A 108,873-nucleotide genomic window follows, 5' to 3' on the forward strand; every position below is an offset into this window, starting at 1 on the left:
CTGCTGGCTTCTACCAAGCATCTGGAGATGCTAGCAACCTGGGATCATCTTACTCCAGGTTTGAGGCGTGAGAATTTCCAGACCACCCAGAATGGTGGCTGCACTGCAGAATATGTGAGTGGTTTGTTCCCAATTCAACCTTTGGGGCCCTGGTCCACTTGGCTGGTGGAACACCACCTCCCTGCATTTGGAGGAGATAACTCCCACCTAGAATACAGTCCCAGTGAAAACAGCTTTCCAAAATGAAGGTCAAATAAAGATATTTTTAGACAAATCAAACCTGAGGCCACCACCACCAGCCAAGTGGACCAGGGCCCCAAGTGCTGGATCTTTACCAGCGTCCCCAGACCCCATCTCCTGTTCCCTTATGGCTCCTTCCCTCAATGCTCTCAAAGCACAGCTCAGGCCCTTACCACGTCTTCTCAACAGGCAGAAGTCCCCAGGTCCGAGACGTCCCCGGATCTGAGGCAGAGATTAGGGCCTTTCCTCCTCCCTGCCTGCCCCACCCATCTTGTTGGCCTTTTGATGCTTTTTCGGTATTCTTTGGTTTTCAACCAGCTTTTTTTTTTTTTTTTAATTTTTTTTTTTTTTTTTTTTAATGATAGTCACAGAGAGAGACAGAGAGGCAGAGACATAGGCAGAGGAAGAAGCAGGCTCCATGCACCGGGAGACTGATGTAGGATTCGATCCCGGGTCTCTAGGATCGCGCCCTGGGCCAAAGGCAGGCGCCAAACTGCTGCGCCACCCAGGGATCCTTCACCCAGCTTTTAAAACTTCAAACGATGCGACACCTGGGTGGCTCAGTCATTGAGCATCTGCCTTTGGCTTGAATCGTGATCCTGGGGTCCTAGGATCGAGTCCTGCATCAGGCTTCCCACGGGAAGCCTGTTTCTCCCTCCGCTTATGTCTCTGCGTCTCACTCTTTCATGAAAAAATAAAATTTTAAAAAACAAAAAATTTTCAGTGAAAGTGTTGGTGTGGAAGATCCAATCCACATTATCCGAAGCCAGGGCCTCCCACTCATGGTTCCCTTGTGTTGCACAGAGGCCTAGTCTATACCCTCATGCATAGGACAACCTCATCAGCAGGCGATCTTCAGTTCACATGAGCAGTGGGATGAGCCGGCCCGGCTTGGCCTTAGAGCTCAAGACCAAGAGCTCCTCCACTTCACTTGTAGAAGGTCTGGATGCAAGGGTTTCCTCTGTTTTGATCTTTCTAGCTGAGGTGAAGGGAAAATAGTCTTGCCGTAGTGTCAGAGGACAACCTTTCTGCACTTCCTGGCTCAGTCCTGAGTGGGGGACAGGGAAGGTGGAAAGCAGCCCTGCCTGGTCGTGAGCCCCGACGAAGGCTGGGCCGGCTCTCCCTTCATCATCAATGCCCCCTGAGCTGAACAGATCCTGCTGTATAAAAACCCCCTAAAACCAGGCTGTCTTCAGCCAGCCTCCTTTCCCTCGGAAAACAAACCCCAAGACATCCTGACAACAAAGACCACGTCATTTATTTACAAAGGCCAGTGTGGAAGGTGGGGGAGGGGGGGAAGGAAAGCCACACGGACATCCTCTCTGGATTGCTTGGGACCCTTTCCCATCTGGAGAAGACTCTGCTTCTCTTTCTTCCAGACTCTCAGCTGTGGGTCCTCCAAGCAGCTGGGCTAAACAGCAGAGAGAAGAGACGGTAGGAGCCTTCCTAGCACTCCAATAGAGCAACATCCAATTCCAGAGCAAAGGCATGATTGCGGCCCTCCCCTTCTCTTCCTCAAATAGAACTTTCTGGCCTGGAAGCAAACAGTGAAGACTCCAGAGGCCAGGGCTGCAGAGGGCAGGACTCTTCTACTGTTCCCCAACAGCGAGGAGGAGAGGGGTGGTAGGGGTGCTGCCACAGCCCCGACAGCTTTGGAAGGGGTAGCTACACTGCCCTTGGGGTACCCAGTACCCAGGGGCCCAAGGGACCTAGCTCGCTGGACCCTAGACTGGCCCTTCTGCCTACTTCTCTGTGGTGGGAGAGAGCTCGGGATCAGTCATCAACAAAGAATCTACCCTCTTGTGCAGCTGAGGTGCATGTGTGTGCCCACTGGCACACCCCCCTGCTGCTGACACAGACCTCAACTCCTTCTATGTCTTCTGAGGGGCGCTCAAAGCCCTGGTACCTGGGGACATAGGCAGGTCCTGGAATGGGGCTGGCAGGAGCCCCGGGGGGCCCTTTCTTCCAGCTCAGATTCTGTTAGCATCTGTAGGCCTTCTCTACCAGGCTGGAGCCTTGGCCCCCTGCTTACAACAGCTACTAGGGCCTCCATTCCCTAAGTGTCAATTCTAACTTCAGAGCCATTCCCTTCCTCTAGCAAATCCCAGTTCCCCTCCTTTGCACAGATCTCCATGGGGCTGGTCCAGGGTTTGCTAGCTCCTTGCACGGAGGGCTGTCTCCCCCTCTAGACAGGCAGAACAGGCATCATCCTCTCCTGGGACATCCTGACAAAGCCTAGATGAAGGGATCAGGGCGGGGCGGGGGGTGAGTGGTGAGGAGGAAAAGATAGCCTGTTCACCTGCCCCTCCTTCCGCATGTGTGACCCTGGCACGGGTTGGGCTGCAGGTGGGAGGAGGAGCAGAGAGAAGGAAGAATCACCACAAGTAACCATACAACAAGCAAATCCCTAGTGGGACACGGGAAAGACCCCGTCCCAGCAGAGTGGACAGCAGTCCCTCCAAAGCCTGCACTGCCGCTGGGACATCGGCGGGCTGTGCAAGGTGGTGGTGGGGTCAGGAGCTGGAGCCGACCAGCGAACTGTGAAGACGGCTTACACAGCCCCACTAGAGCAGGGCCGGAGAGCACTCCATACAGATGTGCAGGTTAACACCAAAATTCTCATAGCTCCGGGGCCAGGCCTGCGCCCCTAAAGCCACCCTGCTGTCTGGAGAGGACAGGAGAGAAGATGGGGACGGCAGGCACAGAGGGCAGGGGCCGACAGAGGAGCCACGAACTGGTGCCCAGGGGAGGGAGAGGCGGGAGGCGTGGCCAAGGGGTTAGGAGAGCTGCGAGCCCAGGAGTCTCTCGATGGCGGCATTGACGTCCCCTCCCGTGGCAATCAGGGCCTGCAGGTTGGCCTCACGGTTCATGAAGCCCATGGAGTTGAGCTGTTCCAGCTGCTGCTGGAACCTCACTTCTGGCATCTGCACCTGCAGGGACAGGCCTTGTGAAGTGCGCGTGCGAGGGACTGGCCCTGGGCCCCCAAATTTCGGGTTTACATAGGAGGAAAATGAGCAGTAGGTCTTCTGGAACATCCACAGGGTCAACCAGTGGGCAGGGAGGGGTGAGCTACAAACGGTGCTGAGGAGCCTGCACCCTGGTCTCTACATGGCTGTGGGGAAGACAGAGGGGGTGTATCTCCGAACATCTCAAAGGAACAGACAGGCCCAGATCAGCTCTCTGTCCATCCTCTGGGCTGTTAAGGGCACTCTGGAAGCCAAATGCTCAGGGTTGGGACGATGCAAGCACTGCATAGTCTCCACCCCACCCACCCTCCACCCTTCCGTGCTCACACACAGAGCGCAGGAGGGGCGCAGGAAGGGCTGGAGAAAGAAAGAACTTGTTAGGTTTGGTTAGCCAATCAAAAGATAGGGTCATTCACAGAAGAGAAAGCTTTTCATTTCTGACGCTCCCGTACACATCTCCTGGAAGTGCTTCCCTGAGGGATGTTGGGCAGCACTGGCCGCAATCACAACTGGTCGACTGGAGCTGGGAGGGGCCTGGCAATCCCAAACCACCAGGCCTCGGACACAATGAACATGCCATCCCGAGAAGGAAAGGACGTGCCCCTGACATTCTCCAGGGTTCTGTGCTGCCTCCTGTCACAGGCCACAGAACCTATGCTGGCCTGACCCTGGCGACTCTTGGGCCAGCCCTCTGTGGGGTCCTGCAAACGGAGCCCTCTACAGGGCTGTGCACACTTACACTTCCCAAATGATTTACAGAGGTCAGAGAAAGGTTAAGGGTCTCAGCTGAGGTCAACCCTCCCCCTCATCCAACCCCCTGGCTTTGAATTTGTGACTCAGGGCTCTAGTGACCTCATCCTCTAGAGCCCTCCTCTCCAGCCTCAGAGGTGGAGGCTGCTTCAGTTATCAAGAAAACCTCCGATAGAAGTACCAGTGGTTGGAGCAGACACTCAGGAGCCAGCATGCCTTGGTTTGCATCTTGGCTCCAGTACTGACTTATTGGTTATGTGACTCTGAGCAAGCCACTTCACCTCTCTGGGCCTCGGTTTCCCCTTTTTATAACAGAGAGAGCAGCTTCCTTACAAGACTGTTGTGATGAACAGAGCAGCCATGCTCATCCATAGAAGGCACTTAGAACAGTACCCAGCATGCAGGAAGGACTGTCACTATTCTCACTTCTATTTCACGGCTGTGGAAACAGATCTGGGAAAGGTGGCAACCTGCACAAGGCCAGCGAGGGGCCGATGGGGACCTAAAGGTGGGGCTGGCTGACCCCGGGCCTGTTCAACTGTCTTCATTCTGCTGCTCTGCCCCCAGTGCCAACCCCTCTGCCCCACATACCTGTGAGCTCCCACTCCCGGCCAACAGCTGGACCATCTGCTGCATGAGGTGCTGCTGAGCACTGGAAGCTCCCGCTGGAGAAGACGTGGCGGGGGGTACTGGTGAGGAGGTGGGGGCCTCAGGTATGGAGCCGGTGTTGCTGCCTCCCAGGGGTGCTGGGGTCCGGGACATCCCAAAGGAGCCAAGGCTGTGGGGAAGAGAGACCAAGAGGTGGGAGGCAGCCTCTGAGAGAAGGATGGGCATGCGAGATCTAGAAGGAAGAGTGGAGGGAACTGGAGAGCACAGCCTGGGAGACGCACCCTGGGAGACACATGGTGGCTGCAGGGAGCAGGGGGATGGGTAGGAGGGGGAAGGAGCCCGGACCTTGCTGCCCACCCACCCCCACCCTCACCTGGGTACCAGCCCAGGGGCCTCGGTCTGTAGGGTCTGCAGGCCCTGCTGGATCTGGAGCAGTGCCTGCATGGCACGGGGGTTGGTGAGGACGGAGAGGGACTCTGGGTTCTGCATCTGGTGGGAAACAGGCACAGGAAGATGATGGGAGGCGGCAGGAGGCCAACCAAACCTGAGGCCAGAGCTCTGTCCCCACTGCCCGCTTCAGGTGCCTCACTCACCTGCTGCAGGAAGACAGGGAGCTGAAGGCGGAGCTGCTCCTGCAGCTGGGGGTTCCCCGCAAAGAGCGGCACATTCACCATCATCTGCAGCGGGGGAAGGCAGCAGGGGAGGCCTGGGCCTGCCCACCCCCGCGGTACCCCCACCACAGTTGGATCTCAGAGCACCCCGAAGGCCTACGTGGGGCAGTGAGAGGACACGGAGCCACACCCTCGGCTGCGAGTGGAGGTATGCAGCCCCATGTCTGGCATTGACAACAGCATCCATAAGGACAGCTCTCACTATGTGCCGCACCAGGATCTGAGCTGCCCCATGATCCGGGCACCTTATTCCTATTAAGTCCCTGACCCTGCATAACTCTCTAAAGGAGGACCCACTGCCACAACACTCACAGGCGGACAAATGGGCTGAGCCTATGCAGCCAGGGGGCAGCGGGCCTGAGACACACACCCAGCAGTCTGGCTGGGGCCCAATCTGACCCGCTGAGTCACTGCCCCCCACAAGCTCCCCTTGTGGCAGCTCCATACCTGAGCAGCAAAGTCGGGGTTCTGAGCAAGCGTCTGCATCATGCTGCGCATGTAGGGAGCTGAGATCACGTTCTGCATCAGTTGGGGGTTTTCAGAGATCTGCTGGAGGAGGGCCTGCATCTCTGGGCTGTTGAACACCCCTGGAACGAGGAGGAAGTCAACGGAACGGAGAAAAGGGGTCCAGATGGAAACCAGATGCCTCCCTCCGCTCTCCCTCCTTGCAATGCTGGGTGCTTCCAAAACTCAGAAGGGCAACAGGAGCACGGGCTCCCAAGTACAGGGGCAAGGGTCCCTGTGGCTTTGGGCTAGCCCCTTCCCAGCTGCTCTGCTAAGGACAAGCTAGTGGGAAAGTGGGTCTCATCCAAGCCCCCCGGGCTATTCCTGCTGAAGGTCAGGGTTGGAAAGGGTCTGACAGAGGTCACCTAGACTCATGGGTTGCAGACTCGTCTTAGTGGCAGAAGCCCCTTCCTCCAACCAGATCCCACTCAAACATCAAATATGCCAACAGTTTGGTTAAAGCCTGGCAGGATGCCTGGAGCCCCCCCACTCGGTCCTTCCTCCTCCTGAGGATGGTCCAGACACCCCAGGACTCAGGAGTATAATTTTAAAGCCACGGATCAGGTTCAAATCCCTTATTTTACAAATAAGGGAATTGAAGCACACAGAGAGGAAGGGACTTTCTGATCACAGTGTCCCCGCGGGGGTACACACAAATCAAAGACATCCCCAGGGTCACATGTACGATCGCAATCCAGATAAATGGGGCTTCCCCAAGGGTTATGCAGTGCGTAACCTCCACTTCTATCCAGAAAAGCTCTGCACATCCCTCTCCCCTGGGCCTCCTACCTGCCTGCCCCAGGCGTGCCCCAATTCCTCTCCCACATGCTCCTCCCCAGGCCAATCCGTTTACACTGGACAGTTCCAGCAGGGCTGTGAGAGCTCTGGAAGCAGGGCCTGCTTTATTGGTGAGCCATCACTCAGGCTGCTTCCAGGACAGGAGGACACAGCCCAATAGAACCCTTTCATCCTCGGAGCTACTCCCCCAGGTGGCTTCAATCCGGTCTCACCTGTCTTCAGTATTCTGGAGCAGCATGAGCCCCAATCAGTCCTGGGGCAGAGGGACTCCCCTGGTGACCCCACTAAGCTCCTTCCACCCTAGGACATACCTGACCCCAGGCTAGCCGCATTGATCCCAAAGGGGTTCGAGACTGTCGGGTGCACCTGGCTGGTCCCCGATCCTCCGGTGCCCTCCCCCCCGGACCCGGGGGCCTGGGAGGTGGGGGGCGAGGGGCTCCAGGGGTTAGGGAGGGGCTCTCGGTTTTCAGTCCGCAGAGGCTGGGAGGACGAGCTGTCGGAGTTCCCGGCCAGGGAAGAGAAGGGATTGTTGCCAAACTGGGAGGAGGGAAAGGTTCTGGGTTAAGGGCTGAAACACACCAGGGGCAAGGGCTAGGCCCTCCGTGTCCTCTCACCTAACGGCTTCCCCTCCCCGGGCAAGGGAGAGGGCTCTGAGACCCCGGAGGCCCTGTGCTCCAGTCCCAGCTGCACAATGGGCAGCTACCCCCTCGTCCTGCAGGGTGGGACCTGGCCAGTGCTGGTCACTGGGTCACCATCTCCCTGGTGGCTCTAAATACTGGTCTCTAGTGTCCTCTGTGCCTGATGGTACTCTACACACACCCTCCCCGCCATGTAACGACACAGCTATCTTCCTTAGCTCCTCAGGGACAGAGACAATGTCATCTATGCTCCCCGCCTGACCCCTCTCCTGACGCGAGTAGGTGCTCAATAAATAACTGTCAGCTTGATGGGAGCTGTGACCTGCCCTGACGCTTCCCCTTTTTGAGCCCTCTTGGTCCCACGGACTCTCCAGACCATCCCCTCCAGGTCCCCTAAGTGGTATTCTGTGTACCCAGGCACACACAGAGGAGCCCATCTCTGGCTGAGCATGCCTCACACGTCTCCTCCTCCCCAGCTTCCTTCCTTCCCCTCAACAGGCCCCCCGCTTGTCACCCAGAATCACTTCCGGGTCTGCACCCCGTTGTGTGGTGTGCTGCCCAAGGCAACCCTGAAACATCCTCTCTCCGGATTTGAGCACCCAGGAAAGAGCTCTGTCCAGGGGTGTGTCTGCTGAGAGAGTCTACACCCTATTTCCCTGCTCAGGCTCCCTTTCCTGAGGTCCCGGATGGTCCTCACTTGAGCAGCTTCACCCCCTCCTCACCAGGGGGTTTCCTGCTCATCAAAGTGGGTCATGGGGCTCAGAGCTCACCCAGGGCCCTCCAGCTCTGAGGTGCACTTCCTCCACCTGACCAGATGCCTGCTGAGAACAGGCCAGCAGGCCAGGGTTCCTGTACGACAGCCCCAGGCTGTCCCGGTTTCAGATATCCTGTCCTGATGACTCACCCTGCTCCTACCACCACTGGGTTCTGCGTCCTGCTGTGTTTCTCAGGACTTTCTATGGACCGAACCTCTTTCTGACCTCCCTCGAGCAATAACAGCTGCCACTTATTGAGCACCTACTATGCACCTGGCACATATATACTAATGTTTACAATAGCCCTCCAATATACCAGTTCTCAAAGTGTGGTCCTGGGACCCCTGCGAAGCTTAATGCTGTTTTTATAGTTCTGAGGTGCTATTTCCTTTTTTCACTTTTGTTGTCTCCGTGAGTGGTCAGTGGCCTCTTCTAGAGGCTATATGACACATGACATTGCAATGGACCAAATGTAAAAGTCAAGCTGGGAGTCCAGCTGTCCTGAAGTAAGCCAGACATTAAAGAAGTCTGCAAAAAAAATTTTTTTTGAAGTCTGCAAAAATTTAAAACAATGCCACTCTCCGCTAAAGTTTTGTTTAGGAAATTAAAGTTATTTTTGAAAAGAATATGCTGTTTACATTAACATATAGTGGATTTGCACTTATTTTTAAACAAATAAACACTCCTTAGGTTTCTCAGTTTTAACTTCTGATGCAGTGAATATTGATAGCTCTAACCCAGAAAAACAAAAGCTTTTTGGGGCCCTCAATAATTCCTAAGTGTATAAGGCAGTCCAGAGGCCAAAACAATTGAGAACCACTGCTTTAATACATTGCCTCCAGTTTGGAAATGTGAACACTAAGACTCAGAAAGGTGAAGTACCCCACTTTCACCTGCACACTAAACGTGGTGGAGAAAGTATTTGAACCTCGGTTTGCTGATGCCAAACCTCTGTTCTTCCAGCTATTATAGTGGGTCTTGCAACTGAGCCTGCATCAAATTAGCCAGAGTGCTTGTTATATAATCCATCCTCAGCTCAATTTCTTTTTAACCAGATGCATGCATTACTTTGATATACATTTTATTTTTTTTTAAGATTTTATTTATTTATTCATGAGAGAGAGAGGCAGAGACACAGGCAGAGGGAGAAGCAGGCTCCACGCAGGGAAGCCTGATGTGGGACTCAATCCTGGGTCTCCAGGATCACGCCCTAGGCTGTAGGCAGCGCTAAACTGCTGAGCCACTGGGGCTGCCCTCATACACATTTTAAACTAAACATTTAAACATAATTTAAAATAAAATATTTTTTCTTTATATACCTTATTAAAGTAAGTCCTTTAAAAACTCATAGCTGTGATGCCTGGGTGGCTCAGCGGTTGGGTGCCTGCCTTCAGCTCAGGTCATGATCCCGGGATCCAGGATCGAGTCCCGCTTCTCCCTCTGCCTGTGTCTCTGCCTCTCTCTCTCAGTCTGTGTCTCTCATGAATAAATAAATATTAAAAAAAAAAAAACCTCATAGTTGATCCCTACAAACACTTTCTAAAATTTGAAAGAGCAATGCCAAGAACCACCAAAAAGACGGTGGAGAATAAGGTGGGGGGTTTACTCTGCCAGATGCCCAGACTGAATTAAGACAACATGACACCACTATAGGGACGGACAGACCAGTGGAACTGCATAAAGTCAGCAAGACACACACTTCTTTGTGGAGATCTGGTGTAGGCCAGAGGCAGCATGAGCAACAAAATCTGTTAGGATAGCATGGGCCACTCAGGATATGGGGCTTTTTCTCTTCAACAAGGAAAAAGTAATGTGAAATCCCATCTTCCCACCTGGGCACTGGTTTGGGGGAGGTGTTCAGTTTGTGAAAATCCATCAAGCTATACACTTACGATGTGTGCACCTTTCTGAAGCTGTATTATTCTCTGATAAAAGATTTAAAAAAAAAATTTTTTTTTAATATTTAAAATGTTTTTAAAAAGCAAGTTAAAAATTATACGAACAGCAGGATACCACTTCTGAGGCTTAAAGTATGCAAATCAATGCTGTGGATTATTTATGGATACAAACACAGGCCATAAAAGAATCAAAATGGTAAACACCAATGTCATGGTAGTGGTTCACACTGGAGAGGGAAAGAGTAGAATGGGGCAGGGATACCTGATGGCTGCAATTCTATCTGTAAGGTCATATTTGCATATATTAAAATACTAACATTAGCTACCTCTGGGGTGGAAAAGTGGTGGCCGGGAGTTGGAAATAGAAGGAGTCCTTTTGTTTACTTTGTGTAACTCTGGAACTGTGAAATGTGTAAATGTATAATGTATTTACTGTAAATTAAACTTAAAAAAAGAGCCAAAAAGGCACTGAAACTATATCGGGCTACATGGATACAAAAGAATGCTATATTTTTGTCTATACTTTTTATATACTCGAAAGAATTCATAAGGCACTTTCAAAAGTGCATATTACCAAGCCTGATTCCAGAGACTGAGTCAATCAGTAGCTCAAAGGTGGGGACCAGGAATCTCATTATCAGTAAGTTCCCTGGGTGATGCTGATGCAGGTGATCCATGGACCACACTTGAGACATGCTGTGCTGAGGTTGGCTGTCACACCCCAGGTCTGCCCCACAACCTCTGAGCCCCTGGTGCAAGAAGCTGTCAGATCTGTGGACGCTACGCCTCCCCCACTTCCCTTGGGAATTCTGCTCTACTTTCTGCCCTACCGCCTCGGCCCCGTGCCAAGCTGGACCATCCCTGCCCATGCCATGAGAGCTGTTCTCCAGCCCAGGCCTGCTCTCGGAGGGCTGGATATAGGAGGAGGAACAGGCAGCACCCCAGGCTTGCCTGGGTCTGGGGCAGGAAATCCTGAGCCCAAACAGCCCTCCCACAGCCTAGCCCCTGGCCCCACCTGTTCCCGGGCAGCACTGAACATCGGCTCTTGGATGTCTGTATACATGCGACGGAGGGCATTATACCCTCCAGGGATGCTCTCCAGATTGCTCAGGGCCCGGTCCTGGTTCCGCATCATTTCTTGCATCATGGCTGGATTTCGAGCAAGCTCCATTGTCTGGTGGAGAAGGGCGAGAAAGGAAGAACCAGAGGAGTACCAAGCTTGGGCGAGGGTGGGCCCAGCGGAGGGGGGTCTGCATCAGGACCAGGGTCCAGCGCCCAGGAACTGCCCCACAGTGGGGAGTCAACTAAGGTGGACTTCCTCCCTCTGCTGTCACCTTGGCTCCAGCCCTGCCTCCCTGTGGGGGTTCTATGCAGCTTTCTGCACCATGGTACAATGAATGCAGATAGGCAGAGGGCAGCAGCTCCGCTTCCTTGGGGGTCAGGAGGCCACACAAGTGTCAGGGAGCAAAAGGAAGCTGAGTAAGAAAGGACGTGAGAAAAAGAAGGAGGCAGCAGATGCTCAATCAGCATCTATTAAGCACCAACTACATATACATACTGGGCAAAACAATTTACACGACTGAAATCATAGGATCCCCACAATACTTGTCCCAAGGAGGCATTTCTTTCCCTATTCTGCAGATAAGAAAATAGGCTGAGACTCACTGAGGACACATAGCTGGTTAGTGGTGGAGCTGGGTTTCCAGGCCAGGTTGGTCTGCCTGCCCCAGACTGTACTGTGGCTCCCGGCAAGTGACCACAAGTCAGGGAGGGAAAGCATTCACGCCAGGACAACGCTACTGACACCCTCTAATCCTGGCCCTAGGCCTCTGGCCCGGCCAGACCTTGAGAAACCAGAGGATGGGGGCTTTCTCTTTGGAACCAACAGCTTGCTGTCAGTGAGGGCTGGCCTATGCAAGCTCCAGGAGACAAGTGGAGATAGGAGGTAAAGCTCCTTGTCCGCACCCAACTTGGGATGCCTTCCGTGTCCTCATTCCCAAGTCTGCTCCACACTTGCTCCTCTGAAACGCCCTTACGACTCAGACAGTACACTGATTCCTTGCCCCATAATTCCTTCCTTCACTAAGTGTCTGCTGAGTGACTTCTACACTCCAGGCAGTGCAGAAAACACTCGCAAACCCTCGCTCTAAAGGAGCTTATTTTCTGGCAGACCCAGCACTGATGCCCACAGCAATGCTGACATCATCTATCCTTGTCCCGTGCCGGCCTGGCCATAAGATGCAGCTCCCAAAGACCAACACAAACTTGTATCTGCGGGATCTCCCTCGGCCACCGGCCCTGCCTGGGCCCCCGCTCCCTGAACACCGTAATGCCTTTGCACCTGCGGTCCCACAGCCCTAAACACTCTCCTCTTTTTCCTCATCTGGGTCTCAGCTTGGGTGACACTTCCTCCAGAGGCTGCTCCGGGTCCCGGGGTAGGGCTGGGAGGCCTTTCCTGTGCTCCCGGGGTGGTCCCACGACCATCTCTATAATAGCACCAGCTGCACTGCATAATAATTGTGCACTTACTTGTCTCGCTTCCTTTTGAGACCAGAAGTTCCTGAAAAGCTAGGCTACTACCCCTTCAGTGTTCAAAATGTAGCTGCTGATGAGTAAGTAAACCAACAAGCCAAGGCAGGACGAGGCGAGAGAAGTCAGCATGGCTGGTATGCTCCCCATCTTGTGTGTCCTGTCCACCTGCACCCCACCTTCTCTCATACCTACCTGCCTCATGAGCTCTGGGTTGTTGAGCATGTGGCTGATCTCAGGATTCCGGTCCATCAACTGCTGCATCTGGGGGTTGGCCATGATCATATGGCGCATCAGGTCAGGGTTGGACATCATGTCCTGGACCAGGGGGTTCTCCATGATCTGCGACAGCATCTCAGGATTGGACATCAGCTGTCTCTGCATCTGCTGCTGTAGCTCCATGAAGTTGGCAGAGCCTAGGCCCAGGCTGCCCAGGCCCAAGATGCCCCCAAAGCCAGCTGCAGGGAGGGGCTAGGGTCACAGTGTGCCGCAAGACCCTGCCCCCGCCAGGCCACAGCCACTGGTCAGGTCTCCGGATGGGCCTTGTCTGCTTCTCACATCTCCCTTTCCAATCCTTTCCCTGGCCCCAGCCCTGCCCCACTGCTGGCAGAGATGGGAGCCTCAGCAACCAAGACCTCTCTGGCAGCAGACGCTGAGAGCCAAGCCCAGCACTGTGCACAGAGAGGGCGACCGACCGTGGTGGCCTGCTGAATGAGCAATAAATATTCCCCAACTGGTCACTGCTGGATCCCCCTGGTCCCTGCACGCCCATATCCTCACCCCAAGTTCCCCACATCCGCAATCCCATTTCCTCCCTCCCCCTTTACACTCATCCATGCTCTTTTCCTCTGGGAGGGCCTCGTAGACCAGTTTTTCCCTCCTCTGCTTTGCTCAAGTACCAGTGTCTGGAACTCCATGTACAGGGGTCCCCTATCCCCGTCAGACTAGGAGCAGGGACCGTGTTTCTGTCTCCTCTTGGCTCTCCCCTAAGCCCAAGCCCCACACAGGACTGTGATCTCCTCCCTAAGGGCTTACAGAGTATGGATGCAGTAGCACTGGGGGGTCCCTCCCCAGCCCCAGGGGAGGGACCCCCCCCACTGCTCCTCCGGCTTCCACTGCCAGCATCTGAAGTGGCGCTGCCAGAGGTGGAGGGCTGTGCAGGGGTAGCAGGTGAAGCAGGAGTGGTGGAGGGTGCTGAGGCAGGGTCTGGAGTGGAGGGGGAAGAAGCAGTAGCAGCAGCTGGATCTTGAGCCCTGAGAGACAGAGAAAGTCCAAGCTGAAGTGAACAGGAAGGAGAGAACAAGGATCTCCTTTTGGTGCAGCTACTGCCCTAACGCCACCACCTTCTCAGCAACCCTGGGCCAGGTGGTGGGGGGGTGGGGGGGCTCCCCCAGCCACAGGGGTGCTGCTGGGGGCAGTATCATCTGCCGGTCAGGGCATTCTGGGAGAGCTACATCAGGTTCCTTTCCCCTGTAGGGGAGCCGTCCAAGGGCCACCTTCCTGGGCACTGGCATGGCCCTCCAGGTAGGTGAGCGACAGGTAAGAATGTGAGTACCACAGTAGGAAAACAGGCCCAGTGAGAAGTTTGATCTACTCCTCTCCTGGACTTACTTCTGAGGGGTCTTGATGACCAGATGGACAGTGAGCCCATCCTTGATCCCATGCTGGTTCAGTGTGTCCCCGTCCTTGAGGATCTTGCCTGCGAAGATCAGGACCAGCTGATCCTGCTGAGCCTTAAACCTCCTGGAGATTTCCTCTTTGAACTGTGGTCAAGAGGCAGAGGTCACTGCAGAGGTTCCCTGGGCCCCACCCACCAGGGACCCTGCCTCTAGTTTGGGAAGTCCCTTCTGCAGTATAGACTCCATCCATCCAGCTGCAGTGAGCTGTGCCTTCATTAACCAGAGACGGACTAGTGACAGGCTCCCCTGGGCTCAACCCCAGGGTCTCCCACCCTAGAAGGCCCAGCCTTCCCTGTGACTCTCCCCTCAGTCCCTCCCTGCTGCTCCCTGTGGTGACAGCACTGCCCTGGTGGCTCTCTTGGTCCCAACTCCTTCAGCAACCTTGGACTCAAGCCCCTGCAGCCTTCCATTCTATCCATCAGGTCTCTCTGCCCAGGCCCAGCCTTCTCGTAACAAGGACAACACACGGACCCCACAATCATTGCTAAGAGCAGCGACCATTCAGAAGTGAAGGGTCGCAGACTGATAAGATACACATGGGTCGTTATCTCCACTTTCAGGCGAAGAAAACTGAGGCTCAGAGAAGTTATGTAACTCACTCTGGGCAGACTGGAATTCGGGTCCTGACACCAAAGCCCTGGCTCCTGACCCAACACTCGGCCTCTCCACTCGGTTAAAGCTGATTTCAAATTGAGCTCTGCAGGGCAGAGGATGCACACTCTGGAATGTGATCATTTCACATTCCAGGGGGGCAGTGATGGCACTAAAGTTTGGCTTAAGGAGAGGCAGGCCCCCAAATCTACTAGCTCTCCCTCAAACCAAGCCCAAACACGTCAAACAGGATACTCTCTCTCAAGAGAGTGCACTTGCTAAGCCAAGGCAGCGTCCAGATCCCTGCCTTCCAACCAGATGGCCTCTCTAAAGCCCCGCCTATGTGAAATTCTGGAGCAGCCACAGGGGGTGGCGAACACAGGAGGTGTTCCCTCATTCACTCGGTCAACACACTTTTATTGAGCACCTACTGCACACAGCAAGTTCCGGAGGGGCGAGGGCCAACTGTAAGGGCCTTGATTTGAAAAGGTAGGACGGATCAGGGCGGAGGGAAACGCTCCCCCAGCACCCCGCGCCCCAGTCCCGGGCGCCCCCGGGCGCCCCCGCCTCCCGCGGCCCCTGGAACCCCGGCCAGCCCCCGGACGCACGCGGCCCGCATCCCCAGTGTTTCTCCCCTCCCCGCTGCAAGGGGCCCCCTCCCCGCTCTCCGCCACGCCCCCAGCCCAGGCCACAAGGCCAGCCCCAGCCTGGCATCCGCCGCACGCGCCGCGTTGGCCAGCGCCCCCCCGCAGGGGGCCCCCCAGCCCCGCTCCTGCACTCCCGCCCCTCCGAGAGCCTGCGGGGCCCCCGCCCCCTCCGCCGCCGGCCGCCCCCCCCCCCGCCTCGGGGCCAACCCCTCTCCGCAGATCCCTCCTCCGCCACCCTCGCGGCTCGTACTACCTCCTTGACGGAGGCCCGATCGCAGATCACTATTTCCTCCTTGTCCTTGGGGGTCTTGACGGTGACCCGAATGGGGGGCCTGGCCTCGTCCCCGCTCGGCTCCGCCATGCCGCCGCCGCCACCCGGCCGCCCGCCAGCCCGCCCCGGCCCCTCCTCCCCTCCCGGCCGCCCGCCCGGCCGGCTCCGCTCCGGCCTCCGCCCCTCCGCCCTCCCCTGCCCTGCCCTCCCCTCCCCTCCTCTCCTTTCCCCTCCCCTCCCCTCCCCTTCCCGCGGCCGCGCCGCCCTCCGGACCAGTTGCGCTCACAGCGCCCCGGGCGGCCTGGTGGGGGCACTGCAGCCGGGACCTCTCGGGGGCGGAGCCTCTCTGGGCGGGGCGGGCCTCTGGCCTCCAGCGAGGGCGCTCCACCGTCCCGGCCCGCCACTTAGGCGGGGACTCAGGCTCCGGGACCTGACGCAGTCCCCGTGGCCGCCCCGTTCTCGGGGCTCCCGGGCCGGAGTCCTCCATGCCTGGACGTCCCCCCAGAGTCTCACCTCTGGGACTGACCTTGCCCCCAGGGGTCGTGGCCTGCACAGGGTTGGCTAAGGACGGCTCCCAAGGGAGCCGGCGTGGGCTGGGTTCGGCCGGCGTGGACTTTCTGAGCCCCGATCCCGACCCCCAGGGTTGTGCACGGCGTAGGAAACTGCCCTGAAGAGTAATCGAACGTGTGCCTGACCAATACTGGGATTTCTTTTTCAGTTAGTGGTCAGGGATTGTAAAGCGGGCATGCTGACTCTTCTTTCCCCAGGATGGGGGTAGGGGGTGTTAAACGTCCTTCCAGTCCTGCCAGGTCCTTTCGCTCCCGCTCTTCCCGCCCCCCACCACCACCGCGTGGTTCCCCCGGAAAGGCGAACTGCACTTCCCAGGGTGCGCCGCGAGGCCGCATGAAACTACAAGTCCCGGCGCCCCCCGCGGCGGAATGGCGTGGCGGCGTTGCGTCGCCGCCCCCGAGCCCGGCCGGGACCTCCGGAGTTTGGGGAGGCTCCCGCGGAGGCCCGCGGGAGGCAGCTCAGGGGCTGGCGTGGAAGCCCAGACCTGGGAGCCGCAGGCATGCTGCGTCCCAAGGCTCTGACCCAGGTGCTGAGCCAGGCCAACACCGGCGGTGTCCAGAGCACGCTGTGAGTGTGGCCGGGAAGGGCCCCGGGGAGGGAGGGTCTGGGGGGCGCGCTCTGCCCTGACCCCCGCTTTCTCGAGGCGCCCGGAGGGAGGCGGGCTGAGAGCGCAGCCGCCTTTGTCGCCGCCCCCAGCCCATCTGTATCCCTTGCCGCCGCTCGCCAGGCTGCTGAATAATGAGGGGTCCCTGCTGGCCTACTCCGGCTACGGGGACACGGACGCCCGGGTCACCGCGGCCATCGCCAGCAACATCTGGGCCGCCTACGACCGCAACGGGAACCAGGCGTTTAACGAAGACAATCTCAAGTTCATCCTCATGGACTGCATGGTACGGAGAAGGGCCCACCCCCTGTCCTGAGGGGTGCCATGGGGCCACCTGGACCGCATCCTGGGGTTGGAGGGGCAGGGACGGGATCTCCGAGGGTGGCTGAGGGCTGGTCTGCTGCAGCAAGCAGTGGTGAGGAGGGAGCCGACCACCTAGTACTGACCGGGCTTCTGGTCCGCCGGCCATGGTCGTCGGTGGAAGCCTGGGCAGGCAGGCCACTGCAGCTCTCTGAGTTTCCTTACCGCATCTCACCCCCACACGCGTGTGCGCTCACAGGGTGGGTCTCAACATCAGACGAAAGGGTGTGAACTGAACGGCATTGTCACCCCAGAGTCTCCAAACTGTAGGCCGGACCCTAGTTTACAGAAGAAGGCACCAAAGTCCAGAAAGGGGAAGTGGCCATTAGACTGAATTTGCAGAAACAGAAACTTGTTTCATTCACCTTTGTATTTGTTCGGCCAACAAATGTTTAGGTCCCTGGGGTGTTCTGGGGACTAGGGACAAAGTAGCAAACAGGACAAACAAAAACCGCAGCCCTAGTTTCTTACAGAAGCTTACAGTTTTACATATGCTGTAAAATATGTATGAAGTCAAAGCAGTAGGGTGTTAGATACTGAACATGCTATGGGAAACATAAGTTAGGTGGGGTGTGTATCAGGGACAGTGTCTCTGAAAAGGCAACACTTCATTAAAGGTCTGAAGGAAGTTGGCAAGCCATGTGGCTGTCGAGGCCTAATGAAAGTTTGCTGAAACAAACTGAAAAGGTCCAAAAGCGAACTCTTCCCCCAAGGATTTCTACTGTAACTGGGCTGCCAACCTCATCCTCCCCCCACACCTGACCAGAGACGCCATTTCATTTCAGTTGATGACTTGTATTTGGTGCCTAACCTAGAGTTGGTGCTATAGGGCAATAGCTTTCCAAGGCCTTGTCCACATCACAGCCATAAGAAACACCTTTTCAGTCAGAGCCCATGCCCCCCAGCTAAGACAAAAGTTTCACGAAATAGTACTTCCCTTATAACATGTGATACACTCTGTTTCCGGTCTTTTCAATACTGATCCGTCTCCTTAATTGATTGAACCCAAGAGTCAGATCTACAATTTGAGAAACTTTACCATGGGAAAGAGAACTATCCATTAGACTATTTGTTCCTACACCCCTTACAGTGTCTTTGGGTTTAACCCATAATAATAACATCACCCATTTGGACAGCCCTTTGCAGCTGTGAAACTCTCCTGTGTACTAGCACCCTCATCAACTAGGAAGAGGTAGGGATCACAGAAAGAGAAACCAAGTGTCCGGGGGATTGAGTGTTCCAGGGGAAAGCTGGTTAGTTAGACGCTGTGCTGATGCTGGAGTCTGAGCTCAGGACCCCACGTCCAGGGCTGTGGCCAGAGCCCCTCCTCTGAAGTTCCTGCCATGCCCAGGGCATGGAAGGAAGAAGGTAGTCTCTCTGAAGAGGACCTCTTGGGGAAAGAGGGCTAAGGGTGCCAAGCAGGACATCATATCCCACAATGTCACCCCCACCAGGAGGGCCGCGTTGCCATTACCCGGGTGGCCAACCTTCTGCTGTGCATGTACGCCAAGGAGACGGTGGGCTTCGGAATGCTCAAGGCCAAGGTGTGTAGACAACCGTGGGCCTAGCCTTTGTGCTGTTGGCTGCCCGCTCCCACCTCACGACAGTCCTGGAGTCCTCTCATGACCGTCACTGGCTGTGGACTGACCCTAGGAGTGGGTGGGAGCGGGGTGCTCAGCCAGGAGTGGGCCTGCATTGGGGGTCCCTCTAGTGGCAGGCCGTGTACGGTCCTGATTTCTCCTCCCCTCTTGCAGGCCCAGGCCCTGGTGCAATACCTGGAGGAGCCCCTTACCCAAGTAGCAGCATCGTAATGATCCTTGTTTGAAGCTGGGGTCAAAAAGATAAATGAACATTTACAGGGGCAGGGCCCCCTTGGGAACCTTTCTGGATTGGGGGGGACTTTGCTTTTTCCAAGAATAAACTTTAACTCCTATCTTATGTGGTGACTGCTCTTTTTTAAAAATAGATTTATTTTACTTACTTTTTTTTTTTAAGATTTTATTCATGAGAGACACAGGTTGAAGGAGAAGCAGGCTCCTTGTGGGGAGCCCAACGCAAGACTCGATCTCAGGACCCTGGATTCACAACCTGAGCCAAAGGCGGACGCTCAAACACTGAGCTGCCCAGGCGTCCCTATTTTACTTACTTCTTTTTTTTTTTAAGATTTTATTTATTTATTTATGAAAGACACAGATAGAGAGGCAGAGACACAGACAGAGGAGAAGCAGGCCCCACTCAGGAAGCCCCATGTGGCACTCGATCCCGGGTCCCCAGGATCATGCCCTGGGCCGAAGGCAGGCGCCTAACCGCTGAGCCACCCAGGGATCCCCTATTTTACTTACTTCTTAAAAAGAGTTTATATATTGGAGGGAGGGAGAGAAAGAGAGAGAGCGCGCACGAGCAGAGGAAAGGGCAGAGGGAAGAGGGAGAATCAGACTCCCCCACTGAGCAGGGAACCTGATGCAGCGCACTATCCTAGGACCCAAGTCGTGACCTGAGCTGAAGACAGACTGAGCCACCCAGGAGCCCCTGATGACTATCTTCTTGAACAGGAGGAGCCCAGGGAGGTGGCAGGGAGCAAGAGTTGCTCAGGAGAGTCCTGAAGGCCCACCTCTTCCCTTGCCCTCTGATGGCCATGTCATTTCAGCGGTAGTGCCTCAGCGCCCTCGGCCTCTCAGCTATAGGAGTATCTGGGCCCTGCCACTGTGAGCAAGTGTTCACCCACCTGAATGGCACACCTTTGGGAGTGATTGCAGAGGAGCTGTGACCGGTGGGGGACTGGTTGGGGGTTGTATTGGGCAGAGAAAAAGGGCCCTGCAAATCCAGTGACCTTCAGCCCCAACCTGGGGAGATGCCTTTTCTGCTCTTGTGGGTGAGAGTGTGCACAGCTGTCTAGAGGGGCCACCCCCACTCACATAGAACCTCCAATCTTGAAGCCCTTTGCAGTCAATATGGCTCTATTTGGAGACCTGGATGTTGGGGAGAGTATTAGGAGGCGTCCATCTCCAGATCCTGGCCTACACTCAGACTCCTCACCCCAACTGTCCATTTTTGCTCCAGGTTCCCCCTCCCTGGCATCCTTAGAGCAGATCTGGACAGGGAGCTAGCAGCTCCTAGCCCAGTGCCATAGGAAGGGACCCATCCCAGGGGAGAGGTGGGTTTCGAGTTTCTGCTCCACCCAGGGTGAGGAACACTGCCCATCCCAGGCCCTGGGCTGTAGGGAGGGGCAGAACCATGACGTGGTTCCCAGAATTCTGCACTGTAGCAAGGGGATTGGCACCTGTCAGCCTCAGCCCCTCGCCCCAGCAGCCCTTCCCCTGGTGGCCCCAGTCACCCCCCACCAGAGGCTCTGAAGGAAAAACAGGAGGCCAAGCAGGTTTCTGCTTCCTGACAGGCTGTTTCTCACTGGTGGCTGCTCAGGTAGGTCCCTGGTCCCAGGAGCCCTAGCACCATGCAGTTAGTCCAGAGCTGGCTCTCTGAAGGTCCTCCTGGGCCTGTCCCAGCTCCCCCCACCCTCGCTGTCATCCTTTCTGCCCCCCCTCCCTGTCCCAGCCCGCCAGGCCACCGTGGGAGCACCGGCTGAGAGCAGACACCCAACCTGCCTAACCTGTCTGACGTCATCCTCTCTCCACCCACCTGGGCCCCAGGTCTCTGCTGCCTGCTCTTCCTGTTCTCAGCTTCCGTCCTCTTGGCTTCCTTGCAGCACCCCCACCTGCCAGAGCTGAGCCTCCCAGGCCCTGCCTAGCCTCTAGTCGGCCCTCAAGCCCACAGCCTGCGGAGGTTTCTTTACCCCCAATGAGTGGAGCAGCAGATCCGGGTCTCTGGAGAGCTGAGGGTTGAGGGCATTGAGACGTGTCTCCCCTGCCTCCGAAGCTACTTATACCCTCCATGCAGAACCAGGATGGGGAACAGAACCGAGGAAGATTATAACTTTGTCTTCAAGGGTGAGTTGGGGTCTGTACAGAGAGAGACTGACTGAGTCAGAATGCCCCTCCTCTTTTTACCTGGTACCAGGACCGTCCCAGGGCTCCTCATTCCAGGGGTCCTCATTCCTTTGGAGTAGAAAGGAAGCTGCAGGGAGTGGGGGAGGGTCTGGTTACTGGGGCAAAAGTCCTGGAGCTGCTGCTTCGAATGCTTTGCTTCTGCAGATAATGCTGTTGATCCGTCCCGTCCCGGGTGGGGCCAAGTTAGGCTCCTCTGCTCCATTCGCAAAGGAAGCCATGTCCCTAGGAACTGTTAACCACTGCAGCACAAGAGATTGAGGTCAGACTTCAGAGAGGACTTCCCTCCTGAGAAGAGGGGGCATAGCCTTGAAAGGAAGAAAGTCCTGTTTCTGGGTGGACATGCAGGAACAAAGAGAAAGGAGAGCTCTGTCCCTTTTGCAGTGAGGACAGGGAAGATACCTTAGATGGAGCACAGGATCTAATAGAACATGGAGGACTCCGAAGATTAGGGCCTTGTCTGCTGTCCCTTGGCAGCCTCTTTGGGCCCAGATACCGGACGCAGGGTCAACTTGACTGACACTGGAAGTATGCATGCATCTCTCCTGCTCCTTTCCCTCGGCCCTGCATTGGACCCCAGTAGACCCCAGCCCCCAAGCACCCACACCTCCACAGCTCCTTCAGGGTGGGGTGGACTGGCAGAGCTGTGAGTCCCTGTCCAGCCACCCCACCCCGCTGCCTCTCCTGGCCTAAGCCCCACCCTCACTGGGGCTAGAACTCCGGTTGGGGGACCTGTGCTCAGCCCTCCCTCCCAGGAAGGGGAAACTGGGGCTGTGCTGCTACTCGTGACTGCCCTTTCCTGAGTCGTTAGTCACCAGAACAACCCCAAAGTGTATCTCGCTTTACAAGCATTGTGGTCAGGAGCCAGACTCACCTCTCCCATCTCAGCTCTGTCCACTATTAGTCGTGCAGGTTGGGGTCTCTAGAAGCAGACACTAAGTTTGGAACATAAGGAGTCTCATCTGGCTCAGCACCAGTGAAAGGAAGGGAGAGGAAATGGGGAGAAACCAAATTGCTGCACAGGGTCACAGAGCCTCAGCCAAGGGCAGTGCTGGAAGCAGGCCACCCTGAGAGGGACGGTCTCTGCCGAGGCAGCTCTGTGCACCAGGGCAGGGGCGGAGGGAGCGGCGGCTAGAGTCTGGCTGCTGGTGGTGCTCCCGTGGCCACAGGCTCCACCTTCCTCAGCACAGATAGGGGCAGCACACTCTGTCTGAGGCCGGCTGCTACTCCCCCAAGTGCCTGCTTTTCCTCGGCTGTAAAAATGGGATGACCGTGACCGCAGTACATGCCTCGTGGTGCTGTGCTGGGGGGTTAAATGAGTCAGTCGTGTAAGGCTTTCAGGATGGTGCCTGCACATAGTAGGTGCTCAATCAACACCTACTGTCTCCCTTTTACAGACAGCAAGTGGCTGACAAATGGTCACTAAAAGTCAGTACTCAAACCCAAGTCTTAGCACCTTTTGGGCCTGAGGGCAGGGCTAGGAGCCCACCCACTGGCAGAGGTGAGGTGGGATGAAGTTCCCAGCGGGGGAGGCAGGATGCACACCCACACCCACCTGCTCTCCATTCATTCCCGCCCTGCACAAGTTCCAGGGGGCTTTATAGATTTTACAAACAAGGAAACTGGAACCTTGAAAAGCTGAGCCACATGTTCAAGGTCACCAGCTAGTGAGAGACTGAGTGGGGACCAGAGCCCAGAACATGTGGCTCCCAGGGCACCAACCTACTTTTCCAGAACCACCCTGGGAGTTGTCCTGTCATCCTGGACGTTCACTCAGGCTCATTGGTTGTACTTGCATCAGCCCCCATTGCCCTGCTGCAGCCCCCAGCTCACCTGTGGTGAGGACAGCTGGGCCCTGGACGTTGCCCACCAGCCCAGAAGCTCTTTGTGGGCCCCTCTGGTGGATCCGGGTCCCTGGAAACCTGACAATGAAAGCACCAGCCTGCCCAGAGCAATCTTGATGGTGGCAGTCTTCTACACTCACTACAGCCGGGGCAGTATCTCATTTACTTCTCAACAATCCATGAAATAGTATTGTTACTGCCATTTTTCATATGAAAAAGAATGTCAGGATAGGCCTGTCTGACACCCATCCCGTGTTCTTAACTGTGTGCCTCCTTGGGGACAACTGTATCCTAACTTCTTGCACACTCCCCAGTGCTTCCCTTCCTCCCACGATGTGTCACCTGCCAAACGTGCTTCCCCCCACGTTTGTGTTGGCACAGTGGCTTCCAGCACACGTGCCGAACCTTGAGGTCCTCCCAGCTCCCACACAGGCAGGCACAACACTGTCACACTGCCTAGTTGGGAAATGTGTGCCCTCCCCAGACCTCCTACATCCCTGTCCACTTCCATGCGCCCTGCCAACTTCATAGCCCCCTGAATACTGGCACCCCACCACCGGAAATGCAGACTGACTGTAGCCACATCCCCACAGACCAGACCAAGAACCCTTCTAGGCCTGCAGCCTAAACTCTTGGCCCTTCACCTGGGAAGTCTGGAAATTTCTGGCTGGCTCCCCCCTCAGTTTCCTGGGCTCAGCTCCCTTTCCTGATGGGCAGACCCTGAGCTCAGCCCTGTGTCTCCACTCTTGCAGTGGTGCTGATCGGCGAGTCAGGCGTGGGGAAGACCAACCTGCTGTCCCGGTTCACACGCAACGAGTTCAGCCACGACAGCCGTACCACCATCGGGGTCGAGTTCTCTACCCGCACGGTCATGCTGGGCACGGCCGCCATTAAGGCTCAGATCTGGGACACAGCTGGCCTGGAGCGGTACCGAGCCATCACCTCCGCGTGAGCCTGGAGCCAGGGGGCGCTGGGGGGGATTAGGGGGTGTCCCTGGAGGAGAGGCCATGGGGCCATGGTCTCCCTGAGGGGATCCCAGGGCTCCATGGCCCCTGTGAGCCCCAGGTGCTGTAAGCCACACAGGCTGAGGCAAGACCCAGTGATACCAACTGCTAGGGTGGAAAGCAGCAGCTGCTGGACCACTTCTTGAGCCTCTGCTACATGTCCAAGGGGGCACGAGGCACCTTCTAAGTGCCACGGGACCAAGATGCTGTAATTAATCCCTGCTTAATACAAAAACCTGGGGCTCAAGCAGTTGAAGTCAGGGAGGATTGTGGATAGGGTAGGTTGTGGGACCGAGAGGGCCCTCACTTCTGCTTTGTGCTCAGCATCCTTTGCCATTTCCCCATGAACCTGGGGGGGGCTGTACCCCTCAGCAGCATCTTACAAACACTCAGAGGGGACAGAGGACTTTCTGCCTCCTGATGGCCATGCAGAACAATTCCCAGGGAGCGTCAGGCCATGTGTGAGGATGGTGGTCTCTGTGTGTGATTGGGGACAGCATCTGCTGAGGAACAGCAAGCAGGAGACCAAGGCTTCGGTCAAACACACACTCATGGCTCCCAGACTGGTCACCAAGCACTTCTGAGCCTCAGCTGACATGTTGCTAAAATGGGAAGAATGAGTTATCACAGGACGTCTCAGATGGTCAGCTCAGGGACTGCCACATGGGGTGGACATTCAGCTAGTTCTAGGGAGATGGCCACAGGACAGAAGAGGGTACCATGGCACAGGAGCCATGTGAGGATGAGCCCACCGAAGGTGCGCCCCTAGGGGGCTGTGTTAATCAGAGCTCAGGTGCGCATGGGTGGACAGGGAGGGCTAACTTCAGAGCAAAACACCTAAGGGAGCCATGGCTAGAAAGGCAGGAGGGAGCCAGAGAAGGAGGGGGATGCTCTGAGTCTCCAGTACCAGTAACCCTGGAGGGCTCAGCATCGGGCTCAGAGCCCTGAGTTGCCCTGACCCGATCTGGGTCCCTGGACCCCAGCGTTCATATCTCTCCATCCCTGGTGCTCATCTGTGATGATTTGGCTCAAGGGCTCTTCTCTCACCTTGCCTCAGTCGCCCGCTCCACCCCAACCCCAGGTACTACCGTGGTGCGGTGGGTGCCCTGCTGGTTTTTGACCTAACGAAGCACCAGACCTACGCCGTGGTGGAGCGCTGGCTGAAGGAGCTATATGACCATGCTGAGGCCACTATCGTTGTCATGCTCGTGGGCAACAAGAGTGACCTCCACCAGGCCCGGGAGGTGCCCACTGAAGAGGCCCGGATGTTTGCAGGTGAGAGCCCCCCTCCCCAGTCCTCCCCAACCTCCCCCCCCTGTCTGGACCGTGTAACTTCCCCCACCCCAACCCCTGCTCCCACCCTAGGACCCCAGCCTGGACATCCTCCATGGGACCCCCTACCGCCTTCACCTTCTCCTTAGAGCTCCCGGCCTTTCCTTTCGGTCACCCTGTGTCTCTCGTTACGTCCTGCCACTTGCCCCAAGATTGTCTCTATGGGCAATTATTTGTGGTTGACTAAGAGATCCACAGTGTGGCAGGTGCACTCCCCACAACCGTCTCCAGTCATGCTTTCCCTAGGAGGCCTCTGGGGTCAGAGCAGCAAGATGCAGTGGCTAAGCATGCAGGCCCTGGTGTCCAGTGGTGCAGCCCCACATCTCCTGGCCAGCCCCAAGTCCTTTGTTCAATCTCTGTGCTTCAGCTTCCTCTCGTGTAGAAAAGCCTTCATGGTCAAAGCTGCCTCACAGGTGGTTTCATTTTTTTTTTTTTAATTTTTATTTCTTATTTATTTACTTATGATAGTCACAGAGAGAGATAGAGAGGCAGAGACATAGGCAGAGGGAGAAGCAGGCTCCATGCACCGGGAGCCCGACGTGGGATTCGATCCTGGGTCTCCAGGATCGTGCCCTGGGCCAAAGGCAGGCGCTAAACCACTGTGCCACCCAGGGATCCCTCACAGGTGGTTTCAAACATGAAGTGAGCCACACACACCAAGGCGTGAACACATAGTAAACATTAGGTAAATGTTATTATTATTGTGTTTCCTTTCCTGCCAGAAAACAATGGGCTGCTATTCCTGGAGACCTCGGCCCTGGATTCCACCAATGTAGAGCTGGCCTTCGAGACAGTCCTCAAAGGTTAGAACCCCTGCCTCCCATTTGGCACCTCCATTCCATACCCGAGGCCTCTGTGGGCAGTGGTAGGAATGCAGACACCCAGCCCTTGTGCACCCTAGATGATTCTTCAGCCCATCCATGGCCCCCCAGTCCCCCATCAAAGCCTCTGTAGGGCACCCCCTCCCCAAGTGTGAAGCCTGAGGAAGGAACAAGAAGGCCATCCCTCCCAGGGAGCTGAGTATTAACCCATCTCCACCCAGGTAAGTAGAAGGGATGCAGGTGCCCAAACTCCACTTTCTTCCAGCAAAATCTCCTTCAAGTGTGGTCACACCCTGTGCTTAGCGAGGCAGTGTCCTGTGTGTATGGGGAGCGTGGGCTCTCAGGCTTCTGACCCTGCCACTGCCCTCCACCCCCTCAGAGATCTTCACCAAAGTGTCGAAGCAGAGGCAGAACAGCACCCGGACCAATGCCATCACTCTGGGCAGTGCCCAGGCTGGGCAGGAGCCAGGCGCTGGTCAGAAGAGGGCCTGTTGCATCAGCCTCTGACCCCGGCAAGCACCAACCCTGCCCCCACTGGCTTCCCGTGCCCCATCACCACCCCAGCCCCAGGACCCTTTCCTGCTCTGTGGTTCCAGATGTCAGAGACACTGGCTCCCTGCTCACTGCCCCACAAAGCTCTATCTTCATGTTCCCTGCAAACCCCCTCATTTCTATTACCTGATCCCCCCCCCCCCCCAGATTTGGCCTTCAAATAAAGCCATGTTTTGTACCAACGTCTGGCCATCCTCCTGGTTCTCCTACATGCCTCCCTTCACCTCTGGCCCCTATTCTCCACCACCTCCATCCTCCCCCCAACACCCACCACCTCCCAGGGTCAGCTGCCTCTGGAGCCCTGTGGTCTGGGGACAGTGCCAAGGTGGGGGAACGTGCCCACCCTTCCCTCTGCCAGCCCCCAGGGCAGGTGGGGGAGGGAGAACATGGGAGGGGGGATCTGCAAGGAGAGACAAAGGAAATCACCGGGCAGGCACCATCTGGTGCCCAGGGCCCCGGTGCCAAGAACTGAGGTCACTCCAATGCCAGTGGTGAGGGGAGGAGGCTGGGGAAGGTTTGGAGATGGGGGGGTCAGGGCCAGCCCTGTGCGCATGTACCCAGGAGGTAGAACGTCCAAGCCTCCTAGCCAGGGTGCTGCCTGAGCCCTGAGGAAGGGGGCATGGAATGTAGGGAGGGACTGTCCAGTGGGACGAATGGGGGGGAGCAGCACTCTGCTTTGGAGCCCGCTGTCCAGGCAGGGTCCCCCTTGGCCCGCCTGGCCTTCCCCACTGCTGCAGGACATCCTGCAACCTCCTGCCCCCAACAAGAGAAGGTGGTACCTGGGGAGAAAAGGGAGGGAATTGGACAGCTGGAGACTCAGGAAGGGAGCTGTGGAGAAAAGGTGTGAGCGCCGGGTCCTGCCTGGGGTGGGGGGCCCATGTCACCCTGGAGAAGCCCCCCCCAGCTGCAATTCCCCAGGGGCTCTGCCCCACCCACCAGGGCTCAGACCAGCGTGTGCAAAGAGAGGCTAGAGCCTTAATTAATAATACTTTTAATAAAATTAAGTTCTTAATAGCACATTTAATACATTAACCCTCCCCCTTCTTGGTTTCTTTGCATTTTGTGCAACATCACTTTGACTCGATTATTCATGGGTCCGTTTTGTTTCCCGCCTTTATTTTGCTTTTGAAAACTTTTTCCTTGATGGATTTGTGTGTATCTTCACTAGATGCCTCAAATTAAGTCTGACCACAATCCTACTCTACTTTCTACAGTGGAGAGACCATCCCCCTGCCCCAGGGCCGTCTCCCTCCCACCCTACCCCACCCGCACCCTCCAGCAGGAAGGGGAAGTCCCCCCCCCCCAGACTCTACCTTCCCAAACTAGCGGGGTTTCTAGGACAAAAAGAGCAGGGGGGGGGGAATCTCCCTAGGTGGGGTGAGAAGAGTAAATCAGGAAGAGGGAGATGTGTTTGGGGCCTAGGGCCATGGAGGGGCACGGGAGGGAGTCTCAGGTGTGGTGGAACAGGCCTGCTCCACATCCCATCCCGCATCCCGCATCCCGCATCCCGCATCCCCACCAGGGAGCATCCACCCTGAGCCAGGGCCAGTTGAAGGCAAGTGCTAAAAAACATTAGTTGATTCCTCACATGCAAAAGCCAAGCTCCCCAGTTTTCTGAGGGAAGGGTGACAAGTGCCCTCAGGCCAGGGCACATGGGTGGCCCCGACCCAGACAGTTACAGGCTGAAGTGGACTGAAACACAGGGTTAGGGGCAGGGTCCCCCAAAGTCCCTGCTGCCCTGCCCCTGCCTTCATATCGCTGGGGGCCCTGTTCTCCCAGGCCTCCAAGGATAGCATCTCCGAGGTACCTGGTGGGTGGGAAGTCTTTCTTGGAGTCTAACTTCTATGAAACAATAAAGCAACCCGGAGAGCACAGTCATGCTGTAAAGAGCCATTATCTTTGTTACCTCACCGCTGCTACAGAGGCCAAAAGGCCCAAATGGGTGGGAACAAGGACAGGGGACTGATCCCCTCGGTCCTCTTGAAGCTCTGAGGAAGTGGGAAGTATATGCCTGTCTGTTTCTACAATGACCCACCAGGCTCTTGAATCAATCCGTGCTGGGGTGGATTAAGGTCACACTTCAAGGAGAACTTCCCTGGGGCCTGGGAGAAGTAGGCCCAGGAGGGTCTTAACTGAGCAGCCTCCACCATCCCAGAGAGCCCCAAGAGGACACAGCATTTTGGAGTAAGGACTGCTCTGCAGAAACCAGGGCTGGACAGGGTGGTGGCCCCCAGGCACAGGGGTGCAAGCAACCACACTCACTCTCTCTGCTGGCCCCATCCAGCTCCTGTGTGGCTAAAATGATCAGTGTCCATCTTTCAAAGACCCTGGGGGCCCAGCCCCTCCTCATCTATTTGTCCTGCAATTTAAAAATCCAAGGATTCTCAGAATCGACCCCAGCAGACTGGAAGGTCCGACCCGAATTAGCAACTTGCTCCCACCCTGGTACCTGGAGACGTGGGGGGGGGGGGGGGGGGGATTCCTCACATGCAGGGTGGACTTGACCGCTTCCCTCATCTACTTTCCTTTTCGTTACAACTTTTATACATTCTACTGGACCCAGGGGCCCTCGATGCTACTAAACTTTAAGCTATCTGAATATCGTCTACTAAGTAACTAGTAATTCTTTCTTTTTCTCTAGGATTATATGAAATAAATTTGAATTATTATTATTAATAATTATTATTTTGTAGTATTTTTTTCTTTTAAACCCCTCGGTCTTTCTTTTTCTTCTCTTTCTCTCTCTCATTTTTGGTTAAACAAAACAAAACAAAACAATTTCTCGCACCTCTCTGAGGGTTCCCACAGGCCTCTAGGCCTCAGTTCTGGACTTCCCCCTCCTCACTTGCCCCTGGGACAGGGCAGGGGAAGGGGGGGCAGCCCAGGATCCTCAGTCCAAGCGTCTTCCTTTCTCCTTAATCCCTTTCTTTGTTTGGCTCTGCCGGCTCCCCCGAGGGGGAGGGGAGCGGGGAGGGGGCCCATGGAGTGAAATCCAATCTACTAGCGGGGCCCCAGAGGGACCAGGTTCCCCCAGCCCCCCAGTCTCCACCACACATCCCAGGATGCTCCCCACGAAAAGCAAATGACATTCCTCCCCAAAAAAAAGTGGGGGAAAAAAGGAACGTAAACCCGAACATATATTAAAAACACTTTTTTTTTTAAGATTTAACTCTGAATACAAATGTATTTTTTTCTTCTTCTCTCCCTACATATATTCTAAACCTTCTAAAGTTTTTTTATTTTTTTTAAGGATCACTTTATCATAAAATAAAATATCCTTTTCATATAATAAATTACCTAATAAAAAGTCTTTTTTTTTTCATATTAGCCCAGGTTCTTTGCTACATTTATACGGTAATAAACGCCTTTATTAAAATAGAATATTAAATTATAAAGAACTGCTTTTTTTTTTTTTTTTGCTATTTTTGTTTTGTCTCCTCTGTGTTGGTCGCCTATCTCGCTCCCTCTCACGCTCTTTCTCTCCTCTGTTTTGTCTTTCACTATGTGTGTTTTGCGTTGGTTTCTAGGTTTGGCTCGATTCGATTTGTAAGGGTGGGACTGAATTTTCTGAGCCCCCTAGCGTAACAGTCTTCTGCCTTTGTGGGTAAGAAGTGGAGAGGGGGAGGGGGATCGACAGACAGACATCCCTTCTTCCCACCCCCCTCCCCACCCCCCTCAGCGACCGAGGGCGCCCATTTGGTTTGGTTTCTATTGTACAGACATCTCAGGATGGCTCACATTGGCGGGAAGGAGGGAAGTTGTCACAGGCCACTTTCCTGACTGTGACCTCCTTCCTCTCCCCCCCCTGGCTGGTGGTGTGGAGGGGTCGGCCGAGGAGAGGTGGGTGAATTCACAACAGGAGGAAGGAGAGGAGGAAATCCCCCTCCGAACCTCCATCCCTGCACCCCCTCTCCATCAGATAGAATGGGACTTCCAAGCAAGAGTGCTCACAGATCAGCTAGAAAAGTCCACTCCACTATATACAAGAATCTCCTGGGACCCCCAGGGACTCCCATCCCCCACCTGCTCCCGGCCCGCCCGCGGAACCAGAAGGGTGGGAGGCTGGTGGCAGCCCCAGTGAGCCTTAGGGAAGCAGTGGAGGGGGGGTGCTAGGCCTGTTAGCAATACAGGACCATACTGCACCCCAATCCCGCCTGGTCTGCGGCCCAGCGCCCTCTGAAGACCCAGCCTCTCTCCTCAGCCACAATGGGGGTGGGGGGACAGAGACTTCATGATTTGCTCGCTAATAGGGGTTCGGGTCAGGTCCAGAGAGGGGGGGCGGCTGGGTGTGGGAGCTGCATGGGAGGGGCAGACCCTAGGTCCACCAGCCTCTCTACCTGCCTCAGGCTCCTCCCTGCCCCCTGCACAGCAGACACTAGCCTGACTCTCCGATTCCACCGCCAGAAGTTCCAGCCCAAGAACTGTTCCCTAAATACAGTGCCCAAGGATGGGAGAGGCAGATGTTTGACCCTTAATGTACCCCCAGCATTTGTCCCCTCCTCAAGCTTTACTGAGATTGGGGATACATTCCATCAAGAATTCAGGGTGTTTCTTTGGAGGAGTGGGGAGGGCCTCCAGATGCCAGAAGAGGAATTAAAAGGAGGGGTCCATCCAAATGCTCTTCTCCCCTAGGTCTTCCCAGGTGGGTGGTGAACCCAAAGCTGCACTAGAAGGGGCAGGGGGAGGGGGAGAGGGAGGAAAGAGACTGAGAAGGGCAGGGCTGGGAGCCACAGCCATCAGGGGGAAGCAAAGAGGACAGCTGGTGGAAAGAGAAGAAGGAAGAGGAGAGCCCAACAGGAGGAAAGATGGTGAGGAGCCGGGCAGGGGTGGGCGGGGCAGAGAGGGGCTCACTCTCCGGATCCCTGCACCCAACTCTGTGGGGAGATGAACACTGAGTCCCTTGTGGATTGACATGCCCTCCCACCCCAGAGAATCTGTGCAGACTTCTGGATGGGCCCCAACACCCTTATGCCACTGGAAATCCAGGAGCAGATTCCCAAACTGGATTTCTCAGTGGAGGGTCTAAAGGGTCATGTGAAGAGGTCAAAGGCCAGGGCCAGCAAGGGCTGGAGGGTTGGACAGAGCACCTCTAGATATGGATGGTGATTCCCCCTCTGCAGAGGAAGGGGTAGTGTGACAGAGATGGGGTTAGACAGAGGGGGTCAGGACGCCTTAACGGCCACCTCTGGCAAAACAAAAGTTTCTCGTAGCTGCTTCCAGATTGAAGGGTGTGTTGAGGTATCAGAGTTGTAACTCTAGTAAAACTTCCTGCCTGGCTCCCTTCCCTCCTTTTCAGGATGGGGCAACTAGAGGCTCTCCAGGCGGCCCACCCACCCCCCAGCCACCGTCGCCTCCCCTCCCCCTCCCCATGGAGCGAGTATCTCTAAGCACCTTGCCCCTTAGATCACTGATTTCCAAACCCCACCCCCACCCCGTGGAAAACAGATCCAGGGCAGGCCCCTGGGGAGGGACCCCGAGGCCAGGGGCAGAGGACTTAGGAGAATATTCTGATGGCTTGCGTGGCTGTGATGTGGCAGACGGGACACTCCGGGTCCGTCCTCTCGCAGATGCGTACTGCACACTCCATGCAGAACAGGTTGTGTCCGCAGGGCACCAGCGCCGCAGTCACCTCGCTCTCGAAGCACACCATGCAGTCCCGCCCGCCGCCAGGGCTCCGCAGGCCGCCCCCCAGTTTGGAGAAGCCCTGTAGCGGCTCTCCGGGCGGGCGTCTGGGCAGGGCGGCCAGTTCCGGCCCTGCAGAGGCGGCTGGAGAGCGGTGCGCCCCCGGCGGCGCGGCGCGGGCCTTGGCGGAGGACGACGAAGACGAGGAGGCCGAGGAGAAGAGCACCGAGGTGGGCGTGGCGTTCTCCTGGCCCGCCCAGAGCGGGGGGCTGGTCTCCGCCACGCTGTAGTACACGTCTTGCTTGCCCACTCCGTAGCCCGGGAACAGGTAGCCGCTGTAGCCGAAGTCGCTGCCCTGCTCTCCCAGACGCGGGGCCTCGAAGCCCGAGTCCACGGCGCACTCGCCGATGCATCCCAGACTGTTCTGGCGGAAGGTGGATAGCGGCTTGCAGCCTGGCGGGTGCACGCGCCAGGCCTCGGAGTAGCGGCTGTCCAGGCCAGCTTCGGGGCTCCCCGCCAGGAAGTCGTTCTCGTTGTTGTACTCGAGGATCTTGCCCGTGCGCACTGCAATGTGCGTCTCGATCTCCTCGCGCGCGCGCTCCACGTTCCCCGGGGCCCCAGTGATCTCAAACACCGGGTCGCGGTCGCGGCTTGGCGTGATGATGTACGTGTTGGTCTGCTGCTGGATGCGCTTGATGGTCGCGCCCTTGGGGCCCACCACCAGCCCCACCACGCGGTAGGGCACCCGCACGCGAATGGTCACCTGGCCAGGCAGGGCAGGCGCCACGCCGAAGGCAGCGCCTGACTTGTTGCGGGAGGCGCGGATCATGGAGAAGTGCTCTGCTGCCGATATGATTTCCCGTCGGGCTGTGGCCACGTCCTCCCTCCTCCCAGTCACCATGAACACGGGCTCCTCGCCTCGCACCGGGGTCTTGATGTACGTGTTGGTCTTGGCCCGCAGAGCCTTAATCTTGCAGCCTGGGATGGGGGAGGGAGAGAGAAGGGAGCTCACAGGCCAGAAAGGTCTGCGCTGGGGCTATTCCACCCCTGCTCCCCACTCAAGGAGCAGCGGCTCCTGGATGGTGGCTCCACGATAGTCACTTGCATATCTCAGATCTCCCCAACGTCAGCCACAGATTTCCACAGATTTCAGCTTTTCCCCAGTTCCATTCAGGGCCCTCCTAAACCAATCATTCCTTGAAGCCAGAAAATTATCACTGACCCTCCCAGACAAGCCGCTTACCTCAAACCTATGACCTTCTCCCAGCCTTGTGCTGTTACCTCAATTTCTGTACTGGGTCCTGGCGGTTCGCAAACTTCCAGATCACTTCATCATACACCCCTCCTTCCACCAACGTCTGTCACTGACCTTGATCTTAACATAGAACCCCAAAGTACTGGACCCCACAACCTAACCCTGACTTGACCTGCATTCATGCAGAGTGTCCTCCAGTCTACTCAGAGACCCCTGACACCCATTTGCTGTATGATCTATGACCCACCCCCCATGACTTCCACCCATTAGTGTCTCTCAGAAGGCCCCAAATTCATAGCAAGTTTGCAGAAACTGGCAGAATGTGGGAGACCCGGAAAGGTCTGAGAATTAGAGTCTCGAGAGGGAAGAAGTATGAAGATGCACATACTGATGTGTGAGGTATAGCACCTGACCCCCATGGACACTCCCACCACCCTGGCTCCGGAGGGGGATTCAGCTGAGCTGGGATGGGGGCTGACGAGGGGAGGGACCCACGCTGGTGCTCTGAAGCAGGAGTGGGTTAGAGCTGGGACACTGCAGGGAGAGGCAGGAAGGGAAAGAGGAAAGCCGAGACAAAGAGAGACAAAGACAGAGAAGGGAGGAGAGGAGTCAGGGAGGCTGGCACTGCCACAGCATCTCTCAAGGCTGCAGACCTCCGACGGCTGGGCCTCCCTCCGTTCCCTCTCCCTGCTACCAGCTTCCCACACAGCCGGGCTCAGGAGCTTTCTCGAAGCACACATGCCACACGTGTGTGAGTTTGCACATACATGGACCTAAGAGCCATGATGTACTGGGTGCCATTATCTCAACAATATTTGTGGTGCAAACCCAGGGTGCACGCGCACGCACACACACACATGGATAGCCCATGTTCTAACCCATCATACACTCTACTCTCCCACCTCCATCATCCATGGCCCTCAGCAGGCACATTCCTCTGCACGCCCACAACTTTTGCCCCCCTGCACATGTAGACACATTCACACCCTTCTCCAGGTACGTACTCACTGTACCCTTTCTCATTCCACCACCCCAGGCCCTCTCCCGCCCCCAAACCAAGGCCAGCAGTCAGAGCTTTCTGACTCTGCCCCAGCCCTCCAGCCACAGGCCTGAGGGAAGTTCTCACTGGCTTCCTCTCCTTGCTTCACTCCAGATGGCTTCTTCTCCAATCCCACCAGATTGGCAGGTGAGAGGATGGAGTGGGTTGGAAGCAGTGCTCCTCACCTTCAAGAGACCTCAGGAAGGAGAATTTGCTCCTCCCTTTTTGTCTTCAGACCTCTTGGCAGTTGAGAAGTCCTACCTGTTGTCAAGCCCACATCCTTACTGCTTTAATGTCAGTCCATGTTTGTCCTATGTGTGAGGCACAGAGGAATGAGCAGCAGTGATTCCCTCTCCTACAACTTCTGCTCATATAGCCTGGTCAGCACCTGGGGACTGGCTCTAAGTTCTGGATCCCATAAACTTAAGAGAGAGTTGGGCATCTGTGGGGGTGGGGGTTGGGGTGAGGCAGACAGGCCAGGCAGGAGAAGAAGAAGAAAAGCTAGGGTCCCAGAGGTACGGAACGGGTGGGCCTCATCCTGGGGTTTGGAACTCTGGAGAAGCATTTCTGGGAGGGAGGACCACAGGGCTTCACCTTTGTAGAGGTCAGAAAGAGGCATGTTGGCACTGCAGCGGGGGAGGGAGGTTAGACGAGAGGGTGGACTTCCCTGTACTTAAGGACCTCGGGGAGGCTTCTCTTCTCCAAATAGGAGAAATGCCCCACTTGTATGAGAGACAGGCCCACCTGCTGAGAGGCAGAAGAATGACTCTATGAAATCCTGGGGCCTCCCAAGTCCCACCCCCACACCCCTGAAAAGATATCGGTGTCCCCACCCAATTCCAGGGCTCTGGGTCCCTAGTTTCTGGCAACAAGAGGAAATCCAACTTTTTGAACCAGAAATCTCAAGAGATGGAGCGCCCCAGGGGGATGAGGGCTGTGCAGGGGAGTGGCATCTTCCCCTCCTCCATTCTGGATCTCCCCGCAAAATGCCCCCAACCCCCAAGCACTTCGGGTAGATGAGGTGGGGTGTGCTGTAGGGGCCCCCCCTGGCTTGCCTCCCCTCTTCCCCCCTGCCAGCAGCAGGCCTCCTCCCTCACTCCCAGCCGGAATGCAGCTTCTCTATTGTTCCCCACTGTGGGACAGCTCCTCCCCTGCTCCTCCCCCACCCCATACCTCCCAGCCCAGCCCCCTTGCAATTTCCAAATCCCTCCCCCCCCACTCCCCTTTGGGAAGCTGGGAGAGGGAAGGGTCCCCAAGATCCCGTCTGCTCAATCTGGACCCTCACCAACATACCCACCCCCATCCGCCCAGGGATGCTGGAGCAGAGGAGGGTGTGGTATCAGACACACTACATTGGATTAATTCTACACCCCCCACCCCAACAACACACCCAAACACACGCCCTCTAAGCAAACCTCCACGTGAAGGCTCCTCACCCCCCCAACATGGCCCCTCCTGCCCTGTCCTACTCTCACACTACCAGAGACCCCTCTCCAGGCCTCTGGCCCCTGGCTGTGGCCAGCCCAGAACAAAAGCCTGAGAGGGAGGAGAACAGGTCCATGCCAGGACGTGGCACTTCGTTGGAGGCACCCCTTCCAAAACCCCACCACCGTTCAACTTTGGTGTGTGGGTGACCACAGGACTCCCTCCTCCCAGCAGCCCCCCTCCCCACCTCTCCCCTGGGCTGGGACCCTCCCATGAGCCACACCCCCTTCCATTCCTGCACTCAGCCCAACAAAGAGACAGATACTCAGTCTAGCTTCCGGAGCCAGGTCTCCCCCAAAGTCTGTAACTCCAGCTGTAGGGGGTCCCAGGGGTGCCCCCTCCCCAACCCACTAACAGATCCCGGAGCAGGGGCTTCTGAGTAACTCTGCACATTCTACCAGCTTTTCTGGCTAGGAGTGGACATCCCCTCCGGACAGCCTCCCAGGATTGGGAGAAGGATCCCCTCCCTTTCCCTCTCTCTAGGAGGGGATATTTCTTTGTCTAAAAGCAGAGCCCTAGGGAAGGAAGGATCTGAAGAACAGTCCCGGCTGGGGGTAGCAGGGAACTTTGTGGCACTTGGAAATCGGGGTAGGGGGCGGGTCCCCCTTTGTAGGGAAGGGACAGAGCCAGAGGCGGGCAAGGAGAGAGGAAATGAACTTTCCGTGCTGGGATGGGGTGCCCCCCACTCCAGTCCCTCTCCGCGGTCCCGGCGCCCGCTTACCTTGCCTGCCCACGATCTCGGCCACGTGCTCGGAGGTGGGCACGGGGACACACTCGGTGGTGTTGCTGCTGCCCTTCAGGCGCAGCTCGGCCTCTTTGTAGAGAGCGCAGAGCTTGGCGTCGCTGGCCCCTTTGGGGGCGGTGGGGGGCTGGGGCGTCTGCGCCGCGGGGGCCGCCGGCGGGGCGGCCGGGGGCGCCGCGGGCGGCGGCGGCGGGGCCGGTTGCGGGGGGGCGGCTGGCTGCGCGGGGGCGCCGCCCCCCCCACCTCCCCCGTCCTCGCCCGCCGTGGGGGCGGGGGGCTCCCCCAAACCCAGGAGGCAGAGTTGATCGAGAGCCAGCTGAAGGGCGCGCTCGTCTTCCAGCAGCCCTCGGTCCTTAGCGCTTCCCCCGAAACATCCTAGTTCTCCAAAGCCCCCATTTCTTTCCATTATTCCAGATACCACTAGACTAGGCATGGCGAAACAAAAGCTGGGGGAGAGAGGGAGAGAGGTGGTGGAAGGGAAAAGAGGAGAGGAGGGGAGGGGAGAGGAGGGGGGCGTGTGGGGAGGGGGGAACAAAGAACTGGGGAGGGGGGAAGAAAGCGAGATAGAAAGATAGACCCTCCCCCTAAGCCCCCCTCCCCAAACACCCTGTAACCCGACTCCCCTCGCCCCAGCCCCCGGGGTGGGGGTGGGGGGAAAGAGAAGCAAAACCGAGGAAGCAGCTCTCCTCTCCGCTCCGGGGGTGACGGGGGGCGGGGGGCTGCGGGATCTCTGCCCCCACCCCTCCCGCCTAGGACCCGGGCGGTCCTAGACCCCGCCGTCCAGACGCCCCCCTCAGGCTCCCGCACCGAGCCCCGGTCCGGGAGCGGCGCCCAGTGGCCCCCAGTCGAGCCCAGCCCCTTCCAGCGCTCAAACTCTTTTGTTTTAAATGAACTGGATGGAGCAGCATGGAACTGCGGGCGGGGGGGGGGGGGGGGCGCGGGGGCGCCTAGGGCATGCCGGGAGTTGTAGTTTCCCGCCCTCGGGGGTGCGGGCTCGGGCTCCGCGCCCGGCGGAGGATGGGGACGTGCCTTGGGTCTCTAGCCCTGCTCCGAGGCCGAGCGGGGGGCGGGGTGGAAGGCGAGGTCCCTAATTTCTCCGAGGGGCGGGCGCGGGGGACGGAAGCGGAGCGGGTTGGAAAAGGCTAACCGAGCGCCCCCTCCCCAGACGGGCTCCCCCCATCACCGCGCCCGCTTTCACCCCCACCCCCCTCCCTGTCCAGGCCTGCCCGGGGTCCCCCCTTTCTTATGGTAATGAGGGGGCGAGGGGGCGGGAGCCGCCCGGCTGGGTGGCCGCGGCCCCCTCCCCGCCTCGCCCCCTCCCAGCGCGCTGCCTCCCCGCCCCTCCCTCCCCGGAGTCGTCCCGGCTGCGGGCCGCGGGGACGCCCTCTCCGCAGAGCAGACAAAGCCCGCAGCGCGATGCGGGCGCCGCCGGGCCGTGCGCGCGGTGGAGGCCAGGATGGGCTGCGGGGCTGGAGGGCGGGACCCCCCGGCCAAAGACGGGGTCCGCTCCCTCCCCCGAGCGGCCAGCCGCCCCCATACCCTCCCGCCCCCCAGTCTCGGAGATCTGAGCTGCACCGACTGGGAGGTGAGTTAGTTCTCGTCCTTCCGAGCGGCCAGGGGAGCCGGCGGGCCGCGAAGGATGGGCGGGTGGAGGGCCGGGCGGGGAGGCAGTGGGAGTCTTAAAGCAAGATGTGACTTCACAGTTTCGGGGGAGAGCCCAGATCTCGGGGCACGACCGGAGGAGGGAGGAGAGCCCGGGTCGACTGGGGACCAAACTTCCTTCAGGCCCCGGCCGTCCACACACGCCTTGGGGGTAATTTGTTCTCTGGCCTTCACCATCATTGCACTTGGCTTCACCCGCCTCTCCCCGCAAAGCCCGTTAATTCAGCTCCTTGGACTCTGGACATTTGGTGAAAGTAAAAATAAGTTTTTAAGGCATGAATTGGACAGTTGGGTACTTCTAGAGGGACTTCAGGGAAGTCGAAGCATCTTGCAATCTTTTCTCCTCCCCTTACCCCGTATCTCCAGCATTTCTTTTGTCACCCTTTTTATCTCTGGGCCTTTCCCAAGAGGAGAGAGGGTGGCACTGCAGCTTGAGGCCTTGAGGGTGGGCTTTAAGAACTTCCCAAAATAATTTTATAAGAATGGGTGGGTGAGCCACAGTAGTAAGGTGTCCTTTTCTGGAGTGCCTTGGAAACCAAAAATCTGAACTGGTTTGTGAGGTAAAGTGCCTGGAGGCAGGAAACATGAGATGACCTCACAGAGCTGGCACTGTGAGGCTGTGGGGGCTGAGCTTTGAAGCCCAGTTCCCTAAGTTGCTTCTTGGAAAGAGTGGATGTGGACACCCATGGGAGAGTGTGGGCCAGAGTGGAGGATCTCACAAGGGCTTGGCACACTGCAGGACTTTTGCTCCCACTCAGCAGGACATCTAGAGGGAAGGGAGCCATGGCAAGGAACCCCCGGAGGACCCCAGAGTGGGGCAGGGGTGCCTCCCCCATTGGAGATTTAACACAACATTGACAACAAGCTTTATGGTTTGAGTGGGAGAGGAAGCAGAGAGATGGGCTCTTGTGCCCTCTCCTGCTGCCCCAGAGACATGGATTGGCGGACCTGTGCGCCTGGGAATTACGGAGCCTTCCCCAGCTGGGCGCGGGCTCCTGCTCAGTGGACCAGATGACTGTTTTTCACCTTGATAGAAATAGCAAACAGTTGCATAGGACTTATTGTGTGCCAGGCATTTTTGTCACCAGCTGGTCTGAGCCTTCCCGTCCCCATTGAAATGAGATTCCCCCTTGATACCCACCCCTGAATTTGTCCTGTTTCCCACTTTCCTCTCCAGTAAGCTAATTAAAGCAGGAGGTTAATGACCGAAGAAGCCTTGGGGATTTGGCCAGTGTGGAAAACAAAGGACCCAAACAAGTGTGTGTGTGTTGGGGGGAGGACAGCTGCTGAATGGGAAGGGGTAGACTACGGAGTGGGCTAGGGAAGGCGGAGGTCCTGCTGGACCCACCTCACGGAACCAACAAAGACATCAGCCCCTGGGGTGTGTTTCTGCACCATGTGTCCATCCTTAGGGTCCTGCTGAGGCTCCAGACAAATATCCAAGGTGGGAGAGGCAAATGTGAAGGTGTGCCCCTGGAGGGCATGGTGTGTGTGTGTGTGTGTGTGTGTGTGTGTGTGTGTGAGTGGACTTGGGTCCATGGCGTGGGTGAACACGCACACTGTATGGGGTATGTCCATCAACAGTGGGGACTCCCTGGCTGCCCAGCTGGCTGAGGAGCCCAAGGGTGGGCACCCAGAGGAGCCCGGTTCAATGGGGCTGGCTTTTGATGAGTCCTTGCTGGGCTCCCCCCAGAGGCCAATGGCCTCCTTTGTTCAAGGGACTCCCCTCCGCTGACACTTGTGTTGGCCAAGCTAGGTTTCGGCTCAAGGGCCCTCCTCTTCCTCCTTCCATCTGCCTGCCCAATCCAGAATTAAGGCTGAGGGCCTTAGCTAAACACTTTTGCTTGGAAGCAGACAGCTGTGCCCACCCCCCACCCCCCCACTGTCTGCCTTATGACCAGAATTACGTAGGTGGCATATTCCTCCACTCAGGGACAGGACTGTCTCTCCTCTTTGTCATCGCCCACCACCTGGCCCCCCACTGCCCGGCACACTGTCCTGCCCAGAGCAGAAGCTCAGTAAGGGTGTGTTGACCTCACTGCATATTCGAAGCTTCATGGTGTCTGAGGGAGAAGCAGGCCTCTGGAGGCAAACATGCTGCTTGCCAGTTCTACCCTTTGGATGATCATTTCCTGCTGAGCCTCGATTTCCTCATCTCTGAAATGGAAAAATGAGCCCCTAGCCCCTAGCACAGCGCCTGAGTGCTCCTAGGTGTTCCATCAGTGTTGGTGTTCTGGCCCTGGCTCCTGGCTGGTTTCTTGTTGCAGGACTTGAGCTGGATTGTGATCCTCAATAATTTTCATTAATTCATTCTCTCGGCTGACTACTTCCTTTTGAGCTCTTAGGGTGTGCCACGTAGTGGAGGAGACTCTGACCCACCCCGAGGCACTGGAAGCCAGTTCTAGATCTAGCCTTGCAGGGAAAAGATTATCCCAAACCACCAGCAGATAATTCCAAAAATAATTCCTGTCGAGTACTGGAATGCAGGCAAAGTCTATGTCTCTGGCGCACGGGTGCACATGCGGGCCAGGCTCCTAGCCTCAGGCCCGAGGAACAAAGGACTCTGTGGAGCTGTTGCGTTGGCTGTATGTGCAGTGTGCATCTATTTGCAGGTGTATCTGTGTGTGCGTGTGTGCGTGTCTGTGTCACACAGGCCTGGCTGCAGAACACAGGCAGGGGAGGCAGCCCAGGGTTCACATGGAGGCTGCAGGACAGGAACTGGGTGGCTGCTCCAGACTGCACCTGTCTGTGTGTGCAGCTGTGTCCCTTCTCTTTTCTGAGCAAACCTGGGCTCTTTATCTATGCAAGTACCAAGGGATGGGGCCCACACCTAGCACTTGACCCTCCCATGCTCTATTCAGAGCCCCCAAGCGCTGCCCCAAAGAGCTGACTGGCCCTAACGGAGGTCATAACCTTCTTCCTCTCCTCTTCTCTCCATCTGTGTGGGCCAGCAGGGTCTCTTCTCCCATGTGTTATGGGGGCTCCCTTTTCTCTCCTGAATACAGCGCCCTATGGGAAGTCCACCTTGCTATCTAAACACCATGTTTCCTGCTGAGAATGCAACCAGTTTTCTCTCTGTTGCTGGAACCCACTAACTCATTAATTTCAATCAATGAGAATGTATTAAGTAAAATTCTTTAGGACACACAAAAGAAATATCAGATGTGATCTCTCTCCTCAGCAAGACACAGAAACTAGACTATGTGACCCAGAGAACACAGCCCAATAGGATTAAGCCTGAGGGCAAAATGGTCTTTGGGACTTGGAGGGCCACAGAGAGAAGTGAGGAGGCCACTACAGGTCCTCCTGCTGTTGTGGACTGGTCTCCAAGGACTCTGAGGCCAGATCCAAGGTTTGGACCTGGACAGACGCCTCTGCCCTTCCCCTGGGCCCACTCCAACACCACCCCCACCAGGTCCCCTGCACTCTCTGATTTCTCTAGGGAAAACAGCTCAGAGGGGCTAGAGTGGAGCTAGGGTCCCCCTAGGACAGCTGGCTGACAGGGCCCCTCTGAGACTCAGGGCGGACCCTGGCGTCCGGGAGGCGGGTGATACTGGAGCTGTGACAGTTGGTCCCCAGATTCCTCTCCCGGTGGCGCCAGCTCTGGTTTCGGGCTCTCTGGGGGCAGGGAGGGGGAAGCCGTAAACGTGCCCTTGCCAGGTTGCCTGGGAGGGACTTTCCCCAGCGCCCTTTCCTTGCCAGGCACAGAGCTAGATGCCAACAGGGGATACTGTGCTTAGGACACAATCCCACACGGGTGAATTAGCGGATATAAACCACGTGCTTGTTGCAGAGAATGTCATAGGTGGAATGACATAGAAGTTGAATGAATGAATGAATGAATGAATGAGTACTGGAACATCAATTATCTAATGGCCTCACTTTACAGAGAAGGAGAATCCAGGACCTATGACTGTCTTTTTTTGTTGTTGTTGTTTATTTATTCATGAGAGACATACAGAGAGAGGCAGAGATACAGGCAGAGGGAGAAGCAGGCTTCATGCAGGGAGCCTGATGCGGGACTAGATCCCGGGACTCTAGGATCACACCCCGAGCTGAAGGCAGATGCTGAAACAGCTGAGCCACCCAGGCGTCCCAGGACCTATGACTGTCTTGTGCCTTCTTCTGTTCCATCATGCTGTCTTTTTTTAGGAAAGGGAAGGGGAAGTCAGAGAGAAAGAGAGGGGTGGGAAGGGACTCACCATTTCTTGAGTGTCTGTTGACTGCCAGGCTCTCTTCTCGGCCTCTACAGACTTGATTTCACTGAATTCTCTTTACAACTCTGTGAGGCTGGAGATGCCAGCTCTGCTTAATATTAGGGACCTATGGCTCAGAGAGGTTAAGTAACTAGCTCAGGTCATACAGCTGGTCAACAGATCCTCTGGTGTTGGAAGCTAGTTCTATCTGACTCCAGAGCTTGAGACCCTGGAGGGAAAACAGTGACACCCACTGAGTGCCTGGAGGCAGGGAGTGGTCACTGAAACTGGAGCGGTTTGGAGAGGCTTCTGGGATGAAGTGGATCTGGAAGCCCTGGAATATCAGTGAGGTTAATTTTTAGGGAGATGACTGGAGGGACTGCTGGAGGCTGGTGCCAGAGGTGCCCAGGGAGGCCTGCTAGCTGGGCAGGTGGCCAGCTTGCCTGGATGCTGAGGATCAGGGCACAGGGGGAAGACACGCAACTTTGAACTTTGACCACGAGGTGGCGCTGCAGGCCGACCGCTGGGAGCGGCTCCAGCCTGGACTGGACAGGGGCCCAGATGTTTCTTCCCTGCCTGCCACAGCACCATGCCCAGCCCTGCCTCCTCAAGTGTCACCTGGAGCTCCCATCTTGCCCTTTGCTGGTGGGGCATCCAACACACGGGAGACCAGTCTATTCCTGACTCAAGGAGAAAGCCCAGGTGGCGGAGGTTGGGCATGCCCATGGTTGCATGCTCCAGGCGTCCTGAGCCCCCTCTCACTGCTTAAAGCTGGCTTCGTGTCCAGCTGCCCTCCCGAGTCCCTGTGAAACACTGTTCAAGGGACAGGCCAAGGAAACTGACATTAGATGCCAACTGACCTGGGTCTGAAAGGCAACAGCAATAGTAATGCGAGCCTAGTAAGGAGTCAACTGTTTCTATCTAATTAGTGTATGTGAACACTTGCTGTGTCAGGTGCTGTTCTCGGCACTGGAGATTCGGCACTAAACAGGATCTGCTGGTGCTCTCTCGGAGCCCATGTTCTGGGTTTGGGGGGCAGACTGGACACAAGGACATCATGTAGTTTCTGGTTGCCATGGTCCCTATGAAGATAAATAAAGCAGGATGTGGGGTAGGAAGGCATGAGGTAGCAACTTGTTCCCTCTTCTCCTGCCCCCTTCACCCCCGTCCTCTTCCTCTGTCCCACCTTCCTCCCTCAGCCCCCATGGGGGAAACAGGAGCCCTGGGCTGTGGGTACAGGGTCTGCAGCGGCACCTGCTCCCCCACCCCCACCGCACCAGGCATCACCTCCCACCCTGTGGTTCAAGCTGGGAATCTGGAGCAGGCTGTGATTCCTGCCTTCCCCTAGCCTCCTCCCATCCAGGCCATCCACCAGCCCTCCCAGCTATACCTCTGGACGTTTCCCAAACCCATCACTTCCTGCCCATGCTGGTGCCCTCCTGATGAAGCTGGCACCATCTCCAGCCTGCAGCCGCCTCTCTACTCTCCCTCCTACACTCCTGCCCCGTCTCAGCACACCCTCTCCCATCTATTCTCCACACTGTGGCCAGAGAGATCACTTTAAAAATGAATCTGGTCATGAAATTCCCCTTCTTAAAACCCTGCATTAGCTCCTTGTTGCCATTAGATTTGAGACCAAACTCCTGAGTGTGGTTTAGAATGACCTTCAGTTCTGGTCCTGCCCACCTGTCCATCTGGCTCTGCCCTTCTTCGCACTCTGCTCCAGCCACAGGGGCCTTCTTTCAGGGCTTCAAGCAACTCCCAGCTGTGGTTCCCTCGACCTTCACCTGCCTAATGCTGGCTCATCTTGCAAGACTCAATCTCAATATCAGTTTCCCTGGGAAACCTCCCTTGCCCATTGGGGGTCCCTTATCATTCACTTCCCTGTGTTACAACCATCTTTTTATGCTTCTGTCTTCCCAGTGTCCTGGGCGCTCCTTGATCCCAGGGACTGTATCTAGCACACTTCTGTTCCCCCAGCTCCAGGCCCGGGGCCCTGGCACACGGCACACAGTAGATGCTCGGTCAACATCTGCTGTTTGGAGGCTGGGCGTGCTCGTTCATACTCCCCTCCACCCCGCCAACCCCACCAAATACTCAACTTGTCCATCTTACCTACCACCCTCCACACCCAGCTCTATCCCTCTCTCCTCCCCACCTATGCCATGCTGGGACCCTCATTGCCCTCCCTCATCTCATCTCTAAGGGGGTACTGTCTGCAAAGGCTTGGCATTGACTTTCACTGGTTCCTCCCCTCTAGCACCTAGTCTGGAACTCAGTAATGGCCCTGACTCTCTGGTGTGAGTGCTGACTGCTGGCTCAGAAGGGACCTCTAAGCATGTAACCCTCTCAGCCACTGCTGGTGAAGGAAGTCTCACATGTGGTAGGCTGAGAGTGCCAGATGTACCTGGGTCCTGCACTCCTGCCAACCCTGTCCACCTCCGAGGCCTTCATGGCTGCTTCTTCTGTGTCTTGAGCCCTCTCCCCCACTCTTCTTGGCTATCTGCCATTCATCCTTCCGAGCTGAGCTCAGGGGTCATGCTCTCTAAGATGCCTTCCTGACCACACTGACCACATCGGTGTTCCTCCTGGGCTTGCTATGGCACCCAGTCCTTACCCCTCCATCATCACCTAGTTAACTTGAAGCCCTTTTACTTGTTCTGGAAGCCGCAGGACAGAACCCCCACCCCTAGGCCGGGAAGTGTCTCTCCAGAGCCTTGCACCCCTGGTAAAGATTTGTTGAGTGAATGACTGAGTGAATAAAAGGAAGAACATTACTTTATGGTACTGAACAAATCAACCTCCATCTTTGGGCCTCAGTTCCCTTTTCTGTACAGTAGGGGCAAGAGCATATAGAAAAATGATGTGCTTGTACATGTCTAATAAGCCAGAGGAGAAAGAGCCTAGGTGTGTGGCAACTGCCAGTGCCCATGGTGTAGAAATCCTCTCACGGTGGCTGATTTTGCTGGAACGGGGGCACTGGTGGACTGGTAGGCGGGCTGGCTGGGGCCAGAGTGCCTCCATAGCACTCATGGTTCCAGTGTCCTTATTGCCTCCAAGTGGGGCCAGGTCCAGTCTGTTTCCCTCTTGTGTGACCTCTGACCTCTGACCCTGCCATCTGCCCTCCTTCTCCTAACTCTTCACTCTCTCCCTGCCTTCTCCTTTTTCCACTCCTTTGTGCACCTGTCCTCTAGAGCTGCGGGCCCGCAGTTTCCGGGCCTGCAGTCCCTCCTCTCTCACACACCTGTGCGCAGCTGTGCCCAGCAGAAGCCTGGGTGTGGCTATCCTACCATCTGTGGGCCCTCTGCAAATTCCGTCTCTCTGAATCTGTTTCCCCATCTATAAAATTAAGATAATAGCAGCAATTACCTGTCGGGATTGTTGTGTGATCAGTGGGAAGAGGCATGTAAACTCACTGGTGTTGTGTGCACAGCAAGTGTTTAATAAATGTTCAGGCCTCACCTTCGGCATTACTTCCTCTGGGAGGCCTGTTCCAGAACTGCAGGCTGGCTGTGGTGCCCGGTTCTGTGCCCCCTGGCATCCCGAGCTGCCCCGTCAAGGCACTCCTCACAATGTCTCTGCTTGTTCCACGAGGGCACCAGCCCTTTGGGGCGCAGGTGGTGAACGTAGGTGAAGGAGGGGAGACTGGCTGTCCTGGGAGGATCCCCACCCCCCCCCCCACGGGCCCAGACACACCCACCCGTCATGAGGCCAGCAGGTGGCGCCTGTGCCCGCGGGGCTCTGCCCCTGGCCACCTCCCTGCCTGGGCCAAGTGGTCCCAGCGGGGCAGGAGAGGCTGGTCCTGCAGTGACTCTCAGGGACAGATGTTTCCCTACAGGTGCCCAGCCTAGGTTGATGGGAAGGGAGTGAGGGCTGCCGGGGCAAGGAGTCTGGGTGAGGGGGTCGGGGCACCCACCCCGGAGCGGGGACATGAAGCAGGAGGCCATTCAATCAGTGAGTCAGAAGCGGAGATCCAGGAACCAGACACAGTGAGGGGACAATGTGGTGAAATCAATCAGTGAGAGGAAGGGGAGGCCCGGTTTCTATGGCAATGGTTGTGTTTGTGGCAAGCTGGGGATTCCTGGGTCCCCAGGCCTGTAAGCAGTGATTCACCACAGGAAGGAGAAGGTTTCAGAGGGCCTGGGTGCTGCCACCAGTCCGGATGCCTGTGGCTCCTTTTCAGTGCTCAGCACACGCTCTCCCAGGTGCCACCCAGAGCTTGCGCTCTGCCAGACACCTGCCTGCCCGCCCTCCAGACACCTGCCAGAGCCCCTTCCCAACCAGGGGCAGCCCCCTGCTCCTCACTGCACTCGCCCATCTCACTGATTGCGCCACTGGCCCTCTGGAATTACTACTACTCCATTTTATAGAAGAGGAGACAGTCACCCTGGCCAGGATGACACGGGTAGGACACGAGTGGCAGAGCCAACATTAGAACCCAGCCTAGTCTGACTCTGACTATGCATGTGAAGACCCAGAAAGAAAAAGGAGAACAGAGGCACAACAGATTGTGTGTGGCTAAGATCCAGGATGAGATGAGAAGGGGCCCTCCATCTCCCTCTACCTCCCTGCCTGTGCTGCCCTGTGTGAGCCCAGCGCTGATAGGGAGGGAGGCCTGAGTGGGCCACAGCCTGGGCATCCGGAAGCCCAAGAAAGCAGTCTCCAAGTCTGGTCCAGCCAGTGTCCCCCATCACTTTCCCTGTCCCCTGGTCCTGGGGCAGGAGAGAGAGACTGTATGGGGGGGGATGTGTCATATCTGCTCCTATCCCCTGCTCTCCGCCCCTGCCAGCACCTGGGAGTTCCCATCTCTCTGTTGCTGGCAGGCCAGTTTCATTATTGATAAGCCATGGGCCCCCACAATTTCAGTATGAAAGGGGTATCCCCTCCCACCCCCAGGTCCTGATGGCATGCAAGAGGGAAGCCCAGCCTTTCCCATCTCTTCCCCTGCAGTGGAAGGGACAGAGGTGGGTAGGGCCTTGGGACTCTTCCAATCCAGCCCTCCTCTTGTCTTACACACAAGAAAATTGAGAAAACCAAAGCCTGTAGAAGGAGAGCAATTTTTCCAAGGTCACAGAGTGAATTAGTGGAAGAGAAAACTAGATCCCTAACTCCCGACTCTACATTCTGTGATCCCAGAAGAATATTCTTGAATCTGGGCACTGGGTTCTCAGAACAGAGTCAGGTAGACGGATGAACAGAAGGAGAGAGCAGATTGGCTGGGATAACCTAGGGAGTGTAGCAGGTGAGAAGAATGTGCACAATTCATGCCCCACCTACCTACCATGTGACCTCAGGAATGGTGGAGGTGAGATCATCAGAAAGACCATGTGTGTATGCCAGGAGTGTCAACGTCTGGGGTCATTGTGGACTGTGTGATCTTGGGCTAATCACTTACCCTCTCTGAGCCCCCAGATAACCTACCTTCAGGGTTTCAGGGAGGATGGATGTGATGGCAGGCAAGTACTTATGAATTACACGGTGACATGGATGTTCTTGGCTGTCAGGGAAGGCAAGTCATGTCCTGTGGGGACTGGGAGACAGGAGCTACCCTGCAGTCAGAGGTCGGGGAGAAGCCAGTTGCCCACCCTTGACCCGCGGGAGAGCAAGGAAGGAATTTTTGCTGTGTTCCATAGAAGCAGCAATCCCTCCACTGGGGGTGGGTGGGGGTGGACAACAGGTTGCTGCAGACCCTGGGGGGTACCCAGAGGCTGTGGGAAACTGAGCACTAATTAGCTCTCCCTCCCTAATTGGACTTAATTGCCTCCTTGTGATCAGCAATTAGGAGGCTGCATCACTTAGCACAGGGAGGGTGACACCTCAGCCAGGCTGGGTCAGGGCTCCCCTTAGGCAGGCAGCCGCTAGGGAAGTCACCTCACCGACAGCCCCTTCCCATCCTGTGGGCCTAGGGCCAGGAACCTTTAGGCCTCTCGTCTGGATTGTGGCTTCTCTGGCCTCAGTTTCCCCATTCTCAGGGCTGATTTTTCTGCCCAAAAGAGATGTGGGATCTGGGCCTGGACCCACCCCTGCAACTTTGGGGTGGACAACTATGGGGTCAAGGTTGGAAGTATGGGCTTGGAAGCCAGGTCCCTGGGGTTTGAATTCCAGCTCCACCACTTACTGGTTATGCGACCTTGGACCGTTGTACTTTTTTTCTCACCTTTGGAATGGAGCCAGTGGGGTGCCAGGCACCAGGCTGGCTCAGTGCTAGAATATGTGACTCTGGATCTCAGGGTCACAAGTTCAAGCCTCACTTTGGGTGTAGAGATTACTTAAAAATAAAATCTTTTAATTTTTAATTTTTTTTTAAAGATTTTATTAGAGAGAGAGAGAGCACAAGTGGAGAAGGGAGAAAGAGGCAGAGGGAGAGGGAGAAGATTCCCCTCTGCCTCCTCCCACCCTCCACTACAGCAGGGAGACTGAGGCAGGACCTGAGTGGAAGTCATATGTGTAAATGACTGAGCCACTCAGGTGCCCCCAAAATAAAAACTTTAAAAAATAGACTAAAATAAAATAAAATGGAGCTGATAATAACCATTTGTCCTTGGAAGAGTAACACTGAGGAGTGAGTGAATAGCACATAGGTGCGTCTTAGAACAGGGCCTAGCGCGGAGAGCACTCAGTGTTAGCTGTTATTATAATATCCCCATTCCATTGGGATCCCTGGGTGGCTCAGTGATTTAGCTCCTGCCTTCGGCCCAGGGTGTGATCCTGGAGTCCGGGGATCGAGTCCTGCTTCAGGCTCCCTGCATGGAACCTGCTTCTCCCTTTGCCTGTGTCTCTGCCTCTCTCTCTCTCTCCCCCTGTGTCTCTCATGAATAAATAAAATCTTTAAAAAAAAAAAATCCCCATTCCATTAAAAAAAATTTCTTTTTTAATTTAAAAAAGGCACTCAGTCACTCAGTGGTTAAGTGACTGCCTTTGGCTCAGGTCATTGTCCCAGGGTCCTGGGATGCAGCCCTGCATTGGGCTCCTTGCTCAGCAGGGAGCCTGCTTTTCCCTCTGCCCCTCCCGCTGCTTGTGTGCTCTCTCTCTCTCAAATAAATAAAATCTTTAAAAAAAAAAAAAAAAAATAACATCCCCATTCCAAACCTCAGCTTTCTCATTTATAACATGACAGACTCAAGCAGTGTTTACTGAAAAATGCCTGGGTCCCACCCCAGACCAATCAAGGTATCAAAATATCTGAAACTCTGGACTTGGTGGTTTGGAAAGCCCTCCTCCCAAGTGATTTTGATGCCCAGTGAGGCTTGAGACCATGGGATGTAAGGGTCCCCCCAGCCCAGACTCCTAAACAATCTTGAATGAAGTCCCCCACCCCTCCCCACCCCCTTGCCCAAGGAGCAGCACCGGCCAGTCTGGGAGAAACAAGTCCCTCCTGCTCACTCGGACAGAGTCCTCCTCTATAAAGTGAGAATAATGACCAGGCGGTGTCCACCTCCCAGGGCTGCCTGGAGATAATGTTTCACTAGTGATAGAGCCTGCCATAAAGGTCGGCAATTACGTTGTTCCTCCTGCAGTAAACATGCATTGAGGGCCTAGCATATACCCCATCTTCTTTACACACAGTGACTACTGAGTTATTAGCTCCTGGATGGGGGAGGGGCGGGGCTGAGCCATCAGATAAGTCAGGTTCTTGGGCCAACGTCTTTTGTTAGCTCCTGCTTGGAATCAAATTAGCCAATGAATGGGAAGAACCTAGAACAGGCCCTGACACAGCGAGTGCTCTGTAAACAGGACTGGCTGGGCTGGCCAGGGTGTGGAGAGAGGCCTGCTAGCTGCCAAGCACAGGCGGAGCTCCACTGAAGGACGGCCTATGGGGTGCATAAACAAGAGTGGGGTGTGTGGAAAGAGCCGGGAAGTTGAGCTGCTCTGCTCATGTGCGGGTGGAGCGCCCGGCGTGCCCCAGGCCTGGGCATACAGATCCAGCCTCTCCTCGAGGAATTCCCCTGATGACAGAAGAGAGACACAGGCATACACAGTGTCGTTATGTGCAATAAGAGATGCTGGGGGCTTAGCGGGGACACCTGGCCTGGCCTTGGTGATACTTTCAGCTGAGCCTGGAGGGTGAGGAGGAGTTGGTCAGAGAGCAAAGGTTCAGGCAAGTTAGCCTAGAAGTAACAGAGAAGTCAGGATTGCTGGAATTTAGAGGGCAAGACAGGATGTCCAGGGCACTGAGGGCTTTTACAACCCAGGTCACAGAATTTGGACTTTATCCCCAATGCAGGGGGGCCGAGCTGTTAGTTTGAAGTCTTGTGGAAACATGCCAAGGTTTACATTTTGGAAAGATGGCTGTGATTTGGGGGAGAGGAAAGGGTCTCATAGACAAGGGCAGAGGCAGGGAGACTGGCTCAGGGGCTCCAGCAGGTACCCAGAATGGAGAGATTCTAGAGGTGGGGTCAGCAGGCCATGAAGGCTCACTGGCCAAGGGAGATGGCGTGAGGCCAGGATATGTGAAGAACTCCATCTAGTACCCACAGAGGGGATGGCGAGCCCACTCCTGGAGTGGGGATGCTTGGAGGTAAGGGCCCGGTGCCAGCCTCTCCCTTTCCCTGGCCTTCCCAGGGCCGACAGGGAATCCCTAGCCCGGAGACACCCTGTCGGGGCAGGCCTGTCTGGATGGCTGGGTCGTCCCCAGTCTACAGGGTGGGATGTGTGGTGTGCCTGCTCCAGGACACGAGTCTCCTGGGCGGGAGCAGTGCAGGCAGGTAAGTTCAGGGGAGCTCCATGCCTCCCTCCCAGCTTCTGGCCTGAGTTGGGGCCCTGGGGAGCACAGAAGGCAAGCCCCTGTGGCCTGGGGCACACAGGGCCATAGGGCAGTTCAGCTACTGGTGGGAATGGCTCCCATCCCATTCCAGGCCTTCCGCAGTGGGAGGTGCCCCCCTCCCCCCACCCGGCTGCGCTCTCTTCCCAAGACCCTCCTGCAGCACCTCTCTGCTTCCTCAGCCTGTTCTTTGCCCTCCCTCATTAAACTGGTTTCTGGGAGAATATGATTTGAATTAACTCCTGGGAGAAAAATCACAGAAACTAGGGAAGGGGGGCCATGAGGAGGGGGCAGTGAGTCATGTTTCCATGTGTATTTTTCAAATTTTCCAATGGGACTTTGGGAAACAACACCCTTCTGGTTGCCAGCTAGGACCTGGCCATCCAGGGGTTCCTGGTTCTCCATCTGGAGGTCTCTCCTTAACTGCTGTGGTACCCGGGCCCAGGCTTTGGGGCTGCTGCACTTCCTGGGACCCGTGTCCCCTCTCCAGTGAGCCATGCTGTCACTGTCAGGGGCTGGGAGGGGGGGGCACAGAGAAGTCTCTCCCGGGGGAACTCCATTCTGTCCTCTGCTATAATTGTAGGGTGAAAGCCCCTCATGTGCCCTGTTCCAGGGTGGACCCATGGGGCCTGCAGCCGTTCTGGCCAACTCTCTGACCCTTGAGAACGACCATCTGCACCAGGGAGCCTGGGCTCCAGGAACCTCCTTTCTGCCCCAGCAGTTTCCTCTCTGTGTCCATCCCTCTTGCTTCTGTACCTGGGTTTCCAGAGGGCCTGTGTCTGGGGGTGAGAACGCATCGACCCCCAGGGAGAGGCCTGCAGGTGGGTAAGAGAATCTACTGCGTGTCCATCCCGTGTGCAGCGCACATCCTGTGCCCTGGAAGGGGTGTCAGAACCCCCATTGTGCACAGGGACTCCCAAGCTCAGCCTTGGCAGCCTGAGGATGGAGGATGAAGGGGCTGGGGGGCAGCCCTCCCACCTCCTTGAGGGTACCCATCTGCTTCATGGGGGTCCTGGACTAGTTGTCCCCCTCCCCTGTCCCCTCCAGGCAGCTGACTAATCCTTCTTGGCATGGCTGCACATCCTGCTCCCACCGTGCCCATGCCAGCCACAGCCCACATCACATGGGCCACATCTGGCTCCCTTTGAGTGCAGCTTCCCCTCCTGTCCCTCCTCCTTCTTTGCCCAGGGGCCTGAAAAGGCAGCACCCCCGAGGACCCCTCTTTTCTGTCCTGTCCCCTCAGACTCTGACTGGCTCACTCCTTCCCCTTTGTTCCACCTCCTCATCCTATCTTCCAGCCTCTAGCCCTGGACAACTGGACTCCATCCTTCAGTATCCCCTCCCCCACCAGATCCTGACTCCTTAGACCACCCTCCCTTCCCAGCCCCCACGGAATAGCCAGAATAGCTGATTGGGAAAGGGGCCTTTTGTGAGGTTTGAGCCCCCAGAGCTGCCCCAGGATGGGGGAAGCCTGACAGTCTGGGGATAAATTCCCCCTAGCCCATTCTTTCTGCCTGTTGCCAGCTTGGGGTGAGGGGGTGGGCAGAGGTGACCCCAGGATCTGGTGCATGGAGGGGTTAGACTGAGCCTGGGCTGGAGGGGGTGCTGAGGGGAGCGGTTTGGCTCACTCTCTCCAAGCTGTCTTTTGTGAGGGCTAGGGAGGAGCCTGAAAGGCCCTCCAGCTACTGGCCTCCCTCCTCCTTCCTCCTTACTTAGCAACCGTGGTTGCTGGGTAAATATTTGCCCCACCAGGATCTGCTGGAGCAGTGTCAGCCCACGCAGCAGCCCTCCCCTCAATCTCTGGGCCTCTCCTCTGCCCAGCTCCTCTCTCCAAAGCCCCCTGGCCTGGACTCAAGACGTGACCCCCACTGCCTTGTGCCGAAGCTCCACTCCTCCCTCATGGTGGACCTCCTCCCTTTACTCACTCTGATCTCTCCCTTCATCCCCACTTGCCTCTGTGCTCCCCTCTCTCAGTCCTGATACCTGGGTGAGACCCTAACCCTGAGCTAGACAGATCCCCACCACATCCTACTGGGAGCCCAGCCTGGCTTTTCCTTCTGCCTCATCTTGGCGCTCACAGAGGCCCAGGACCTCACCCCTCTGCTTCAAGAGTCAGTATGCCCCCACCCCTAAGCCTTGGCTTAGCTCCCTGAAGCTCCAAGGGGATGTGGGAGGTTCTGACGAATACCCCCCGTCCATCCTCCATCCACCATCCCCAGGAAGCTCCTCTTCAGGAAGCCAGCACCATTTTTACCTCCTCTGGGGGTAGGATTGAGGGAACCATGGCCTAAAGGAAACAGATGCCCCCTCAGCCCCTCCCTGGGCAGCCTGAGAGAGCTCCAGCCTCAGCCTGTGCATCCTGTCCGTGCACCCCACCCCCACCCTGCCAGGCCCCTGCTGCCCTGTCCCATTACTTGTCCCTGTGGTGAAGAGCCCTGCAGGGGTCTGGGGTCAGAATAAGGTGGGCTCTCAGGGTGCCCTGGCAGCTTTGGACTTACTGGGCATAGAGGCCAGTGCACTGGTCTGGGGCAGGCCCATGGGCTGGCTTAGGGACAGTGCCACAGGGGAATCTGGGCAGCTGGACCAAGGTGGGTCTGGAAAAGGGTAGTGGCCTGCATGATGCCCTAAGACTACTCCCAGCTCTGAAGTTCTGGCTTCTGGGGAATGAATGATGGACCACTGGGCCTAGCACAGTCCCTTCCCAATCCCTAGGGACCTCCCTCCTGGAGCTCCTGACCTCCTGCCTATCCATCCACCTGCCCCACCTGCAGCCCCAGCCTCTTCTCCGGAAGGGCCCACTGCTCCGCTCGCCCCCGCCCCCCAATCAGGCAGTCTCCAGCAAGTTAACCACCAGTCTCCCTGCCCCACAGAATACACTGGCCCCGACCCGTAGACACCCCCTGGTTTTGGCGCCCCCGGGAGCCTTCCGAGGGAACCCAGAGGGGCTGGGGCCCAGGATATACCCTGAAGCTAAGGAAGGCGGAGCTTCCAAGACGCGAGAGGAGCCTGCCCGGGGTGGGGGGCGGGGGGGGGCTAAAGCCACAAACGCCCAGTAAAGGAGATTTTCGTACTTTGGCAGAGGGCCTCCGCACAAGCCAGGTAGGGGGCCCGATGTCCCCGCCGCCAGGCCGTCCGGGTGAGCGCGGCGTGCCCCCAGGTTTCGGCCCCACCGGCGGCAGTGGGCTCCCGGGCGGGGCGGGGGGCGGGAGGAGGGAATCCTCTTCTGCCTCGCTTCCCGAAAGCGTGCCGCGGCCCTCCGCTCCAGCACGCGCCCTGGAGTCGTGGCGCTTGTTTGTTTCCGTGGCAACAGGGAAAGGAAACCCCCGCTCGCGAGGCCGGGGCGTCCGGCCACCGCGCACACACTCACACACACACTGCCTCACGCGCAGCCGCCCACGCGCAGGCCTGCGTAAGCACCCGCCGTCGGGCCGCGCGGGTCGGGGCGGGACCGGGAGGGCGTCCGCGACGTTCGCGGCTCCTCCCCGCCCCGGCCCCGCCCGCGGTGCAGGTGGAGGGGTGAGCAGCTGGGGGCTGGGGAAGAGGGCCGGAGAGGGCAGTGCGGGAGTTCTGGGATGCGCGCGGCAGTAAGGCGCACTGCGCTGTGTATTTTGACGCTTCCGGGGAGCCTAGACTTGCAGGTGGGAAGACTACCTGGGCCCCCCGGCTGGGTTGGGGCGGCGGGAGTGGTTTGGAGTGTTGAGAAGGAGGTGGAGCGGGGCCGACTCTAGGATCCGGCTGTTGGATCAGTCTTCTTGGGGTCTGGGCTGAAGAGAAGTGGGGTGTAGGCAACCCTGAGGCGGACACCCAGGGTTTGGGACCTGCTTCTGTCACGTGTCAGCTATGTAGGCTTGAGCAAGGCGATTCGCCCGCCGGAACCTCAGTCTCCCCTGTGCACTTTGGGGGATCATGGTGCACCTCAAGGAGATCTGAGAATCTGAGGGTTCAGATGGTGATCTTGGTTGTGAAAGGCTTGTCACTTGGGTGTGAGAGTGAGGGGTTGGCTCTCCACCCATTATCTGCCCCCCCCCACCCCCACTTGGCTTGGCTGGCCTCTGGATCAGCACTGGCATAAGGCTGAGGCCAAGAGTGAGTGGACTTCCTCCACGCATCCCCTAGCCCTAGCCCCGAGCCTGGTGTGTGGCAGCCACTCAGAGAGCAGGTGGGTCCTTCCTTTCTCAAGGTTATGCTGATCACCTGTGCGTGGCTGACTCAGCAGTTCAGCACTTGAGTACCAGACCCAGTGAGCAAAGGACGAATGACAGGGGCCTGCCCTTAGGAACTCACTGTAAAGGGTTTCTCAGACCTTGGTCTTGAATGTCCAAATCATTCCTTCACCCTACGCCACTCCCTAGACCTTCACCCAGGAGTCAGCCCTTCCCACCCCTTTGGGGAGAGCACAGCTGCCCTTCCCCCCCTCCCCCGGGCCTAGGACCCCTCCTATACACCTCCCCTCCCCCTCCCCCTGTCTGAGATTATAGCCTAATGGCAAGATCTTAGCTCTCAGGGTCAGGCCAAGCTGTGTTATAATTCCAGTTCTGCTACTAACCACAGGACCTCAGGCAGGTAGTTCTCAGCTGGAGATTTTGCTTCATAGGGAACATGCAACAATGTCTGAAGACATTTTTGATTGTCACAGCTGGTAGCGGAGGTGCTCCTGGCAGTTAGTGGGCAGAGATACTGCCAAACATCACACGGTGCTCAGAACCTCCTCCCATAACAGAAATCTCTGGCCGAAAATGCCAATAGTGTCAAAGTTCAGAGACCTGTTCAGTTTCCTCATCTGTGAACTAGGGCAATAATAGTTCCTAGCTTGTAGAGTTGTGGAGGCTCACCAAGGTGTTGCACACCTGTGCCCTGCGGAATGCTTCTGGAACTGCTCCTGCTGTCACGCTCCAGCTTCCCTGTGGTCTCTTCCCCTTGCAGTCTCCCTGCTATCCTGACCCCAGCCTGGTCCCCTCCAGCCCGTCCCTCGTCCCTATCTCCGCAGCAGAGCCCCTGCCTCTGTGCCCCACGTGTCCCATGCTTCCAAGCTCCCTCAGGGGTGTCCCTGCTCCTGTCCAAGGGCCAGGCTGCACACCCTCCTGGGCTCTTCTGTACTTCAGCACCTTTGCACAGAATTCCTCTCAGGCAATGGGCCACCCCGGGGCCTCCCACGCATCCCACCAAAGTGGAATCAGAGAGTGAGGCATATCCTGGGTTTGGACCAGGCTGCTTGGGCCAAGTTCTGAGCTCAGCTGTTATTTATTATCTAGTTTTGGGAAAGTGAGTCTCACCTGTGAAACAGGGAAATAATCTCCAACCCGTGAGGTGGTTCTGTGGACCAAGTTGAGAATGTGTGTGAAAACATGCAACTATGAACTTGAGTGGAAAAGTGTAAGTTATTCACTGTCGAGCATCATCTCACTATATTTTTTAATTTTGTATCTGTTTATTTAATAGTGAAGATGGGGAGAATTGTATAGACTCAAAGCTTTTTTTTTTTAAAGATTTTATTTATTTATTTGAGAGAGAGCACAAACAAGGGAGAGCAGGAGAGGGAGAAGCAGATTTTCTGCTAAGCAGGGAACCCAACACGGGACTCAATCCCAGGTACCCGGGATCATGACCTGAGCCGAAGGCCCGAAGGCAGGCCCTCAACAGACTGAGCCACTCAGGTGCCCTCTACATAATTTTTACAATATTTATTTGTTTAAGTAATCTCTACATCCAACATGGGGCTCAAACTCACGAGCCCAATATCGAGTCATGTGCTCTACTGACGATGGAGCCCACTGAGAGACCCCAGATGTCATTCCCTGTCACTCCCCTGCAAAGCAGCAGGGCCAGGTGCACTTGTTCAGGTAGGAGACACTGAGCATCTCCTGTGCGCCAGGCCATTAGCCACAGAGCCAGGTGTTAGGGACACAGATGATCAAGACTTGGTCCCACCTGTCTCTCACAGCACTTTTCCGAGGAAGGGTCATTGAGGGAAGCACGATGTTTTGCGCCCCCCTCCAAGGTCGCTAGTTCTCAAGACAAGTGCAGCTTCCACTGCCCAAACCACCCTTTGGGCTCAACTCCTATATTCTGATAGTACTCATTAATGCTCCAGCTCTCAGGCCTCTGGATTCCATCTGGAATTCATTATCCAGTCCAGAGTCCTATAATGCTCTTTAGCCACCGTGTTCGGTTGTGCCTCTCCCTTGATCCCCCCCACCAGTGGGCAGCTCCCTTTAGGGCAGGCATAGTAGCCTTGCCTCTTCTAGGTGTCCTGCCCATGTTACAGATGAGGAATGGAGCCCAGAGGATTCAGGAGCACATCTGTCATTGTGCTGCAAGTGAGAGGGCAGGATTGGAACCTGGTGACCACCCAGCTACAACCCCACCCCTAGTAGGTTCCCTCCTCTAGACCTGGCCACCCTGTTCTCTCCTGCTGCTTCTGGGCCTGTCAGGGGAAGAGCAGACTGATGGTATTTGGAGTCCACTTTGAAGCTTGGATTTAGGATTGAGGCTTTCAGTAGTGCTGGTAAGGGAGGGGGACCCTTTGGAAAGAGAGGAGAGTGAAATTTGGGGTAAGATCCCCCATCCTTTCTCCAAAGATGGGGAGGTCTGGGGTAGGAAGGGTTAAGTGTGGTTTTGCTTCCCCAGCTGGGAAGGGAAGCCAGGCCTGTCTGGGACTGGGTGGGGTTTGGCTGGGGGGGGGGGATGGTGGAAGGGGGAGAGGGGGCCACAGGGGGGGGGGGTGCTCAGTGCCAGGGGTCTGAGGCAGTGGGAACAGCATGAGCCCTGTCCCTCACGTTTCACTGGCTAACCAACCCACCCTGCCTGCCTCTGCTCCTAGTTTGGAGAACAGAAGAGGGAGAAGCAGAACAAGACTTTTTGTTTTGTCTGGGAAGCTGAGAGAGTGCCACGCCCTGGGGGAGAGGGCTGCAGGAAGGGGGAAGCCATACCCTGGGTCCCTCACTTGGATGCATCCTGGACACTCACCACAATACACACCCATAGAGATGAGAATCCAAGCATCCCCTCCTCGGTTCCCCTCCATAAATACTCAGAGTCCCTGTCTTAACCCCACTCCAACCTCTGTGGACTCCAAGGCTTGGCTCCAGAACCCAGGAAAGAGGACCTATCCCACTCTGCTTCCCTTCAGTATTACAGAAACCCTGACATCCTGGAGCTGTAGGCGTTAGCAACATAATTTAATTTTCTGGATTCTTTACCAGAGAATAAGCTGTGGGAGGCACAGGGGCAGGACATAAAAGCACGTGGGTTCTGGAGCCTCCGCCTGCCACCTCCTAGAAAGGATGAGATGGCCCGTGGGGCCAGGGCCAGGATTATGGGGGGCCAGTAGAAGACAAACCAGAGGAGTCTTTGGTGAGGCCTAAGGATAGAGGCTCCAGAGCCTGGGGTGGGGAAACCTGGGGATCTGGGTGATCCAGTGGCAAAGCAGACCTGGTCAGAGAGGGATGCAGAGATGAGTGCAGGGCTGGCCTTTGCAGCCAGGAAGGTTTTGTGGGGTCTTTGCTGTCCCAGCCCCCCTAGTACTGCCTTTCTGGTTGAAACCAGGACAGAGACCCACCCCTGGGTCGGCCATGCTCCCCCTTCCAGGCCCCTCTGGGAACCACAAGAATCTGGGACCTGGTGTCCTGGCAACGTGATGAATGCACGCACAGCTCTGGTATCTGTTTTAAATTATCCATTAAAATAAGTACAGTCCTGGAAAAAAAAAATAAGTACAGTCTTGGAGTTGGCAGGGTGGGATAGAAGGAATAGAAAGGGGAGGAACCCAAGCAGCCTCTTTTTCCAGTTGCTTGAGTCTGAAGGAAGGGGGCAAGGGATGGGGTGAGTGCCTGGGTCCCACTCTTGGCTTTCTGTGGGGGCATGTAGCTTGGCGCTTGGGCCTAAGACCCACTGCTTGGTTTTGAAGGGCGAAGTTGGAACAGAAGACAGGAAAAGACGGACCTCAAACTTCTGGTCCCTGGCCCAAAGCCGAGGGCTAAAGGAACTCAGGACCCAGAAACTCCCTGCAGCCTGGCTCCCCAGGGAGCCTAGGCATTCCTTCCCCACCCCACCCTGGCACACAGAGATGCTGCTTTGAATGGGCTGCCCACATGTGGAGGGGGGCAGGGGTGACTCACTATTACTATGGGAAGGAGAGGGGGAGCCAGCGGTGCAAGGAGAGTGAGTCACCCCATGGGCACCAGCCTCAGCCCTCCCCCACCTTTCCTGGATCTGCGGGCCTGGCGCTTTCTCTCTTCCTCCGGCCCTTTGCCCACCCACCCGCACCCTTTGGCTGGGCCTTCTTCTACCCAGGAAGGCCCGAGTCCGAGGGGACAAGCGTCGGGGCCGGACCGGGAGCCCGGAGCAGGCGGAATCCAGGAGGGAGAAGCCCCAGGCCCGGCGGGTGCGCAGGGCGGGGTGGAGCCCCACTCAAGCCGCCGCCCCGCGGGGCTCGCCCTTCCCCACCGCCCCCTCGCCTCCCGCTGCGGACGTGCGCGGCCCCTTTAAGAGCGGCGGCCCCTCCTCCCACTCCCTAGACCTATTAGAGCCGCTGCCCGGCGTCGGTGACTCAGAGTGTCCGCGGGAGCGCCGCAGCCACAGCCGCGCACCCAGATCCCGAGGTCCGACAGCGCCCGACCCAGACCCCTCGCCTGCCAGGAGCCCGCCGACAGCCCGCCGGCCCGCGCGCTCCCACCCCGAGCGGTCTCTGCCCTCTCCGGGACCTCTGCCCCGCGGGCAGCCCTGCCACCCTGCCGGCCATGGAGACCCCGTCCCAGCGGCGCGCCACCCGTAGCGGGGCGCAGGCCAGCTCCACCCCGCTGTCGCCCACCCGCATCACCCGGCTGCAGGAGAAGGAGGACCTGCAGGAGCTCAATGACCGCCTGGCGGTCTACATCGACCGTGTGCGCTCTCTGGAGACGGAGAACGCGGGGCTGCGCCTTCGCATCACCGAGTCGGAGGAGGTGGTCAGCCGCGAGGTGTCCGGGATCAAGGCCGCCTACGAGGCCGAACTCGGGGATGCCCGTAAGACCCTCGACTCGGTGGCCAAGGAGCGCGCCCGCCTGCAGCTGGAGCTGAGCAAAGTGCGGGAGGAGTTCAAGGAGCTCAAAGCGCGGTGAGTGCGCCCAGGTGGTGGCGCGGGGTGGGACCGGAGAGGGTGGGCGGACAGTCGCCCTGGTCCCACAGCAGCCGGCCCATAACTCGGCCTTCCAGTCCCCTCCCTCCCCGGAACTGCCCCAGCGGGTGACTGGCAGTGCCAAGGGAAACTGTCAAGACAGGACCGAGAAGGGAGGGGTCTCTGGGAGAGGGTGGTGGATATAGGGGACGGTGGGGTCATCCGGGCCATGCAAGGACTGATGGTAGGCCCACAGTCTGTCTGGGTGGGGGTTGCCAGCCCTTTGGAGCTGAAGGCAGGGGCCTGGGCAGAGGACAGCTGGCCCTGCTAAGTTCAAGAAATCTGGACACTCAGGACACATTGAAATGGGTGAAATGGTCCTGTTAAAACTTTCTTGGCTGACTTGGCAGTGTGCCAACTTTGCCTAGACTGTCTCTGGACGCATAAGCACCCATGCTGGCGGGCGTCCAGTGGTGCTGGAGAGAGGTTACCAAGGCAGGGACGTGGAGGGGACCTCCTTGGCACAACTCTTTCCAGGATTCTAAGAGTTGGGAAGCTCTCCCTCACTACTTGCAGGTCGGGGACCTTTCCTGGGCTCTGACAGGCCCTCTAAACAGCTTGAGGAGCTCCGCTCCCCCGCAGCTCCCACAGCCCTTGGCCTTCTTGGCCCAGGAATGCAAGAGAGGGAGGGAGACCGAGGGCAGAGGCTCCCAGCTCCGGCTCAGGAAGTTGTGTTATACCCAGGTCTGGTGCACCCCCTTGGCCCTCTGCTTGGTGTCTTGGACATTGGGGGCTGCTTCTCCTGGCCTGTCTGCTTGGGGTGAAGCAGATTCAGATTTCCTGGCCAAATCTGAATAATCTTTGCTGTGGCCCATCCACTCAGCCACTGACAGTTTTTTGATCTTCGCCTTATGAAACTGCTGGAATAGGTGACATATTTGAAATCCGGCCGTTGGCCGCTTGAGGCCCCTCCTACCTCACCCATCCCTGCCCCACCCTACCCCACCCTACTTGACTCCACCCTCCTTTCTAAAAAGGCCTCTGGATCCTGGAAGTTCAGGCCCTCTTTTCCTGGCCTCTGAAAATTTGTTTTCCTCTTCTCTGTTACCTCTTTCTCTATGAACACCCCAGCCAGAGAGTACTAGGGTGCTTGAGATCCCTGGGGCAGGGGGCCCCGTGGCTTGATGTCCCCTCATTCCCCCCCTTTCAATCTTCTTCTCCAAACTCTTGCTCTCCTGGGAGCCTCTATGTGTCCAGTGAGCTTTCTGCCCTTCACTGGCCAGGCCCCTGGCCCGGTGGGCGTGGGTACCCATCCCCTTGGGAAGAGTGGGTGGAGACAGTACACACAGACAGGCTGACTTTTTGGAGACACCAGGGACGGAGATCACTCCCGTCTCTTTGCAGTAGTGATAGGAACAACTGAGCTAGCAGGACAGACAGGAGGCAAGATGGGGGCGGGGGCAGAGAATCTATGTTAAATTAGTCTGCTCAGTGACCAAATCCCCCCACTGCTGATTCCTGTGACGAGCTTTCTCAGCAGGTCTTTCTTTGGGGAGGACATTGATCAGGAAACGGGATGAGTAGACTCTGCGATCTCTGGCTAGCCCCACCACGCCAGGTTGTCTGTCTCTGCCTCTGGCCCAGTGCAGCTGTCCAGGCCTGGGCCGCCAGGCGGGTATGTGCGCACGTGGGGCAGGGGCGGGGGTGTTGTGTGTGTGGACTGGTTATATTTAGCCATCTGCCTCTTTCTTCCCCTGTGATCCTGGCTGGGGAGGCTGGGCTTCTGGGAGAGGGGGTGGGTCTGCACACCTGGATCTCAGGCTGCTGGGAGGCAGGGTGGAGACAAAGGGGACTTCAACTGGGGTGTGGATCCCCTTCTGTGTCTCTAGTGGGAGGCCCCAGGATGGGCTGCTGCTTTTTGTGTCTGCTGTGCTCAAGGTGAAGCAGAGAAGAGGAAAATGAAGAACTTGGGAAAGGAAGAAAAGCATTGTCGTAACTCCTCGCACTAAAGCCTAGAGAGAAGGTGTCCTCTGGTTTAATGTTTAATTAGAGCTCAGAGTTCAGGGCTGGGCTTCTGGTTGGGATGCAGAACTGTCTATGAGATCCCCGTGGCAATCCCCGGCCCAGCCTGGTACCTGGACTGCACCCAGGACTTTCGGGTGCCCTCTCATTGGGCTGGGTTATAGGCTCCACGCAGAAACAACCCCCCCCCCAGTACCCATACACACGTTCAGTCTATTCCAGAGTCCTGAAGCATTTGGACCCTAAGTGTGAAAACAAGGAGCAGTAAACACCAGGAAAGCCCACCCCCACCCAGGGTCCAGGCTTAGAGCTGGGCCCCATCCCAAGCATGACAGCTGGATGGATGATTCAGATGCTGCCCCCTCCCTTCCACTCTAGTGGCTTTACAAGAGACAGCAGGACATAGGGTGGAGACAGCAGATGTCTTAAAGGGAGGGTTGGGGGCCTGACTGCCTGCATCTTCTCCCCCTGTCCCCACTGCATCCCGGGAGGCTTTCCTGCCTCCTTCCTTAGGACCTCCTTCCTTAGTCACCACCCCCACAATGGGCAGTGTGCAGCAAGTGGTTCAGAGCCAAGTCTGTTACCAGGCCACTGTATAGGGCTGAGGTCTGTGCCTTCCCAAGTGGAAGTGGTAGAGGAAAGCTGAGTCAGAAGTGGGGAGATCCTAGACCCACAAAGCAGAAGCTCCTCTTCCCCCCGGACGAACCTGGGTGCTCGACAACTTCCTGTATTGTCGGCCTTGTGCAGCCCCAGTGGGGACCAGCAGGGAAGCGTAGGCCCAGGTTCATCCCAATGCTCACTGGGACAGGAACAGCAAAGGCCAGAGAGGTGCAGAGGCTGGTCCTGTGTCACGCAGCAAAAACGTGACAGGTCAGGACTTGAGCACAGGCTTCTGATGTCCAGCTGCGTGCCTGTCCCACTAAGCCTTCCTTTTCCAGCTTAGAGGACAGGTTGGAGGGCCCTAAGGGTGGGGTTGGGTGGCCAAAGGTCATTCCTCAGTCTACTCTGAGACCAGTGGGACCAGTGATGCTTTGGTGGTCTGTTGTCCTGCCAGGATCTGTTGACACCCAGCTTTACTATACCCTGTACCTGGAAAGGCCCAAGACCCTGCCAGGCAGTGGATCATAAGACAGCTCTGGAAGGCTGGGGATTTGGTCTTGAGGCTGCCATGGGACTTGTAGGACGTGTCTACCTCTGAAGGAGGTTGTGTCCTTTGGCAGAGACATAAGGTGAACAGGGCTGGAGGCCTCTGAGGATACCTGGCCCCCTGTCCTCACCTGAGGGAGCCCCTGGTGTGCTCTCTGCTGCCACCCCCAACCCTGATGTCTACACTCTGATTCCAAGGTAGCTAAGGCATAGCTGAACTCAGGGACTGAGCACTACTTGAGCCAGTAATTCCTGATCAGCCTCCCAACTGTTTTCCCGTGATGAGTGCCTGAGTGCCCATGGCTGGTACTTCCCCTGGCTTCCATTCTGAGACTTACCCTTGCATAGGATATGCCCATCAGCCCCAGTCCTGCCGTCCCTGTCCCCCCTGGGATTCAGTAGTTCAGTGTTAGGGCTGAAGCCAGGGACAGCTGGGGGGACAACTGGTAGCCGATGCCTTCCCCTCCCCCAGCCTCCCTCCCTGGCAGCTCCTGCCCGGGTCTGGCTCAGGGGCCTAGCCCTGGGGCAGTTCGGCCAGCTCCCACCCTCTGGAGCCCCACTGCACTGAAAGTGACTCAGGCCAAGTCCAATATTCTTGGAAATGTCTGGAGAGAGGTTGGAGGGTCTCCTAACCCTTAGGTGGTCCACCAGCAGAATGACAGTACGAGTATGGGCCTTCATGTCCTCAGTTCTAGTCTTGGTCCTGCTGCCACATTGCTGTGTGACCTTGAGCAAATCACCTTCCTTCTCTGGAGTTTCCTAGCCAAGAAATAAAGGGGTTAGAGCAGAAGATCTCCAGAGATCCCCCAGGTTCCAAAATTGTACAGTGATGCCCAAAGGGAGAAAACAGTCCTCTTAAAATACCAAGCTGTATATGTTCAAATCAAATACACTTAATGTGAATATAATTAATAGCCAATGCTGTTCTCAATAGAAATATTTCCCACAAACTGGGGTATGAAAAGCATAGACACACTCCCCTATTTCTCAAAGAAAGTTTGTGAGAGCAGTTAATTATGATGACATTACCCCCTTGGTTTATGCTTTGTTTTTATTGCTGGTAAGAAAGGGCACTTCGCTGTCATATGTCTCCCTTCAGGACAGCAGCAAGGGCCGTGTTCTCCAGAAGGACAAGCTAAGTGCCATGGGCCCCATGTTTGGGTGGCAGGGACACCCCGGGAAAGGTGAACAGCCAACCAGGCTTACACCCGTGTTTACAGTCCAAGAGGTGTGGCTGACCTTGGGCCACCCACCCACTCCCCTTCCTGCACCCACTCTGGCCCCACCCCTCCTGAGGCCAGGCTGGGAGGAGGTCTTAGAAGGGGACAGAGTTTGGGAAGGGGGGGCAGGGAGGGGGTGCTCCCTGTCCCTCTGTGGGAAAGGAAGCCAGGATTAATTCTGGCTGGGATCCCAGGCCCCACAGAGGAGCTGAGTCATGGTAGAGGGCAGAGTGGAGAGTGGACAGGAGACCCTGCGCTGGCTTGGTCAGAGAAGGAAAGGCTTGGGGTGGCCTTTCCTTGAGAACTACTGGGGGTGCCCTTGCTGAGTGGCAGCAGGAGGGAGGAGGGCGGGACTAGCATGGAGGACAAGTGGAAGGGACAGAACACGTGTGCCTTGAGGGCTGGGTCAGAAAAGCTGGAGACCTTCCTCTCAAGCGGCCCAGTTTCTGAGCAGTGGAGAGGATGGGGGTTTCCAAGGCCCCCCTCCTCCTGAAGCTCTGAGCTGGCACCTCTGAGGCCTGGAGGGAGCTTCCAGCTTCCTAGGCTGGAGCTGGAATGCAGTGGGACCAGAACCCCTTAGGTCCTCCCACTTCCTTTGCTGATCTTGGGGTGTGGCTCCCACCCCCTCTTGCTGACCTGGGGTTAATAAGCATAAGCCAGCAGATGGAGGGTTAATGCATCCTGAAGAAGGGACTTCTGAATCAGCTTCTTGTGGGGATCCCCTGAATGTCCCTCCCTTTGGCGGGTGGCCTCCCTCCCCCTCCTTCTAGGACATCCTATCTCTTCCTAAGCTACCCGCCCCCCCCAGGCCCCTACTTCTTTTGGTCCATCCCCAGGCCTCAGCCCTGCACTGTCTTGACATCCCAGGCGTGGCTTCTAGAGAGCTAGGCCAAGAAGGAAAGTGGAGTTGGCAGAGACCTTGAGAGAGCAGTTGGTCAGGAAGCCGGCTGCCTGTTGTCCAGGACCCCAGGGCCCAGCCCCTGGCTGTGGCTCCTCCTGCGTTGTTGTCCGTACAATGCCACGTTGATACACCAAGCAGCTGTGACTCAAATCTGGCCCCCTGCCAGACCCAGCGCCTCTGCCAGGGTTGCGTCTGAACATGTCCACAGGCTTCCCGGCTCTCTTCTCGGCACCAGCTCCTCCACCCCAACCCTCTGCCTTTGTCTCCGAGGAGGACAGCTGGCTCTGGATGGGGATCTGAGGGCCCGAACCCCAGGCCTGTGTGCTGGTGGCATGCCCCAGCAAGGCAAGTGGAAGCAGAGTCTCCACTGTGCTGGGTGCGGGTGGGGGTGTCTGTCCTGAGGGGCCTGCCTGGCGCTCCAGCTGGAAGGTGCTCAGAACCTCAGGGGGCAGGGCTTGGAGAAGGCTCCAGGGCTTCACAGCGCAGGCAAGAACACGCATTCCCCTCGGCTCTTCTCTTGAAGGTCTCTTTGCAGTGAGGGGACCGGTCCTCAAGCGCCACATGTCCCTCTCTTCCTACATTCTGCCCTTACCAGAAAGTGGTGGCAGACCCACAGACCAGCCAAGAAACCAAGTAGTAGTTCCTTCTTGGGGTGGAGAACATCCAAGCCCATGGCTGCGCACGGGGTTGTGGGAGTGTATTTGGGTGGTGTCACTCCTAGAACGGGGAAGCAGAGGTGGACACGTCTCCCAGGCTTGCTTTCTGGGTGCTGGGGTGCCACCCTTGTGCGCCCACCCCCAGCACCCACCATTCCCACCAGCTCTCTTCCTCCCTGCCCAGTGTGCACCATGCCATTTCGGTGCTCTGTTCCTCTCTCCTGTGAGTGTCCTCAGGTGAACCAAGCCTTCCCTGGTCCAGGCCTTGGTTTCCCCGGCTGTGAAAGTGCAGGGGTGGCCCAGGAAGAGGCCCAGCCAGAAGCCTGGAGCCAGGGAACTCCTAGCCTGCAGGCATTCCAGGCACAGACAGGAAAAGCCCCAGACCTGAGTGGACAGTGCATAAACCACCAGGTGAAAAACTACAGGAGAGCACGCTTGGGAGGTGGGGACAGGTCCCCAGGGCAGGTCTGGGGTGGGGCAACCCAGGGGAGTGGACTTGGATGGAGGGTGGGGGAGGATAGACTGCAGGGGAAGAGCTGCCCCAACAAAGGGAGGGGTGGCTACAGGAGCGTCCCTCACTGGCAGAAAGTCAGCTTTGCCCAGGATCTGGAGTCAGGGGCTAGAGTTGGGAAGGAGAGGGAAGAGCTGTGGCCAAGCTGGAGGGCAGGGACTCTGTGGGGCCCACACAGCCGGCCCTGCCCTTCCCTGCCACAGGGGGCGCCCTTCCCTGCAGAGCTCAAAGACCCTGATCTCCCCTCCCCTCCTTCCCCTCCTGTCCTGAGGTGGCCCAGCCATGGGGAACTCTGTGTGCCGGTGAGGCTGAGGGGCTGAGATGGGGCAGGAGGGACTGGGAGGGAGCCCCTGCAGGGCTGGGCCTGCTCCCCCAGGCCCCTGTGGCCCTCTTCCCCTCCCCCTGCTTCTTGTGAGGATGGCCAAAGGTCTGTCCCCCTGGTGTCTCCCTCAACCTGTGGAGGAGGAAATGAGGGCACAAGTTGCCCCTAGCAACAGGCCCCAAACAGGCCTGGGCGGCCTGGCTTCCATATCTGGCGTCCAGGCTGGGCTGAGGAGGGTGACTCAGAGGGCGGGCCAGCACCTGGCTTGATGCCCACCCAGCCCCTCTGCTGCCCCTGAGGCCCGGCCTGCAGTGGCCCTGGAGCCAGCCTTCCCTGCCCCACGGCATCCGTGCGGCAGACCCCCAGCTCCCTGTACCCTGCCCTCCCCTCCCCTCTCTGTCCCCCCTCAACGGGATCTGCCAGTCGTGGGAAGCGTCAGAAACAGGATGCCCAGCCCTGCTTCCCTCATGAGGCCACTGGGATGCAGCCACTCCCGTGTTTGGTGTTTGAGAAACCTGGACATGAGGGCTTGGGCAGGACGTGGGCAAAATGGGGGTCTCCCCTGTGAGTGCTAGAGGATTTCCCAACCCCTACCCGGGTATTGTCTGCCCGAGGATGAGTCATCTACAGCCCTGTTCCCGCCCTTCTCAGCTCTCGCAGGCCCCAGTGGCCCTGGCACCTGAGGTGCTGACCGCGTAGCCAGGGTTGGCTTGGGGTCCCTACTGGGTCTGAAGACCCCACATGGGGGCCTAGTCCTAGGCTGACAAGCCAAGGGCAGAGGAAGGAGGGGCACTGGGCTCTGCACCACACCGCCCCCCAGCCATCTTGGGGTGTGCATGTGGCTCCCTGGCCACAACTCCTGAGGGCTGAGTCATGAGCCTGTGGGTGATAGTGGCTTCTTCCCCACAGATGGGAGCTCCTCAGCCTCTGAGAAAACCACCAGGGCCCTCCCCACCTCCTCTGTGCTGGTGGTTTCCCTGCTGTGGCCTCCTGGAGGGAAAGGCACAGAGCCCCCATGTTGCTTTGGAGGCTGGGCCAAGGGGCAGGGCCCTTCTGGCCACTCTGCTACCGGTTTGCTACCGGCCCTTGGACATGACTCTCTGTGCCTCAGTGTCCCTGGTCACATGGTGCTGGCGCCTGTCTATTAGGCCACTACACAAGACCAAGTGAGCGAACACTAACATTCAGAGCAGTGCCCGCTGCATAATTGTGCCATGGGACTGTTTGTTGCCATTGAGTGGTTATGGTCACTGTCCTTCTCAACACCACCCCCTCAGGGAGGCTGACAGGGCAGGGGTGCCATGGCAGGGAGGCCTTCTGCTTCCCCAGCCTGAGGAGGGCAATGCAGGGCAGGGTGGGGTCCCTGGGCCACCACTGCCTCATACTGGCCCTTACTTCCAACCCAGGCCCCTCAGTATCCTGAGTAAGGGAGGAGCTGAGCTGCCCCCCTGTGAGCTCCTTCCAGCCTGCAGGCAGGGGCAGCAGGAAGGGCATAGGCCTCCAGGGTGGAGAGGCCTCTGTGGAGCAGGCCTGACGCCCTGGAGCCGGCCCAAGGAGCCGGTGTCTGCTGTGCGGCTTCACTTTACTGGCGGTTTCTTCTTCATTCCTCCCCTTGCAGCTGGCTCAGCTTCGGAAAAGTTTTGAAGTCATGGAAAGTTGGGGCTGTGCTCCCAGTCAGGGGCTGGGCCGGATGGCAGCCAAAACCTGAGCTGGGTTTTGACTTTATTTTTAGCTTTTCTGGCTGAGACGGAGGAGGGGAGACATCCTCCAGTTCTGGAAGGGCCTCTTTTTTTCGAGGGAGACAGACACTGTGCGTCAAAGGGCTTGTTCTAAGGTGTGGCCAGTGGCTTGGTGGGGGAGCCCCCTCCATGTCTCCAAGGGGCCTTCCCCTACCCAGCTGGGTATCTTCGTGTCCCCCTTGTGGTGGAGCCCGCTGGAGACCTGGTGACTCCCATTTGGAAAGTCCTGAGCTGTGGCAAGAGTTTATTTGGCTATTTGGCTAAAGCTCTCCCCAGTTTGAGGAATAGGGAGGCTTGAGGCTGTAGTCTAGATGGACCTGGAGGCTCAGAGTAGGGCTGAGCATTCTCTCAAGTTCTGAGAAGGCCTGGAGGGGGCAGCTGGAACCCCTGTGCTTGGCCTCGGTCAGGGGACCCAGACTGAGTCTGAGAAATGGAAGGGTCAGTACCATACCTGCCAGTCCTCATCACTGAGTTTTAAGCACAGAGTCCCCAGTGTGTACAAGGGGCCAGGAGAGCCTCAACCTGGGAAGTTAGAGGGATGCATGGACCCCAAAGGCTGGGAGACTGGCTGTCCCGTCCCTGCAGGGAGGGAAGCCTGGTTGAATGGAAGGTAGGCGGAGTCAGGGAAGAGAAGGTTAAGGTCCAGTGTGGGTAGGGGCAAGAGACAAAGGTGGCCCTGTCTCTTTGGGAAGGAATGGGAGGAGAGAGAGGGAAAAGCATTCATCTCCTGGGATTGCGCTTTGCCCTTGGCCCCAGGCACGTTCCTGAGCACTGAGTCATGGGAAGGGTGGAGAAGCAGGAAGGGGGTTTGGGGGATCTTGGGGGAGGTGGGAGGCCAGCCCCAGATGCAAACAAATCAAGAGCAAGGATGCCCTCTCCTGGCACTTTGAGGGATGGGCAAGCCAGGCCCCCACAGTGGGGGGTGGAGAGGGCGGAGGAACTCCTGGGACCGAATTGCAGTCTTTCCCTGGGAGTCCTGACCCTCCCTGGGAGTCCTGACCCTCCTTGGAGACACAGACTCCTCCTCAACTCACTCTCCCCTTGCTTCCTTAGCAATACCAAGAAGGAGGGCGACCTGATGGCCGCCCAGGCCCGGCTCAAGGACCTGGAGGCTCTGCTCAACTCCAAGGAGGCCGCCCTGAGCACTGCGCTCAGCGAGAAGCGCACGCTGGAAGGCGAACTCCATGACCTGCGGGGCCAGGTGACCAAGGTGAGGCCTCCCACCAGACCAGTGCAGGCCGCCCTAGTCACCCTTGCAGTCCATTTGGTCTCCTGGTACCTGTCTGTCCTGCCCCATGGACATGGCATCAGAGCCATTCCCCTGCGTGGGCACCAGTTCCCCCACCTGCCCTTATCGCATCCCCCTCTCTACTCTGGTGCATCTGGCATAGTGGATTTAAAATAGTCCACAGCCAGGCACCTAGCCAGTTCAGTCGGTAGAGTTTGGGGTCGTGAATTGGAGCCCCATGATGGGCGTAGAGGTTCCGTTAATAAATTAAATAGTCCACAGCCACTTCCACTGAACTTTACAAGGAAGTGTGCCTGGCCCCAGATCCCTCGTGGTTTGGCCGTCCCATAGGAGAGCTGTGGTCCCTCTGGAAGATAGAGCCTGAAGTTGGGAGTGGATGGTTAATCACACACGGGACACATGTTCTTAATGCTTGGCTGGAATACAGTTGTCTCTGCCTTCAAGGTACTTTGCTGTCCGTCCTGTCCTTTTGTCTCATGATCCAGGCTCGGGACAGACTCCAAGTGGGGCTGCTCCCACTTCAGCCTCATATGCTCCAAGCAGGGTCAGTTGCTAACTCCTATCATGGGCTCTGTCTTTCTCGAGCCCTGACCCCATATGGCATGGGACAGACCAGAGATCCCAGCAGGTTGGTGACAAAACCAGGTCTTCCCAGCTGTGCTGGCCAGCCAGGGCTTTCTGAGACCAAAGGCGAGGAAAGGTGCTCTGCTGCTCAAACTTCAGAGACCTTTCTGTGGCAGACCAGGGGACCTCTGTTAATAGTCCAGTGGGGGGATGCCAGGGTGGCTCAACAGTTGGGCACCTGCCTTCAGCTCAGGTCATGATCCCGGGATCCAGGATCAAGTCCCACATCAGGCTCCCTGTGAGGAGCCTGCTTCTCCCTATGCCTGTGTCTCTGCCTCTCTCTCTCTCTCAGTCTGTGTCTCTCATGAATAAATAAATAAATCTTTAAAAAAAAAAAAAGTCTAGCTGAGCCTTCCCATGCTGGCCCCTTCCATCTCACCACCCCTGGGCCCTGCCGGCTCTGGCAGTGCTGATCCTTCTGAGGACCCCGCAGGGCACAGGATACCTTCACACCTCTGGGCCTTGACACAGGCTCTTCTCCCCCCATCCCTAGGTACACTTTGGTTTCTCGCCTCATGTTCCTCTACTTGGAACACACCTCCTTCAGAGCACCTCCCTGTGTTGTGCCAGAGAGGGATGGTGCCACCTTTCTTTTCTTTTCTTTTCTTTTTTTTTTTTTTTAAGATTTATTTATTTATTCATTCAGAGAGAGCGAAGAGAGAGGCAGAGACATAGGCAGAGGGAGAAGCAGGCTCCATGCAGAGGGAGAAGCAGGCTCCAAGCCCGATGTGGGACTCTATCCTGGATCTCCAGGATCACACCCCGGGCTGCAGGTGGCGCTAAACCGCTGCGCCACCGGGGCTGCCCCACTTTTCTTTTCTGAACCCAGTACCTGCCCAGAGTGGTTTCCATGAGTGAGGAGACTCCGTGACCTCAGTGACAGCTGAGGCTCCTATTCCCCGGACCTGTTTGTTTGTTTCTTTCTTTCTTTCTTTTTTTTTTAATTTTTAAAAGATTGTATTTATTTACTCATGAGAGACACATAGAGATAGATAGAGATAGATAGAGATAGATAGAGATAGAGAGAGAGAGAGAGAGAGAGAGAGAGAGGCAGAGACACAAGGCAGAGGGAGAAGCAGGCTCCAGACAGGGAGCCCGACATGGGACTCCATCCCGGGTCTCCAGGATCGATCACACCCTGGGCCAAAGGTGGCGCTAAACCACTGAGCCACCCGGGCTGCCCTTTTTTTTTTTTTTTTTTAAGATTTTATTTATTCATTCATGAGAGACAGAGAAAGAGAGAAGCAGGCTCTATGCAAGGATCCCAATGTGGGACTCGATCCCGGGACTCCGGGATCATGCCCTGGGCTGAAGGCAGGCGCCAAACCACTCAGCCACCCAGGGATCCCCATCCAGACCTGTTTCTATGTGCATAAAGGGTTGTGCTAGAAACAGCTGCTCTCAGCTTCCTCGAAGCTCTGGTGTTCCATGGCCCTGCTCCTTGACCTCTGCCCCATTCCTCTCAGCTCGAGGCAGCCCTGGGTGAAGCCAAGAAGCAACTCCAGGATGAGATGCTGCGGCGGGTGGATGCTGAGAACAGGCTGCAGACCCTGAAGGAGGAGCTGGACTTCCAGAAGAACATCTACAGTGAGGTAGGGACTGTGCTCTTGAGGCCAGAGGTGTGGGGCTGGGTCTCAGCCAGGTGCAGGGCTCGCCTGCCCCGCTGCTGGGGTTAAGGGGGGTGATCCACTCAGCCGTAGGATGGGGCAGGGGGCTTGGCCACCCGGACCTCATCCTCCAAGGACTAGTCCTGACCTTGGCTCTGTCTCCACCCACCCCAGGAGCTGCGTGAGACCAAGCGCCGCCACGAGACCCGGCTGGTGGAGATTGACAATGGTAAGCAGCGTGAATTTGAAAGCCGGCTGGCGGATGCCCTGCAGGAGCTGCGGGCCCAGCATGAGGACCAGGTGGAGCAATATAAGAAGGAACTGGAGAAGACCTACTCTGCCAAGGTGCTTGGTGCCTCCCCTTGCCCCGACCCCCAGCAGCCCTGGCCCTGCCCACCCTGGGCGAGGGGTCCCCTCTCAGGCCCCAGCAGCCTTATCCCTGTGTTCTCCCCCAAAGCTGGATAACGCCAGGCAGTCAGCTGAGAGGAACAGCAACCTGGTGGGGGCCGCGCATGAGGAGCTCCAACAGTCCCGCATCCGCATCGACAGCCTCTCGGCCCAACTCAGCCAGCTGCAGAAGCAGGTGTGCCCCTCCCCACCCCTTCCCTCCTGAGCTAAGGGTGAGGCTGGATGTAGTGCAAGTCCCCAGGAGGGAGAGGAGGGGGAAGGTGAGAGGCCGACCATGTCCCAGAACCTTGGACTCGAGGAGGAGCCTAGGATTCAGTCAGGTAACCTGGCCGTTGTGCCAGGACCACTTCCTGTTTGACCTGCATGACATGCACTCCTCAGAACCTTGCTCTTCCCAGTTGAGAACGGAGGCCTTTCTTACCTTCTGCGTGGCTTGGTGTGAGTGCTGTTAAAGCACCTGTTCTGACCAGCTGTGCATTTGTGACCAGAGGAAGCAGGTTCCAGCCTCAGTATCAGAGATTTCAGTTAGATTCAGGGAAAGGCTTCCTGGCTGCCAGCCCCACCATGAGAGAGCCCCTGGCAGGCTCTGGCTTGGGCAAAAGAGCCTGGGGAGAGTGGTGAGAGGGACCCACCTTTGGCCCCTCCATCCTGGTCCCTGGGAGCTCACCTGAGCCTGGCTCCCTCACCCAGCTGGCAGCCAAGGAGGCAAAGCTGCGGGACCTGGAGGACTCACTAGCCCGTGAGCGTGACACCAGCCGGCGGCTGCTGGCCGATAAGGAAAGGGAGATGGCGGAGATGCGGGCGAGGATGCAGCAGCAGCTGGACGAGTACCAGGAGCTGCTGGACATCAAGTTGGCCCTGGATATGGAGATCCATGCCTACCGCAAGCTCCTGGAGGGCGAGGAGGAAAGGTGGGTCGGGGAGGAGCTGGGGCGGGGGTGCCAGCCAGCGCCGCCCCTGCCCATGGCCCATCTTGACGAGGCCCCTCTGTGTCCCCCTTGCCAGGCTGCGACTATCCCCCAGCCCCACCTCGCAGCGCAGCCGTGGCCGCGCCTCCTCCCACTCGTCGCAGACGCAGGGCACGGGCAGCATCACCAAGAAGCGCAAACTGGAGTCTTCCGAGAGTCGCAGCAGCAGCTTCTCCCAGCACGCTCGTACCAGCGGGCGCGTGGCTGTGGAGGAGGTGGATGAGGAGGGCAAGTTTGTGCGGCTGCGGAACAAGTCCAGTGAGGTAGGCGCCCCAGCTCCGGGAGGGAGAAAACCCGAAGGGAAAGGATGGCGTTTGGACAGAGGGTGTCCCTCCCAGTGGCAGACCAGGGCCAGTGTGTCCCTCCACACTCGGGTGACTCCACGTTTCCCCGCTGGCACTGAGACCGTAGCGAGCTGTCCAACCCCTCTGAGTGTCCACGTCCTCACTTGTGGGATGGATGTAAACAACAGTCCCTCGGTCCTTGGGTTGTGGGATATTGAGAGTGTTGAGTGTGCCCAGTAGCGCCTGAGTGTCCATAGACTGCGGTGTTATCCTTGATGGGGCCCTGCCCTAGCCCATGAGCGAGATTGGCCTGGGAACCTGAACAAACCTCCCCCACTGTCCCCTCCCTTCCTTGCTGGCAGGACCAGTCCATGGGCAATTGGCAGATCAAGCGCCAGAATGGAGATGACCCCTTGCTGACCTATCGCTTCCCACCAAAGTTCACCCTGAAGGCTGGGCAGGTGGTGACGGTGAGTGGCAGGAGTCCTCACATGGTACCCTGGGGTGGCCAGAGGTGAGGAGAAGGGATGGGTCCAAGCATGGGCATGCTGGACTGAGCAGCCTTCTCTAAACTGCCTCCCTAGATCTGGGCTGCAGGAGCTGGGGCCACCCATAGTCCCCCTACTGACTTGGTATGGAAGGCACAGAACACTTGGGGCTGCGGAAACAGCCTGCGCACGGCTCTCATCAACTCCACTGGGGAAGTGAGTATGCTGCAGGCTGGCCTCTGTCTGGACAGGGCTCCCCCTGTGGCCAAACTGGGAGCCAGCAGCACTGAACCCCAGGGAGCCAGTTCCAGGCCACTGTGTCCTGACTCCCTCTGCTGCAACCCCAGGCCCCAAGTGCTCCCCTCACTGGTCATCAAACCCAAAGATGCCTCCCCAATGGGGCATGAGGGGTGGAAGGTAGATAGCAGGGATTGGATCCTTAAAGGCAGGACCACACTCCTACCCGGGAGTCTGATGATGTCCCTCCTTTGCCCCAGTGCTACAGAGGGCAGACCACAGATGGTCAGTGTGAGTGGTGGTACTGCATACCCCTCCCCCAGCTTTCATCCCCTAACCCCTGGGTCTGGGCCCATGTCCCTGGCAGGAGGTGGCCATGCGCAAGCTGGTGCGCTCCGTGACCGTGGTCGAGGACGACGAGGATGAGGATGGAGATGACCTGCTCCATCACCACCATGTGAGTGGCAGCCGCCGCTGAGGCCGAGCCCACACTGGGGCACCCAGCCAGGCCTCCCCTTGCCAAAAATCTTTTCATTAAAGAATGTTTTGGAACTTCATGCGCTGCCCTGGCTTTTCTTCTGTCCTCCCTGTATCTTGAACAGGGAGCCCAGGTGTCTGGGTGCCCTAGGCTGGTAAGGATGGGAGTGGGAACTTCCTGATGCCACGGAGCACTCTCTTTGGAGCAGTGGACAGGGTCTGGATTTATCTCTTGGAGAGGGGACGGGAGGACAGATGTGGGGCGCCCAGCCCTGCCTCTCTCCCCCCAATTCCTGTCAGACGCATTTCCTTTCTCATCTCTTCCCCATTCCTGTTGCATGTGCTGTTCTCATTTCTCCTGTTCCTGCAAGAATGTACCCTTCCCACCTCCCGCGCCCCACTTATTTTGCATGCTTGCTGCTCTACAAGCTTGCTCACTCTCCTCTCCCTCTTCAGCTTCAAGGGTCTGGGACAGAGCCCAGCCACAGCTCCAGTCCCCTGTCCCCAAGTCTTCCTGACCCTCTGCCCTCCCAGGTCATCCCCTCCTCCCGGGGCTGGGGCCCTCCATCTGGGGCCTGGAGCACAGAACCCCGCTGTCCTGCCTGGTGGCGGTGCGAGCAGGAGTACGGAGCCGGGGCTGGGCCATCCCGCCTGAGCCTTGTCTTCCTTCTCAGGGCTCCCACTGCAGCAGCTCGGGGGACCCCGCCGAGTACAACCTGCGCTCGCGCACCGTGCTGTGCGGGACTTGCGGGCAGCCTGCAGACAAGGCTTCCGCCAGCAGCTCGGGAGCCCAGGTGGGCGGATCCATCTCCTCTGGCTCTTCCGCCTCCAGTGTCACAGTCACCCGCAGCTACCGCAGTGTGGGGGGCAGTGGGGGTGGCAGCTTCGGGGACAGCCTGGTCACCCGCTCCTACCTCCTGGGCAGCTCCAGCCCCCGAACCCAGGTGAGTTGTCCCTGTGCCTCTGCACCTGCAAGCAGAGGACCCCGGTCCTCGAGGCTTAGGATGAGGGAGCCCTGTGGGGGGGGGGGGGAGGCCTTCTCTCCCGCAACCCGGGGGAGTGGGAGCCGCCTCCCCTCAGCCCAAGGTCCTAGGCAGTCGCTTCTGCATCCTGCCCCTCCTGTCTGAGCCCCAGACTGGAGGGCAGGGGCGGGGCTGGGGGGCTGGGGAGGGCCAGGGGCCTAGCCCTGCTGTTCACATCTCTCCTCCCCCACTCCTATCTCTCTCTCAGAGCCCCCAGAACTGCAGCATCATGTGATCTGGGACCTGCCAGGCCGGGTGAGGGTGAAGGCTGCCTGCCTCCTCTCTGCCTCACGCCCACCCTGCCCACACCGGCCCAGCACCTCATGGGAGGGGCTTGAAGCCAAAGAAAATACCCCTTTGGTTTTTTTCTTCTATGTTTTGTTTTTTTTTCTAAGAGAAGTTATTTTCTACAGTGGTTTTATACTGAAGGAAAAACACAAGCAAAAAAAAAAAAAAAGCATCTATGTCAATCTCCCCTGCTTTTGGGAAACTCCACATCTGCCTTAAAACCAAAGAAGGCTTCCTCCAGAAGCCAAGGGAAAGGGATGCTCCTACAGAACCTAGTTTCTGCTTCTCTGCTGCTCCCGCCTGCCACCCCCACCCTGGGGACCCAGTGAACATGGTGCCTGAGAGGCAGCTCTGGAGTCCTCCCAGCCAGCCTCTGAGGGGGGCGTTGGGCCAGCCCCCACCCCCAACCCCCCCCCACCCCTGTTCTACTACACCTGGCTGAGGCTCCTCTGCCTGCCCCCCCCCCACCCCCCCCCCTGCCTTCAGCCCCCCGGGTGACTAGTCCTGCCAGGTACCAGCTATGCTTGCTTTTTCTGTATTTTATTTAGACAAGAGATGGGAATGAGGTGGGAGAGGGGGGAAGAGAGGTTCTTTGAGGCTGCCTCACCTGGAAGCTGGAAGCCTGGGCTCTGCTCAGTTACTGGAGGTCAAGGTCAAGTGGGTGTAGGGCAGAATGGAGAGGGAGGGTAGTAGACAGGGTGGGAGCCGGCTGTGGAAGAGGAAGGTGAGAAGAGGTAGAGGGTGTGTGTCCATGGTTTTGGCAAACACTAAAGTCCCTGGCCTCCCCATTTCCCATCTGCATCCCCTTTCTCCCCCCAGATCAATACACTAGTTGTTTCTATCCCTGGCTGCCTTGGTATCTGTCTTTGTCAATGGGCGTCACCGTGTGCCCTGAGGGCCAGACACATACACATACAACCCTCACATGCTCACCCTCATCTTCGTGCACACTGCTGCCTGGCCTCGCCCTTGCTCTGGGGGAGGTTAGCTGAAGCCCCCCACTGCCCGCGCACTTCAGACACATATCCAGGTTCTCTGGTGGCTGGTGCAGAGCAACTTGGGCATAAGCAGTGCCTGGTCCTGTGGAAGGCCCTTGGAGAGGTCGATTTCTTCATCCTGCCAGCACCCACCTGAGCCCTGACCACCTTCTCTCCATGGGGCCCTGCGGTCAGCTCTAACTCTGAGGCATAAGACAGGGATGGGAATGCGGCCTGAGGGCAGTGATGTGTCAGGACCCCAGCAAGTGAGCAGGAAGGACAGTGGAGGGGCTGGCCAGGATAGAAGGAAAGCAGCAGGACTTACCTGCAAGTGAGCAGTTGGTGTCCCTTGCTCGGGGGAAGGGAAACAAACGTGTGGTGACAGAGCAGGAGCCTGGTGGGGGGGGGGGGGGGAGTGTAGGTTGAGGAGGTGGTCAGAGGGGGACCTGAGCTCCGGCAAGCAGTCTGGCTCTGGCCCTTCGTGGATTGCACAGCATCTCCGCCCTCTTCCATTCCACCCTGGTAGTCTTGAGACGTCCTGTCTCCTTTGCCCCTGGGAGTGAGGGCCCTGAGCTAGCTGCCAGGCCCACGCGGTGGCAGGTGGCCAGGATCCCAGGGCTCTGGCTGCAACCCCCGCCCCTGTGACATCACGCTCCCCCTGAACAAAAGGTAGCGTTGCTCAAGTATAAGTGTATGCTCCCTGGGGAAGGAGAGTCAGCCGCAGTGAACAGTCGGTGAGAAAGCATGTCTGCGATGATGAAGACACCACTGTGAGGGAGGGGACAAGCCCTCCCAGGTCCCCTGGAAACCCTGGCCCCTGTGGGCTGCATCCCTGGGAGAAGGGATGCTGGGGGTAGGTGTGTGAGTTTGAGGAAGCCGCCCCTGCTCAGGTAGGCGGCTCCTGAGGAAGACCGCCCTTTTCACCAGGCGAAGGCTCCAGGGGCCGGCCTGTGCACTTCCCGAGCCGGGCACCTGAGGGCGCCAGAGAGCCGCCCGGGCGGGGACCCGGGGGCCTAGGCGGCTGCGCGGGATCTCCCGCAGCAGGTGCCTCCGCGCGCATACCTGTCACGGCGCAGCCGCAGCAGCGCAGCGCAGCCCCTCCCCCCCCCCGGAAAACCATAGACTTTATTTATTTTAAAGATTTGACTTAGTTGTCAAAAAGAACGTGAACAAGCAGTGGGTGCGGCAGAGGGGGAGAGAGAAGCAGACCCCGCTGAGCAGGGAGTCATATCCGGGCTGGGTCCCAGGACCCCGGGATCATAACTGGAGCCCAAGGCAGTCGCTCCACTGACTGAGCTACCCAGGCGCCCTCAAAGAGATTATTTTAAAAATGTTTTGTGTCAGATTGTAACACTCTGTTAAAACTGAAAATGGAGAAAAGTAGAAAGGGGGGGGAAGTCACCCCTTTTCAATCACCCAGAGGCAACCCACAGATGGATTTCTTTCTAGATGTTTTTCCTTGAACACATACTTTACATAGTTAGGGTCTCACTGTAGTTTAAATTTTGATTCTGCTTTTCACAGTTAACATGCATGGGCACTTTCCACTGTTATTTCTAAGTTTATAAACATTATCTTGGGCAGCCTGGGTGGCTCAGCGGTTTAGCACCGCCTTCAGCCCGGGGTCTGATCCTGGAGACCCGGCATCGGCATCGAGTCCCATGTCGGGCTCCCTGCATGGAGCCTGCTTCTCCCTCTGCCTGTGTCTCTACCCCCCTCCCCCCCGCCGTGTGTCTCTCATTAATAAATAAATAAAATCTTTTAAAAAATAAACATTATCTTTAAATAACATTCTTTTCCTGTTGGTTCATAAAAGCTATACTTGGACATTCCAGAGAAGGTAGGAAAGTGGAAAGGAAGCCACTTTCCTTATCTGCACTGCTGCAGGATGACCACCATCAACATTACGGGGAGACGCCTTCAAGTATTTTGTATAGTTTTGGATTTTCAAATATGTACGTGGGTTTACAATGTTCTGCAGCTTGCTACAAATAACACTTCCTGGAGCAGACATCTTTGCAGGCATTTCTGGGCCATGAAATAAATTTCAAGAACAGGACTAGCTGAGTCATAGGCGTGTACATTATACAGGCGGTTGATAACATTACCAAGCATCCTCCAGAGAAACTAGACTCTTCCCATTCTCACCTGCGGGCGAGTCGAGCTCACAGTTCCCCAAGCTCTTCCCGACACCAAAATTTCTGTCGATTTTAATCTTTGCCAACTTGATAGGAAAACAATTATATTTCATTGTTTCAATTTCCTTGAAAAGAAATTAAAATTGTTTTTTCATTTGTGTATAATGGCTATTTGCATTTCTTCTGGTATGAAAAATGTTTCTTTTGCTCATGTTTTTATTGGGAAGAATATTGGTTTTTATATTGGTTCTTAAGATTAGGGGAGAAAAAAAAGATTAGGGGAGAAAGCTCTCCCTCTCGACTTTATCTATAGCTATTAAGCCGAGTATTTTGCAAATATTTTATAAAGTATGTTTATTATATGAAAATACCTTAAAGATGGCTAAGCGTTGGGACGCTTGGGTGGCTCAGTGGTTGAGCATCTGCCTTCAGCTCAGGTTGTGATCCTCGGGTCCTGGGATCAAGTGCTGCATCAAGCATCTCGTGGGGAGCCTGCTTCTCCCTCTACCTATGTCTCTGCCTCTTTCTCTGTGTCTCTCATGAATAAATAAATTAAATCTTTAAAAAAAAAAGATGCCTAAGTGTATATATAACACCCCATTTCACCAATTGTCTCTGGATATTTAGATTTGTTCCCTTTTGTGATTATAAATAATCTGCAGAGAATGACTTTTCTTTGAGGATTTCAAGTAATTTCTTATGGTGGAGTTTTGGTGATGCCCCTGCTGACTAGTCTGACTTTATTTTTTTTACATATTTATTTATTTAAGAGAGAGAGAGCAGGAGCAGGGGGAGGGGTAGAGGGATAAGCAGACTCCACACCGAGTGTGGAGATCCCAGGGGCTGGATCCCAAAACCCAGAGATCAGGACCTGAGCTGAAGTCAGACGCTTAGCTGAGACACCCAGGCACCCCGCCATAAGACTTGAAATTCATGGCCACCCATCCCTGGCATTGCCACCACCACCATCCCTCCTCCTGTCCCTAGCCCCGAGATGCCTATGTAATGCCTTCTCTTGTCTCTTCAAATTCCCCTCCTTGTGCTCAGCCACTCACCTGTTTCCTTCTTCCTTCCAAAGGGATTGCTCTTGCTGAGGTCCCCACACCCTGCACATGGTTGATCCAGTGGTCTCTACTCAGTCCTTACTTTCCTTGATCTGGCTTTTCACAGATGATGACACTCTGGTCTCTCTCAGGCCACGTCACTGGGTCTTCCACTTCTCTCCCACCTCCGACGGACGGAGTGCCTGGGCACAACTTATCTCTGAATACACCGGGGCCCAGAGACACTTGGTCCAGGCCCCCTGCCTTAAACACTATCTGCATCGAAAGTGGATACTTTCTGCTCGTGGTTTTGCTTTGAACCCCAGACCTGCCACCTCTCCAAGTCAGCCCATCTGGTCTACCACGCACCCCCGTCTGCTCTGCCTGTCATTTTCCCTATGCCGGCTGGTGACCATCCTTCTCCCCACTCCTCAGGCTGAAGCCTGAAGGTCATCCTTAGCTCCTCTTGCCTTCTCGAGTCCCACATTCAGCCCCCCAGAAGATTCGGTCAGCTCTTTAAAATACACCTGGAATCAGGGGAATCTCTGGGTAGCTTAGCGGTTTATTTTTTTTTTTATTTTTATTTATTTATGATAGTCACAGAGAGAGAGAGAGAGGCAGAGACACAGGCAGAGGGAGAAGCAGGCTCCATGCACCGGGAGACCGACGCGGGATTCCATCCCGGGTCTCCAAGATCGCGCCCTGGGCCAAAGGCAGGCGCCAAACCACTGCGCCACCCAGGGATCCCCTAGCTTAGCGGTTTAACACCTGCCTTTGGCCCAGGGCATGATCCTGGAGACCTGGGATCGAGTCCCGCATTGGGCTCCCTGCATGGGGCCTGCTTCTCTCTCTGCCTCTCTCTCTGTGTGTCTCTCATGAATAAGTAAATAAAATCTTTTTTTTTTAAGATTTTTATTTATTTATTCATGAAAGACACGGAGAGGGAGAGAGGCAGAGACACTTTGCAATTTCCTTGAAAAGAAATTCCCTTTTCTGACCCTTCCTCTGTTCTCTCGCTCACTCTCTCTCTCTGTCTGTCTCTCAAATAAATAAAATCTTTTTTTAAAAAAGAAATTCTAGGGCGGCCCCGGTGGCGCAGCGGTTTAGCGCTACCTGCAGCCTATGGCATGATCCTGGAGACCCTGAATCGAGTCCTGCGTCAGGCTCTCTGTATGATGCCTGCTTCTCCCTGTGCCTCTGCCTCTCTCTCTCTGTCTCTATGAATAAATAAATAAAATCTTTAAAAAAAAAATGTCATCCTTTAAAAAAAAAAAGAAATTCTATCAGGTAGAAATGAGAGGAAGTCCCATTGTAGGTAGTCTTAGTATAAATTTAGACTATAGGAAAGGCAAGGTCCAGCAGGTAGGCTCTACCTACCTATGCCCACAGGAGTACCACCAGCCTGGGACATCACCTGTCACCTCACTGTGGGCGCTGGGGAGCCGGAAGGTGGGGCGCCCTGTAGGTGAAAGCGCACACTTCCTACCAGCTCACTGTCTGTGGTCCTTCAGTTGTCTTCTCTCTCCTTGCCTGCATGTCTCCCTCAGCTGCCCCAGATCCTCTGTGGCCACAGGGAACCTGGTACATTGTTTCTACCTAGCAGGCTAGGACCCCAGGGCAGGGGGGGGGCAAGGGGGGAGTGAACCCTGCTTCCTTGCAGCTCCAGCAGCCCCAGTGCCCTTAACCCCACACCCAAGGGCCAGGGGCAGAGCAGCGAGACCTGGAGCGGGATTGGGAGGAGAAGGTGCCTTCTGCTGCCCAGCCCCTGAGCAACATGGTGGTGGCCTCCCCTCCTCCTCTGGGGCTAGGCCACAGGCCTGGACAATCCTTGGACGGGTTCTCCGTGCTTAGTACCAGCTGGTGCCAGCTGGCAGCTCTCACTCAGAGACTGAGGTGGCGTGAATATGAGGGAGGCGGAGGAAGTGGGCAGGGGCCCAAAGGGAATAGGGGCCAGGACTGAGGAGGTGGTAGTCAGAAGCCGGGTGGCCAACGTGGGGGTCACATGAGATGAGGGAAAGGCTAGGCTGAAGAATCTGAGGGCTTTTGGGGCAATGGAGGAGGTGTGGGGTCCCCCACTCTGGTCCTCCTGCCCCTGGCAGAGCTAATCCTCTCCCACCACCCACTTGCCTCTACAAACACCCCCTTAAGCTGTCCCTAGCTAATTCGTCTTGGTCCCTTTAAGAGCTGCCTGGGAACTGGGGCACTGGAGGGGGCTGGCAGGGCCCCCCTCCCCCCCCCATGCCTGCCACTGCTCCACTCCCTGCCCTGTGCAGACTCTGCTGGAAGTCTTGGACGCCTGGGTTAGGGTCTCCTCTTCTGGGCTGGGGGTAAGGCTGGAAAGTGATGGGTGAGGGGGACCATGGTCCCTGGGGGAGTGGGGGAGGGAAGGGTGCCAGTCTCCTAGCACTTTGGGCATAGACTATCTGTGCCAACTTCAGTGGATAACATAGGGGGTCCTTCTCGGTGGTCCTGTGGCCTCAGACAAGGAGGTTGGGAGGGCAGCTCTGGGAATCTCAGGGTGGGGGCAGAGCCTGGGGGGCAGGATGACTGTGTCTCCTCACTGTCCCATCTTATTTTCCTGGGACCGTCCTGTGATAAATTCCATCAGCCACCTGCTGCCCCTCCTGTAATTACAGACAGGGGGCCCTGACACCCCATCCTTGCACTGATGGGAAAACTGAGGTGAGGCAAGCCAGAGGAAATGGAACTGTATGTGTGTTAGCAGGAGAGATGGAGACTAGACTGTAGAAAGCTTCTCGTTCCTTCTCCACCCAGAACAGGACCCAGGCACTGAGTGTCCAGCTCACCCCAGCACATTTCTTTCTTCCTTTCTTTTTATTTATTTTTATTTTTTTAAGATTTTATTTATTTATTCATAGAGAGAGAGAGAGAGAGAGAGAGAGAGAGGCAGAGACACAGGCAGAGGGAGAAGCAGGCTCCATGCAGAGAGCCTGACATGGGACTCGATCCAGGGTCTCCAGGATCATGCCCCGGGTGCAGGTGGCACTAAACCACTGCACCACCGGGGCTGCCCTCTTTCTTTATTTTTAATTTAATTTTATTTATTTATGATAGGCACACAGTGAGAGAGAGAGAGAGGCAGAGACATAGGCAGAGGGAGAAGCAGGCTCCATGCACCGGGAGCCTGACGTGGGATTCGATCCCGAGTCTCCAGGATCGCGCCCTGGGCCAAAGGCAGGCACCAAACCGCTGCGCCACCCAGGGATCCCTCTTTCTTTATTTTTAAAAAAGATTTCATTTATTTCTTTAAGAGAGAGAAAGCAAGCACGAGTAGGGGGCAGAGGCAGAGGGAGAAGCAGACTCCCCACTGAGCATGGAGCCCATCATGGGCTCTATCCCAGGACCCTGGGATCATGACCCAAGTTGAATAACCAATGGAGCCACCCAGGTGCCCCACCTCAGCACATTTCTAACAACAGCCATGGCCACTGCCTGAGACTAGGTCCCTTCTGCCTTACAGCCTAGTTCCTGCTTGGAAGTTCTGATTCCATATAGCAAGGCCAGGAGAGGGTCCCCTGCATAATCTAGGGTGAAGAGAGCCAGGAGAAGCTTGCAGGCTCCCTCTACCTTGCTTCCTTGGAGTAGTTCAGAAATGTAGCCCTTACAATTCTGCTCCAGAGGCTGCACCCAAGTCCCCAAGCAGGGAAGGAGGTAGAGGAAAGACTCAGGGACACTCCCAGGCAATAAGTCCTTCTTTAATCCGACCTTCTTCCTTCCTCTTACACCACTAGCTCGGTTGCCTCTGGCCTTGCCACCTTAATTTGCAATCATCTCTTTTCCTGCTACCATGTGCCCCAGAGTAGGGGGAGAAGAGAACAAGTGGGCAAGCCCTGAGGACCCCAAGGCCAAGGGGCTGACAGCAGCTGCAGTGAGGAATGAGGAATTGTACTGGGGTGTGTGTGAGTGTGTGTGTGTGTGTGTGTGTGTGTGGTGATAAGGCTCTGCTCAGAATCCACTTCTGCTTTCAGTACATGCCTACCCTCCTTATCCCGCCCCAGAAGGAAATGCTCATCTACCACCCGGACCCAGACCTGAAAGGGAACTAAACTTGGCCTCTGAAACCCTCTGCCTGGGGCTGGCACCAGCATACTTCCTTCCTTCTTCTTAGAAATACTATGAAGTCTAGAAATGAGCCAAACTGCTCCGGGTGGGGTGGAAAGCCCTTATTTTACCAATGTGAATCAGAAAGAACAAGAACCCTGCCCAGGATCACACAGCAAGGACCCAGGGCTTCTGCTCCCTGGCCCCACAGAGCCTTTTTAATGGTCCTCCCCCAAGCGGAGAGCGGCCAACCTAGAAGGGCTATTTCAACTCTCATGTTACCAGTGAGGAAGCTGAGGTCCAGCGGGGATAGGAAGGCAAGTAGGGTTGGTCAGGATTGGGGCTGGGAGAGGACAAAGCTTCCAGATGCAAAGCTTCCAGCCAGAGCCCTGCTTACTCTTTCATAGGTGGGAAGAAAGCCAGCTCAGGCTTGTGTCTGTTTCATCCCTATCTGGTCTAGACCTTTGGAAAGTCCCTTCTGCAGTCTGCCCTCATCCTTCCTCTTCTAGCACTTCTCCTCCTAACAGGTCTCACAGGGTTAGCCAAAGAAGGCTTCTGGGACAGTGGCTTGGAAAGAAATGGCAGAATCTGAACTTGGCAGTGGACCCCTTCCCAGGGAGTCAGGATAGTAGGAACAGAGAGGCCTTCTTAGCCTTCTCAACCGAGACCCTGCCTCTCAGCTTATTTGCACAGATATTTGCATGTTCACTTGCCTCCTTGGAAAACTCAGTTTGCATGGGGTCAGGCTGGCTGGCAGCCAGGTAGGACCCCTTCCCCCCTGACATAGATGCAGTGCCCCTGGAAGAGGGACACCCAGAGACACTGACCATAAAAGAGAATTTGGCCCCACATGACCCCTGAACCCAGCTGGCAGACATCTGCAAGGGGATGCCTGCCTGGCAGGGGGAGAGGGAGCTGAGCAAGGACTCCCCCCCAGGGGCTAGTGTTCCCCTTCCACCTCCCCCACACATGTGGATTCAGGAGCCGCAGAAGGTGGGGCTGGGGGGGACACGGGTAGGAGGAGAAAGAATATGGGGAGATTCTAGTCCCTCCCACTTAGAGATGCGGTCGCCATGGTGACTGAGGACCAGTGAGGCGGGATGGGGTTGAGGATGGGGGGCGGGGGTGTGGCAGGGACGGAGGCACTGGGAGACAGGAACTGCCTGGCATTCCAAGGGGAGGGAAGCACGGTGCATCCCCAAACTCCAGGTAAGGGAGCAGGAGAACTGAAGGGAGGGGGCGGGCCATTGTCTGGCGCTGGCTCTGCCCTGAGGAGGGGGCAGACAGCTGGGGTCGGGCCATTGTGTGCGGCACTCAGCTCAGCCTTCCAGCACAGTCAGATTGGAGGAAGAAGCCTAGGAGGCCTTGGGTAAAGGGTTAGGGGGGATTGGGCTGGGTGGGTGGCAAGGAGGCTGAGAGATGGTGTGGGTGGGAAGAGGTGTGGGGATGCTGGGGGAGTAGAAGCTAGGGACATCCCTAGTGCCTTACAGTAGGCACCTAAATATAAGTTGATTTGACTTGCTTGTGATCATAAAAAAGAAGGCAACAAGGGGCAGGGCATATGGAGCTGAGGAAAGGACCCAGGAAGCTGATGTTCCTGAGGACTGTGCTCTCAGGGGCTGCCCCTGAGGCTGGAAGGGAGATGGAGAAGGGTCCACTGGACCTGCTAGGTCCTTGGCAAAGCCTTTCTCCCACCCCTGGAGCCCCTCTCAGTGAAGTATCTATGTGCCCTGGGGCACCACAGAGACAAAGTGCCCCAGAGTTCTCTGGGTGAGCACAGGGTAGGGTGCAGGGTGGATGAGCATGGGGTAGGGGTGCAGGGGGTGAGCACAGGGTACGGGTGTGGGGAGGTGAGCATGGGGTAGGGGTATGGGGGGTGGTGAGCATGGTGTAGGGGTACAGGGGGTGAGCAGAGGTTAGAGGTGTGGGGGGTGAGCATGGGACAGGGGTGTGGGGGTGAGCACAGCGTAGGGGTGCAGGGGGTGAGCATGGGGTAAGGGAGTAGGGTGTGAGCACAGGACAAGATGGAGAACGACATCTCCATCTCCCCTCCCACCTCCACCCTCCACAACTAGATCTTTACCCTGGGCCAGACAGCCTGGCAGGAAAGGGCCACTATCTGCTGTGATCTAGGGGCCGTTGGGGAGCAGTCTCCAGGGGAGGGGGATCCTGGGGTGGAGGACAATATTGTTGTTATTAGGGGGGTCTCCAGGCTGGAGAGAGAGGAGTTGGGGGCCCCCACAGTGGGGCTATGATATGTCATAGCCCCTAAGGCCTTGTCCATGAACATCTGACCCCTTCTCACCACCCGCAACATCCCCCCCAACTGCTGCACGACTCTGGCTCTCACCGAGACACTTCCCCTGCAGGGCCTCAGTTTCTTCATTTGGACAGTGAAGGAGGAGGTGGGGCTCTTTCAGCTGTGAGCCTCCTTGATGCTGTGGGCAGGACCTGCTGCATCATCTGTAGGCCTGGTATTAAATGAAGATGTGTTGTGGTCCTGTGTCCAGAATGATCAAACACCTTCAGGACGGCAGAACAGCAGACCATGCATGGGCCTTTCTGAATGTGGGCTCCTGTAACTGCCCAGGTCATGTGCCCCTGAAGCCACCCTGGCTGTGGACTCCCCAGCTGCAGCATGGCGATGGCTGTGTGATGTTGCATCTAACTCCAGAGCCTCCCATGGGAGAGGGGCAGTGGCAGAGCAGGTGCCCTTCGTCCCTGTCAGCCTCTTCCACGGAACCAGAACTGATGGCCCTGCTGGATGAGGGGCCCAGACCTCCACCTGATAGCCAGAGAGGTTTCTGTTCCCTCCCGGGTCAGGAGTCCCTGAGATATGGTTTCTGGGTCCAGCAGAGCCAGAGCTTGCCACCCCCACCCTCCCAGCTGTCTTTCCGGTCCAAGTGGCTCAGAGCTAAGGGAGGATCACAGGAGCGAGCACTCCCTCTTGGAGTGGTCTCTGGGTGGAGAGGTCTCTTGACCTCTGGGTGGTCAAGGCATTCATTTTTTGAATGAGGCAGGTTTGAGCCTACCTTGGCTTCTCCCTGTGTGATCTCCCTGACCCTCACTCTCTTCACCTGTGAAATGGAGCTATGATGGTGCCTATCTGCTAAAATTGGTGGTTAGACCAAAGCTTAATGATGCAAACTATCCATATTGGCTGGAGGGCTGGGAGAGTTGACCTGGGCCAGGAGGGAAACCCCCAGGTCTTGGGGAAGGATGAAATAAGACCAGTATGTTGAATCGAACACCTCCACAGGCAGAAGAAGGGCGTCGGGCTGGGAGCGTGCTTCCCCCACAGCCCCCCCCATCAGAACTCCTCCGTGACCCAGATAAGCCGATCTGTTAGAGCAGAGAGGCCCAGGGCCAGGGCAGGTCCCAGATCTGGGCTGGGCTCTGGAGAGGTGCAGAAGGTGGGGTCCAGGTGGGAGCTTCCCTTGATTCTGAGAGTGGCTTGGCCCATGGCCTCTCCCAAGGACCTGGCTGCCGGCTTCTGTGCAAGTCTGGGAGAGTTGAAATAGTCGTCAGAAGGGGACTGGCTGAGACCAACCCCCAGGGAAACAGGGAAAACAGGAGCAGAGGGGCAAGAAAAGAGGGCAAGTAGGCCAAGGAACTCTTTCAAGGGGTGACCAGGGCTGCCCCATGCCAGAGGGATGGCAGTCTCAGGACAGGAAGGACGTCCTGCCTGAGGACCAGTTGTCAGGGAAGGAGTTGGGTCTCCAGTGGGAGTTAGGTTAGCTTGGGCTAGCTGTGCTTTTAAACCAGCTGCCAGCCAGTGTCGGGCTGAGTGGGCCGGAAACAACCCACTTTATAGGCTGTGAGATCTCGGTGCTGGATGCCTTATTAACCCTGTATTACAAGGCTCCCCGCCAGGGCCCCCAGGGAGAGGTGAGCCGTCCTGCCGGGGAGCTCAGATAGGACAAGCTCTGGGGTCCTCCAGAGACCTGATGCTGCCCTGGGAGTGAGGGAGGCCGAGGTGAGGAGGGGACTTCCTCAGCACAGCCACAGCCACAGCCACAGCCACGGGGGCCAGCCTCCTACAGCTGTTGCAACCCCAGCTGGACAGGGAGGTTTGAAGGTCAGACTGCTGCAGGCACTTCTGAGTACACAGCTGTGGAGGGACCTCATCCTGCAGGTGAGGAAAGAGGAATAGAGAGGAGGGTGTCATGTCTCCCATCTGTGAGGTCTTGAGCTCTTGCTACTTGAAGTCACTCCTGGGCTGGTTAGAAGGGTTGTGGTATGGCAGAGGGCAGAGGGGTGGCTGACATGACCCAGAAATTTTCTGGTCTTTTCAACTTTCTGGATGGATGGAGCGAAAGGAAGGGAGACGGAGGCGAGTCTCCCTTGGGGCCCGCCCTGCCCCCCCCTACTTCCGCCCAAGCCAAGGATCTGTCAGGACTCGAGAGGTTGAAATTCTGGTTTTCCAGAACACCCAGTGCTGGCTCTGGCCCTATGGGTTCCTGGAGGGCCGCACTCCTGGCCCAGCCAGGCTGAGCCTTCCATCCCCTGCCTCTGGGGCCTGGGAACCCCCTCCTTTCTCTTGGACGCACCTCCACCCAAGAATCCAGACACCTGGGGGCTCTGCACTGTGGCTGGCTCGAGGGTATGTAGGATTTGGTGGGTGGCTGGGGGTCCAAGGTTCTGGGGACGCTGATGCAGCCACCCAGGGACACAGAGCCTAGGGATAGGGCAGCTGCAGAGAGTCTCTGGGCAGTGCTGGGAGCCTACCTCCCAGCAATGAGAGGGCCATGTAGGCCTGAGCATCAAAGACCTGCGCCCAGCTGGGGCAAGGGGAGAGGTTGGAGCAGGCCGGCGCAGGCCCACTGGGGTCATCTGAGGGCAGGGGTAAGGGTGCAGCACCAGGGTATCCACCAACCTGAAAGTGCTGGGGCAGATGGGTCCCGTTGACCTATGTTATGAGAGAAGGAATCTGCTCCCTGGGAGTCCCCTTCTCTGGGGCCAGGCAGTGGTTTGAGTTCTGGACAATGGGGAGGGAGGGCAAAGAGTAGACAGCAGGGAGTTCTTGCTAAGAGTAAGATGAGGAAAGGCAGAGCAGGGCCAGTGGTGGCCAGGGGTCAGAAGGACAGGCCTGACGGCAGGACTCCGAACCAGAGGGGAACATGAGGCAGCAGGCTGGCGCCTAGGGATGATGGAAGTGAGACTCTGAGGGTGCTGTGCAAAGGAACCTGTCCCCTCCCCGGCAACCCCCACCCCCATGAGTACTTCTGCTGCCTGGGGCTCAGTGATTGGTCCCTGCGGGGGGGATGTGGTGAGGACTGCTCACCCAGGGAGTGCCTGGGTGCCTGTTTCCCCAGAGCCATCTGGTGACAGCCTCTGGCTGAGCATGGCCCTCCTCGCCCTGGGCCTGGACCCCTGGAGCCTCCTGCGCCTTTTCCTCTTCCAACTGTTTCTGGCATGGCTGCCGCTGACTGCAGGGGACAGTGGGCAGGGGCCCCTGCCCAGGGTCACGTTCGGGGCAGGTGAGTGTCTGATGGCCAGGCATGGGGCGCCAGCTAAGCTGGCAGGGCGAGGAAGGGAGGGATGGAGGGAGAGAGGAGAAAAGGGATACAGAGAGGTTGCGGTCTCAGATTGATGTCAGATTGGTGTCAGAGCCCCAGAGACTGAGGAAGGAGTGAGTGAAGAAACACTATGTGGTGGCTGGAGGAAGATTGAGGGGGGAGGAGGGGCCGGGTGCTTCTCTGAGGAGGTGATTTCTCCTTCCCTCCTTCCCTGGTGCAGTCATCAGGCTGGGCACTTCTAAGTGCTTTCACGCTCCCCACGGGCCACCAAAGCCAAGGTCATCCGTGGACCTGGCGGTACAGACCGTGCTGGACTGCGCAGCCTCCATGTCTATGGGCCCAGGGAAGAGGACTCAGGGCACCCACTGGCCCTCTGACATCCAGGGAGAAGGCTCAGGGGGCCTCAGGCTCTGCAGGAGTTGTAGGGGCAGGACTCCCTGAGCACTGCTGCATCTTTAACATCTGTCTGGGGCAACCCAGTGTTGGCCACTGTGCCATGAGACTCAGCCCTGCCGTTGGGGTGCTGGCAGTCCTGGAGGGGGAAGCAGATGAGCAGCCGGCTATGCCACAGGCTGGTCAGCTCAGTAACCAAGGGGCTTCTCCCACTCTGGGGGAGGCTACCCTCTCCAGCACCTTGCACCCACTTCTCCTTTTGGTCCCAAGATTGTCAGAGCTTCCGAAGGTAACACTTAGCCAGTTGGTCCTCTAACTAGGGCCGAGGTGCAAAGACACCCATGAGAGTCCAGAGGAACGTGAGCCCCTCACTGATGTGCCCAGGGACAGGAGCACACGCACAGCACCCTCTGCCACACCAAAGTGATGAGGAGGGCCTCAGTCAGCCTACCGTAACCAGCTCATCTCCCCTGCCCCGGGGACGTCCAGGCATGCCCACAGGGCCTTTGCAAACATGTTTGCTCTCTGCTCAGCCTGCACAGTGATTCTAGTGGTATGTTTCCTGCTAGAGGAAGGCAAGGGGGGTCGGTGAGTGTGGCCCTACAACCCACAGCTACCAAGACACAGTCCTGTCTGTCTGTTTTCTGCTCACCCTGCTCCTCCCTGGGGGAGGACTAGCGGATCCTCCCCCACCCCCCAGCCCCTCAGGCCTGGAAGAGGATCCAGGTGCCTCACTCTATTTCCTGTCGCTTTGTCTATCTCTTGGATGCAGGCCACCTTCTCCCAGTCCTGGGCTGTCGTTACCCTGTCTCTGGCTGCCTTTTCTCTCCACTGTTGGCTCAACACAAAGCTCCTGTGCTGCCAGTAGGGTGGCTGAAGGGGGAGCTGCCGATGGCAAGTGGGTCCAGCTGCCATGGCCTTGGGACCACACTGTGCCAATGCTTCCCCATCCCCACAAAATCAATTGCCTACCTACCCACTCCTCATCACCCACCCCTTCTCGTCACTTCCCAACAGGGGATGGACGCAGGGCTCTCAGCCTCTTCCAGCAGAAGGGCCTCCAGGATTTTGACACTCTGCTCTTGAGTGGTGATGGAGGCACTCTCTATGTGGGGGCTCGAGAGACCATTCTGGCCTTGGATATCCAGGACTCAGGGATGCCAAAACTGAAGAACATGGTGAGGAGGCCAGGGACGAAGGGCATGGGCTGGGAGTGTGGTGGGGGCTGGCAGCTGTCCGGTGCCTGGACTGCCCATGTGTGACTCACTGTCCAAGAGCAGTAATGAGTAATTCCTATTACGGACAGATAAGAAATACCACAGTGGTCTCACTATTTGCTGGCATTGTGCATCTTGATTGAATAATATTAATTGCTAATGTGGCTGATATGGAAATCATTGACATACAACAGAAACACTGACTCAAATTATATCAATAATATGATATCCATCCACCGGTAGAAATCACTGAAGCTTCTGTATTAAATTATAGTCACCCTGCTAATGGGAACAATATGAGGAAGAAAGGGGGAAGGAAGGAAAGGAGGGGGAGAGCTATGATTACTGAGCATCTCTCTGGTTGTGTCTCTCAATGTGTGGTCTGTGGGCCACCTGTGCATACAGGATGCTCAATGAAAATGCAGAGTCTCTGAGGTGTGAGCCAGGAACTCACATTTTAAACAATTTCCGCAGGAAAGGTGTGGTTTGTCAACTGCTGCTCCGTGTAGCATGCATTGCATTAGGTACTTTACATACGTTCCTGGTTGTGTCCTCTAGAAGCCTGCACAATGGACTAGGACCCCTCAACCAGTAAGTGGCCATGCCTGGATTCACACTGAGGTCTGATTCCATAGGCCATGTTCTACCACAGAGCCATGTCCAAAAATGAATACCAGTATCATCAGAGTAACAGCCATGGTCACAAATTGATGTTATTACAGCTCATCAGCTTGTCATTGATCACTGTGCCTGCTGGTGGCTTTACACCAGAACCAAGGACAGGACAGCAGGTCAAAGCTAAAATGGAAGACCTCATATCCTCTCCCTCCCAACTCCCCACTGCAGATACCCTGGCCAGCCAGTGACCAAAAAAAGAATGAATGTGCATTTAAGAAGAAGAGCATCGAGGTAAGTGGAGGTGGGGGTTTAGGGGCTCTGGGTGGGGAGCCCCAGAGTCCTCAGACCATCACGATGACCTCAGGTTGGGGAGGCAGTAGAGGAAGATTCTCTCTATGATGATGGTCTGCGTCACATTCTGTGAAGACATCCAGGGATGCCTCAACAACTCTGGGCCCTCTTCCCACTGGGAAGTGAAGGGTAGCCCGTGCAGCCCAAGAGTGTGGGGCAAGTGGCCTGGACACCTGAATTCTTTGTCTCCCCAGACACAGTGCTTCAACTTTATCCGTGTCCTGGTCTCTGTCAATGCCACCCACCTGTATGCCTGTGGCACCTTCGCTTTCAGCCCCGCTTGTACCTTCATTGTGAGTTACTGGGAACTCAATTCTCAGACCCAAGCATCCCTTCTCACATCTACTCCTGAGCCATCCTCTGTAGCTCTGGAAAACCCTGCTCTTCCAGATGCAGGATACTTGTGAGCTTCCTGCCCGAATTCCCCTCCATGTCCCTCTCCCTCCCTCAGGCCCCTCATTTCCCAGACATGAGACTCTGGCATTCTGGCCCCCAGCCTCTCCCCCCCTTTAGGAACTCCAAGATTCCTACCTGTTGCCCATCTCTGAGGACAAGGTTGTGGAAGGGAAGGGCCAAAGTCCCTTTGACCCTGCCCATAAGCACACAGCTGTCTTAGCAGGTGAGTATCAGGTTCCGAACATCTGCTTGCCTGGGTCATTCTGTGAAATATGGAAGCTGACAGTTTCCTGGAAGGCAGGGGACTGAGGGAGGGGAGCCAGGAGCCTCTGAGCACCAGATCAGGGAGAGACTCAGGCACCCCAATCATTAGCTCCTGTTGAAGCTGCCACAAAGGAGGTGGAGGGAGATAGGTACAGAGAGGTTCACATTGGCAAGAGGGTCTGGGAAGGGTCTTAGGCAGAGAAGAGGCCTGAGGTTCAGCCATTTGTTCTGTAGAGGTTACACAGAGATTACAGTCTGTGCCCTCCTGACACCAACCATGACAGACTCTCCACTCTGGCTTCCTGGACCAGGTGGCTTTTGGCTTTTGAGTGGGACCCTGAAAGATAGGTAGGTGGGCAGGAAAGATGTTCCAGGAAGAGGAGGGTAGGACCAAAGTATGGAAGCAGAAGACACAGCCACCTTTGGGGAAGAAAGGGTGATTCTATTTGGCAGGTGGTTTAGCTGAGTGTGTGGGTGAGCACACAGAAGGACTTGCTGTGGCTATTCCCTGTAGCAATATTCTCTAACGAGGGTGCCCAGTGGCATCTGTGCCCTGGACTCTGGGCGCCCCAGGAGGGCGTGGAGCACAGACAGGGAGGCTGGAGAGGGATGTGAGTGCTGGCCGAGTAGAGGCAGGTCTGAAGAGGGCAGAGGCACCCTCCAACGACGAGGCCTCTGCCCTCTGCCCTAGATGGGATGCTCTATTCTGGCACCATGAACAATTTCCTGGGCAGCGAGCCCATCTTGATCCGCACGCTGGGACCCCAGCCCGTCCTCAAGACCGACAATTTCCTCCGCTGGCTGCAGCGTAAGGACCCGAGTCCCCCAGCACAGGTCTGGCCCTGCCCTGAGCGCAGAGCGCGGGCCGAGAGCCGAGAGCCAGGGTCACTGCATCCCGCGGTCCTCCGCACTGAGGCCCAGAGTCGGGTTGGTGCCAGGCAGCACTGCTGGGGGAGGGGTGCAGTTCCCGCCCCCAGGGAGCGCCAGTAAACCGAGGGAGGAGCAGGCGCCCCCGGAGCCGCCCCAGGCCAGCTCCCTCGGCCAGCCGCTGCAGAACCAGCCTCGGGGTGTCCCAGCCCTAACCCTATGTGCCCCGCCCCGCAGCGGACGCCTCCTTCGTGGCAGCCATCCCTTCGACCCACTTCGTCTACTTCTTCTTCGAGGAGACAGCCAGCGAGTTCGAGTTCTTTGAGAAGCTCCACACGTCGCGGGTGGCCAGAGTCTGCAAGGTCTGCGGCCCAGGCGGGGGCGGGGCTGGCCGTGGGAGAAGCCAATGGGGAGTAGTCAGGGGCGGGGCCTAGCGCCCAGGGTCAAATGGGAGCGGGGCGGGCGCCGTGGGTGGAACTGGCGGGGGGCGTGCCTGACCCCGCTCCCCTGCGCCAGAACGACGTGGGCGGGGACAAGCTGCTGCAGAAGAAGTGGACCACTTTCCTGAAGGCCCAGCTGCTGTGCTCTCAGCCCGGGCAGCTGCCCTTCAACGTCATCCGCCACGCCGTCCTGCTGCCCGCCGCTGCCCCCGCCGAGCCCCGCGTCTACGCGACCTTCAGCTCTCAGTGGTGAGCCGCTAGGCGGGAACGAGGGGGCCGCACGCGGGTCGGGGGTCCCTTGGGTCTAGGTGATGTGAGCACTTCACCTAGGAAGGCATGTGACCATCATTATGTCCCAGAAATCTGACTTGCGCCCTTCGTGTAGATGGGAAAATACAGCTCAGGTTTTTACTCGTTTGTATCCCACCCGGTTCCAAAACAGGATAGGAGTCAGCTTACGGAAGGCAAACATTGAGACCAGACAAGGTAAAACTGATGAAGAAATGGGAGTGAAAGGAGAATAAGAAGGCAGGGATAGCGTCAGCACATCATAAACGTTTGTCATTTATGCAATGTTGGGATGCTCTGTTAGCTGCGAGCTTCCTAGTGGCCAGAGCAAAGAGGGAAACACCATCAGTGTCACTAAGATAAAAATAGTCATTGATGAGAGACTGAGAAAAGTTCATTGATTTGCTGTGATCTGGCCCCACTGTTTAGGTACCTGCTGATGACATGTCAGGTATCAGAGCTATCTGCTGTAAGCAGGGGCTGGTATCAGTGGCATCCAGAGCTGAGAACATGTGTGTGCCACAATCAGGTTAAAGAGAACAAGAGAAGCCTTCTGTCTCCACAGACTGGGGCTGAAGGAATAAGAAAAATCTCATAGTCAGGCTCTGGTTGGTTGTCTGAGGATCAGAAATCCATGGGACACAGGAGCAGGGCTTCATCTGGAGCCTGTTGGGAGCTGGTTACATTGCCCCTTCCAGGGGTAGAGCCCAGTCTGGGCAGGAAAGGCAGGAGCCACCCCAAGGCCTGAACCCCAGTTAATTGTCCTTAAGGATAATCACACTTCAAATCCTAAGATGAGCCAGAGTCAGGGTCTCTTCTAGCCCTTATCATCACAGCTGTGGGGAAAGTAGGTAGCAATAGGCCAACCCAGCCCTCCATACTCCTGCCCTCCAGAGCTTTCTCACAGGGTGGGCCAGGGCTGGAGGAAGAGCTTCCTGGAATAGCAGAGGAGATGATCGTGTCCCCTCTGGCTGTCCACAGGCAGATTGGTGGGACCAGGAGCTCTGCTGTCTGTGCCTTCTCTCTCAAGGACATCAGGCGTGTCTTTGAGGGGAAGTACAAGGAGTTGAATAAAGAGACTTCACGCTGGACTACTTATGGAGTCCCCGAGATCAGTCCCCGGCCAGGCAGTGTGAGTACCACCCCCAAAACTGAGCAATGCCCCACTGCCACTGATACACACACATCCCACACATCAAAGTACCTGTCATGGCACAATAAATGTCCAATAAATGTTAGTGCTTCCTGCCCTAACCAGTCCTGTCCGCTCAGGTGCACACCTGCTCCAGCGGTCCAGATGCCACAGGTGTCCAACCCATCCTACACACAGAGAAATCCCCCCCTTCACTAAGTGCACACCAAATACCTGGGTGTATCAGTGAGGAAACAAGGGAGCACGGGCTGTGCCAAGGACTGGCTGGGCATCTTCATCTGCATTTCTTATTTAACTTTTTTTTAAATGATTTTATTTATTTATTCACGAGAGACAGAGAGAGAGAGGCAGAGACACAGGCAGAGAGAGAAGCAGGCTCCATGCAGGGATCCTGATGCGAGACTTGATCCCGGAACTCCAGGATCACGCCCTGGGCTGAAGGCAGGCACTAAACCGCTGAGCCATCCAGGGATCCCCTAACTTTTGTGTTTTGATCAGAGTTGTATACGGCCACCATTTATAGAATCATATACCTCTACATGGTTTGTTACAAAAAACAGCCCTATTCCCTGTCCTACACTTTTCCCTCTCTAGAAGGATAACCACCTTCAACTCTTTTAGCCTTTTTGTATTTATCTCCAAATCTCTAAATCTCTGCCATACTTTTATTGCTACTTCTTGATGTTTGAATTCCCATTCTGGATGCTAAAGATTTACCTGTGCTCTCCTACCCCCCACCCAGTTACGTATGTGCTGGAGCTGGCCTAGAGCAACCAGCAAGAACTGTTTTTGGCTTCTCTTTCCAAATTCACGTGCACCAACATAACACTGGTAGCCTGAAACTAGCCATGCTGGAAGTGCGTGCCACGACATTCAGCAAACACTACAAATCAGGGCTCCCCCACCCCCACCCCAGAACTACTCCACCAGCACAACACTGCACCCACCCCTCATCTCCTAACATAGTTATATAATAATTTTGGTTAGATCAATATTTATATTAGGACTCTTATGCACAGCTGAGCCAGGTAGCAGGCCATGATTACTTTTCCTTTTTGCATAATTTAAAATTTTCCTTGGGGTAAATAATGATCTATCTTTTCTTTCTTTCTTTCTTTCTTTCTTTCTTTCTTTCTTTCTTTCTTTCTTTCTTTCTTTTCTCTGTCTCCTCCTCCTCCTCCTTCTTTTTGGCTTGCTTTGTTTTCTAAGGCCTTATCATTAATTCAACCACAAACTCTTCCTCAATGATCTGCATCTCTTCTGAAGACAGATGGATTAGGCATTCTAACAGTCTCATCTTCCTGGAAGTGGTTCCTGCCTGCTGCAGTCTGCACTGGGGGCCCCTCTGTCCTGGGCACTGCTGCTGCCCTGGAATTTCCCTTCTTATCATTCTGGGCATTCCCTTTGTATCTCTGTGACATTCTCGTGTTTCTTACATCCCATAGCTTCCTCTTTTTTTTTTTTCTTTTACTATCTTTTATAAAATATATTTTTTAAAGCTTTATTTTTTTTTAAATTTTTTAATTTATGATAGTCACACACACAGAGAGAGAGAGAAGCAGAGATACAGGCAGAGGGAGAAGTAGGCTCCATGCACCGGGAGCCTGATTTTTATTTTTTAAAGATTTTATTTATTAGAGAGAGCAAGAGAAAGAGAACATGATTAGAAATGAGGGGCAAAGGGAGTGGGAGAAGCAGACTCTCTGCCCAGCAGGGAACCCAATACAGGGCTCCATCTCAGGACTGTGGGATCATGACCTGAGCCAAAGGCAGATGCTTAACCAACTGAGCAAGCCAGATGCCCCTAAGACTTTTATTTTATTTTATTAAGATTTTATTTATTTATTGAGAGAAGAGAGAGAGAGAGAGAGAGAATGAGCTTGGTGAGGGGCAGAAGCAGAAGGAGAAACTGGCTCCCTGCTGAGCAGGGAGCCCGACTCAGAGCTTGATCCCCAGGACCCTGGATCATGACCTGAGCCAAAAGTGACGCCCAACTAACTGAGCCACCCAGGTGCTCCAGATTTTTATTTTTAAGTAATCTCTACACCCACCATGGGGCTCAAACTCACAACCCTGAGTTCAAGTCACATGCTCTTGCAACTGAGCCACTCAGGCACCCCCCCCCCTTTCTTTTACTATCTTATTTTTTTTTAAAGATTTATTTATTTGAGAGAAAGGAAGAGCACACAGAGGGAGAGGCAGAGGGAAAAGCAGACACCCCCCACCCCCGCACTGAGCAGGGAGCTGGATGTGTGGCTTGATCCCAGGATCCCGGGATCATGACTTGAGATGAAGGCAGATATTTCACTGAGCCCCCCAGGTGCCCCTTTACTGTCTTAAGTGGAGCAGAGCCTCCATAGATTCCTGGAAAGGGATATATATGGCAGGTAAATATTTTGAGACTAAAAATGTCTGAGAATGTCTTTATTCTACTTTTGCATTTGGTAGTTTGATGTGTGCATGTAATTCTAGATTAGAAATCATCTTCCTACAAAACTTTGAAGGCTTGCCCTCTTGTCTTCCAGGTGGGTAGCAGTGCAGAGTTCTTCTGATTCTTCAGTCTCTGAAAGTCCCTGTTCTCACTGGAATCTTATAGGGCCTTCTCTTGGTCCCTAGTTGTTTTGAAATGTTGCGCTTTGATGGGAGTGTGTTCGTTTACTGGACATGTAACCTGACCCTCAGCCTGTACGTTTAGTTCCTTCAGCTTGAAGTTCTCTTGAACAATTTCTTCCTATTATCTTTTCATTTAACGAATATTTTCCGAGGCTGCCTGCTGCTCTTCTAAGCTCTGGGGAACACGGCAGTGAATGAAGCAGACAGAAGTCTCTTCCCTCATGGAGCAGACTCCCCTGCTAGAATGTTTCGTCACATCTTACTGGACCTCCTGGACTGGTCTTTATAAATCCTGTCCAGTTTTCCAGGTCTTCGGTTTTGCCCTACATTCTGGGAGAGTGTCTCAATTTTTTTTTTAAAGATTTTATTATTAATCATGAGAATACACAGAGAGAGAGAGAAAAAAAGAGAGAATACACAGAGAGAGAGAGAAAAAAAGAGAATACACAGAGAGGAGACAGAGAGAGAGAGAGAGAGAGGCAGAGGCGCTAAACCGCTGAGCCACCCAGGCTGCCCAGAGTGTCTCAGTTTTATCTTCGAATCCTTCTATCAGATTTTTAAAAATTTTTTTGATTTATTTATGATAGTCACACACACACACAGAGAGAGAGAGAGAGAGAGAGAGAGAGAGAGAGGCAGAGACACAGGCAGAGGGATAAGCAGGCTCCATGCACCGGGAGCCCGATATGGGATTCGATCCCGGGGTCCAGGATCGCGCCCTGGGCCAAAGGCAGGCGCCAAACCGCTGTGCCACCCAGGGATCCCTTCTATCAGATTTTTAATTCCTGCTAAAATACTTAATTTCCTAGATTTTTTTTTGAGCTTTGAATATCTTATTTATAAAAATGTTCTACTAAGTTTGTTGTTGTTATTTAAACAGGTGAAGTTCCGACCAGGCTCATGCTATTCAGTTTCCATTTCTATCAATCACAAAGTTGTATAAAGCAGCAAAACTGGGGGCACCTGGGTGGCTCAGTCTATTAAGCATCTGACTCTTGGTTTCAGCTCAGGTCTTGATATCAGGGTCCCATGCTGAGCTCCATGCGCAGTGGGGAGTCTGCTTGGAATTCTTTCCCTTCCCCTGCTTTCTCTCTCACTCTCTAAAATAAATAAATCCTCTTTAAAGAGCAGCAAAACAGGGATGCCTGGGTGGCTCAGGGGTTGGGTATCTGCCTTCGGCTCAGGGCATGATCCTGGAGTCCCAGGATAGAGTCCCACATTGGGCTCCCTGGATGGAGCCTGCTTCTCCCTCTCCCTGTGTCTCTGCCTCTCTGTGTGTCTTTCATGAATAAATAAATAAAATCTTAAAAAAAAAAAAAAGGCAGCAAAACTGAAGGGCGGATGATTGTTCTGTAGGCTCTAAATTGCTTTCCATGTCTCATTTGGGATAATTTGTGTAAGAATCTTGATCTTTTTAAGTATTTGGAAACATCAAATGAAAGTGAAAGAAAAAAATGTTCTATTATAGATACTGTCACACATATAAACAAAGTAGACAGAATAGCATGAGGGACCTCCATATACCCACCAACCAGCTTCAATGCATGGCCAAGCAAACTTGTTCCCCCTTGTTTTTTTTTTTTTTTTAAGATTTTATTTACTTATTCATAGACATAGGCATAGGCAGAGGGAGAAGCAGGCTCCTCGCGGGGAGCCTAATGCAGGACTTGATCCTAGGATCCCGGGATCATGCCCTGAGCCAAAAGCAGACACTCAACTACTGAGCCATGCAGGCGTCCCTATATCTATCCTTTTGTAAATAAAGTTACATTCCCAGGTTTCAGATGGATGTATCGGGGGGCACCAATCAACCCACTGTATCATCCATAAATATTTTTCGTATCTTCAAAAGATAAAGGCTTTTAAAAAAATAGCCATAGTACCACTTCATACCACAAAAATGATTAATTCTTTAATATGCATTTAGCATTCAAATTTCCAATAGTCTCCAAGATGTCATAAGAGTTGTTTAAAATACAGTTTACTTGAATCAAAATCTACATAAGATATATAAATTCGGATTGGCGCTCTACTTTTTTTTTTTTTTAAGTTTATGTATTTAAGTACCTTCTACATCCAACATGGGGCTTGAAGTCACAGCCCTGAGATCAAGAGTGGTACGCTCTATTGACTGAGCCAGGCAGGTGCCCCTTGGATAAGTTGTTCTTTTAAGTCTCTTTTAATCTGTGTTTCTTTTCTTTTCTTCTTTTCTTTTCTTTTCTTTTCTTTTCTTTTCTTTTCTTCTTTTCTTTTCTTTCTTTTCTTTCTTTTTTTTAAAGATTTTATTTATTTATTCATGAGAGACACAGAGAGAGAGGCAGAGACACAGGCAGAGGGAGAAGCAGGTTCCATGCGGGGAGCCTGACGTGGGACTCGATCCCAGGACTCCAGGATCATGCCCTGGGCCGAAGGCAGGTGCTAAACCGCTGAGCCACCCAGGTTCTTTTCTATCTTCTTATTTTCTCTTGCCATTTACTTGTCATGTCGAATTTTTCAGTCTAGATCTTGGTTACTATGCGTCTCTAGGGTGGGGTTGCAGTATTTCCTGTAAATTCACTGGAGGTTGGGCCTAAAGACTTGGTCAAGTCAGAGTTTGACTTGGGGGCAAGACCCCTTCACCATGATTGTGGGTCTTCCTTTGGGATACGCATGATGTCTGGCTCCCTCTCTGAAGTCGGGAGTCCTCTTCTGTTCTGGTTTCATGGGCACACGCTCTTCTCTTCAGGAAGTGATCATATTTTGTTGTGAATGTCTCTTTTCTCTGAATCAGTTAGCCTCTTGTTTGTTTGTTCCATTTGTTTGTTTTGGTCTCTTTCGTGTTCATGGTTTAACTCATGTGTCTTGTAGCCCTGGGCTCTCTGCTCACATTTCAGAGTGAGGATGTGAGGCCATTTGGAAGCTGCACAGGAGGAGATGTGACTGGTCTGCTTGGGCCCCCCCATGTCCCCAGAGAAGATGGCCTGGCTGGGAGCTTTTCTCCAAGACCCTTGATATCAATAGTATTAGGTCTTACTGCTGACGCCAAGTCAGTTTTCTGGGGCCTTCTTCTAGCCTTGTGTTTGGAGGGAGATAGCCTAGCTGCTGGTCCTGGGGGGCAATGGGGGAAGAGTCTCCACAAGTGCTTTGCTTCCCTGCCTTCACCCCCAGCTTTCGTGGTGTGCCTGCCACCCTCTGCTTTACCTCCCCAGAGAAGGAGCCTCCAGTCCTGGGCCAGGGCCCCAACTACACACCTTCAAATACTCTTCTGACACAGCCCCTCCCTTGCCCCACTCCCAGTGGGGGCCGCTCATCCATGACCTTTAGGAATTCTGCCCTGTAAATCAGATAGTTTTGTGACCCCAGGGCTGGCTTAAGAAAATTCTGCTAGGTCTTTTACCATTTGCTCATTTGCTTTCCAGCTTCTACACTGCGGCTGTCTTTGCTTCCCCTTCTCTTCTCCCCTTTCTGGGGTGAGGAGGAAGTGAGAGGAGGTGCATGTGCTCATTCTGGCATCAGAATGAAATGTAGATGTTATTACGTCACTTTGCAAATAAGGAAATTGAAACTCAGGGAGGTGGAGCAGCCTGTTGGAGGACACAGCTGGCAGGTGACAGAGTGGGACTGGCCCTGAGATGGCACCCTTAGGGTACAGAGGATCAGGATACAACATGCTGGGTTTGGCAGGGTCTTCACAGAACAGTCGGCCCACCCCCTGCCCTCCACCCCTCCATATTATGGGTGAAAAAAAGGAGGCCCAGAATAGAGAAGGGGCTGTGCCAGATTCATGTAGCAAGTTCATGTGACACCGTGGGGAGGAGTGCTCCCTGCCGTACCCCCTCCTTCTGTGATATCTTTCATTTAGTCACTGACTCAGCAAACCTTTCCTGGTTACCAGCTGTGTGCCAGGTCTTGTGCTGAGTGAGCCTGGGGCTACGGACGTGAGTGCATCTTCCCTCATCCTACTTCCTGCTGACTGCCAGGCACCCCTAGTGAGGGCACCAAGGAGAGGGAGAGATAACAGCTAACATTTACTTACTTCATGTCATGCCCCGTTCTAATTACTTTTCACAAATTCATGCGTTGCCTCCTCACAGCAGGCCGATGATACACTGCACTGTGTGCAGAGCCTGCAAATCAAAGCCAGGCCGCTCCAGAGCTTTCACCACCACCCCTGTGCCCTCAACACCTGAGATAAGGAGATGAGGACCTCCTCTGGAGCACTGGGAGGGAGGAGGGAGGGAAATAGCAATGGTGAGCCGCTGGGAGGGCATGTGCTGACCTGAGGTGCCTCCTTCCCCCTCTAGTGCTCCGTAGGCCCCTCTTCTGATAAAGCCTTGACCTTCATGAAGGACCATTTCCTGATGGATGAGCAGGTGATGGGAACACCCTTGCTGGTGCAGTCGGGTGTAGAGTACACGAGGCTGGCAGTGGAAACAGCCCAGGGCGTCGATGGGCACAGCCACCTGGTCATGTACCTGGGCACCGGTGAGTAAAGTGCTGTAGGTGTCTCCCTGTGACCAAGCAGGGATTGCAAGCCAGGTTGACAAGGGAAGCCATGGAGCTCCTTCACTCATGCTTTTACTCAACAAACGCTTTCTGAACATGTACGGTGGGCCTGGCACCCTGCTAGGCTCCAAGAATACGGTGGGGTAACCAAACAGCCCAGAATCCATCCTTTCTGAACTTTGAGTCTAGAGGCAGAGAGAACAAAGAGGGCTCTGGTGGCCTTAGGAGGAGCTGTTTGTCTCCCGGAAAAGCCATGTCAGAGCCAGAACCGGAAAAGCCATGTCAGGGCCAGAACCGTGAAGACTGGGCAGGTGGCAGGTAGCTTGGAGCAGCCAGGGCAGGGCCACGCCTTTAGGAAGCTGACCTTTTTTTTTTTTTTTTTAAAGATTTTATTAATTTATTCATGAGAGATACAGAGAGAGAATGGCAGAGACACAGGCAGAAGGAGAGCAGGCTCCATGCAGGGAGCCTGATGTGGGACTCGATCCTGGGACTCCAGGATCATGCCCTGGGCCAAAGGGGCAGGCCTAAACACTGAGCCACCCAGGGATCCCCTGGAAGCTGGCCTTGAAGGGGAAGTTGGGGGGGGGGATGACTGGGGGAAGTTGTGGGGTCCCACCAGCATGCTTTTTTTTTTTTTTTAAAGATTTTATTTATTCATTCATGATAGACATAGAGAGAGAGAGAGAGAGAGGCAGAGACACAGGCAGAGGGAGAAGCAGGCTCCATGCAGGGAGCCGGACATGGGACTCGATCCCGGGACTCCAGGATCACGCCTGGGGCCAAAGGCAGGCGCCAAACTGCTGAGCCACCCAGGGATCCCCTATGCTTTTGTTTTTTAAAGATGAGAAGGTCATGGGGATCCAGGAGGGAGGCAGATGGAGAAGAAATGAGCAGGCCACGGGATAACTGGCAGGTGAAGTCGCAGAAGGAGCAGGAAGCCAGAGTCCAGAATGTAGGAAGGGGGCAGCCCCCAGGCTGGGATGGGATGAAGAAGTAGAAGGTAAGGCTGGGAAGCAGACACAGCTATTATGGACAGGCTTTTGTGTTCCATGCAGGAGGAGGACACAGTACCTTGGGCTGGGAACAAGAGGTGGAAAAGGTGGGAGGCTTGAGGAGAGAGAGGTAGATTCAAAAGTCACTGTGGAGAGAAGGGGAGAGTTGGCAGGGCGATGTGGAAGGCCGCCAGGCATGTCTGTGGAGGGCCCGATGGGGGTGGATGAGCTGGAGCTTGGGTGGAAGAAACCTGCAAGTGTGCTGATTCTCTCAGGATATGTGCCCGACCACGACATTAGCCGCACACATACTGGGCTCTGGTGGGGAGCTCGACACACTGAAGCTTGGTGCTGGTGGAATCTGTGGAGATGCACAACAAACATGCCACATGAGCCCATGACCTAGGGTGTTAGGAGATCAGAGGTCGACTTTGAGTGAGGGCAGATCAGGAAGGTCAGCTGGGGAGGTGGCAGTGGGTACGGGGTGGTCGGCATGGACCTTGCTGATATGTCCTGGAGTAGGGACACATGCTGGAGGTGAGGATGGCCGGCGGCGGGCTTTCTACAGAAGCACTCGGCTGTCCACTGCCCAACTCCACAGAGGAAGTGGGTTGCGTTCCTGAAAAGCAAAGGCAGAGGGACAGGGGGTTCCAAGCCATTTATAACAGAATTCACGTTATCTCCCCGGCATAGAGGGGAGCAGCCTAACAGACCTGTGTCTGTGCCCAGCTCACTCTGAAGGAATGTTCTGATGGTTGGGAGGCCATCTGGGGTCAGAGGCAGTCTGACGGAGGTCTATGGATGGCGTGACAGCTCTTCTCTCTCCCTCCCCACAGCCACAGGGTCCCTCCATAAGGCTGTGGTGAGTGAGAACAACAGTGCCCATCTGGTGGAGGAAATCCAGCTGTTCCCTGAACCTGTCCGCAACTTGCTGCTGGCCCCCGCGCAGGTGGCAAGGGGCCTCTGGCAAGGTGGGGGGCTTGGGTGCTGGATCCCTCCTGGGTGCGGCGAGGCACCTTGTCACCATCCCTCTCTTTTCCAGGGCGCAGTGTTTGTGGGCTTCTCAGGGGGCATCTGGAGGATTCCCCGAGCCAACTGTAGCATCTATGAGAGCTGTGTGGACTGTGTCCTTGCCCGGGACCCCCACTGTGCCTGGGACCCTGAGTCTCGAACCTGCTGCCTCCTGCCTACCCCCATCCCGTGAGTGCCTGTCCTGGACAGGGTCGCAACGGGCCCACCAGGATCTTCTCACCCAGCATGCATGATCCTTCCTTCCTCCAGGGACTACTGGCACATTCCCTCCAAGAATCCCTATCCTGGCAGGTTCTTCCTGGGGCAGAGTTGCCACAAACAGGCTTGAAGCCGCTCCAGCCCTCCTGGGTTCACCTTCCCCTCCTCTCTGGCTGTCTTGTCTCGGGACCACCTCCCTCTCCTTCTTCCTTCTCTTCCCACTTTGGTCCCTGTCAAGGCTTGAGGTTTGCTTTCCCTGCCTTCTCAGGAAGTCCTGGAGACAGGACATGGAGCAAGGGAATCCAAACTGGGCATGTGCCACTGGCCCCATGGGCAGGAGCTTCCAGCCTCAGAGCCGCCCCCAAATGAGTGAGTGTGAAACCAGGGGGTAGTGGGAAGGCTCAGGTGGGTACCTCTGCCTTCATCTCTTCCCTCAGCACCCAGACTTGGGGTGGATTTGAGTCCTGGTTTAGGGAGGCGGGATAAGAATCTAAGCTGGGATTCAGGATTGAGGCTGAAGTCTGTTTTGGTGTCAGAGCTGGAGTCGGATGGACTGAGGTTAGTTTGGAGTCCAGACGAGATAGACGAGGGATCAGAGTTGAGTTTGGGAGCTGCCATGGAAGCTGGAGATGGGAGTCAGGTCCAAATGCTGGGAGTACTCCTCCAAGCTCCTGCTCCCCCTCCCTCATGCGCTTCCCCCTCCCTCCATCTCCAGTTAAAGAAGTCCTGGCCATCCCCAACTCCATCCTGGAGCTCCCCTGCCCCCATCTGTCAGCTCTGGCCTCCTATCGCTGGAGTCGTGGCTTGGCACAGGTCCCAGAAGCCTCGGCTGCCGCGGTCTACAATGGCTCCTTGGTGCTGCTGCTGCGTGGTGGGGTGGGGGGCCTGTACCAGTGCTGGGCCACAGAGAATGGCTTCTCGTACCCTGTAGTCTCCTACTGGGTGCACAGCCAGGACCAGCCCCTGGCCTTGGACCCTGAACTGGCGGGCATTCCCCGGGAGCGCATGGAGGCCCCACTGACCAGGGTTGGTGGTGGGGCTGCCCTGGCTGCTCCGCGGTCCTACTGGCCCCACTTCCTCACAGTTACAGTACTCCTGGCCCTGGTGCTTTCAGGAGGCCTCCTCCTCCTCCTCACCTCCCCGCTGGGGGTGCTTCGAGCCCGGGGCAAGGTACAGGGCTGTGAGACCTTGCCCCCGGGGGAGAAGGCCCCCCTGAGTCGAGAGCAGCACCTCCAACCTCCCAAGGAACTCAGGACCTCTGCCAGCAATGTGGACGCTGACAACAACCATCTAGGCCCTGATGTGGCTTAAACTCTGGGCACAGGCTGGGGGGGGGGGGCGCCCGGGCACACTAGCTGGGGGGACCTGGGACAGCACAGCACAAAAGATCACCTTCCTGCCATGCCACAGTGGCCCTCAGTGGGGCTGACACAGTGGCCCTCAGTGGCTGACACAGTGGCCTGACCCCCTGGGGGCCTGCCCTGTACCACACACGCGGGCTCTCCAACTGCCTGTCCCAACCTGGGTCAAATAAGAGCGGATCCTTCAGCTCCGGCCATTCCAAGATCCTCCAGGAACAGACTGCTTCAGGAGACCCTACAACATGTGAGTGAGTGTTCACCAACGTATAAACAAGCCTGCATGCCCGCTGCCCCCGCAGCAGCAGCTGCCATACCACCCACCAAGACTCTGCTCTCCCAGGGCTCCTGCTTCCCTTATCAACCGTGCACTGCTGACTCCTGGGAAATCCTTCTGGAAGTTTGACCACCTTCCTTCTTGTTTCGTTTGGGGGAGATTCTGGTCCCTGCTGGCCCGGCTAGAATAACAGGGGTAATCTGAGCCTTGTTCACTCCTTTTTCTGGCTGACCTTGATCTCTCTCCTCTCCCCTTTCCTTTATTTTGGGATTCAGAAAACTGCTTGTCACAGACAGTTTATTTTGTATTAAAAAGACAAAGCTCACTGCTGGTGCTGTTTCTGTCAGAGCAAAACGCTGCTGCTGCTGCAGAGGACTGTGGGGTGGAGGGGGCAGGCAGCCCTAGGGCTGCAGCAGGGAGGAATGCTTGGTTTGTGGGGTGGTTGCTCTCTCCAACTGTACACCACCTCTTCTGCCCCTGCCAGCTTCCTGCACAGAACCAACCCCGCAGCCTTTTCCTCTGCTCGGGCATCGCCAGAGAGTGCCTCCAACTCTGAGCTCAGGCCAGAGCCATCCCTGTGGAGCAGCCTCAGCTTGGCCTGGGCAGCACCTCATCCATCATAACCCCCGCTGCTTCCGATCCCCTGCTGTCCCGCTGTTTCTCCCCTTCCCTTCTCCACAGCCGCAGGTGGTGTCAACTGTGGGTGAACTGAATTTTTGGAGACACTGTACAGCCACCCCCATTTTGGCCACACCCTTCCCAAATCTGACAAATAGTGCTCTGTCCACACCCCTGGGCTACCTCCCTGGAGGATCCCCAAGCCTCTTCCCACCTCTGCTGAGACTGCCAGCGTTGCCCCTCATTCTACCACTCCCTCACCTTCCAGCTCCCCTCTCCCACTCGCAGGTATGCTGGCTGTTCTCTGCAGGATCCAAATAAAGGATGACGCTGCCCAACCATCCCCCCTACCCTGCCCACCAATGGTTCTCTTTTTCCTGTTCTCACCAAACACTAGACAGGGTCCTTTCTGGCCGCCTACCCATGGCTCCCCCAGGGAGGCCCTCACCCTCCTGAGTGCCCTGTGGTCTGGCTTTCTCCCCCACGTCTCTGCAAAAATGATTCTCTAAAACTACCCATAAGCCACCACTGACCATACCCTCTGTACCACCTTCACGCTTTGCCACCACATTCCAATAATTCTCTTTCTCTATGGCTTCTTTTTATTTTTTATTTTTATTTTTTAATTAAAATTTTTAATTAAATTTTTAAAATTTATTTATTCATGAGAGACACAGAGGGAGAGAGGCAGAGACACAGGCAGAGGGAGAAGCAGGCTCCATGCAGGGAGCCCGACGTGGGACTCGATCCTGGGACTCCAGGATCACGTCCTGGGCTGAAGGCAGGCACCAAACTGCTGAGCCACCCAGGGATCCCCTCTATGGCTTATTTTTTTAAATGTTTTTATTTTTCACTGTGTTACAAAGCAAATAACATAAAATTTACCCTCTTAACCATTTTTAAGCATGCAGT

The 108,873-nt window shown here is 56.1% G+C and overlaps 6 protein-coding genes across 22 annotated transcripts; 4 read left to right on the forward strand and 2 right to left on the reverse strand.

Annotated features, from left to right (window-relative positions):
• Nucleotides 1-1,476: 1,476 nt before the first annotated feature.
• Nucleotides 1,477-15,741, reverse strand: UBQLN4 (ubiquilin 4). The gene is made up of 11 exons (XM_072732515.1): nt 15,529-15,741; nt 13,970-14,121; nt 13,394-13,611; nt 12,554-12,816; nt 10,845-11,003; nt 6,850-7,075; nt 5,684-5,823; nt 5,159-5,242; nt 4,939-5,054; nt 4,548-4,734; nt 1,477-3,170 (listed from the first exon to the last, which is right to left on the reverse strand). The coding sequence occupies exons 1-11, from the start codon at nt 15,634-15,636 to the stop codon at nt 3,018-3,020; spliced, it is 1,806 nt and encodes a 601-aa protein (XP_072588616.1). The 5' UTR covers nt 15,637-15,741; the 3' UTR covers nt 1,477-3,017.
• Nucleotides 15,742-16,481: 740 nt separating this feature from the next.
• LAMTOR2 (late endosomal/lysosomal adaptor, MAPK and MTOR activator 2) lies at nt 16,482-19,018 on the forward strand. Its single transcript, XM_025997291.2, has 4 exons — nt 16,482-16,683; nt 16,844-17,006; nt 18,535-18,624; nt 18,835-19,018. The coding sequence occupies exons 1-4, from the start codon at nt 16,616-16,618 to the stop codon at nt 18,889-18,891; spliced, it is 378 nt and encodes a 125-aa protein (XP_025853076.1). The 5' UTR covers nt 16,482-16,615; the 3' UTR covers nt 18,892-19,018.
• A 1,320-nt stretch (nt 19,019-20,338) lies between these two features.
• Nucleotides 20,339-26,816, forward strand: RAB25 (RAB25, member RAS oncogene family). 2 transcript variants are annotated; one of them, XM_025997293.2, is made up of 6 exons: nt 20,339-20,500; nt 20,784-21,024; nt 23,678-23,873; nt 25,011-25,204; nt 25,984-26,064; nt 26,462-26,816. In XM_025997293.2, exons 2-6 carry the CDS (start codon nt 20,982-20,984, stop codon nt 26,587-26,589), a joined length of 642 nt encoding a protein of 213 aa, XP_025853078.1. In that variant the 5' UTR covers nt 20,339-20,500; nt 20,784-20,981; the 3' UTR covers nt 26,590-26,816. The 2 variants fall into 2 exon arrangements, with proteins under 2 accessions (XP_025853078.1, XP_025853077.1); XM_025997292.2 differs by lacking the exon at nt 20,339-20,500 and having other exon boundaries at nt 20,838-21,024; nt 24,987-25,204.
• Nucleotides 26,817-30,036: 3,220 nt separating this feature from the next.
• On the reverse strand, nt 30,037-37,311 carry MEX3A (mex-3 RNA binding family member A). The gene is made up of 2 exons (XM_025997294.2): nt 36,757-37,311; nt 30,037-33,234 (listed from the first exon to the last, which is right to left on the reverse strand). Exons 1-2 carry the CDS (start codon nt 37,208-37,210, stop codon nt 32,129-32,131), a joined length of 1,560 nt encoding a protein of 519 aa, XP_025853079.2. The 5' UTR covers nt 37,211-37,311; the 3' UTR covers nt 30,037-32,128.
• Nucleotides 37,312-38,167: 856 nt separating this feature from the next.
• LMNA (lamin A/C) lies at nt 38,168-77,500 on the forward strand. Of its 4 annotated transcripts, XM_072732513.1 has the most exons (14): nt 58,989-59,053; nt 59,303-59,779; nt 59,913-60,490; nt 70,061-70,217; nt 72,347-72,472; nt 72,662-72,832; nt 72,945-73,070; nt 73,586-73,806; nt 73,901-74,126; nt 74,510-74,617; nt 74,732-74,851; nt 75,240-75,329; nt 76,024-76,293; nt 76,580-77,500. In XM_072732513.1, the coding sequence occupies exons 3-14, from the start codon at nt 60,135-60,137 to the stop codon at nt 76,604-76,606; spliced, it is 1,998 nt and encodes a 665-aa protein (XP_072588614.1). In that variant the 5' UTR covers nt 58,989-59,053; nt 59,303-59,779; nt 59,913-60,134; the 3' UTR covers nt 76,607-77,500. The 4 variants fall into 4 exon arrangements, with proteins under 4 accessions (XP_072588612.1, XP_072588615.1, XP_025853080.1 ...); XM_072732511.1 differs by lacking the exons at nt 58,989-59,053; nt 59,303-59,779 and adding an exon at nt 38,168-38,362; XM_072732514.1 differs by lacking the exons at nt 58,989-59,053; nt 59,303-59,779 and adding an exon at nt 54,831-54,912.
• A 5,448-nt stretch (nt 77,501-82,948) lies between these two features.
• On the forward strand, nt 82,949-108,318 carry SEMA4A (semaphorin 4A). 13 transcript variants are annotated; one of them, XR_003234790.2, is made up of 17 exons: nt 85,986-86,088; nt 90,195-90,359; nt 91,809-91,969; nt 92,855-92,917; nt 93,172-93,270; nt 93,491-93,596; nt 94,329-94,445; nt 94,742-94,866; nt 95,021-95,193; nt 96,214-96,364; nt 103,282-103,462; nt 105,315-105,427; nt 105,521-105,678; nt 105,977-106,077; nt 106,424-107,317; nt 107,410-107,538; nt 107,828-108,318. XR_003234790.2 is itself a non-coding variant. In XM_025997296.2 (15 exons), the coding sequence occupies exons 2-15, from the start codon at nt 90,224-90,226 to the stop codon at nt 107,017-107,019; spliced, it is 2,280 nt and encodes a 759-aa protein (XP_025853081.1). In that variant the 5' UTR covers nt 82,949-83,144; nt 90,195-90,223; the 3' UTR covers nt 107,020-107,668. The 13 variants fall into 13 exon arrangements, 5 of the variants coding, with proteins under 5 accessions (XP_025853081.1, XP_072588617.1, XP_025853084.2 ...); XR_011996273.1 differs by lacking the exons at nt 85,986-86,088; nt 107,828-108,318 and adding an exon at nt 83,058-83,144 and having other exon boundaries at nt 107,410-107,668; XR_011996274.1 differs by lacking the exons at nt 85,986-86,088; nt 107,828-108,318 and adding an exon at nt 83,058-83,144 and having other exon boundaries at nt 106,424-107,313; nt 107,410-107,668.
• Nucleotides 108,319-108,873: the final 555 nt, after the last annotated feature.

Source organism: Vulpes vulpes, chromosome 13 (assembly GCF_048418805.1).
Source record: "Vulpes vulpes isolate BD-2025 chromosome 13, VulVul3, whole genome shotgun sequence".
Taxonomy (NCBI): Eukaryota; Metazoa; Chordata; class Mammalia; order Carnivora; family Canidae; genus Vulpes; species Vulpes vulpes.

What these genes read in the sequence shown, in the direction of transcription:
- UBQLN4 (XM_072732515.1), bottom strand. Translation starts at nt 15,636, where the DNA reads ATGGCGGAGCCGAGCGGGGACGAGGCCAGGCCCCCCATTCGGGTCACC. An exon ending in TCCCTGTCTTCCTGCAGCAG is followed by an intron (nt 5,055 to 5,158) that starts GTGAGTGAGGCA and finishes GTTTCCCACCAG; the next exon opens with ATGCAGAACCCAGAGTCCCT. An exon ending in CCGGGAGTGGGAGCTCACAG is followed by an intron (nt 3,171 to 4,547) that starts GTATGTGGGGCA and finishes CTGTCCCTGCAG; the next exon opens with GTGCAGATGCCAGAAGTGAG.
- LMNA (XM_072732511.1), top strand. Translation starts at nt 60,135, where the DNA reads ATGGAGACCCCGTCCCAGCGGCGCGCCACCCGTAGCGGGGCGCAGGCC. An exon ending in AGAAGAACATCTACAGTGAG is followed by an intron (nt 72,473 to 72,661) that starts GTAGGGACTGTG and finishes CACCCACCCCAG; the next exon opens with GAGCTGCGTGAGACCAAGCG. An exon ending in GCTCCAGCCCCCGAACCCAG is followed by an intron (nt 76,294 to 76,579) that starts GTGAGTTGTCCC and finishes TCTCTCTCTCAG; the next exon opens with AGCCCCCAGAACTGCAGCAT.
- MEX3A (XM_025997294.2), bottom strand. Translation starts at nt 37,210, where the DNA reads ATGCCTAGTCTAGTGGTATCTGGAATAATGGAAAGAAATGGGGGCTTT. An exon ending in CGAGATCGTGGGCAGGCAAG is followed by an intron (nt 33,235 to 36,756) that starts GTAAGCGGGCGC and finishes CCCCCATCCCAG; the next exon opens with GCTGCAAGATTAAGGCTCTG.
- RAB25 (XM_025997292.2), top strand. Translation starts at nt 20,982, where the DNA reads ATGGGGAACAGAACCGAGGAAGATTATAACTTTGTCTTCAAGG. An exon ending in TACCGAGCCATCACCTCCGC is followed by an intron (nt 23,874 to 24,986) that starts GTGAGCCTGGAG and finishes ACCTTGCCTCAG; the next exon opens with TCGCCCGCTCCACCCCAACC. An exon ending in CTTCGAGACAGTCCTCAAAG is followed by an intron (nt 26,065 to 26,461) that starts GTTAGAACCCCT and finishes CCACCCCCTCAG; the next exon opens with AGATCTTCACCAAAGTGTCG.
- SEMA4A (XM_025997299.2), top strand. Translation starts at nt 85,992, where the DNA reads ATGGGGGGCGGGGGTGTGGCAGGGACGGAGGCACTGGGAGACAGGAAC. An exon ending in GGGTGGCCAGAGTCTGCAAG is followed by an intron (nt 94,867 to 95,020) that starts GTCTGCGGCCCA and finishes CCCCTGCGCCAG; the next exon opens with AACGACGTGGGCGGGGACAA. An exon ending in GCGACCTTCAGCTCTCAGTG is followed by an intron (nt 95,194 to 96,213) that starts GTGAGCCGCTAG and finishes GGCTGTCCACAG; the next exon opens with GCAGATTGGTGGGACCAGGA.
- LAMTOR2 (XM_025997291.2), top strand. Translation starts at nt 16,616, where the DNA reads ATGCTGCGTCCCAAGGCTCTGACCCAGGTGCTGAGCCAGGCCAACACC. An exon ending in GGCGGTGTCCAGAGCACGCT is followed by an intron (nt 16,684 to 16,843) that starts GTGAGTGTGGCC and finishes GCCGCTCGCCAG; the next exon opens with GCTGCTGAATAATGAGGGGT. An exon ending in TCGGAATGCTCAAGGCCAAG is followed by an intron (nt 18,625 to 18,834) that starts GTGTGTAGACAA and finishes CCCCTCTTGCAG; the next exon opens with GCCCAGGCCCTGGTGCAATA.